Genomic DNA, 140599 nt, shown 5'->3' with positions numbered 1-140599 from the left:
CTCCTTTGATCTCCACGCTTATGTGCATCCGGATGGCTCCCGACACGGCAGACTTATCTGTTCTCTTGTCTGTCAAATAAAAGGAAGGTACACGTGCCTCTTTAGCGGGCTGAAGTCTGTTCTTTCTACAGCAGACAAGCACTTCAATGATCGGGTTCTTGTGCTGTTATCGCTGTTTGACTTGCTGCTCCTCTCATCCATCTCTTATTCTCAATGTCCTCTCCTCTTATCTCACAAAACTCACCCAAGTTGTACCAAACGTCCATCTCTCCGCTTAGAGTCCTGACTTCGATAATGGTTTGACCCAGAAAGTCGTCGCTCTCGCGTTTGAACCTCTGTTTCACACGAGACTTGATGTCGTCATCCTCATCCCACACGCGCACCTTGATGCGGTCGGACGAGTTGTGGCATTCACTGGATGAAGCAGAGACAGAAATTGTTGGACAACCTCAGAAGTCGGCAACTGGTGGACGGAACCAGGGAAAATACAGTCCAAGTACTGCATGGTTCTCTAGCGATCCAAAAACAGAAAATTACGGTGTCTTGTGTTTTTTAGTCTGAGATATAATCCTTAAATTAAACGGCATGTAAATACTTGAAACTGTTACAGCTTTCCAATGTACTCACAAGTGGAAGTTCTCTTCCCAGACAGGGTTGAGGTTGCCATAGATGGTCTTAGTCCTCTTCTTAGTCTTTCCAACTTGAACAGTTACATAAGGGTCACTGGAGCCTGTTTTGTCTTTAGCCTGAAGGCCCTGGGCACATACCACTGAAGAAGAGGCAAGACACAAAGACACGTTTAAACACAGAACATGATAGCTGTCTGGTTGAATGACATTTATTTTAGAGGTCTAATAAAGCAGATAGATAGATAGATATCTGTATTGATCCCTAAAGGGATATTACTCTATCCTCACAGGATAAAAAACCCTAAACTTAAATTCACCTGTGATGCTGATCTTTGCCGACCACTTCGAGGTCCCATCAAGCACGCTTTGCTTGATCTGCTTCATGTGTGTGCCATGTGTTGATTTGTCGAGGGCAAACACTTCCTGGATTTGCTCAAATATCTCCGGTTTATTCCTCTCTCTGATCTTCATGCGATCCTTCAGGACCATGATGATGTTCTGGGTCCGGTCCTCTGCCCCATGCTTGGAGCACTTTTCTGCAGCTCCTGATGAGAGAGAAAGATGAAGCGAGTGATGCAGGAAGAACATTTGATGGTGTAAACATATATGCAAGGCAATATGGCCTATAGACCCAGCAGCTTATCTTCCCTGCAATCCATCTCTTTAAAGCAAAGCACCAAGTTAAGATAGCAGCAGATCAATTATGAGAGTCTTTGACACTTCTTGGCCAGGAATCAAACCCCAAACCTCCCAATATTATGACGGAAATGTATTAACTTGATCTAGTCAGGAAAAAGTAGATAGTCGAGTATAATAGACCAGCAGATGTTTTTGGGCATCAAGATCTTACAGGACTCTTTGGACACAGGAGAGAGATGAATTATGCATTGCACCGACTGATTCTAAAATCAGTGTGGGAATTAAATAAGCCACCCCTTGTGGAGCTGTATTAGACAAAGCAGTATGGCTGCAAAGGCTATGGGTAGAAGAGAGAGAGAGAAAAAAGGCAGGGGTATGACAGCACATTACTCAGGAGATAAATTGGAAAGGAAGAGGGAGGAGAATGTGAGAGTGGATAGAGGACAAGAATAATGGGATGTCAATCGAGCAGAAGGATACAGAAGAGGAGCTAAAATAGTTTTCGGTTTGTGTGGAGAGCCAGGTGCGTGTGTACCCAAGTAAAGATTGAAGCAGATGCAAATTAACCTACGCCTGTGTGCATGTTTGCAAAAAAGTTGTGTCCTTACTCTGCAGACAGTCGGCATTCAGCAGATCCTGGCACTTATCGTGGCATTTGACGCCACACTCGGAGCAGCGCATGCCTTGGCGTGCGATACCCCACAGCAGCCCCTCACATTCGTAGCAGTAGGTTGGGGTGGTAGCTGTCCACACCTCAAAGTTGTGTGGAGTAGTGGAGGAGATGGGGTAGATCAGAGCCTGCAGGGTCTTTTTATAAACGTGGCTCTTCTGCAAGGAATAAAAGTTTAATTAGGCAGTGATTAAATGTTGGAAGATCCTGAAGAAAACTGTGAAAAAGAACGGTGAGGAGAAGAACCCACCAGCTCTTCATTGCCGAGAGTGGTGGAAGCCATCGCTGAGGTGATTCCAGCCTTACGCGAGCTCTGCACCAGAGACTGAGAACGAGAGGGCAAACAAAAAAGTGTTTATGTCTTAACTGGGACACCAGTGTGGTGTACTATTTTTTATTGTAGGGATAAACAAATACTCACCATCGCCTAATGGAGCCAGGCAATGGTGAGTGAAAGGAGACAAAAAACATGGAAACATATTTTAGAAATTTCAAACAATGAGCTGTACAAGTCTTTAAGATGTGTATGTATGTGTGTGCGTGTGCGTGTGCGTGTGTGCGTGTGCGTGTGTGTGTACATTCCTATAAATCTACAATAACCAGTTATGCAAGCATTTCATTTATCAACAAACCACAGCAGTGGAAGGTGCGACCGTCAGATTCAGCATAGGTAGCCTTTATAAGTATATTCACTTTGGATTATAAAAAAAAGGAATGCCAGGAAGTAAAAGTTGTGAAATCGTGTGTAGATATTACAGTAACAAAAACTAACTCCAAAGCAAAAGAGGCAGAAACAAATATGATACACTAGGTAAATGACGGATGGAGAGGATAGACGATAGTAGAGAACCAATAATGTCTACACAAAACTGATTCCACGGTATCCTACAACAGTGATGTAGATTATGTGAGTGCATTCATGTTGTTTCTCACCAGGTCTCTGACAAGAGGAATGGCTTTCCTCTTGCGAAGGTCAGGCATGCTGTCAATACTGTAGAGTGCACCTCCCATGCTGAATGAGAAAAGTATGAACCGTTATTTATCTGCTCATCCGTATTTATAGTTTTTCAAACAGCTCTGTCATGAAAATGTTTTGCTCCAGAGGAGCCGATGTTTTTATCTCAATCATTGTTTCGAATGCTAATCCAGTCAAAGACTTCACTCGAGAGTTTATTTACTCAGGCTGCCTCGTCGCAAATAGTGAGCGTGAGGCTCCACATACCTGCGTATAATTGCTGGGTTTCTATTTGGCTGACATTTCTTCAGTATGCAGCCTTAGTTGCATTCTGAGATCTGCCTCATCTACAAATGACCTGCCAGCTAAGTCAGGGCAGCCCATCGCTGTTCAATGCTCACTGGACAAATGCCCAAATCGGAATGAGCCTGTGGATCAGAATGAAATCGAACCGAGGATTCCCAGACCAAAGAAGGACATTTTCAATCTAAAGCAGCAGAGGCATATTCTCTCAGTGAGCTGAGGATAATTGTAATTGAATTGAATCTCCGGAGTTACTGCATTAACTTAACTAAAAGACCAAGTGATATGCAGTGTAGTGTGTTTCAAGGAAGAGGAAGAAATGTAAGCACACTCACCCTCCTTTACCAAACCACAGCGAGCTGGAGGTCTCTCCTCGAGCCTGAGAGAAAGAGCAGCAATGTTAAAAGAAAGAAAAGCCAACTTAAGTTTCTTCCCGCAGTCTTTTCTAGCCTTAATACACTGTATGAATGAAGCTGCATAACTAGAATGAAAGTTATCGGATTATGAGACGGCTTCATATCTGACATCCCATCCCATTTGTGTGTTATTGTATCAGAGGCTTAAAGTGGGATGAGTCAGTAAAAAGTCTTCTTGGCACAATTTGTGCAACTGAGAAATAAAGCGGATGAAATTTACAAATACTTATAATAAGCAAGCAGAATTCAGAACTAGAAAGAAACCAGTTAATTAATAAACGCTACCCATAATAATTTCATTGGATAATACATAAAAATTGGTTACGAAACTACTTAAGATTTTATTTGAAATATCTTCTACTGGAGAACCAGGAGAAATCTAGCCGATAATCAGACTGTCGGACAGCTCTTGGAAGATGCAACAGAAAAGATCAAATTGCTGTGAGAATGAATGAAGGAAGTGAAGGTGCCTGTTCATAGACAGTGCGAATTTCAACCCGACGTATTTCCCTCTTTCTCTCACGCAACCATTCAGGTTGTACCTACCTGTCAGCATGCTCCAATGATGGCCGAGCAAAGTGCATGCGAGTGTCACTATGGCAATGACATGAAACTGGAAAGAAAACAAAGTGGGTCGGCACAAACAAACAAAAAATAAAGACAAGGAAAAGGAAGCCAAATGTACAAAAACACAATGTGACATACATCAACATAAACATCGAAGCAAGTGATTAATTCTTTGCAAAACGGAATTCAAAGGTAATGAATAGCAACATAATATATAAATAAAATATGCAAGTGAAAACTGACCAAGCAAAACTAAATGTGTCCAACTGGATCAAGCAGTGATGTGGTGCCGCACCCAAACAAAAAAAACTAAAAGTTTGCCTTCTATTTATTTTAAGAAAACCAAGAGGCATCAATTATAGAATATGAAACACATTAAGTCTGCTTCCTGGTGTCTTGCAAAAAAAAAAAAAAAAAAAAAACGCTATCAAAATAGAAGTCACAAAGTTGCTGTACCCTGTCTCTGCACATAAATATTGCACAACACATATATATTTCAAAGACTTGGTAGACACTTTGAGAGTCTCTTGAACTCAGTTACATCTTTTAGATTACAGGGTGGAGCTGAATCAGGCCTGCAGCTCTGAGACCTGACTGGACTGTTGTGAAGGACTGGACTGGAATTTGGGGCTCAAACCCAAACTGGGACTGGGATTAATCAGTGCACTTACCTCCCTTAGCTGCTGTAACACCTTGTTGTAGATCCTTAGCCAGTTCTCTTTGGCTCTGACTGCTGGATCGACTGGCTCTTTGGGCTCCTCTATAACTGGAGGACTAAAATAAAAAGTATATTTGGATTTTTAGCAGGAATGAAGTCAGCTGACACACTTCTAGCAATTGTGACTTATTGATTCTTTTCCAGTCTATTTTTGTTGCTTCATTCAGTTCATTGATCTCATTCCCTTTCAACCTTCACTCCTACCTCTCAGGTGGCATCTCTTTTTCCTCTACTGGCGTCACCGGTCTGCTCTCTTCAAACTGTTCCTCTTTCTCCTCAGTGGGAAGCTTTTCTTCCTGCTGAGCAGGCGGTGTCCTGTCCTCGTTCTCCAGCATCATTTCATCTTCTAGCCACTGCTCTTCCTCCAGTTGGGGAGCCTGGTCCTCAAGAGCAGCTGACTGTGTGGTGACAGGATCACTGAGATGGGACTGAGGTGAAGCAGAAGATGCGGTCTGTTGGGACGAAGGGCCCACGGCAGTGGAGGGTGGCTGGGAGGCTGAGTTAGCCAAGGTGGCAGGGTGGGATGAAGGGCAAGAGTTGGCTGCAGCTGACTGTTGTGGCTGAGAGACAGCTGAGGCTGGAGGGTGAGACTGGGCAGGCTGGGCAGTGGGGACGGAGGACAGGAAAGTAGAAGCCAAGCCTGTGACTGCAGCTGTTAGAGGTTTGGCCATTGAGAAGAAGGATGTGGCAGATGGAGCTGGCTGCGGCTGAGGTTGTGTTTGGGGCTGGGGTTGTTTAGGTGGTTGGGCTGTTTGTTGAGCAGAAGGGGGCTGTGCTGTTGGTGCCATGCCAGGAGGATGAGCCTGGTTGGAGGTTTGGTTTGGTGGTTGAGTATGAGGCTGCTGCTGGTGCAGCGAGGGCTGTTTCTCCAGAGGAGGTCTGGAGCTCGATACATCGAGTGTTGGGGGGGCAGTTGAAGTTGGAGTAGGTGTGAATGGAGGTTCCATGTCCTCACTGAGGGTCCCATCCAAATTGTACAAATCCTCATCATCATACATCATCTCCTCATCCTCATAGAGACCTTCCTCTTCTCCCTCATACAATCCTCCATCATCCTCCTCGTACAGAGCGGCTTCTTCTCCTCCATCTTTGCTGTAGCCTCCCTCATCGCTGTACGCCCCCTGGGTCTCATCAGGGTCCCAGTCTGGAGAGCCTTTACTGTAGCTAACTGAGGAGTGGCAGGAGTGGTAGGAGTCATTCTCGTCATAAGGGTCCCTCTCTCCATACTCAACACCATAGTCTTCCTCACTCAGCTGACTGCTGCACCGACTGAGCTCTGCAGTCGACGCATAGCTCCCAGTGGGACTGCAGGAAGGAGAGGACGCCAAAGTTACAATACAACACAGCAACATGCCCAGGAGAGCACCACAGTACTCAGGAGGATTACAGTTTTATAATGAACAGAGACACTTTCATTCAGGTTATTATTGCATGTTTACTGTACTAATTAACAAAGGCACAATTATAAAATAAATAGTTTATCTTCCCTTTACAAACTATAATCTCAAAAATGCTTATGAAGCGCTGTATTACAGCACTTTATGGCCTGTACACTTCGCACTCTATTAGAGAGCCCTAATAAACACCCTTTCTACATGTCTTGGGCTGCTAGGACTACTGATGGCAAATCAATGAAAAGCACAAGCAACCAGACAAGCAACGAGAAATAGAGCAGAACAGAAAGGTGAGAGGCCTCCAGGAAGCTGACAAAAGAAAGAGCAAGCATCCAGAAAAGCAACAAACAGAGAAAAAGTATTTATACTGCTTGATGAATGGGGTTATTAACAGCAGAATAGAGGCTCGAAGAGGAAGGAGGATGGATGGGGGAGAGAGAGATAGTAAAGACAGGAAGGGAGCAGTGAGCACAGAGACAATAAGAAGGAGAGAGTGCAGACAGGGAGTGAGTGAGAGGAAGAGATGAAGAAGAATGGACTGTGGTGGGAGGAGGTCGCTCTGTCCAATACACTCATACAAGCAGCTAATCTTATGTGCAGTATTGACCATTAAATTGCCAGTTGAATAATTCATAGAGCAAGAGGTGGACGGATGCATGTTTTCATCTTTGAGAAATATGTCAATAAACACTGAGACATATTATAAAAGCACTTGATTCCGAATGACCCAATGAAGGGCCTCCAAATGCACAAATTCCATTGCAGAATTTCATTAACTTTCATTAACTCATTCCATTTAGCTGTTTTTGGTCCCAGTGTATTGTGCAAGCTGGTTTACTGTCATGGATTACTGGGCATGGGACACTTTGATAAAGCAACAACAACACTTGTGCTTTTCCTGCTATGGAAGGTCAAGATGTTGACTGTGGCCTAGACGTAACCCAAGGTAATCACCACTATTAGTGCTGCAGCAGTTAGTCGGCTAATTTCATTAGTCAGTCAACTTGAATAAATCATGTGTCATTAAGTTGACTAGGTAATGTCAGTTACACAGAAAAATCTATCTATAGTTCGCTAACATTAACCACCATAAACTTCTGCCCATTCCAGACTAGGAAAGGCTAAAGCTGCAAAATTCCTGAGTGTTTAGAATTTAATTTGATCATTTTATGGCTTAAATTCTCAAGTTTTCATTTGTACAAACAAGACTATTTCTTCAATGAGAGTCACATTTTAAGCTATTTATCAAGCAAAAATACCAAACACTTACAGGTTCCAGTTCAAATGTAAAAATATGCTGGAGGGGTTTTAAATCTTAGTAGAGTGAACATGAAGTGGACTACGTGTGTCAGCGGACAGTGTGATGTGCATTTTTCCCTACTAATAGATACTAATAGAACAAATGTTAAAAAAAATAATCATGAGACAGAATGATAACGAACATAATCATTTGTGTCTATCCTAATTACATTGAAACACACACCTGACAGTTCTCTGATGGTGGTAGTCGAGGTCTTGGCTGTTGCCAGAGTGTGGGTCGGAGAGGCTTCTGGAGCTGCGGTGCTGGTGGCTGATGGGATACTGGTGGACGGAGGCGTTGGGTTGTGATGTGCTGTAGAAGGGAGGTGGGATGCTGTTACTGGTTTCACTGCGATAGTCGCTGTCTCTGTCGTCCACGGCACTATCTGGGTCTTCATCTGCAAAGAAGCAAATGAAGACATGGCATGAGGATTAAAATGTTTTTTAAAAACAAAATCAAGAGAAAAAACCCCATGAAAGTGAGGATACCAATCGACAAATCGTCATGCGGAAAAGAGATAAGAGGTTTTAATCAGCATTGAACCAATCTTCAGTACTATGGTAATTACAGATAATATAGATGAGCTGGCAGAATTCCACTACTGAACCCCTATTAGACCAATATAGGTCATTCATACGTGAAACACATGATGAACGTCGTCAACGCCTTCCTTCTCAGTCTCATCATCACAACGGACATAAATCCGCTCTGCTCACTGCTGAGTCGCTTTACTTTTCTGTGGTGTCCATAGATCAAAGATTAACATGCCAGAGGGAAGCGACGACAGACTTCAACGGTGCTGAAGCAGTCAAAAGTGAAACCAGCTATCTATTAATCATTCATCATTATCCATCATCGGCTTTCGCACGCCGAAAGCCACTGACGAAAGGCGGCTGCTGCACCGCTTACATCTTCATCTGTCTGGGTGTGTAAACACTAATTAAAGGCATCAAACTTTGTTTCTCACTTCAGCCGTGTCCCTACATGTCTCACGCTCACCGTCTCCCTCACTCACTTCATCAGCTCACCATCTATCATTACCCCCCAGCTCTTCCCTCTTTCCTCTGACTGAACAGAGATGAGATGAATCGCTGCAGTTGTGTGGGTGATTCTGACAGATACTTATATAAGACCATCCACTAATCACAACAAGAGAGGAAGGTTTGTGGGCAGGGAGGTCAGGACAGGTAGGGGGACTTTTAGTGGAGATAAATATATCTAATATATGTATATATGCATCAACTGCAAGTTTCTGTGTGCAGTATGGACAATATAGTTCATGTGTGATATATTTTTCGTGACTCTGGGGCTGTACTGCAGAACATTAGCTATCAAATGAATCGGTGACTGATGTTAAAGGGTCAGTTCACACAAACTATTCAGGGTATTTTGCTGTTTTTCATTGGAAGTTATTTCTTATTATTTGTATTATAGATTTTGAAAAAAATTAAGAATTTGTATTAAATGATGGGTGGTGGCTGAAATCACAGAAAGTGATGGATATGGGGAAAAGAAAATGATCTGCATGACCAGATACAGCTGAAGGGAAAAGAGATGCACATTTTTTTGTAATTTGGGTTAACTGGCAGATGAGATTCCGCTTTAAGAGCGTTTAGAGGTGACGTATAGCTCCTTTTATACATGTTCCCTCCCTATTATGAACAGAGCAGCAGTACAATGAGAGAAGTAGCAGTCCTAAACTGTTCATCCAAATATACAGCACAAGTAAAAACACCCTCAAATTGAAGCTTAAAATTAGCACTTGCTCAAATGTAATGTTTCATTTTAACTGTAATGATAGATTGCAGAGCGAAATAATTAAGAAACAGCACAGTATACAATGTATGTACACTTACTTTGTTGGTCTCCCCATAGACTCCAGTTACCTGCAGTGAAACAGGAGGATGTCAGTACTGGTGTTCAAACATGTACATATGAACATGTATTCACGCCAATAGGTGCTTTGAAGTTCCCACACAGAGTTGGCGAATGGAAAGAGACCTCGGAGGGAGCACTGAGCCCACAAGTCTTTCCACCTGCCCCAGCCAGCTGGCTCAGCAAGCTCTGCAGACTGGGCCAATAGTCGAAACACAGAGGTCTCCTCGAGGAGTTCGCCTCCGGACATCTGATAACGCTATTGATTCTTTACAGTGCAGCGATCCAGGCCTTTTTCCCCTCTAACGCACCAGAGCCCACGTGTGCTTACACAAATAATGCAAATGTTGAGCTAAAGCAATCTAATTACATCTCAACAGCTAAACACGTTATTCTCTTGTTCAGCACAAACTGGTTTGTACAAATAGTGATTGGTTACTTACAGCACTGGGTTCCTGGTATGCGGAGAGGGCGCTCCTGTTCCTCCTGGTATGAGTACTGGAGCCAAGACGAGCAGGAGAAAGGAAAAATGTATATTGATGAAAGAGGTTAGCTGCTAATCAAGGGGTATATTTAAACATTTTATGTCTCCACAAGGTGCAGAAAGTGTTGTCAGATGTCATCTTGTAACGTGTAACATATTCCTCCCAATTAATCATGTTGACTTGTCCCTAAAATGTGAGGAAACTCTCGGGTATTAAATCAAACAGGGTGGCAGCTTACATCTTGGTCCCTCATGGCGTTGAGCTGCTCCAGTTTTTTGGCCCAGTACCGTGCCTCATCCTCAGGGATATCTGGAAACAACCAGCCAGACAAATTCAGGTGACAAGAGCCAAAATGGAGCTCCGCCTACCTCAAAACTTAAAATAGTTATTCACAAAACTGCCTGCCTAAAAGCAACTTTGTTCTATGTCACAAAGTCCACCCTAATGACGACAAAGCATGGTGCAACAACCCATCTGTAAATATTATTTGACCTAGATGGTTGTCCATTTCTAACTATAGAGACATATATTAGTACAAAGAACTGCAGATACTTTGGCCTGACCAGAATACAGTGTCTTTAAAAATTGGCCCTATTTACAGCCCTGAGGCCAAATCCCTATAAATAGGTCAGGTCCACAAATTGAGGAGTCAGGTGTACCATATAGACTGGAGGAAGAGGAAACAGTATGAAAATGACACTTAATCAATGCTAAGAGGAACACAGCTTGATCACTGGGAAGGAAAGGACACAAACACTCCTCTCACTGAGAGAGAGAGAGAGAGAGAGAGAGAGAGAGAGACACACACACACACACACACACACACACACACACAGCCTTGCAAACATATAATTGAAAAGTAGGCCAGGTTAATTAATCAGCCAGATATTATTGGTGTTCATATATCACTGTTTGCTATGAAAATATACCGGCAGACATAATTTATTTGCTCCATCTTCCCCTTGCCAACAGGGCTGATGATTTCCTATACTTTCATATTGTCATCTTCACCCACCTATTGACAGTTTCAGATTTTGATGGGAAAATGGATTTCTCACCTAGAGGCAGTTCAAAGCGTGTATCGAGCAGCACCAGGTGGAGAGTGGGTTCTTTGGTGCCACAGATCTCATTATCAGCCATGATGACCTGAGAGTCCAGCGTGAGCCACTCCCCTGGACCTTCCTGTGTGCAGAAACACATCTTGCAGCTGACACACAAACGATAGCGAGACAGCATGATGAAAACAAGTCCAACCAGCAGCACTGCCTGTCCTGCGAGCCCTTTGAAGTACAACTGAGTAAAGAGTGCCCAACTACCACTTGAGTGATAGTAGTTAGTGGCAAACCTCATTTGACTGTCTGATGCTACGGAGGGGAATCCACACGGTGCCGACCATGGTGTCCCAGATTAACCCTTTGGTCCACACCTCTACGGTCAGCCCGAGGTCCAGGCGGTTAATTTCACTACAAAGACAAAGAAAGGCAGAAAAGTTCAAAGTTAAGAGAAAGAAATTAACTTGGCGATAAAAATACATTTCAAGACAGCGGGGAAATGCAACTCATTTACTTGTATACTAGACTTTAGTCATTTTATGTAGCATTTGACAATATTCAAAATTTTGACTCTACTACATTCCAGAAGAAAGTGCTGTACTTTTAATTTCAGTAAATTTATTTTACAGCTATAATTAATAGTTATTTTTCAGGGCAAAAGAGAAACTATGATATGCTTATAAGAATCAAAACACAACTAAAGATAAATCCAATGGTTCCTAACCTTTTTGGGCCAGTGTGTCTAGCTGTGTCTAACTCTTTATACTTCAGGTGTCTATGAGTTATTAGCAGTTTAAATAATCACCCCCAGATTTAACAGTTAAAAGTATCCTATATTAAAAAGGCAAAACATGAAAGCAAATTTTCGCTTCTTCTTAGTACCTGCCCCACAACCTTCCACATAGATCTGGTGGCCCTTTGGAGGGGGCCAGACATCTAGGCTGGGAACCAGAGGACTAAACGTTGTAGCTACATACCATAAATTGGTTAAAACTAGCTCAACTACAACTACAACACTCAAATACAACAGTAAAGTGATATGTAGGCTACATTTTGCTGCAATAGCATGTTTTTTATGCATAATGAATATTTCTATTTTGGTACTTTATCACTATTTTTCTGTTAAGACGTTTGTGTTTTTACTTAAGAATGAGAACTCTGTCTTGTAATAGTACTTTTACATTTTTTTACCGGTATTTTCTAGTAAAGAAGTAATGAATCCGAGTATTTTCCCCACACTAAACACACACTAGTTCAATTACATACACAAAATGCACGGTAATTACTTGTAGGCTTTACTGTGACAAATATAAGACATGTCATATGAGGGCAGGCCTGAGAGAATCTAACATAAAGCTTTTACAAGACAGCCGGAAGAGGACGGAAAGAAAAAAGAGAAAGAAAAAGAGTGAGGGATGAATAAGGGGAGGGAAGAGAGGAGTGTGATGAAGGCAGTGGAGGAGGTGATTGTATCGCATGCCTGGAGGGAGAAAGTGGGAACTTTAATTAAGAGATAGAGGGAGTGGATTTCCCATCTCAGTGGTGACTCCTTTTAAGAAAAGTGCCTGTTTGATTCATGGCAGTGACTGAGGGGGCACAGCCATTTAAATGCAGTTTGAAGGGGGGCATGAGGCACTCTCTGCAGCCCAAACATTACATAACACAGCTTCACTGATGTAACCACAGTACAATGCTCAACGCCTCCGAACATCATACAGATGCACGGGACTCCGCAGTAATCCTGCCCGCTGCATCCCACATGCTGAATGATTCTCACCATTTATTGTCCATATGCTGCTACACTGTCAATAACACACTGGATCGCTGTGCATGCCAAATACAGAGTTGTGTAATATGTTAGTGATTGCAACAAGCTATCATTCAATATTTATTGTAACACAAGCTAAAACAAACTAATTTAAAAGACCACTAATGATGCCTGGAGAGCAAGAAACAGGAGGAGTGGGAGTGGGAGGAGTGAACGTGAGGGGTTGTGGGGTAAGGACGAAATGGAGAGAGGAGGAGGAGGAGAGGCTGGGTAGATGAAGATCAAGGTGTTGTGTTTAGAGGAAGAAACGCAGGAGAGGAGAGAGGGGCTGGGAGGGAGCCAAGGTTGAGGATGAGAATGAAGATGAGAATGAGCGGGGCAGAAGTATCGAGGGAGAGCAGATGAAAAAGAGCATGAGACAGTTGTTGGAGGCGGAGTAGGAAGAGCAGTGTGAAACAATACAGGGATAAAGGGCACTTTGGATGGAAGAGTGACAAAGAGGGGAGGGAGGATGATAGAAGGCAAGAGATGAAAAAAGAAACACAAGAGCACTCAAGCTGCTGAAGAGCAGAGTGTGACGGGAGGATGAAAAGGGAATGCAGAGGAAGAAGTGACGGAGAGGGAAGCGCAGAAGGAGAAGAGAGAGCTTTGTCAGAAGATGATAGAGGACTCACAACATGAAGTCTTGCTCCCAGCTGGGCAGGTTGCCCCTGACAGCGATGGTTGTGCTCTTCACATTTTGTACCTTTAGAGTCACATAAGTGTTGAACTTCTCTGTAAAGGAAAAAAAAAGGATGAAGAAAGAGATGTGTTACGATAAAAAAAACAAAAAACATTACAAAACAATAACAATAACCTAGTCCCTGTGAGACATAGAGTAGATGCCTTATTTCGACACAGTAACTGACTTCCTTTCGCTGTATTTCAATTCATGGCTGCAGTATGCAACACTTCCTCAGACTGCTTAAAGATTTATGCAACATAACAGCGAGTCTCTCCCCCTGTGGCTTCTTTTACTTCCAGGATCCCAGGTCTTACCTTGGGGTCCATCCAGCTTGGCTTTCTTCACTGTGAAAACACACAGAGGGACATAGTGACACACAGGAACGCCATCTGTTTTCACACTAATGCGTCCTCTCTTTTGGCTTTTACATAGAGAATGGACAACAAGAGGACGTTTGAGATTAGTTAGAACATAAACAACATGAAACAAGAGCATTTTATTGTAAATATAATATGTACTATGAGAATTTTAATATAGACATATTTTCCAATCACCACAAATTCACATACTACATGGGTGTTGACCCAGTTCTACAAATTTGGTCCTCTGTCTTATTTGCCATAAGGTCCAGACAAGTTGGCACTGTTGGTGGCGGCAAAACAAAGGAACACATACAGCACATGGATGGCCCACTGTGGTTAGGACACAGAAACAGCAATTACAGTATACCTACAGTCCATGCAAATATAGTGGCTGCACATAGCACAGATTAAACTGATAACCAAAATATATTTTCTTTAAAAACACTTTTTTATTAATAGGAAATCCACTTGAAGGGCTAGATGTAGTGGAAAATCAAGTAAAAACAGTTAATTAGTTAGTATTTATGATTAAACACATGTAAGAGTTATATAATGTAAGAGTTAAATTATGTGGGTTCAATTTTGGCATTGTCGTGTTCAGACATCCAAAGGGAAAATTCCCACCTTTATCAAACACAATCTGAGTGAGTTTTTTTATACAGTTAAACCTCAAGTTCCCTCCCTCTCTCTGCAGCACCTTTTTACCAGCTTTGACGTAACTCACGCATACATTTTTAATGCTCCACTACCCACTGCTCTCCTCCACACACACACACACACACACACACACACACACACACACACACACACACACACACACACACACACACACACACACACGTCCACCCGATGTCAGCACCTGTTCATAAATTACCTCACAATACTCCACAGACTGTCCACACCAAAACCAGTCACCATAGTAACCACCACAAAAATGAAAAGCTAATTTGCCCCGAGTCAGCAAAGGCACTTTTTTGTTTTTATTTCTCACTCCTTTAACTTAATGGCTTTTTTCCTGCAACACACTCAAACTAAATCTGCCACTTAAGTGCCATGTTGTTACATCAGCAGGCAGAGACAGAGGCACGCGCACACACACACACACACACACACACACACACACACACACACACACACACACCTGCAAGCAAAGAAAACATTCATCCTTGCTTCCATTCAGACCTTAACAAAGTGCAACACACATTAACACACATGCTGTATATTCTGCCCCGACACTTAACATCCTTTTAATATCCACTTCTGTTTACAGAAGAGAAAATGAAATTATTCAAAATCATGTCTGGAAGACAAAAAAAGAAGTCAGCTGTGCTTTCAGAAATCCCGTACATTGTTCAGGCAGACCACGTCAGAGCTGGCCTCATGCTGTGTTATAATGTCACTACTGAAACTGCCCTGGAAATATAACAGTACGTGAGGACGATCAATGAAAAAGGAATTGGATTTTCAGTGGCAGAAAGCTGAAGCTTAATGATAGCACACAATCATCAATCTCTCCGACAGGGTGAGTTATGATGAGAAATACCATGAGCCCCTACAAACAACATTTTATCCCAGTTGCACGCAGCAGACAAGACAACCCCAACACACAGTTACTGTATATGTACAGTATGTGCCAATAACTCATAAACAACAAGGATGTGGAGGGTTGTAACACTCAATCCATTGGCTGATATGTAGGTCATGGGTGAGAAGCCTGCATTTAGAAAACGAGGTCGAAGCAATATCTATCTATCACCACCTGATTAAACAACTCAGCAAGGACATAACAAATCAAAATGTGTTTGTTTGTCTTTAATCAGAGGATGCGGGGCACAGTCTGAAGGACCCAACGGTACATTTTGTGCAGCTCAGTTTTTGTTTTTTTGCAGCAACTTCATTCAGAAAGTACCTCTGACACAGCAGACTCTGACTTATGGGAACTAAGCTGATTGACAAAAAAAGAGAGACTCGACAGGGAACCAAGCAAACCCTTCAGCTTGAACTGTCAGGGAATATAAAATAGGGGTTGCGTGAGCCAAGTTCAGCCATCCAATGTCAAAATGAGGGATGACATGATTCACATAGACAGCCCCTTATTTTGTAGGATCAAATATACATGGAAATCTGCAGTAGCCCGCGCAATTGCTGACAGAGATATTACACCCTTTGATTTAATGTCCAAATCAAGACAGAGAGAAAAGTGGACTTCAAAGTATGTTGGAAATCTGCAGGAAAAGAAGCCAAGCTTTTCAGACTTCATCTGTATCTGCGTCTGAATTCTGCCTTGTCGGCAGATGCGCCAAAAGAAATGCTGCCTATTCAGGAGGCACAAAGTACTGTAGAGGCCAGAAATAGCTCCAGTCAGGTGAGCATGAATGATGTAACCGGAACAGAAAGAGGGCTCTCTGCCAAGTCTCGTAGTCTACAACAGTGACAGCCGCAGCCAGTGTTTATGAATGAATAACACTCGGGGTCTTAATGACGCCTGGGACTGACTCAGAGCAGGGACAGTCAGTGGGTGGACCTGGCAGGACAGGATGAGGTGGGGTTGCATCAGTAATAGGTTTGACGTAGGAAAGGTGACTTTAAAACATCCTCAATTTTCCTGTCGTCCACTCCTTCATCAATGACAAATATCTACAGCCAAGACATGTACACACCGAGTGTCACCGCTCAGATTAGTCAAAAGATTAAGTCGTTGATATAAAAGTGACTATTCAAGCAAAAATGTCAAATATTTTGTCGTGTCATACTTCATTGAGAGCAGTTTTCTGTCATATGAGACTGAACACTGAATATTGAGACATTATTAATTCCACCTGCGTTTACAAATCAAAAAAGCTACCATGAAAAAAAGGTCTATTTGTGTTTGAGAAAATAATATATGAAAATGATTAAAAAAAAAACTGTTCCCATCACAATTTTCTAAAGCTCAATATGATGGCTTCATATATCTTGTGTTGTCCTACCAACTTTCCAAATCCCATTTTCTATCAGAGAAAGGCAGCAGATCCTCCAAACTGAACAGCAGAATGCAGACATGAAAAACTGTTAAAATAAACAATCAGTTACTGAAGTGGCTGCCAATTGACTCTCTTTGGAATTACTTAGAAGTATAAATAGACTAACAAACTAATAGTTTCACCTCTAACCGGCATGTTTCACCATCTTCTGGCATCTCATAGGACAACAGTTAATGTGCAGATGAATATAAAATCACAACATTGCACTAGAATAAGATTTCTGACTGCCAATTTGTGGCTTAGTAAACACACACGTGTATATGTGTAACATGTATATATATACATACATGTGTATATACACACACACACACTCTGCTTAAAATCTGTCAAGTCAGCTTACATTGTCCTAGTCAGAGTTCACACAAAACTGTCTCATTTTCTTTTTTAAATGGGAGTATTTTGCTGATTCAGCTCCCCAATCTGTCCAACAAAAGCCTTGAGGAGCACAGGGGGCTTCTCTCCTAACGTGGGTCCCCCCCCCCCCCCCGCCCGCGTTTACTGCTCCTGCCTGGATGTGAAGCTGGAAGTGGTGTCACAGTTTATGAGAAACCACCGCAGATGCTTATTCATCGCACCGAGAGACAACGCCGTCAGCATCAGGTGCTTTCAGGATAGTCTGGTGGGAGGAGCAGGTGACGCATCGCTTCAGGGAAAACGCGGAGAAGTGACGCGCATCTCCAGCCGGCTGCCAGTATTCCCTCACGGTACAGCAGAGCGGCAGAGCGGTGCGGCAGCGGCAGGGGCGGCAGGGGCTTTTCCTCGTCCTCGTCCTCCTCCTTCCTCAGATTGCCCACGCATGAATGAACAGAGTGGATGACACACACACACACACACACACACGCACGCACACGCAACAACCGCAGCAGTACCAGCCAGGAGAGGAAACATTTATAGAAACTCAAAACAGCCTGTGAACGTTTGCCGGCACTAACAGTCACGACGACTTTAATTGTCTCTCTCTTTTTTTAACGTCATGTCATTTGTTTGACGTGAAGCAGTAAATTAAACACATGTCAGTCAGCAACAGCGCTGCTGAAAGTGTCCCAGTGTACTATTGTTTCCGTTCAGACGAGCGGAGCTGCTGTGATTTAATGACTATTCAGCACAAACCCTGCGCTGCTCGGGCTACACACACTTTTCCACGGAGCTGAGAGCCTGCAGGCGGTCAGACAACTGGTGCAGTTACACCAAGTCATACTCCAATAACACCAAACACCAAGGCTCTTTAATTGTCTCTCTTACCTCCCACGCACAGCAGGGACATCTCTGATAGCGGCGTGAGGGTCCCCGGCTGTCCTCTGCTGAGTGCTCCGTGATGTGTTTGGTCCGCCGGTTGGTCTCTCGGCTACAAAATGTTTTTTTTTTTTTAATTTTTTTTTTTTACTCAAACCGTCAAAAGCGTTACCCTGAATGGTGACAGGAAACAGATCAGCACCATGTCAGGAGCGCTCGTCTCTTCCTCTGCAGCGGGGCTGGTGCTCTTTTGGCCGGACAAGAAACACACGGGAGTGAATTCCGCGCCCCCCACCCCCCTCTGCTTCCTCCTCTGCATTGCCTCAGCTCTCCTCCGCTGATGCTGCTGCTGCTCCTCCTGCGCGCACAGCCATCTTGTTTCAGCAGCAGCAACCTCCGCGCGAGGACATCTCCCCCGCGCCGCGCCGTGCCGCGCCGTGCCCTGACGTCACGGTTGATGAGTAGCAGGCCGAGAGGATGGCGTGGGGGGGGGGGGGAGTGAATGGCTCGTGCTCCGTGAACGGGTGAACGGAGGAAACGGAGACTGAATGGGGCTTAATTAATATCGTCCTGACTGGTGGCATGGACTCAATGAACAATACATTCATTGTCGCAAAGCATTTGAGGAAAGTTTCCAACCTGAGCACAACCCGCGTGTTTTTAATCACGTCACCTGGCGTCTCCATTTAGCATGTTATCATCCGGAGTGTCCTACATATTGGCTGTTTCTCTCTCCTCCGTTAGTCGTATCATTGCCTCAGACGATGTCTTTATGCAGCTACATAGTGCTGCTTTTCATTACAGAGACTGAAACATGTCATTGGGATTAGATAAACCACACTTGGCTGACTTGGCTGTCGTATTTATCAGATCGATTCCAATTTGTCAAGGTCAATGATGACTATACACAAAGTTAGTCATGGAGCGCCACATGGTTTTGTGCTAGGGCCAATACTTTTCACATTATGCATGCTTCCCTCAGGCAACATTATTAGGCGACACTAAATCAATTTCCGTTTTTATGCAGATGACACCAGGCTTTGGGTTATTTAACAATGAAGCCAGATGAAACATCAATTAGTCAAACTTCTTAACGATATAAAGGCTTGAATGACCTGACATTTTCTGCATCTAAATTCAGTTCAAAGTCATTGTACTTGATCATAAACACCTCACTAACTACCCATCAGTTACTCTGGATGGCACTGCCTTGGCCTCCAATACAAATATGAGCAACCTTAGAGTTATTTTTGACCAAGATATGTCACGACGATCTTTATATGTCACACATAATAAAGCAATCAGACTAAACTCAGTAATATTCTGTCTGACTTGCCTGTTTTATTTTTAGTGGCATGCTGTGACCTCTCAAATCATCTAATACAATGCTAGGGAAAGCTCACTCTTTGGATGCAGCAAATCCTTTTGGTTGTGCGGCTCAGTTACAGCAGTTGCTTGTTATGCAGGATGATGTTCATTGATACAAATGAATCGGCAGTAGCCAGATTCAGGATAAACATGTCCCCCATGGGGTATACTGTGAGTCAGTATGTGGGCAATGCAGGAAAAATGAGCATGTCTTGTGGCTTACTTTGCCACATTGATAAAGAAAAGAGCTGATCTCTGAGGAATAGGAGCAATACAACATACACGCTGATTCTGTCAAAGGACGACAAGAAAGAGAGATGGTGTACGTGGAGATCTGGCAAAGATTCAGTTGAGTTACACTAGAATAAAACAAACGTGTGCAAGTAAAGAGCAGCTTGCAGTACTTATAACAAACGCCAGGGGGAAACAAAAGGCAGATGTGACTGTCAGGACTACTGGATATACTCAAAGCGAAGAAGCGTGTTGTTTACGCCTACGCCAGGTCCAAGATGGCTGCTGGAGACAACAGCGGCAGGCCTCCTTGCCTTAGTTTCTCCGGTCCGGGTCCTTTGGGAAACAGCCAGCCCAGCAACAGTGTTTTCTCTATGCCAGCCTCCAACGGCGGAGCGGTCGGTGCAGCTGGAGGGGCGCAGGGAGCAGCCAGGCGTCCCAACCCGCAGCTGGGGCCTGGCGGGGGAGACAGCAACGGTGTCTCGGCCGGAGCTCCGCCGACTGCGCAGAACTCCCTGCAGCAGTCCGCTGCGGCAAGTGCTGCGGCAGCCGGAGCCATGGCCACCCCGGCGTCCAACATGGCAACCACCGCAGCGTCTAATGCCTCCCATTCTGCAGCACCGACGGCCACCCCGGCGGCTGCGTCCGTGCTGGTGTACCGAGAGCCCGTGTACAACTGGCAGGCAACGAAGAGCACCGTGAAGGAGAGGTTTGCGTTCCTCTTCAACAACGAGGTGCTCAGTGACGTTCATTTTCTGGTGGGCAAAGGGATGGGGGTTCAGAGGATACCCGCGCACAGGTAAGAGGATCAGCTGCACCAGGTGCTCTTTAAACTCTGCGTAAAGATAAAAGGTGACCCGTCTCCTGCTCTTTGTTGACATTGTCAGGTTTGTTCTGGCTGTGGGGAGCGCAGTGTTCGATGCAATGTTCAACGGTGGGATGGCGACCACATCGACGGAAATCGAGCTTCCAGATGTGGAACCAGCTGCTTTTCTGGCCTTGTTAAAGTAAGCAGCCGAGCCTGTCATTTAGCAGGATTTGCATGTGGGTGTTGTATGTATACTCCACCTTTCATATTTAAGTATTGGGGGAACACACAGGAATCCAAGCATAATATCCTCTTTATTGTTCATAGAAATAAGTGCATTATCTTTCATTGTAATCTGCAGGTTTCTGTACTCTGATGAAGTCCAGATCGGGCCTGAGACCGTGATGACCACACTCTATACAGCTAAGAAGTATGCAGTTCCAGCCCTGGAGGCTCACTGTGTGGAGTTCCTCAAGAAGAACCTCAGAGCAGACAATGCCTTCATGCTGCTTACACAGGTCAGCCTCCCTGAACTTTGACAGCTCTTGTTTGTTTTGCTTCATTGGATTGACAGATGCTCTACATTGCAGTATGCTATATGTCCATTTAGTGAAAAACTACAGACTCTTATTGTAAAAAGTAACAATAAATCTTACTTTTGCTACTCTAGAAATTTGTTGCATGCCAAAACCAGTTTTCAACAATAACAATATAACTTTCAATTCTAATGTTCTTATGAACATCAAGTTAAAAGTTGTCTAAAGATAAGCAACAACACATAATCAAATGTATGATATGCTGTTCATACTGTACATACAACCTACATTTGCACTCTCCCACTACCCGCTTCTCCTCTGTATATACACGGTTAACAATCACCTGTATATGATATTTGTGTATATTTATTCTTCATTTTTCATCCCTGCAAATGTTAGAAGATATAGCATCACTTATGCTGTAGAACTTACTTTCTTGCACTTATCTGTAAATTTATTCTGGTTGGATGCTTACTGCATTATTGGATTTGTACCTGTACTCTGCACAATGACAACAAAGTTGAATCTAATCTAATTAAATTTTACTGAATTTTCTGTCTTTAAATGCACTTGTCACTTTTTAATTTTCACCTCAGATGCGTACAAGTATATGTTCTTTAAACTGTGGTGTCTTCTTGGTTTCAGGCGCGGTTGTTTGACGAGCCGCAGCTTGCCAGCCTCTGTTTAGAGAATATTGATAAGAACACTGGAGATGCTCTCGCCGCTGAAGGCTTTACGGACATAGATTTGGGTAATCTATCGCTGTGAATGCTGTCATTATTCTCATGTTGTATTTTAGAATAACAGTGTTACTTACCATTAATTTGTCCCCTCTCCCTGAATTAGATACATTGGTGGCCGTGTTGGAGAGGGATACTCTCGGAGTGAGGGAGGTGCGTTTGTTTGTAGCGGCGGTGCGTTGGGCTGAGGCCGAGACTCACAGGCAGCAGCTGCAGCCCACACCTGAGAACAAACGTAAAGTCCTGGGCAAAGCGCTCACTCTCATCCGATTCCCTCTCATGACCATTGAGGAGTTCGCTGCAGGTGAACAGAAACACAGTAAAGCTGTCACTGCTGCTGCACTTTTTTATCATTTTTTTCCTCTCATAAACACACACACTCACTGTGACGATCCTCTTTTAACTGTGTCTTCGGCTCATGTCCCTTTAGGTCCAGCCCAGTCCAATATTCTGACTGACAGAGAGGTGGTGAGTCTCTTCCTTCACTTCACAGTAAACCCAAAGCCTCGTGTAGATTTCATCGACCGGCCTCGTTGCTGCCTCCGCGGGAAGGAGTGTAGCATCACACGCTTTGGTCAGGTGGAGAGCCGCTGGGGTTACAGCGGGACAAGTGACCGCATAAGGTGAGTTTGGAGCAGAGCACTTCAGAACTGTCACAGTCTTTTTACAAAATTAAACTTTAATATGCCGTGACATCTTACTAAATTTAGATTAATTTGCTGAGCTATTATTTGAACTTAAATTAGGTGAATACTTTTAGTCAACCAAGATAATTACAGTGTATTAAGTTAATATTTTCCACTTTCAGTGTTTAATGTTAGAATGAGAAATGAATCTGTTGTTAAAATACATTTTTAATAGATAAAAATTTACACCTCAAGCAACCTTAAATTTGGCTGAACAGACAAAAAACAGACAATAAAAGAGCATGTATTTACTTTATTTGATTTGTTGATGTGCAGTAAATTGTTAGCCTATTTTGATGATCAATATATAATTTTGAGTCGTGTTCTATTAAAAAAAAAAGCTAAATTAGATGTAAATATTTCCTGGTTACTTTAATTCTCCATGTTAATAAACTGAACATCTTTTGGTTTTAGGCTGTTGGTCAGGATAAAACAAAGTAGTGTGCATATTGTTTCACTGGTATGGCAACACAGCCATTGTTAACATCACTAGTTACTCCTGTAAAAAAAATGCTCTGACATGAAAACAGTCTATTTTGTGACAAAAGAAAAATACGGAGAAACACTATTTAAATAACACCATACTGTACATACAGTTGTACCCTCCTGAAAACTATCTTTTCTTTTCCCTCTTTAATTTGTGTGTGTTCCTTTTTTTATTCACAGGTTCTCCGTAAATAGAAGGATATTTGTGGTTGGATTTGGACTCTATGGTTCTATACATGGACCCACAGACTACCAAGTCAACATACAGGTACGGTCGAACAGTGTGCAAAATGCCTGGCGGTGTCTGGATCCAAGTAGCTTCACGAGAACAAATGCTATTTTGTATTGGTTTTATATTATTTCTTTGTTCTAACACCACAAAATCCAACACACTGAACCTTAAACTTTTTAGCAGTAAATTATCGGTGTAGTTTGTTTCTTGTTTGACAGTGTAAGCTTACATTACATTTGGGTAGATAAAAGTTAGTACCCGTATTACCTTACAAATTTGACAACATTTATTGAGTTTGTAACGGGTGCTGAGTGACAACGTGCCACAGAAGGCGCCCTTTAAATTACACTCTATTGTTAAGTACAGTGCTTTGATTACAGTATATTTCTATTGTGTTATTTTATAAACGATTTGGAAAGCTACATAAAAATAAAAATTGTGTATCATGGGATTTGGCTGTTTGGGTGTGCTCCAGATAATTCACACAGACAGCAACACAGTGCTGGGGCAGAACGACACAGGCTTCAGCTGCGACGGGTCAGCAAACACCTTCAGAGTCATGTTCAAAGAACCAGTGGAGATTCTACCCAACGTCAACTACACTGCCTGTGCTACACTTAAGGTTTGTGACATGTTAAAAAAGATGAACACGTGAGACAAAACATCAGTACTCTGTTGCAGTATGTGTTGTGATGAATAATTTTAGATAATCTACTTTGCCACTGTGCAGTGTGTATTCACCGTCCTCTCCGTCTTACAGGGTCCAGACTCTCATTATGGGACTAAGGGAATGCGAAAGGTAACGCACGAGTCGTCATCCACTGGCACTAAGACCTGTTTCACCTTCTGCTACGCGGCAGGCAACAACAATGGCACCTCAGTAGAGGACGGACAGATTCCTGAGGTCATCTTCTACACATAGTCAGCTCAGACACCACAACGATCTTCCATCAAATGTGACAACCTGACACCAGCGCAGGGCCACACCTCAGCAGCCGTACTGGGGACTAATCTGTCAGACTTCATACTGTTCCCTCCATATAGTGCACTACTGATGGCCTCATCGGGAAGACAAATAGCCAGAAGGCAATATAGGTCACTAAATGGGCTGTAGCTTGTCATTTGAAATGCTGTCTCTCTCTTTCTCAGCGGCTTCCTTTTATCCCTTTGTGTTGTAGTAATGCCAGCCTCTGAAACAGACATGACTTTAAGCGACTCCACAAGGGAGAAAGAAAGGGAAGGAAGGATGAGCCTCTCAGATTGATCACAGTATCAATGTCACTGCTGTGGATTGATGGCAAAAGGCTTGACACTGAATTCTACTTAAACTGTATGATTCCCCTTCCTGTACTCCACAGCATTAGGGCAAAGGAGAGTCGCAACTGTATGAATGTACAGTTTATCAGATTTGCCAAGACAAGATCTTCATCACTGTTTAGTACCGACTAGAACTTCACTCAGTTCCACGTTAGTTGTAACTTCCATAGACTGACAGACCTCATAGACTTCATGAAATATTGGTGAATTTGAACCAAACTCCATATTAATCTTAAAATGATTATGGTAAGCAATTTTTTCGGTTTTCTACATACAATACAATCTGTGATTTCTTGTGTCCTTGCTCGGTAGTTGCCTATACTCAAGATACCTTGCACTCTTTGGCCTTGCATATGTTTATTTGGTTGTTCTATGGATGCACACTAACTCTTCAGATATGTTTCTTTTTAGCTTTGTTTTAAAAAGTGTGGGCGGAAGAGCTTCCCCTCTTGGTGCAGAAGATAAAGGGTTGTATAATAAAGTGGCATTTAATAACATATATGTAACTTGAAATAAGCATCGATTAAAGAGTGAAGAAAAGATTTCTGGTGTTTTTTTTCATTTTAGATATATTTTCTCTTGCAGAAAGTACCGCTCATACAACTGTCCCATAATGCATGGCCTTGGCTGAATCCAGCAGCTGGTTTGCTTAGTGGGACTGGAAGTGGGAAAACAGCCTAGTTCTGTCTAAAGGCAACAGAATCCACCTACCAGCATCTCCAAAGCTCACTAATGTAGTGTGTAGGTGTTATGTTCTGCAATATTTAGAGTACAATTCAAAGAATAAAATTCTGTAAACAAAAACAATTAGAATCTAATAAAACTTCAGACAATGTAAGGTAATACAATTTTATTTATTATATCGGTGGGAGATTTAATGGTTTCATAAAACTGCATATTCTTTCGAAGACTTTGTTTTGGGATAAGACTATATTATTATGTATGATTTTTATCTGTTATGTACTAAAGTAAATGTTTGGAATAGTTTTAGGGCTTCAAGTAACAATGTAATTATTGATTATTTTGATTATATAATCCATTTATCTCCATGATCTCCATTTAGTGATCAACTGTTTGGATTTAAAATTATACCAGTGTTTCCTAAAGCCCAAGGTGCAGCCTAAATCAGAAAATATTCACATTTAAGAACCTGGATCTAGAACATTTTAGCATTTTTTCATGAAAAAAAAGTGACTTAAAACAATAGATTATCAAGATGCTTGCTAGTAAATGCTTTCTCAATTAACTAATTGATTAATCAACTAATTGTTGCAGCTCTAGATATTTCTTTTTGTAGTAATGTCCTCTGATATCTTCAAGTAAATTAAACAAAATATACTCCGTGTCCTGTGAGCTTTAGCGGCGATGCTAGGTGGGTTTTGATCAAAGGTTTTGATACCTCTAGCTGCATGCCGTACAGCTGCAAGAGTGGTGTCCCTCCTTGAACTCGCAGCCAGCAAGCGGATAACGTGTTTCTAGAGACCTAGAAAAACCTTAAGAGAAATAACAGAATTCTATGAATCACTTTTTCATCATGTGTTGATTGTTTTTATTAATTACATCCACTGAACAAAGGTCCAATCCAGTGAGTTTGACTTTTCTAACACTTTATTGTGATTTCCATGGTTTTACCTGGCCATGAACCATTTACATACGCATTATTGCAGCAGCATCACAGTGCACTGTACAGGCCTGTCCTGTCACGAGAAGTGGGAGGACGAGGGGACGATGTGAAAGAATAGAAGAAACGGAATTGACAACACAACTGCCTTGATCCAATTGTTCCCCAAAGCCCTCGCCCTAGGCACTTGGTGTACTGTAGCTGTGAAATGAGAAAAGCATTGCTGCTTCCACTAGCCTACAACAAAAGCTTAAGCTTTGTTTCTGCTCCGGACTCAAAGTCAAAACAATTTGTGCGATGTTTCTTGAAGCCTGTGCCAAGACTTGAAAGTGCCCACAGGGTAGGGTTTAGAGATTGATTTGGTATTTTATAATCCAGGGACATTGTCTACAGTTTGTCCAAGTAGTTGTCAACGGCAGGTATGCCCTCTTTCAGACCTTTGCGTTTTCTAATTTCAGAGACAACTTGGGAGGATCTGTTGGCAAGGTCGCTGGGGTCTCCCTGGAGAATCTGCCAGTGATCAAATACACACTGAGGGAAGGCCTGGCCTCCAGTGTTACTGCGGAGGTCAGCGGTGAACCCTGTAGGACACAAATACAGATAAAAAGCTTTCTTTAAAATAACGTAATATTTTCATAGTTAGAAGCGCCTTTTAGTCATCATTTTCAAAGTGTATCGATTTTAAAATATGTATCTTCATTAAAACTTTAAAGACCCAATTCAAACTTTAGACCTTTGTCTTAGCCCCATATAATTTCTCCACTCACATTACTAATCTAGACCAAATAAATGAATAAATAAAAATATTCTAAATTGTATACACATTAAAAAGCCTTAGTCATGACTTACATCCCACCACAAAAGACATCATGTAGTGCAGACTTAACTCACCGAAGGATTCGTTGACAGGCAGGTAGGCTTTCACCACAAACATGGGAGTGCCCATCACTTGGGACTCCTCAAACACATGACCTCGTTTCCTGTTCAACACACCATAGATTCCTCCCACCACCTGCTCTGGGCACTGTAAGAACAAGAGGCACAGCGACAGATGCAATCAGGGGAGCTCCAATATATTCTAACCCCATCTTGAAACAATGTTCAGCAGCCTGTATCAACACTGAAGCCGGTTCCTCCATATAGAGCACTAACCTGTATCTCCACAAGATAGACCGGCTCCATGAGTCGAGGCTGAGCGGTGAGCTGGCAGGCGTACAGGACCCTACGAGCTGTGGGAATAATCTGCCCTCCTCCACGGTGAATGGCATCTGCGTGCAGTGTCACGTCATGAATGTCAAAGCGAATAGCGCGCATGTTCTCCTCACACAGTGCACCCTGCAGGATGAGGACAGAGACAGGAGTGTGTGACCACAAGATTTTAAATATACATTGTACAATATAACAAATACAGCTGATGATACAGAACGACTCATTTAAAATGTAACAAGGGTGTGAATGAATTAGCCCACCTCTTTAGTTGCCCACTGGAAACCAGCCACGACGCTGTCCTTGATCTCATTGAGGTACTGAACCCCCTTTGTCATGTCTATCAACAGGTTGGGTCCGTTTCCATCTGGACCGAAGCACCAGATCTTCCTGGCTTCTGTCACCTCCCACTCGTACTTGTCGGCGAGGTAACGTGCACGAGCTTTGAGCTCCTGCCGAGCGGTGACATCGCCCTTCTCGATATCCTCAGCAAGGCCGTCAGGGAACGGACGGGACTTCATGAAGAGACGATTGTGCTTGTTGGGGGACTTGGACAGACACATCTGGTCTGACTCTTCCGTCACTGTCTCTCTGTAAGACACCACTGGGTCTGATTTCTACAGAGAGAGGAAGGAAAGTGTCAAAACTGAGAGTGTGGCTTGTGATGCCACAATGTGAGGATCAAATGTGCATTTGATGTTTTATCTCTTACATTTATTCTTTTTTTTTATTCTAACTCTAGTCTAGTTTTATTCCAATTATATCCTTCTATTTTATCACCTCACTATAATTCTCCATAAACTATTGTTGTTCTTTAAAAAAAAAAATTACGTAACCTCTTTGTACTTTAATAAAGCCATGTATTTCAATTCGTGAGGGAGAGCGCATCCCCTTTCTTGTGTAGTCTTTATAGATATATATTTATTTTAACTACATAAAATAAGAGTTTTTGCAGAAAATGTCCAACAGACAAGTGAACCAGCAGAAGCTTGAAACCATGTATTTTTAAACTGCGGCGGCCGAGGAAGCTGCAACTGTTACAGAATGCAGCACAAAAGTGATTAATTTTCATTAAGTACCACCTTACTGCTGTTGGATAAAATCCATCAGTGTTTATTGTGTGTGTTAAATAGGTGGCGCAAAAACAGGTTCATTTCTGGGTTTAAAAATTAAAGCTGCAGACATGTGGACAGGTGATGCATCTAAATGCTACGGTTTGGTCTGGTAAGTGTGCGAGACAAGACTACCCTGTCCAATTTCAAATACTACACAATCAAGTGTACGACCATGTAAGTGTTCTATATGTGAGTGAACTAATGGAAGTATGTTATTTGGATCACAGACAGTATCTCATAGAACAATCTCTGTTCCTCTGTCCTCAGTGACTCACCTTCAGTGGAATGCAGGCGTGATCCTCCTCCAGGTCCTTCAGGCAGATCTCCAGGTGCAGCTCTCCCGCTCCAGCGATGATGTGCTCCCCGGACTCTTCGATGATGCACTGCACCATGGGGTCTGACTTGGCCAGACGCTTCAGGCCCTCAACCAGCTTAGGCAAGTCAGCCGGATTCTTGGCCTCCACAGCAACTCTGACCACAGGGCTCACACTGAACTTCATCACCCTCATGTTGTGGGCCTGCACGTAAGAGTCAGTGAGCTGTGAGACTTCATACTTTTTGTCTTGTACTTGATTTACTTTGTGGTGCACCGGTATTTAAACTAAAGCACACTCTACTGCAGGTGTCGCAACCATTTTTCTTCTGAGAGCTACCTTGACAAAATGAAAGTGTCCGAGAGCTACACATATTTAGTAACATTTATTCACATGGCTGAGCTTCACCCAAACCAGCTGAAGAAGCTTATTTCCTATATCTCGTAAGTATTTGTAAATTTCTTCATAATCTAATCTATGTGAACAACACACATTTTGTATCACAACAGTCTAAACTCAACAGCATGTGCATGTTTTATTTTTGGTATGCATGTTTGTAAATTTTCAATTGATGTCTACTGTATGTCAATACGGGAGAAAAAGGAAGCAATACACTACTTGTTCAAAGGTGGTAATGGTCCCTGTCTTAACCAGGAACTGGTCCACTCCGACGAGACCCACTATGTTGCCACATGGGACATCTTCAATAGGCTCCACGTACCGGCCCATCATCAGAATAGTCCTGGATGGACATGGTGATAAAACATTAGCAACAAATACATGAAAACAAAATGTGTAGAAGAGAAGCATGAATTTAGAACTCCTTTTGTTTGCTTTAGGACATGAATGTGCTCACCTCTGGATGGGTTTGATGTAGAGGTCTTCCTTCTTGCCGGGGGTGAAGTTTGGCCCCATGATGCGTACCTTCAGGCCCGTGGACACACAGCCAGAAAACACACGGCCAAAGGCGTAGAAACGACCCTTGTCGGTGGTGGGGACCATCTTGGAAATATACATAACCAAAGGAGCCTTGGAGTCGCAGTTCTTAATACCTGAGAAGAGAGTTTAGACCGTGAGCTCTGATTCTCATAAAGCCAAACTAAACCATGATTATTTTATGAAGCCACATAGTGAGTGAATGATGTCTGTTTCTGAGGGTGAAGGGTTTCTACTGACCCATGGCAGCCTCGTCGTCTCCTGGCCCTTCGTAGAGCAGCTCACAGCGGTATTTCTGCGAAGCGACGGGGGAAGGCAGGTGAATGGTGATCATCTGGAGCAGGGCCTCTCCGGCTGGCAGCCAGCGACGCATCACAGCCTTCAGCAGGGGCTTCCCCTCCTTCTCCTTGTCCTCTGAGTCCAGTTTAACATCCAGCTTTTCAATTAGCTTGGCCGTCTCTTCCTTTTTGAAATTCATGATGGCGTCAAACACCTAAGAGGAAAGCGAGAAGAGGGCAAAAGTAAAGCATCAAACCAAAGGCAGTAACTTTTTTATCCCTTACTTTTTTTAAATGCCCCGACAATACAGTTTTATTTAGGTGACTTACCAGCCTGTTATGATGACATAAGTTTTAGTTTGCAAAGAAATTAAACACTACTGATTAATATTAGTAGAGTCATTGTTTGTGTTGCTTTTAGTCTAATCACCTTAGTGTTAGTGTCCTTCACAGTTGTTTTTTTTCATGCTCTACTCAGAGGCACCATAGTCTGAAATCTCGTTTTAACATTATGGATAGATATGAAACGCTCCAATATTCATCAGATAACTTAAGCCCTCATTAAATTGTTGATTTACTGCACTGTATTTTAATTCACCTTAAAGATGGGATCCAAAACAAGCTGGGAAAAGGTTCGTGGAAATTTCTTGCCATCAGCACCGATGGCAGTCTTACTGAATTTGCCGGCACTTGGATCAAAATATCTGGAAGAAGCAAATAAATCATTGCACATCATTAGGATATTCAAATATCAGGGGGGTTAACATGTTGCTCTGTGTCTCGTTTGATTAATTTATTAATATCTGCCTGTTCAGAATTAATATCGCTTGTTAATATGTGCGAGAATGTTGTAAAGAGCAACATATCAGTGTAGGGTGTGGTTGCAGGTGTAACCCTGTTACCACACCCAGGAGCATGGATGCATGACACTTGAAACCTTAACCAGCAAGTCAGTGCTTTTCAATCTGCTGTTAACTTCCTCTTTTAGGTCAAGTGCATGGATGACTCTGCGTATATGCTCACCTGTCACCCCACAGTTTTTTCATCATGTCCTCCACTTTCTTACACCTTTCTGCTGGTCCCAGCTGGGAATCTCCTTTAGCAGTGAACTTAGCCACATACATCTCAGCAAACTGCTTCAAGGTGAAAGCCCAACCGTGGAGGCCGGAGCCGAACCCAACGGTTCCAATAACAGGATCAATCTGAGGAGAAACATCACAGTGCTCTTTGTAAGAACACAATAAACATGGTATAGGGAATGTATTGTTACATTTCCAAGCCATTTTAAGTGTGTGTTTGTTGTGGTTGTGCGTCACCATGATGTTCCCCATGGGTCCCCCTTCATCTTCTCCATAGGTGGAGATAATGACGTTGATGTTCTCCACAATACGTTGGAAGGTCTGGTAAAGCTCATCTGGCTCCAGCTGCAGCTCAAGCAGGGCCCGGTCCATTTTGTTCATCATCAGAACCGGCTTGATGCGCTCTGCGATGGCCTGCCGCAGCACGGTCTCAGTCTGCACACATACACCTGTCGGAGGAAACAAACAGGTGAGCCTCTGTGAAAAAGCACGAGTGTTGATCCTTTGTGTAATTACCTGAGACACAGTCCACCACCACCAGGGCTCCATCAGTTACTCTGAGGGCAGCGGTGACCTCGGAGGAGAAATCAACATGACCCGGAGAATCAATCAGGTTGATGAGGAAGCCGTTTCCGTCTACACTGTGCTTGATGAATGCCAAGTCGTTCTCTTCAAGCTCATAATATAAGGAGATGGCCCTGAGGAAGATACAAAAAAACCTGTAAAAACCTGGAGACATGTTCGCTCTACATCTACCACTTCATTTTTAAAACAACTCTAAAGTAAAGGACAGACTAAAAAACAACTAACTCATCCCCACACTGAGCCAAACCATCCTCTAATTCAAACGAGACATGCTGATTGGCGACTTTCCAGTTCAGTTGGTACAAACAGGCCTGAATAGATAACTTCAGTCAATATGTGCTGGTCTGCTGCTGTGTTTACTGCAATCAGACAGAAACATCCTGTGTGAACTTTTGAAAATGCAAACAGTATCTTCTTTAAACATTGTTAAGCTTGATATTTAGATTCAGGAATGATGCTGACACTAAAAGATTGGACTTTTAACATGGCTAGATTAAGGATTTTCTAAATGACAAGTAAAAGTATTTTAACAACCTGCAAACAAAACAAATGCTGTGACTGTGAATCAACCTAGTCTGTACACAGGCATGTTCCAAACTAGGAGACAGCAAAGCAGCACAGCCAGCAACCTTTAGACAGTAGAAATGATGGCTAGATTAAAGCTCAAATTAAATACTGCAGACTGTAAGTATTTCATATCAATAACAGACACCCATATGTGTCTGGACAAATGTAACTGCTGTAGCTGTTCCTCTCATGTAGCACAAAATTAGATAAGTAATGTTTTGTAATCAACTAAAACAACAGATTTTAAAAAAAGTTTTTCTTTTATTAGCATCTTATTGTGATCAATGACTTTTTACATGAACATGCTAGTTCCTGCCAAAGTTAGAGCAGTTTTGGTTTCTTCACATCAAAGATATATATGACCTTTATTTAACCAGGTAAAATCAATTGAGAACCAATTCTCATTTACAATGATGACCTGTCAGCACAGTCCACACAGTGACACAAACAGCACAGATACAAAACAAGATGTGCTCTCCTCGCTTGTTTGAAGTGGGCGGGGCTCATTTCTATTGATGATGGTCACACATTTTAAAAGCACCAATCAGGGTTCAGGATTATCTGAATTCAACTCTGATGACAGTTGCGGGATTGTTGCCTCATGTTGTCTATTAATCTGATCAAACCATACTCACAGTCTTGATGAAGTAGACAGATGCCTTTTGGAGGTAAACTCTCCATAAATATTACTCGAGAATGTTTTGTCCTCAAATGTAACTGTTTGTTGCTTATTGAGTCTTAAATATTCACTCTATTAGAGAAATACTAAAACTTTCAGGACCTTTAACAGGTTGAACTACAGGCACGGAGCTGTTTATACTCTGAACCACATACGTTGATTTGATGGTGATGCAGCGCTCCTGCTCATCTTTGCGTGTGTCTGTAAAGCGGGTCTCTCCAGCACGAGATGAAGCGATGATCCCCGCCTTGGACACCAGGGAGTCAGTCAGCGTGGACTTCCCATGATCCACGTGGGCAATCACAGACATGTTTCTGATGTTGGACTTTTTGTCCATGATGGCACGGATCTGATCCACAGTGAAGTTCACCTGTTGGGGAGGAGAGAGGGGTGAAGGAGGGTAAAGGTGGCAGGTAGGGGGTTACATCCCTCCATCTACATCCAGCAGAGGCTCATTTTATTCATCCAATGCGTCTATTTATGACGAGATCTCCGGAGCCCTTCCAAGCAGAGTTATAAAAAGAAAGACATGTTTGAAACTGAATCCAGGAGGAACGAGAGTGGACACCGCATAAAGACTTTACCTTCTGGTTTCCAACCAAGCAAACAGATCATGAATTACTGAGTCACCATTCACATGCTGCAGCTGAATGAGGCGAGGCTCACTACGACACAATCACAAGGAAGCAGAATCTGTTTATGTTGGATCCTGAAATACTTCTAAACATATATTATTCAGGGAAAATAAGTGAAAAAAGAGATTTACATTCCTTATTATCAGACTGAAAAAAGACATTTAAATACCTCATTATCAGACCAAAAAAAATGTCATTACATGTTCCACAATGTGCCCTTAAAATAATACATGGGGCTCAATCTCTTAGTTTACTGTTTCTTTCTCTCTATATGAGGAGGGGCATTTCTCTAAGATCACAAAAAAAGATGGGAGTGAGACCATTTTGAGAGATCTGGTGGGGAAATCATCCTCATAGGCCTCTATGGGCTTTACAGGCCTATCATAAAACTACTTATATATCATAAGAAAGAGTCCAAAATATGATCCAATATTAGTAATTTAACATGCCTAATTTCACAAATATTAAATATAGAAATTCCCTGACACTTGTATGGTGATAATTTGAAGTCATCCACCATTGTAAGCACTGAAATTAAATTATTTCCAGCTCTCTATCGGTGACGTATTGTTACAAGCCTATAGCTATGTAATTACATACTTTTTTTTTGTATCGACAATTAAATTAAATAGTGACGCAATCTCTTGCAATCAATCTAAATCTACAATTTAGTCAGAACAGGATTCACCACATTTGTATGAAACGTGTCAGCGACATGGACCTTCTCACCGTATGTATTATTAACATGATATTTCGGCAGTCGTACAGCCAGCGTAATATTCAACGCTTTGTAAGAACGTCACAGTGAGGCACAGCGGGCCGAGCAATAAAGGCCACAGCCCTGCTCTATCAGCTGGCTGCCGCTGCTGCGTATGTTATAGCAGATAACGGGCAGAGCACTTTTCTGATCACATAACAACGCCGCGCATAGACATCCATTTCACACACCTGACAGGCTCCAGTTCTCAGACCGTCGTAAACTGCAATACATGAAGGTTATTCGGTGGCGCGGCTGACGACCCGCTTTTCTACTTCTGCTCCCACAAACACATTAAATACGCAACAATCGGAACACCTATGCCGCGTGTCGACTCACCATGTTGTCTGCAGGTCGTCGGTCTTTGTGTGAGACGGATTATTGCTGTAGACACTGTCTCTGAGGACAGGCAGTCCCGGTGGTGACAGGAGAGACGCTTCTGCTGCTGCTGCGACTGTCGTATAACTGTGCAAGTCAGAGGTTGCAGCAGCAGGGGGCGCTGCAGCTTAGCTCCCATGTTGCCAATTTAACGATTTTGTTGCTATATAGACGGTGGTGAAGTTAGTTTTGGGCATTACTTTTTATTCGACCAAGTGACTCCGACCCAATGCCGAATTGTATTACTACAGTTGACAAATAAGAAATACATATTTTTGTTGTATTTTAGTGCCTCTTCAATTCTATATGAACATTTTTATGGAAAAATCTAGATTTTTCTTAAAAGCTTTCAGGTCATGTGACCGAGTGACTTCGAACCAATACCAAATTTGTATCAGGCTACTACACTGGGCAAATAAGACGCACTTCTTTTTATTGACATAGCTCTTCTCCTTTAAAGTTCTTGTTGGGACTGTGTCCCGTGACATTGAAACCATTAGAAAAAAGAATAATTTATTTTATCTAGATATTGACATAAAATATATATATAAAAAAAACTTATTAGGTATCAAAACAGATTTACATGAGACCAATTTAGCCTAATTTTAAAGCATAACCTTCATTAATAGGTCTATGGGCAAGTCAACAAGAAGGTATTCAAAATAATATCATTGTTATTTAAACAGTAATCTATTGATGTGAAACCTATGTGTGAAATCCACTCTGTTGGATCCAGAATGAGTGTCAAATAAGGAACCTAAAACTGACATCACTGCTATCACATGACTTTTCATTAGGCTATACATTTGGTGGGTTTTTCTAACATTAGTATTAGCCAACATTCAATTTCAACAACAAATGTTTGTTGATAAATGTTTGCCTGTTAAAATGCTTTCACTTTTAATGTTATTTGGTTGTATTCGTCCATGTTTTCGTGCTTCACGTTGCCATATGTCTTATTTAAAAGTTATCAGTTAAATGAGAACTACATTTGACAGATTTAGAGTAAAACCCACCCATCTTTGTGTTGGAGACTATGTGGACATAGTCAAGAAAGGACTATCACTTGGAGCACTTTCAATGGTGATTGGTTTGTCTTAAATGAGGAGGGTTAGCAGTTCTCTGTTCCCTCTGAAATATCCAAGGCAGAATTGCTGCTGCTTCTGGACGTTGTAGCAGTCCTCCATCAGCTGAGGGCAGAGCAGGACAAAACATCTCAGGCAGGTAGGGACACTCTGAAATGACATGCCTTGAAAATTGAATGAGGATTTCTAAATGTGTCAGTGCATGTTATGAATGAGCACATACAGACATACATGTCTGTATGTAAAGGACAATGGGATGTTTCCCCAGTGGACTCAGCTCTATACAAGCAGCGAAGAAACACAGCTCTGTACTGGGAGATACATTCTTCAGGGATATACCGTATGCACATGATGGGCCCTCCTGAGAGTGGATGATTTTTTTTGGAGAAGAACCCTTTTGTTTTTTCATTTGTTTTGATGAATAAAGACAAAAAAAAGACAAAGCAAAGATATTTGGAGGACAATATGGTTCATAAAGTTTGACTTATTGTAAGCATGCAATTAATAATCATTCATAAGCATTAGCGTACTTTTTAAATGTGAAAAAAAGAAACATCTGTTACAACTCTCTAAAGTATGCCTCACTAGTGCCGCTGTGTATTTGTCTTTAAAGAGCAGCTGTGCCAAGTAAAATAAATCAAAATTTAAAAAGGAAAAAAATAATAGACTCTGAAAAATTGGTTCATCTACTCAACCTTTTTTCCCCTCCCAACACAAGGGAGTCAAGATATTAAATTTTCTGGCAAGAACCAATAACCAATCTTTTCTGTGCTTATATTTTTCATTTCACGGCAATACCATTGTGCAGTGTGTCACATTTCCACTGGAGCTGACCTACTAAAACAGTGATGCTTGGAGCAGAAGCAGTCTGTTTTCAGGTGTCTGCAGTCACTCAAGGAGATAAACACAGATTACTTCATGTCAAAAATAGTACCTGTTTTACGGCATGACATTGCCCAAAAAAAAAATTCTTCCTATTTTTATACAGCTGGTGTCTTGTTGATGTTGACTGTCACACTGCTGCTTAAGGTGAAAATGCTTTTGTAAACTCCAAAAGGGGAGAAATATGGATTTAGGAAATATGCAGAACTGGCTCATAAATCTAATAGACGAAGAAGATTACCTCACATCTAATTTATAAAAATCAATCAAAACCACAGGATTTGATTTTTGAACTGATTAGAATTTGGTGGTCAAAGTTACCTTACAAAACACGTTTGTGGCCATAATTCAATTAAATTCATCACTGCACTAATTAGGACAACATTTCCAACAAATATTTGATAGGATAAAAAAAAAATTAACTGATGACATTTTATATCCAACAGATTGCCCTTCACTGTGACATCATAATGTTTGGAAAAAACCTTTTCTGGCCATTATTCAATGCTTTAACTCAGGAACAGAAGGGGAAACTGTGACCATATTTCACATTTATGCTATGCTGAATTAGTGACAGTAATCCTGGGTGTCAATCTGGAAACTGTGGGGATTGTATAGATATTCATGGCTTCTTTTCCATGAATATGCAGCAACATTCATATTTGAAGCATTGTCTACTGTCAATCAGCTTTATTGTGAACACATTACGGATTCCTACAAAGTCTTCACTGCATATTTGATATGAGTCTGGAGAGATATGGATGTAAACTGCAACTTAGTTGGTTGGCAGAGGCAGACAACCATAGCAATATCAGTAATATATTTTTTGTCCACCTGCATTTGTGTTTAATCTTTCTTTCCTAATTGCTAAATTTAGGATTTTACAGATCCATAAGTGCACCAAAAATAAGTAGTCAGCATCATTGCGAACAGCAGTGACTTGCTTTCATTTCTCTTATTGGTGTGAAATAGTGGGAATTATCCACAAGCTGCAGGTATAAAATCAGAGTTATCAGTGAGCTCCAGATAAGGGCCATTCAAGACAGATGGTGAAGTGCAAATGTTATATGCTTGGAGCATGCGCTGGGCTTCTCACTTTCTCACCTGTCCTATGGATCTGAAAAAAAAAAAGGTATCTGTGGGATCATTGCAGTAAATGTCACCTTTCTTTGCACACCTGATCTCTTTTCACTTTCCTGAGAACAGTGAAAAGCACTCAACAAAGAATTTTCAACCCGTGTCCTCTCAATTTCATTCCTCCTTGTCAAGAAATGAGATTGTATGAATTGTGTAATCGTTTTTGTGTACTTGAGGTGCACTCATATGTGCTTGTGCAGGTGTAAAACCAACTGAAAGAGAACTGATCAGATTTACTGTGATTTCATGCTATCACTTCTAGAAATATCAGATACAGTGGGTACGGAAAGTATTCAGACCCCTTTAAATTTTTCACTCTTTGTTTCATTGCAGCCATTTGCTAAAATCAAAAAAGTTTATTTTATTTCTCATTAATGTACACTCAGCACCCCATCTTGACAGAAAAAAAACAGAAATGTAGAAATTTTTGCAAATTTATTAAAAAAGAAAAACTGAAATATCACATGGTCATAAGTATTCAGACCCTTTGCTCAGTATTGAGTAGAAGCACCCTTCTGAGCTAGTACAGCCATGAGTCTTCTTGGGAATGATGCAACAAGCTTTTCACACCTGGATTTGGGGATCCTCTGCCATTCTTCCTTGCAGATCCTCTCCAGTTCCGTCAGGTTGGATGGTGAACGTTGGTGGACAGCCATTTTCAGGTCTCTCCAGAGATGCTCAATTGGGTTTAGGTAAGGGCTCTGGCTGGGCCAGTCAAGAATGGTCACAGAGTTGTTCCGAAGCCACTCCTTTGTTATTTTAGCTGTGTGCTTAGGGTCATTGTCTTGTTGGAAGGTGAACCTTCGGCTCAGTCTGAGGTCCAGAGCACTCTGGAAGAGGTTTTCTTCCAGGATATCTCTGTACTTGGTCGCATTCATCTTTCCTTCAATTGCAACCAGTCGTCCTGTCCCTGCAGCTGAAAAACACCCCCATAGCATGATGCTGCCACCACCATGTTTCACTGTTGGGATTGTATTGGGCAGGTGATGAGCAGTGCCTGGTTTTCTCCACACATACCGCTTAGAATTAACGCCAAAAAGTTCAATCTTGGTCTCATCAGACCAGAGAATCTTATTTCTCATAGTCTGGGAGTCCTTCATGTGTTTTTTGGCAAACTTTATGCGGGCTTTCATATGTCTTGCACTGAGGAGAGGCTTCCGTCGGGCCACTCTGCCATAAATCCCCGACTGGTGGAGGGCTGCAGTGATAGTTGACTTTGTGGAACTTTCTCCCATCTCCCTACTGCATCTCTGGAGCTCAGCCACAGTGATCTTTGGGTTCTTCTTTACCTCTCTCACCAAGGCTCTTCTCCCACGATTGCTCAGTTTGGCTGGACGGCCAGGTCTAGGAAGAGTTCTGGTCGTCCCAAACTTCTTCCATTTAAGGATTATGGAGGCCACTGTGCTCTTGGGAACCTTGAGTGCTGCAGAAATTATTTTGTAACCTTGGCCAGATCTGTGCCTTGCCACAATTCTGTCTCTGAGCTCCTTGGACAGTTCCTTCGACCTCATGATTCTCATTTGCTCTGACATGCACTGTGAGCTGTAAGGTCTTATATAGACAGGTGTGTGCCTTTCCTAATCAAGTCCAATTAGTTTAATTAAACACAGCTGGACTCCAATGAAGGAGTAGAACCATCTCAAGGAGGATCAGAAGAAATGGACAGCATGTGAGTTAAATATGAGTGTCACAGCAAAGGGTCTGAATACTTATGACCATGTGATATTTCAGTTTTTCTTTTTTAATAAATTTGCACAAATTTCTATATTTCTGTTTTTTTCTGTCAAGATGGGGTGCTGAGTGTACATTAATGAGAAATAAAATGAACTTTTTTGATTTTAGCAAATGGCTGCAATGAAACAAAGAGTGAAAAATTTAAAGGGGTCTGAATACTTTCCGTACCCACTGTATATGTCCTTGCCCTTATTTCTAAACACAACCATGATGTAACTCTTCATGACTGTCTCTAATACACATCCAAATGGACATGGCAAAAAGGATTTACGGTGTGATATCATATGCGGTGAACAGCAATTCAATTTACAGAGCTGCAACATATTCTTTGTATCCAGAGATGTGCTTCAAATATCCTGGTTGCATAACATCTGCATGTACTTTGAAACTGTCTTATCTCCAGTTAGAACAACAATAAAGATAGCAGAGCAATTAGGCGTATTACAGTACTGATAATACTGGATTCTCTGTCTTAGATAGGTAGCATTTAAGGCAACAAATACACTTAAGAGGCAAGTGCTAGTAAGACTGAAGCACAGTGAACCCATTAGGTTTAAACAGGGGCTAACTGTATGCTTTATTTGTTTTATAAAATAGCAATGAATCTAGCAGATTTGGTCAAGGATATATCAGCCAAACCGTAACTGTCACGGGCTCCTCAGAAATTTAAATTACTTGAAACTTTTTCTGACTTCATGTATGTAAGACTTTTTGAAGATTATACATTTTTGATTTGTATTTTAACTCTGAAAGGCTTAGACAATTTCATGTACTGTATGTTTCCACTAAATGCTGAAGTCGAAGCCTTCAGACTAGCTTCAGAGAATTTGATTTATTCACATTACATGACACCCCTGACACACAATCAGAAAAGATGAGAGAGAATTGGGGCCTTCCGATTTCTATATTTCATATAGAAAATGATCTCAGCCATGCACGATGTAAACCCCAAGATTGAATCTGACCATGTTATTTTTGTGGTATTAAAGGTTAATTTTCCTTTCTCCCCTAGATTCATGTCCCTCCCAAGTTTGAAACTTTTGAACAGTTTAGTAAGAACGACAATGTCCCAAAGAAACCAAACTTTAAAAAAGAAAATATATCACGTCTCTGTCTACTTTTCACTGTCTGATGCAGGTAAAAATGTCAAAAGTAGAGAAAAGAAAATGGCTTTCAATTATTTGAGCTATCAGGCTGAGTCTCTTTCCTCAGGGGTATAACAATGCTTTGAAGGTGAGGCAGTTGTGTTGATCATATTCATGAAAGAAACTAGAGAACAGACTGTTGATTCTACTTTTTCTGAACTGCAGAGGAGTGTAATAGCTCTGCTACTGAAAGAATCTCTTCCCCACTGTGATAATAGTGAGATACATCTCTGCAAGTGTGCATGTTCCTTGTGTTACTGTTCGGAGAACACATTACGTAATATCTTCCACTTTATGGTGTGTATATTTTGAAATAGCACGAAACAGATGCGCCTAATTATGGCAGTAAAGATAAGAAACAGGGAGGCGCAGTAAGATCGTTCTGCTATAAAGAAGTAAAAAAAACAATTTTGTTTTTCATTGTTCAGCTTTTTAACTAGAAAATAAGTGAAAATAAGAGATGTACTTCAGAGTGAGTTTAAAAGGTCTGACAGACTCACCATCAGGCTTGACTGACTGGATAGTTTTTTTGCTTGTGTCCCTTTACCTTGGCATAGTTATAAGTAAGTAAACATTTACAATGTAGGACAAAGAAGGACCAGGCACCCCTTCTGCTCTTCACATCATCACCAGCAATGCCAATAAGGAAAATAGTCTTCTTAGTGCCAAATCCCTCCACACCAATTAGACCTGAAACACTTATTCCCATAATTAGCATGCTGAACTTTTAATAAAATTCAAGGTATTAGATCAGTCATCAGAAGTTCAATGTCATGAAAAATACTAAACTCCCGTTTATGGTCACTTGGTAGAAATATGTTGGCAATGATTAACGCTTAACTGTAAAACATTGTCCAGCATCTTGATACTCTACCAAAGAACATTCCTAAAAATGTTTTAAGCTGTTTGTTGAAAAATCTTTTTCAGAGTCAATCGCTGTCCATCATCAACATTTTTTTGAAGCCTTGAAAACTGCAATTATTGATCCTCCTAAAAGTGTGATTACTAATTACCAAATCACCTTTCTAAGGAATAAATTGAGAAAATTGTCCATCAACAATACCTCAAATGTTTACTACTAAAACTTGTAAGTAATAATCTGTATTTCAGCTAAATACAGGCTGTGATAACTGTCTATGGCTCAAAAGAAGAAAGTTGACTCAAAGTGACCCAAAGTTAGACAACTTTCTATCTCTGATACAGTCTGAAATCTTGTGACTTTTCAGTAGAAAAGTCTACATTCTGTCTTAAAAACATGACAAGAATCAGAAGATGCATGTCCAGGGCAGGACTCAGAGCAACAAAGTATTTTTTGTCTCATTAAGAATATTGATTAATAAGAATATTGCAAGTCAGAGCAGGTCTCTGCACTGATTTCTGAGTCAAACAACTGAGTTTGAAGTACTGTGACAAGTTTATGAATCTATCAATAAATTAAAACAAAATCACATTTCCCACTGACTTTACTAAACCTCTCTGCCTTAAATAATCAGTAAATTTAGGTAAAACCCCCTTTTGTTCTGCACCTCCTTTGATTCTTAGTGATAAGTGCAAAGAGTAACACAGATTTTTTTTGTTGGGTTCAGCCAAAAATCATTTTAAATTAAATTAAAGTCCTATTAAAGTCTTAAAAATCTAGCTATAAATTAAGCCTGTCCAACAAAAAATGAATGTGAAAGCACATAACAAATAAATACTGTCTTATCATGATGGCATCAAAGGTCACTCTCTGGGCTACCTATGACTAACGTCAACTAATGAATAATGAATTTATTGGTGAGTCTGCCTTTTGTGCCAATTGGCTCTCTCAGCTGTCTTCTAAGCACTGATTGGACAATGATTAGCTGGGTTGGGGAAAAGCTGTTGTCTAATATGGTATTTCAACTTTGTCCCTTGAAACAGACTCAGGCACTTCTCCTAGACACTGAGGCCACAGAGGAAGATATTGATCCGGTTGTGTGCTGTTTTTTTGCTGGATAATTTAATTAAAATTTCATCAGCTGCTTGTCTGGCGGAATTATGACGCTGACTACAGACAAGGTAAGATCATCAAGTGCAAGTATTGCTTTTTGTGTAAGAATTATTCAAAATGAATGGGCTTAAAGAAAACTTTTTGTTAAAGTAGGCAAAAGTGGATGTGATTGATTTAATTTAATTGATTTGATTAATGATTTGAAGTATGACCTTGAGCAACTCAAGTTTTCAACTCTCCTACTGAAGATAATATAATATTTAAGACCAAGCAGAGAGTTGGAAAATTAGCTTCTCAATTTTTAAAACTATTACTCCTTGTTTCAGGTGCTAGGTGGGATGGATGTCGTTGACCTTCTGCTCAGAAACACAGATGAACCAAACAGCAACCAACAGTGGACTGTCACAATTAATGATGTACGTAAACTGGTTGTTGTGCACAGTTTGCTCTGAGACTGAGTTACTCAGGGGACAGAATAATCACAACCACAAATATATTGAATCTCATTACACTATGTGGGAACTGTATTCTGAGGTGGGTTTATGCATGACTGAGCTCAATCTAGTTTGTATAGGATCTAATTTGCAGTTTGATTCTATATTCTGCTATATGATTGCAAGTGTGGCAGACGGCAATGAGCTCAAGGAATTGAAAGCCTGCAGTGTGTTTATGTTCATTTCTGTGCTTGTGTGTGGGAATCCAATGATCTGATTAAGTCTGTGAATCTGGAAGTGATGGTGTCAAGCAATGATGTATACATAACCGTCCTTCTCTTTAGACCCTTAGCCCCGAGAGAAGTGGTGCTGATGACTTCTTGGAAGCCCTGCTGCATGGGAGCGACTCCTCCTCTGTGCCGGCGTCCCCCCTGTGGTCACACAGCACCACTGACACTAGCATCAACGAGGACCCCCTGACAGATCCCACAGACAGCCCTCATCCAATCTCTGGCACAGCTTTTCCAGCCTTTGACATGCAGGCTTTCCCTCAGCCTCCATCTCTGGAGAACCAGCTGCCAGCTAATGAAAAAATGTCTGATGTTTCCATTGATCTGGGTAAGACTAGATTTAAGTAGGAAAGTGGTAAAATATGTATTTTATGTTTGCAAGAAGCATCTGCAAAACTGAGTGAGCTGTAAAGTAGATTATTTCAATCATAAGAACAAATATCAAGATAATAAACGAGAGGAGTGAGGTGAACCAGAGCACTGGAGAGCCAGATAAAAAAGACACATGCTTTCTGTTGTGGGGTAATGAGGGCTATTGACTGAGCCTCAGATAGTATGTCCTTTCAAAGAACAAATTATTTGGTTGTCCCATTTCTAAACATTTGTAAGGAAAAAAGATTTTGATATTGTCATTCATTACGTGATGAAATTGTCTCTTTTGTATAACGGTCCTTTTCCCTGGTGCTGATACTTGACTCCCTCGAGCCAAAAATACTTCAAAATTGACAGAGTAAACACAACACAAAAGATTTTCCACAGAGAAATATGTTACATACTGGGCTGTACAATCGTGTTGGGCAAAGGCGGATAGGTTGTTCCAACTATCTTGGAGAACTTGCTGCAGTTCTTCCATGGATTTAGTCCGTCTCATTGTCTTATGTTTTTCTTGTAACCCCAGAGTGACTCTATGAGGTTGTGATCTGGGCTCTGTAGGAGCCACATCATCTCCTGCAGGACTCCTTGTTCTTGTTTTTCAGGGTAGTTATCTAAGACTATGCCTGTATTTTTGCAGTTGTTGTTGTCATGCTGCAGAATGAATCTGGGGCCAATCAGATACCTCTCTGATAGTACCGCATGATGGTTAAGAATCTAAACGTCTCAAATCTAAAAACCCTTTTGCACAGCACTGTTTGTTTATCAAGCATTCTGTAAAGCACAGAAGGATGCAGAATCATCCTGGCAGCTTTTGTTTAAATTGCAAATAGAGCCAATTTTGTGAATCATCACCTGCTGGTTTACTGCTTGTTCTGGTTCAATATGTAGGCTGGGAGTCAGGTGGTCTCCACGAGGAGTTTGGAATTGCGTACTACCTCAATACAAACCAAAAAACCCTGCTACCTTCCAGCCATACTCTCACAGTGAAGGACCTGCTGTTATCCAACCTGAGACAGAACGTAAGTAGAGTTTTGTCAAGCTTTCTGACCAATGGCAGGTTTGAATAAAAGAATTCACTCCCAGTGTAATAAATAAATATGATCTGAACTAACTGTTCGGTCCATTGATTTTCTGTAGAATTTGAAACCAAAGTCTGGTCACCTCTCCTGCTCTAAAAAAACAGACAGTCCTCTTTGCACCAAATAAACTGTCCTTGCTCGTCAGCATCGCTCCATAATCGGAACATTCTGTCCATCTGGCTCACAGGCCCAACGAATCCCCCAGCATTCCCTGCAGGAGCTTGTACTTAATGAGGATGAGAAGAAGCTTCTGGTGAAAGAAGGCGTAAACTTGCCCGGCAAACTGCCCCTGTCCAAGGTACATGAGCAAGACATGCACATATGTAGGGCAGATGTCTCCACACGCACATGCACCATACACATCCACTAACACACTCATGCACGCCTCTGAATCTAAATCTGTATCCCCAGTTACACGTCCCCTGCCAGTTTTGCCTCTCTTCTCAACCCTGTTTCATCTCACTTACCCTTTTCTTCTTCATTCTGTTTTGTCCCTATCCTCCCTTGTGTTTCATCTCCCTGACAAGATTGAAGAGAGGGTTTTGAAGAAGATCCGGCGGAAAATCCGCAACAAGCGCTCGGCTCAAGAAAGTCGGAAGAAGAAGAGGCAGTATGTTGATAGTCTGGAAGGAAGGTAGGAGCCAGCAGCACTCAACCATCCTCACTCACAACGACATTATCTCTACACACCTTGGCCTTAGTAAATTACATTTTTATCTGCAGTAATTTGTTTGTGCTCTGAAACACTGTTTGGCCATAGACTTAATTAAATGTACCAAACAGACGCAGGCTAGAAAGGGAACTTTTGGAAAAAGATTCTATTTTGCTATTTTAAATAATCATTGTTAAAGTTAATGAGTTTATGGAAGCACTTTAATGTGTTGAAACCTGGAATTTATACCAAATTCACTGAATACCATTGGTTTGTTTTGAATTGCAAGACAAAGAACTGAATGGCGGTGACTGTAATGGCTGACCAAACAAAGAAAGACCGGATACTCACAAAAAAAGTAGACAGATTTGCGAGAGCTGCACATAAAATATACTCATCTGGAATTCTGTGACAAAACACGACAGAAACAACAGACAGCTGTTCAATATCTGGACAATATCAACACACAGCTCTACAAAAGAACTGTCAAAAAGGGGGATCATAACTTATGACTAAAGCTGCTCTGCACACCACCAAAAACTCCAGAGAAACAAACTGAGGATGCTTAAATCACTGGGGTCAGTTGTATGAAAGCAAAAATGGCACAACAGAGCAGCTAAACTGCTCTGTGCTGCAGCTGGGAGAGAGATCAAGCAGAAGCTTAAGATGATGCAGCCTCTTACAATATGAGGCGCAGGAGAATGTGCCAAGACGGAGCTCATTGCCGTCTTCCTCCTTCTTCTCTACCTCCATGCTGTGCAGAATGAGCCCAGCCACCCTTTTGTTGCCAAATTTGTGGTTTCTGCCAGCCTCCCACACGTTGGCTGTTCCAACCCATCGAACCTCCACAAACAAGGCGGCGTGGTAAAGCATGAAGTTGGATTCATTAAAATCTTCTCAAAAAGGCCAGCGCAGCATTGTCGCAAAAGCTGTTTGTTTTGTCATACTCCTCCAGGCTTATTATTCATCAGCCTCCCCAGGGGATTTGTAGGGTTTTTAGATCTGATGCGGAGCTTCAGATTGTTTGGACTCTCATAAAACCACCCATTATTGAGCCATCTCAGATAGATGGGAATATATTGAGGTGCTGTGGAGCACAAGTGCAGCAAGCAGAATAAGGTGATTGGAGTTTGGTGTTTAAAGACGGACAAACATCAATGCAGTTTAATTTTTGATAATATTTCAAATCTGTTAACAATTTTGTTTGTCTTGACTTTTTGTCAAAAAGGAACACGAAATTGATTGAACTTACAGCAAGGCCTTAAAATCACAAAGCAATCGTTTTTGTGTCTGCTCATACTTCTCTAAAATCCCTAATAGGAGTTTTGTAGTGTGCTATCGACAGCTCATTAAAGCTTGAGCTCTGTTGGGTCTGGATAATAAATGTTTCACAATGCCGTGAGATTGTCACTTCCATTGAGCAGAGTCAGCCTTTGCTGGTAATTAAACCAGAAGCAAACGGAGCGTATCAACAGGGTGTCATTATCAGTGGAGGGTCATAATGGTGGGTGACTCACAATGACTAAAAGAAACGAGAGAGACAGCAGAAGAAGAAGGAGGGGGCTGGGATGGAGTCCCAGCATGACAGAATGGGGCGCGAGATAACATACAGCAGACGGATATTGGCAGAGAGGGAGAGAAAGAGAGGAGGCAATGAAACATCATAACACAATATTGTTTGATGCCCTTCCTTCCAAATTTTATCTGTACTTCCCCTCCAACGCTTGTTCTCTGTCTATTTCTGTAGGATGTCTGCATGCAGTGCCCACAACCTCGAGCTGCAGAGAAAGATCCAGCAGATGGAGGAGACCAACAAGTGAGTCCCCAAATGAGCCAACAAGGGCTGCAACTTGTGATCATTATCATCAGTTGATTGATCTGTTTTTTACTTGTGAAAAATGCCCATCACAAATTCCCAAAACCAAAGGCTACACTCCAGAAGTGACATGTATAAAACTGTTACTTATTGTACTTTCAAACTGGATGCTTTCATTTTTAATATTACAAGAGGGTTGTATTTTGCAAAAGTAATAGACAACATTGGCTAAATTTGTTGGAATGTAAATACCCACAAATGCAGCGATGCTGATGAGCAAGTTCAGGCAGTCAATTCGAGCTGCACCACTCTACACCATGTAACAGGTCTCATACTCCATAATCATCTAACATACACACCCTCCCAATTCTGTGGTCTTTTTAAACTCCAGAATTTACCCTGTCTCCACTCTCTCCTGCCTGTCAACGACACTGCTGCTTCGCGTCAATACTGCCGCCTGTACTTTCAGCCTCTCCACCACCCCAACATCCACCTGCGAAAAGAAAAACTAGATAACACATCTTTACATTGCGAGAATCCCTGTAACTACAGCCTCGTGCACACTGCTTTGAGATATTGCATGGATAATCTTGACAGAGTGCCTAGACGTGGTGGCTAAGGTATGATTGGATGGTTACTATTAGAGGGAGGGACTTTAGTAAATGGTCAGTTCAGCACTCAAACCAACTGTTTGACACCACAAATTCAGATCAGCTTCAGATTTCAGTTATGTTTGTTTACTGTGTTTGAGATGTGGGCATAATCTTAAATACAAACAATAAACCCAAACAAATCCCCCTCTAAAATCGTGCCATGACTATTTTGTCAAGGTTTTCTTTTTTATTTGCCCATTCGTCTCTGCCTTAAATCTGCTAGGCTTTGGCTAAATTGTTCGTGTGCATCATGTCTGCTTCTCTATTTTGTCCCTTTGTTATGAGTTAAATTGTCAGTCAGTTGTTTTGGGGATTTTGTGTACTGATATGGCCTCAGCCCCTCCCTCGCTGACAACCTGGCTTAGAAAACGTTCTACTTGTTGAAAATCCAGACAGACGAACGTCTTACCAGAATACAAACCACATCCAATTTTAAACTTTCACACAGCGTTTCCCGACTTTGCTTCACCTTCATTATGTCATCTCATTGTGTTGCTTTCTGCCTGACGCTGGCAGAGAGCTGCGGTGAATTGATGCAAAATGAGGGAAGAAGACAGATACTTTCACATTCATTATGATTATCACTTTTTTAAAAAATTTTTTAGTTGCCACTGATCACAGATGCTCAAAAATAAGAAGCCAGTATTTCATTTATGGCCCCATGTATGTGAAACTTTTACACAATCTCTCTCATCTTGTATTTGTATTGAAGTGCTCTGCTGGAGCAGCTAGGCCGGCTACAGGCGCTCCTTCCCAACAGCTCCCGCAAAAAAACACACAGAGGAACCTGCATCCTGGTGAGATATAGTATAACACAACATTACATTGAGAATTTGAAACACAGCACAATAATATATGCAGATGCAATAGATGTAGAATAGACACTACAGTTCTTAATTACATCATTAAAAACCCCAGCCTGTGTTCCTACTACTACGACTGCTGCTGTGTTCATCTTTCAGATTTGAATGGAGTAAAACATTTGTGTAGCACCTACACTCGTCTTTTGCGCAAAATGTTATGTAGGTTATGCATAATACCTGCCTTTCTTCTCGTTCTTGTTTTTCCTGTCATTATAATCCCTGTTTTTTGTACTTGGCCTCTTTTTTGGTCCTGTTGTCTGTATTTATGTCCAGGTTTTGCTGCTTTCATTCTCTCTGCTCATTTCCTCAAATCTTCAGCCAGACCCTTCCAGCCAACTCAGCCAGGCAGAGTACACAGAGACCAAAGGTCTGTAGAAATGCATGTTCAAACACACTTCCTTTTCCCCCTCACAAACACACACTCACTCCTCTCCGCTGCATCTCTGCTTCACAGTGTCTTCCCGCTCCCTGCAATCGGTAGATGAAGTACGAGATGTACCTCCTCCTCTTCCTCTCCTCTACATCTCTAGTGGCTTTGAAGCCCTGCGCAGCCTGACAGAGAAGCTCTGGCCCTGGACAGATTTCCCCATGGGAGCTGTCCCCTCCTCTCACCTCCAGGATCACAGGCACCAGGACAATCACTGATCTCCCCAGACAAGAAAGATGTAGCAAAGGAGTGCAGGCTTGCTTGCAAGTACAGCATCTGAATGAACAGTTTAATTGCTTTTCAGCATCTGTCTCTCTCTGCAGAGAGTGAAGTGTTGTGGGAGCCCTCCAACAACAAACATTCAGTTAAAAGATGTGAAATCTACACTCTCAAGCCGGGGATGTTGAGAATGTTATCCACACACATTTGGGGGAAAAAAAGCCTCTAGCGTCTGGTGGATCATATATTGCTTGTATTGCTGATGTATTATTTAGGCATGTATGATCTGTAAAACAATGTAAATATATATTTTCACTGCTGTATTTAATCATTTACTTTAAATGTATATTTTGAAAAACGAGGACAAGGATTTAAGGTGCATTTTGTAAGAGGTCAGTGAGATTCTGACAAAGCCCAAGAGATATAAAGTTTTCTCCAGTGAATTTTGGAAGCACCTGGAAGTTTTGTTTTTAATTTCAGTGAAGCCATATATTGTGTATGTCTTGCTAAATTACTTCTCACTTTAGAGGATTAATTTAACCAGTACCAATCTCTGTCCATATTAACCAGTACATGATCTAGAATGAGCCAAAGAATAAGGGCAGCATTGAGGTCACATGATTTATTTTTGTAGCCCTTGCTCACTGTTAAATGTCAGTTGAAGGCAGTCCCACAAGACTTTCTGCATACTATGTGTTAAAATTTTTACTGGCATATGGGTCAATTTTTGCAGTCAGAGCTGTGAGCCAATGAGGACAACACGGTCATTTCCTTGATCATATTTTGGGAAATTTGGGGGAGTCACAGCCTAATGGAAAAAAGAGTGGAGTTCACATTCTGTAGTCACACACACATTGCACATCTGTTGGGTTAGAAGAAGCTGATGATGAGATATTTCAGATTGAATTCAATCTAATCCTCACTCTGTGATCATACTTGCATAAAACATAATTTCAAATGAGGGGAAAATACGAAGGCAGTACATTAACAAATAGAATACACCTTTAGCAGTGGCAGTGGTCACCACTTTGGTCCATGAAATACCTCAATATTAACTGGAAATTATACAATCTTTTGTGGTGCCCAAAGGTTAAATCCTAATAACTTTGGTGATCTACTAACTTTTGCTGTGGTTTATATTTTTAGGTCAGAACATGACATAACATGAAATATTAGGACAGTAATTGGATGGATTGCCATTCATAGGAATTTTGCTACACACACTCTTCTGGTCCACTGAGGAATGAAGTGTAATACTTTGGTTCCTCTGAACTTTCATCCAGTGCCACCCCCAGTCAAATTATCCTGCTTTATAATCTGTAAACCTTATGCCATTCCCATTACCGTCAGCTGTAGTTTGTCAACATCATGCACTAACATTACATCAGCATGTTAGCACGACACCATTAGCATTTAGCTCAAAGCTGTGCCAATAAACCTCACAGACCTGGTAGCACTCTTTCAGTTTGGCTGGTGTTCGTGGCTTTGTTTTTTTCTGAGGTAGATAGTGTTGTGCTGGGTGATCTGGATATGCGACATCAGTGTTTCATAAGTCATGACTGTTTTTGATTTAACAATCCGCTGTGAAAGCTCTTCTTTAAGCTGATAACTGAGACGGTGGACACAACTTTTTTTTTTAAAAAAAGAATGATTTCAACAAACCTGAAATTTTTTTTAAGTCATGCTCCACACTGGCCAAGAGTTAGAAATGAATTATTGATCAGACAGCTTCAGGTGTGTTGTGGTGTAGTGATAAGGAGTATTACATGAAGGCAGAAATTCAATCAGAATAATAATCATTTCAGAGATGAGCAGAGGTGCTGCTACCTGAGGGTGGAGAGAGGTCAGAGGAGGGAAAGATAATTAAATTCTATCATTTTCCAGGGTTAATTTTGCTATTTGGGGTGTCATGAACATGTGAGGGGAGTGTTAGCAGAACATTCAATCCTGTAAGTACAAGTCAGGCACTTAGACATATTGGTGCCTTTGTGATGAAAAACATTAAAATGGATAATAGGGGGGTTTGCTTTAAAAAAAAAAAAAAGTCAAGAGGTTTATTTTAATTTATTTATAAGGACACAGTACTGCTGATGGGATCTCAACCTTTCACTGCTGTTATATTTTATGCATTGCAGCAATGAGGCTGCCTTTCAGAGTGTGAATCAAAACGATTCTCTCTGTATGCTTTATACATACAAATATTAACTTCAGCTTTATTTACACTCATTCAGACTAAAGATGAAACAAGGGAAAAATAAGCATTCAATGTCAGTATATGTCCCTGTATCTATGTTTTAAAGTCCTGCCTTTAAACATCAGGGGAGATTCAGGTCAGATTCAGGTCAGACTTCAACCGTATTTTTGTCCATTTCAATATTGAGTAAACATTAAAGGGAAAAAAAGGAACTGTCGGCAAATTTTTGCTACTTTTTGAATCTGTGCTTGACTGCAAAGAAATAATAGTAATAAAAAACATGTGTACGATTTTTTTTTTTTTTTCTCCACCTGTCTTGATAATAGATCAAGACAAGGATCACTTACTGGACATCACTTGGTGCAAAGTAGTTCTGGTGTGAAGATGTTGAAGACACTGCTGTTGGACAAATGCTGACCTGCGAAGCTGCTTGAGAAAATAACTTAAAATGATATTTTTCTAGCCTCCGTCTCTCTCTTCTTTTCTCTCTAATACTCACACAGTAGATCACGGTGACGCACGGTGAATATCCACAGTGATCTATAACAAATGTCAATCAAAAATGCAGACATACGTTGCTCTCTCTCTTCTGTGGCTCCTTCAAAGACTGAAAGCTGTCTCAAGTCTAATTTCTGATTCCTCTGATGTGCGTCATTTCAGACATACATGAAACAAACCCCAGTAGGCATGGGAACCTTTCTGAAAATACCATCCTCTATAATTTATCTTTACATCATATTGAAGGAGATATTTGGACATAACATTGAAGAGGCCGATTGGCTGGTTCCATCAAAGAGTGAAAAAAAAAGGACAAACAATAAAGTTATACCATGAAATTATCAATACAACACACGAGCTATCTAAACATCTATCCACCCGAGAGAGAAGTCAATTCAGCAAACTATAAATATTTTGCAGCGCCTCAGACTGCTCAATTATTTAACAAACCGTAAGGCCTTCTCTCTGTGTTTACCCATGGCTCACCAAGAAATAACCCATTAAAGTATTTCATTGTATCTTTTAAAGGACACAGACCAGGTGTCCAAGCTTCACCTGAGGTTAAAATCTAAGAACTTTGTCATCGAAGCTTCATACCTGCCGAGAAGCTGCTGTAATAACGGGAGTCATGTAGTGAGACGAGATGGACAGAAACGTCCCTGTGTGCGCCCACGGTGCGCCATCAAGCGGTGGGAAGAGAGCCGAGCGAGTATAAAAGCCTCCAGTCTCAGGATGCAGTCAGCTTCACCGAAAGAGGAGGCAGCTGATCGGGTCAGACCGCAGGCTGATCACGCAAAAGTAGGCTGATCAGCTCTTTTTATTTTATATATTTACAAAATCCGCTTGGAAAAACAATGACATTAGAGAATAGATGTGGTATGCAGCTCTGATCTCTGGCAGAGACTTCGAACAGTAAACCCAGGACTCAGATGATGGGGAGTTTTGAATCCACGCACCCGCAGTCTGGACGTTAACCTGGCAGAAGAAGGGGAACTCGAGAAGTTGATTTACAAAGTGACTCCTCGCCTTTTACCTCTGCGGGATCATGCAGAGCAACAGCAGCTCCTCCGGACCCCTGAGCGCTCTGAGCGTGTGCGGAGGAGAAGATGATGAGCACGAAATCTCTGAACTGGTCAGCCCCACAGGAGCGGCGTCCAACCTGCCAGCCTTTAACCTGTCACTGAACTGCTGGCTTCACATCCTCTCTAAAGAGTCCTCTCTGGACCCGCACGGAGACAGCGCTAACCTGGCTGTAGGTTTAACTACCTTCTTTTAAAAATCCAGCTGGATCCAATGACTAAATGATTCATGCAACAGTGTACTAAATGTGCATAAATCATGTCAACATTTGCTGGAAGGAAGTGATTGGAGGTGTTCTTACTCCTTCATTTTACTTAGTGTGCACTTTTGTGACCATTTAAACACCAGAAACTAGGCTACAAGATAAATAAGCTGTTGTTAGGCACTCGGAAATATATTGATACAGTATTGCTATTGTGAGACTAGATTTTGGATATGGTAATATCATGTTATGGCGTCGTTGTTGTCTCCTGATTTTGAAGGCAGCATTACAATAAAGTCATTTTCTGAACTTAGACTGTTTTAGCTGATCTATTATTTGCTTTTACTCCTTCAGACATTATATTGACATTACTGCTAATTATCTATCAAAAATCTTAATGTGTAAATATTTAGTTTCAGCCCCAACGGTCCTTACAGTATTGACGCAACATAAATATGGAGATATTTGGTCAAACACATCAGGATATTTGATTTTGTCCATGTCGCTCATCCCTTGCCACTGTGTGTTCGACAGGTGCGAGTTCTCATCGCCCTGGTCTACCTGGTGGTGTGTGTCCTGGGGCTTGTGGGAAACCTCCTGGCACTCTTCCTGCTTCACTCCCGCCGCCGCGGTAACCACCAATCTTCCATCGACTGTTTTGTGATGAGCCTGGCGCTGACAGACCTCCAGTTCGTCCTCACCTTGCCCTTCTGGGCCGTGGACACGGTGCTGGACTTCCGCTGGCCCTTCGGCCGAGTCATGTGTAAAATCGTGAGCTCGGTCACCATCATGAACATGTACGCCAGCGTCTTCTTTCTCACTGCCATGAGTGTGACCCGTTACCACTCCCTGATTACCGCGTTGAAGATGGACAGCCCAAGGATTGCCACCACCCAGGCCAAGTGGGCCAGTTTGGCCATATGGGTGGTGTCACTGGTGGCTACGCTGCCTCATGCTTTCTACTCCACCACAATCCAGGTTTGTTGAGAATCGAGCGAGCCCCAATCCTGATTTACTTTCCTTAAAGTACATGCCTTCTGTTTTGGGTGACCATCCTCTGATGTTGTGTTCACAGGTCTCTACAGACGACGAGCTGTGCTTGGTTCGGTTCTCTGACTCCGACTCGGGTCACTGGGATCCCCAAGTCCTGCTTGGACTCTATCAAACACAGAAGGTCCTTCTGGGATTTGTAGTTCCCTTGATTGTCATCTCTGTGTGCTACCTCCTCCTGCTGAGGTTCATCCTGAGCCGGCGCATTGTCGGCAGCGCGGTAAGTGGGAGCGTCTCAGAGAGGTCGGAGTGTGAGAGAGGACGCCACCGCCGCCGCTCCAAGGTCACCCGCTCGGTCACCATTGTAGTTCTGTCCTTTTTCCTCTGCTGGTTGCCCAACCAGGCGCTCACGCTGTGGGGGGTGCTGATCAAATTTGACTTGGTGCCCTTCAATAAAGCCTTCTACAACGCCCAGGCCTATGCCTTCCCCCTGACTGTGTGTCTAGCTCATGCTAACAGCTGTCTGAACCCAGTACTCTATTGCTTGATCCGAAAAGAGTACAGAGTTGGGCTGAAGGAGCTCCTGCTGAGAATTTCTCATGCCGTTCAAAACGTTCTCACTCTGGCTCTGAGAGGGAGGAGAGTGGAGGAGGCACCACCCAGCATGGTTATGATACACAAAGACATCACTGTGTGATTTATTCGATAAAAAAAGAAAAGTTGGACATTTTGGAAAATACAATTTCTTTCAAAAGCTTTACAGGTGCTCCACGTTTGATTTTTTTTTTTGTTACCTGTGGACCGAATCAGGCAAGCTGTTTCCCCGTTTCCAGTCTTTGTGCTAAACTAAGCTACCTGACTAATGGTTGTTCATATTTATCATAAAAACAGAGTGGTTTCAGTCTTCTCATGCAACTCAGCATAACTTTATGTGCCATATTTAATTTGTGGCCACTTTATAGCCCCCTCGCACTGTCTGAAATCTATGTCCCCCTTCGGTCACACTTCAGTAGACTCGCTTGCTGCAGACACACCTGAGCAGCTATGTTTCAGCTTAATTCTACACTTTTGCAGAAAACTCGTGATCTCCCGGCTGAATTTCAAGTACATTATTGAAAATGATCAAACCCTCCAATCAGTCGACTCGGACTTGATCGAGCTGATTTTTATTTCACATAATCGAGCAAATTACAATGTGATATTTGAACAGCTGACCTATGAAGGGATTTTTGGGCTTTGTCTCTCAAACACCCACACATGCAATCATGAGGACCTTAAGAGTTACATTTTCATTTGGATTAATGTGTTAAACATTTCTTTGTGTTATTAACTCAATCAGAAGGCTGAAATCTGCCGCGTTACCCCCTCACATGCAATGAAGCCTCACTGACGGACATTTGCCATTGAAACTGCTTGAAACTGTCAGCCATTTCCTCTGTCTGCTTTGCTGTACCGCTGTGAATCGTTTTGTGACTACACGTATGTTCTGTGACATTAAATAAAAGGAGAGGACAAAAGAGTTTTGTGACGTCTCGGGAAAATTAATCTCCCCTGCAGTCACAACATCAAGAAGACGAGAGAAGATGTGGCAGCTGCACAAAAGCTGTTCCACGTTTTTGCCCTTTTGCAACCTTTAAATTTTGAACATGGATAACCATCTTCAGCCCCCCACAAATAGTTCCTGACATACAAATACCACACGCACTCCACCACGGTTCCTCCATTGTGTGCCACTGTGGTCGTAATTACTTCTCCAATCAGAATGACAGATTTACTCAGCAGGTCTCTCTGTGGGCTCTGACGCTGCTGAGAAACCAGGGGGTCACAAAGGGAACCTGCATCTTTCAGCTGCGAAAGGAAAACACTCAAAAGTGTTGTTCAATTCCTTTGTTGAGATTACTGCCCAAGAATGCTCACTGTGTTATCTGAACAACGGATAACAGTTGGTAAACTTCTCATCAAGCGCAAAGCAATGGACGGAGCACCCACATCCACTCACACCCAGATGACCCTCTCCATTTCACAGCCGGTTCACAAAAAAACAAGGAACAACTGACAGGTACAAGTATTGCAACATTGTGTGTTCCCAGCCAGCATGGAGGACTGGTTTGAAACAATTGCATTGTCAAATGCGATGAGCTATGAATGATAAAGGAAAAGAAATGGGTCAAAGCCAGGCACACTTGGAGGTGACATGACAAACACATACAGCAAATATGATATCTTAACATGTCAGCAGAAAGGGCTGCTAGCAAAACAGCAGAAATCCTGAAGAGAAAATCCATTTCTAAATACAACAGAGAAAAATCTGCTGTTTGACTCAGGCCCCCAGCCTTTTGGAGCTCAAATGGGAGAAGCAATTTCTAAAAGGAAGACGCAAGCTAATTTGTACTGAGTTAACATTATCTGCAGAAGCTGAAGTTCAGCGTGAAACCAGCTTCTTTTGAGAAAGTGCTGCCAATTCAGTAAAGAAACGCTCCTGTGTGCACATTCAGAGCAAAGCCAGAGACCTGAAGGAGGGTGACAAAAACGTACTCCATGACCAGGGTTGGAAATGACTTTTTTTGTCCACCTGCCACCATGGCTTGAAATCTACCAATCAATCAATGCTTTTATGAGACACTTTGTTTTGTTTTTTTAACAGGATCCACAATGTTCAAGCAAGATAGACTATTTTACTATATAAAAAGGTAAATATTTAAATTCTAAAATCTGTCTCACACACACACACACTGTATCAGCAGGAGAGCTGCTAGTGGTCTAGCCTAGAAAGCAAGCGCGATGAGCAACAGAGCTTCTAATTCCTTTCTCGCCACTGTCGGGTTGTCAACGTTTATCAATATAACCCCAAAAAAATATTTTTAGGGTTTTGTTGCACCTTTACTTCACTTACAGCAACATTACATTCAGCTAAAAGCTCAACTACATCTCATGATGTCATGGTTAGTCTTGACTCAAACTCTGCTAACCATCTTTTTCTGAAGCTTGCGGCCCGATCTCATGTTGTCAGCAATGAAGGCCGTGGGCTCCGTTTCCCCGGCCCCACTGGTGCAGCGCAAAGGTTTTTTCCGCACTTGCACCAAATTTTCGTAGACCGAGGCGAAACCGTCCGCTCCGGGATGGACGGACGTCGTTGCCACTTTAGTATTCCCCTCTCTGGTGAAAAACCTCATACCGCAACCAGTCTATGAGTGGCAGTACTCTTGACAGCTGCCAGAGGAAAGCTTTGAGCCCGTTCAAAAAACAGCAGCAAATCTGTGAGATGACTAATTTCATTTCTCTCCATAAACCATCAGGTGCTGTACCTGCTCTGTCGTCTTAATTTCGCCACGTGTTTAATTTCGTCAAGATTGCTCCTTCATTTCCCACCAACCTGACCTTGCGTCGTCAGTGCTCAACCTTCTCGGCACAGTCTCAGTAGATGGGGGCCTCTTCATCCCATTATCGACTCAACTGTGTTTGTATTTGCCATTGCAAAGATGTAAAGAAATTTAAAGCCCCCACATTCCACCTGGTTGATGGCAGGTATTCAATTCAAGTGATCCAAGTGATTCGCGATCCAAGTGTTTTACCCACTATTTGAATCAATTCTTGTTTTAAAACTAAAGGAACGCTAGTCTCCTAATAAATACATAATAGCCAACAACCAATGACCCTTGAAATTATCCTCAGGATGTTATCCATTCTCCAAAAAGGCTTGTTCAACCCCTGTGTAGATGCTCCAATAGACTGTGTATTACTATTGACCCTTTTATGGGTTTCACTGAACACTGTTTTTCTTATTATCCCCAATTCTACATTAGATTCCTCCAACAATATAAATCAAAGAGGGCTCTTTTGGATTATTATTGCTGGCACGGATTCCCCACTTTGTCCTTTTAATGTTGAAATTTCTAAAGCTCAGAAAATCTCAGACACACGGTTTTCTCTCACTTCAACACCTGATTATTATCTTACGTCTACATCGTGGTTTATTCAGTAGTACTTAAGACGAGTGCATCTAAAATTCTGTCTAAGCCCTCAACAGTACGGTTCCTCCTTCATAATATGGGCTGCTGCTTCAGCAGCTAATCTGGGAATTTCATCTTCTTCCCTTCAACAACTGGGCTGTTGGCCATCTGCAGCTTGTTCTTTACACATCTTGCCTGAGGTAAGTTCAGCATGCTGCTGGCGGTGGTTACTGATTTTCAGTCTATTTTGTTATTATCTGTTTTTGGTCTTACTATAGTCCTCTTGCAACAGTTGTATCCCTGGCGGCCTCTGACCGTCCTGCAGCCTTCACCACAGGCTCTAATTATTCTCCCTCTGTCTCTGACCTTGCCTTTATTGCCTGCGTTCATATCAACTGCATCCCCTGGCCTCCGACAGCCCTCTAGCCTTAATAGCAGGTTTACACATCTCTTCACTCGCCCTCTGGCCTCCATCATAGGCTTACATGTTTTTCCACCGGCCATCAACTGCCTCCTTTCCTTCATCTGATACTAGATTCTATTTCTCCCACCCCTTTTCACATCGGAAATGCATTTATTTCAGATATGGGACTTTAATCTGTGCTGAGCTTGTTTTGTTGAGCTGCTTTCTTATCATAAAATGTTCTTTTATCTCCTCTCAGAGTCCAATCATCCTCACTATGATACGATTGCTTTTATCTAATTTTGGTGAGGGTCCTGTACTATCTCATACTTTCATTTAGGACAACGCTTTTTTTGATGTGGCTTCACATCGACTAATAGCCCAAACTTTTAATACTCAAAACTGTTGTTAATTCAATGAATTTTTTTTTTTTTTAAACTTCAAATGACCTCTCCTTGTTAAAATAACATTGTTCATGCTAATGGAGAGTTTTTGAGTCACGTCACTCAGTCATATTGCAATTAAAATGCAATTTCTTAAAAGAGCGTGGACAAAGTCATGCTCCTCTTTCAGTAAATTGCTGTAAAATAACTTTTGAAGCAGTTGTTATTGTCATTAAAATAATTACAGGACAAAAAGTTCAGCAATAATGGACCGCTGTCAATTGTAATTTCAATCGGGACACAAAGCAAACTCGTAAGAAAATCTCCATTTAGCAGTAACAGCTCAGTTTAGAGTGTTTTTGAACAATTTCCCTTCAATTTTAAATGAATTTAAAGCTAATGGTTTCCCCTCGTTTTTACAACCAACCCTTTTCTTAAATGGAATAAGGATGTCGAGCAAAATTGTGTCTCGTGGTTGTTATTATGGCCCAAGCTCTTCTCCATTCTCTTTCCAATTCCACAGCAGTTCATTTAGTTTGAGGCAAGAACAAAATATAATTCTGTGAATCTTCTGTTGCCTCCATCTGAGGGAGACTCGATTCATTCCTTTCAAGTTTGGACTTTGAATTGGTTTTTCTGGCATATTTGACTTATCAGGAAGAATAGTATAACGCTTCTTTAAATTCCAACTGAGTGAACTCAAATTGGAAAAAGAAAAAAAAGGAAGCTTTTTTTCTTAAAATTAGATGTTTCGAGTGTGGTGGACAACACCAGGCATTTGAAGATTAAATGATGTAGTAAATAAATAATGTGAGACATTAATTTCAAGTATAGCTTGTTAAAAAATAATAGCATTTTAGGTTTAAGGTATTTTTAGGCTAAAGTAGCATTTCTAATCATGTTCGGTTCATTTGGTCTTTCTCTTTTCTCTACATCTTCATCTCATCTTTGACAGCACTTACGACTTCAGCATTCTGCCTCGGTCACATCTCAAACTCACTAATGCTGAAAAAGACAGTACATGTAAACGGACGGCATGCAGACTCTGGTTCTATGATTTGCTTGTACCTTATACTTTTCTGTGACAGCCACAAGGGAGCATTAACTCAGTCTCTAGGGTGTTATGACAATCTGCAGCAGGACGTTCTGACCTCACTGGATCTATTCACACAACATGAAGCTAAACCCTTGATGCTTAACCGCAGGGCTTGTGTTAAATGGTTAATGAGCTGCGCCCGCTTTCCTCTAGACGTAGCCCTTTGAATTACAAGAGTTTGATTCTGGCTTCATCAGACCACAAAATCTTTGATGCACTCTTCTACACTCTCTTTGCGCCAGCTCCAGGCATGCTGTCACTGACTGGCTCCTTACGGCCATTCTGCCATATGTAGCACCCACTTGAAGTGATGCACTGACTGTTGTCCTTCCAAACAGACCTCCGCCAACAGGGCTCCGATGCAAAATCTCTGACCAGCGTCCTTGTTGCTGAGCTTGATGAGCAGTTGCAGAAAGAAGTCTGTCCGATGCTATAATTAGTTTCCACTTACTACTTACTGGTAGACCCTGTAAACACTAATGCTTTGGTTTTCATGTTGTTCTTCAGCTATGTGCCTCCTCGCTGTCCTGTCTCTGAATCTTACACAGCTCCTTGTTATACACTCAGCAGCTACCTTATTAGGTGCACTGTGCTCTGCCAGGCCAGACCCCCCTTTGGCCTTTAGGACTGCCCGAATTTAAAACTGCCTTGTCATCTGCTGGACATTTAAAGGGATTCAGTATACTTTTTCATCTTCTTCCTATCGTTTGAACAGGTCAGGAGGACACAATTTAAGCTTTAGAGACTTATAAAATAACTTTGAAAGTCACGGCAAAGAGGGGCCAATCCACATGAAGTACAGTCTACTTGTCTGAAGGAGTCAAGCTTGACCTTTGAAAACATTTGTATAAAGCGTTCTGTGGTTCAGAAAGAGTTTTTTAAAGCCTGATAAAATAACCATGATTATAGGGAAGATTGGGATCTCAGGTTTGACAGAATAATTATGTCACAAAGTCAGTGCTGAAAGGCATGACTTCTTTCATAATGGAGGATCTAATGAATTTCTTTTGCATTATGGGAGATGTAGAATGCATTACGTTGAGAGCGAAACAGATCATTAAGACTAAAAGTCTGATTATTTCAGCCTTTGTCCAGCGGCACCATTATTTCAGAACTGACATACACCAATGAATACCTGGTACAAAACATATATTGTCCACAATGGCTATGAACAACAATTTTCAGGGTTCTGCTCACAAATGGTCATCTCAGCTTGTGAGGAGGGGGTGCATGCATTCTTTGAAGCTTTTTAATGTGGTCATGAGCCAAAATGTTGAAAACCACTGGCCTGAGAAATATTAGAGATAATGTTGATAAAAATAAGATACAAATTTGACAGTCAATAAATCAATGTGCAAAATATAAAATGTTATATTACCCAACCTGATGTTACAACATTACTGAGTGCATGTTAGGGGTAGAGTGCAAACATTACCGCTACAGAGCAGACGCAGTCAAAGCAGGTTAATACGTACACGGAGAGGGTAAGAGCGGTAATGTACTGTATGGTGTAGTGTAATGACACATTCACACTCAGGCTGGATGACTATTTGCAGCTGTTGCGTTTTCCTGGATGTAACATCTGTTGATCATAATCTGGAAAGACAATAAAGGACCTGAACTAAATTGCGTGTATATTCCAAAAGTTTGCACATTTATTTTGCACCCGTTTTGCGGGTGATTTACTCAGAGTAATTGCGTCACTGATATCAGGTACAAATCGCCGTATTTAAATGAAGGGTTTGCGTGTGTTAAAGTGATTCCAGCAATGGAAAACAGAGCGACCGCAAAAGGAAATCTGATCCAATTGAAATTTAATAAATATAAAAATAACAAGAACAAAACGTTATATGTTTTATTAGCGAGGAAGTCAATACTGTGGGAAAAAAATTATGAGATGATGGCAAGATATTAGGCGGGAAAAAAAAGGCTTAATAATAAAACGCCGGCAAATAAAACAGGAAGGACGGTGGATGAGATCCTCCAACAAACACTGAGCAGCAGGTCCAGATCTTTCTGTGATGAGCAGGTGAATTAGTTTCATTCAGAGCCTCGCGACTGTTCCGGACCCTTATGTACCTGTGAATTCTGCGGGGACACGTTCAGCACCTGTGACGTCACACCTGACTAACGGGACTGGGCGTGATGTTCCCGCAGAGATACGCTGGAACGACCCAGAGGCAGGAAAATGCTGAGTTGCTTAAAAAACAAAAACAAAAAAAACAACGTTTTTTAATTGCTGGTACTTCGTGGCTCCTCTTTGTTGTTGGCTGTAAATCGTCATTCAGTTCATTCAATAACTCAGAAATGGAAAAACGATATGCGCACCTGATTAATAGGTTCCTTTCAGTCGTACTAAAATACACATCAATCACTTCTCCTGTTTCTACTTTCAGATTTAGTAAATATCATTGCGGGTGCTAAATGTATATATTTGCATTTCCCCTCCCAGTATTTTGCACCTTCGAGTAGAAACTCCAAATATTACATATGCATTCAGGAAAACACGCAAAAATGGACGACGTGAGTTAAATTGCACATTTGAAAGATGTAATCCTCACTGCACGTCGTTAGCAGATCAGCTTGGACATTTTTTTGCAGTGGGAGGGAAGTTTGCACGTGATTTTACACACGCAAACCTTTAGTAAATCAGGCCTAAAGTGCCTTGATGGACTGAAGCATATTGAAGATCAGGCACAAATGTTTGTTGTACTGTTATCATGTATTTATAGACACCCTTGAAAACTAAAGTGCAGGATTGAGTTTTTTTATTGAATTTGGTTTGCATGAAAAAAAGAAGCAGGTGGATGTTGGTCTCTCCTTCTCCCGCCGATGCACGGTTCTTCAAAAGGCTTGATTGTGATGTTAATTCACAGCGACACATAACGGAATTTAAAACTACTAAAGTGTATAGATGTTAACCACGAGATGTTGATGAGATTTTGTGGCTGGTTTACATTTGAAACGAGGCCACGGCTGGCAGACATGCAGCACAAACAGATTATAGCACAAAACTAGTAGGTTTATTGACAAAACAGAAATATATACACTGTATATAATGTAAAAAAAAATAAAAAAAACAACAACTAACAAGTGATTTTTTTTCTGCAAGAGTACAATTCCTTTTTCCTGAGATAAAAACGTTCTCCTACAAACATACAGTGTGACCATGGTTTATTTATGATCCAAAGTCAGGTTTAACCTAAATAGTTCCCCCAACTCTATGTAACTAGTAGTCAATCAGACTTGGGAGATTCTCACTTGATATTCACGAACCAAGGAGACTTTGAAGAAAAGATCTGCCGGGACGAGATCTGGAGCACGTGGCTATAAATAAAACTTTTAATAAGGTGCAGCAGCCTTCCACATCTTATTAAAAACTTTATTTGTAACAATGTGCTCCAGATCTCATCTCATTGTCCCAACTGGTTCTCCGAGTAAAGTTAAGCTCCAAGACCTCCCGCACCTCCCTCACAATTACATCACAGTCTGCGTATTCACAAATTTTCTTCTCAGGCAAAAGAACACTTCTAACCAAACATCCGCCGGATGCGAGGAGGTCAATCTGCTGCGTCAGTTTCACTGTGAGGGGAGTATCATAAATCTGGGATGACCAAGGCCATTACAGTACTTGGAAAAAGTCTTCCAGAGGGTCCAAGCTGACATATCCTCCATGAAACGGACCAAACTAAATCACCCTCAGATGTAAAGGCTGCTTCTGGACGGGATTACGTTGCGAACTTGTGAGAAAAAGTACCTGTGGCTATTTCTCCTCATCTGTCCCCACTGGGAAGTCTGCCCTTTCCCTCTTTACAGGAAGCGTCTCCTCCTTAACGCTCCCGTCTTCTGTTAGCTGCGTTGCTTCTCTCTTCCTCTCCGCCTTAACGCGTATCTTTTTTACCTTTTCCTTTGCAGCCCCACCACGCGGGGGTTTGGTATCGGCGGTGGACTCGAAGGCGGCCGTGGAGCTCTCGCAGATAGTCGGCCTCTCCCATTTTGGGATGTCCAACCCCAGCAGCTCCATCAGCTTTTTCATGACCTCGTCCACGTAACTGTTGATCCGCAGGTGTGCGTGCTTGTCCTGCAAAAGAGGAAATTGCGCCCGTGAAACACAGAACATGGAGAGTCTAGGTAGCGGTGCGGATGTTTGTAAGTAACTAATTTTGTATTTTCATTTTAAGGGGTGACAGCCAGGACATATCCTGAAAATAGTCCTTTTTATTCACAGAAATAATCAGAACGGCTGTATACCAATTTTTTTTTTTAATTTTTTTTAATTTTTTTTAAAGAAATGGCTCGTACAACCTTAATTCAAATAGGAATTGGGAATAAATGTAAATATAAAGAAAACATCATCAACACAATTTCGTTTTTCAATTATAAAACAATATATTAACACAAGAACAGATGTACTTTTCTAAATAAACAAACAATGTAGTTAAGTGTTTCTATTTAATTCGTTGTTTTTCCTGTATGATTAAGACTTCATTTTTCAGCCCATTAAAAAAAAAACATAAAATACAAAATACAATTCATAAAATGAAAATATATACCTTTCACCTCCAAAACCAGAACAGTGTCTCAGACGGAAAAAAAATATTGTTTCTCAAGTAAAAGTGCGTTAACAGGAAACACTTACAGCTGTCAGTCGGACCAGCAGGAACAGCCAGCTCTCTTAAAATCGATTGCTTCCGTGACTTTGCCTGTAGCGTCCTTGGCTCGTGTTGAATTTAGCTGAATGAGGGACGAAACCGCCTGGACGTTTTTGCACTATAACGCAGTTTTCAAAACTATTTCACACTATTCCACAGGAGTGGGAGGACACCAAACGTGCCATCTGGTGTCCTCCTGTTTACCGGGGAGGCATGAGCGCCTTCGCGACAGAGATTATATTTAAAAACCTGGTGGCCGGTAAGCGGAGGCTGAGCTGGAGGCCATTTGCCCCAACTTGTACTTCTCCTTTGGCACAAACCATTTAAGGTTTCCGAGATGTTTTGTGGTGTTTTATGAAGGAGACTCACATGTTTGGTCGGCTGCAGGTTGACAATAACCATTTTCCCTCCTTTGCGCTTGGTGAGGAGTGGGAGGTCTCCGCTGGGTTTAATCTGCAAGGACGTGCCCAGAGTGAGAGCCAGGTCCGCTCGTCTGTGTGCCGACAGAGAAGTTTGAAATCACTCGCAAAATAAGGGATCCGACTTCTTTGACATTCTTCTGATTTGCCTGCTATTCCCTGAGGGTAATCTATATACGTAGCTGTGTATTAAAGTTACAGTGAGAAGAACGTGAGAGCACCTTTATCATGAGTGAGACAGAATATTTAGACAAGGTTTGGCTGCGAGAGGGATTTCCATCATTTTGATTGGACCACCACGGGGCGTGTAAGAATACTCTCAAAATAAATTTCGGACATGTTTAACAGACAAAGGGATAATTAAAAATGTATCACAGGGACGTAGGTTTCCAATTTGCTAATATATTATTTATTTCACTTTCTCTTTAAGGGTTGCAGCATAGCCTTGAAATGAATAGATAAACACAGCTTTCATTAACACAGTTATTTTTCCCGTCGGCTACAAACAAATAATTCAGATCCGCTGGTCAGAGCTCCAAATCTCCTCTTTGTAATTTAAATGGTGATTATGCTTATCCTTTATGGGTCACTCAAGGCGACACACAGACATCCACTTCACCTTGCTGTTTTGTAAACACACATAAAGAGCTCTTGTGGCTGAAGGAATAAACGGAGACCCTGACACTCAAGAGGAAAATGGAATCATTACAGCAGACTGTGACACGAACAGCAATTTGATCCAAGTACTTCGTTGCAAGCCGGGACACTGACATGCAAAGAGGAAAAGTGCATCAATCCGAGATATAATTTCACATCCTTCAGTTCACAAGACGTACTCGAATGACGCCTTGTGGATTTTACCCCGAGATGAAACAAAGGACGCCCAAAGTATAAAGTAAAAAGGGAGAAAACGGAGTCCAAACTACTTCATGCTGCTCCGGCTCACCTGCTTGCATCCTCTGCTTTGGTCAGGTCTCTGTCAGGAAGAGCATCCTCCCAGTCCAGTATGGTGCTGATCAGCTTCCCTCTTTTGTAGTGAGGAACACGCAGTTACACTGATATATCAATGATGAAGTGACGTTTGTAATGTGGAAACGCACGAGGCCGCGCGCGCGCGTTACCTGCAGGCTCTGAGTCCTCTGGATCGCACCACGTCGCAGTAACGTCCCGTCGGTTTCAGCCCCATCACACCGATCACCTTTTCTCTGACGTACTGCCTGGAAAACAAATCCCACAGTTGACATCCTCAAATATATCCACAGCAGCTCTGCTATAGTTACAGTAAAGAAGAGAACGCTGCTCAAAAGCACCAAAGCAAATTTACACACAAAACATGACAATATATACTTTAATAGATAAACCAGACAACTTTTAGCCTCCAGACAGACTTCAAAAAGAAACTCAAGAAAATGTATAAATGTTCTTTAAGGATGGCAGAGACTTTACAACATCCTGCAGCTGCTGCAGAACCGTTCAAGCATGCATTTGTTCTTAAATCCTCCTGTTTTACTTTCTCTCGAAGGTAATGGTACTGAGACTGTGCAGGTCAGTAGAGTAAAGTGAAGTCACTGACATGTACTGCTTTGTGTTTTCCTTTGCACGAGGGCAAATTGGCAACAAAGAGAAGCCTCGTGAGAAAACACTCCTCGTACAATTACACCTCAAGTGGAAGCCGGTATGTTTTTCCTGCCGCTGAACGGCATCTGCCTCAGGGTTCAACAACTGTGTTCAGCCCTTGTGAGCCACCACCCGTATACTTATGGCTTTCCTGTGAATATTAATCAGTCTTTTCTCCCCTGATGTTGCTTCTTGATGAGACATTTTAATACCCAGAACAGCCAGCGTAATGCACAATGTATTTTTTGCTGACCACGTTGTCCTCGGTGACCTGTAGTACCTGTGCAAATCCCAGGAGGGAGATGTTCGAAAGACCGCGCTGACACGAGCCAACGTGAGAGGCACGGAAGCTTATATACTGTGCATCATAATAAGTGAACAGTAATTGACCATTTGCATGCTTTATGCATTATGATTTGCTGCTAGTATTACCAATCGAAAAGTGAACTTCAGTAGAAGACAGCAGCTTTTTAAGATGATAATCATGTTTCAGTCATTCAGTTTCAAGATTGAAATGGGAGTTTTGGGTCTGTGTGTTCTTGCACATACCTGCCACACTTCTCGCAATCCTCCACGAACATGTTCCCATGAAGCTCTGATAACAAGTCCCTGATAGAGGAAGAAGGAGAAGAGTCCACAAAAGGCAGAAAGATCACAAAGACGACAATCACTTTAATCATTACCTACAATGTCAGGACTGTTCAGCACAATCTTTTCTGATATTATGAGCACTTGTATCCACGTTTGAGTTTCACTTGGCACCTGTGCATATTAATGAGAACCAGTTTGCTTTACCGGTCCATCTGCTGTCTCAGAAATTTCCTCCGAGAACTTCCAATCTGTTCTGGGGCCTCATTTAAAAAAAAAAAAAAAAAAAAAAAAAAAAAAAACCCTGACTGTGGATGGAGGAAAAGCTGAAAAATGTCTTCCAGGGAGAGCGAGTCTTCCAATATGCGCAGAAGCCATATCAGTATGTACTGAATAAAAAAATTGGACTCTTGATTTTGGGCTACTGCAATATGGCTGAATAGTCAAAGCAAACATTTTCCATTACACTGACAATTATTTCAGCTTTTTTTTAGCAGTGGCTCTGTTACAGCTTCAAATTGAAAACAGTGAGTCACAGTCCAACATGTCCAAAGTAAGCATGAAACAACATGGTTATCTCAGACAACTTACAATGCTGCATATAACTTTCTAAATATTAGAAATGAATACGAATAAATCAAACTATAATGGGTTTTTTCCCCCAATAATATATTCAGTGCCTTTTCTGAACCAGTTAAGCTGAGAACTTCTGAATAAGTGCACCACGTCCACTTACTCATTCACCCTCCACTTCACTCACTCTCCTTCAACTCCAAACGAAATAACATAGTGATGTTCCTAACCTGCAATATACAGTGTATTATTTACATATGGAGACTTTGTCTATATGAGGACCATTTTATGAAAATAATGAAGTATATCAGCCACACTAATCAAGGCCTTTATATAAAATACAACGATTAATAGAGCTGTAAAGGAGCAGTGTGTAGGATTTACTGGCATCTAGTGATGAGAAATGCTAAAGTTCCCAGCCAGCGTTTGGTTTGTTCCTTCTGGGCTACAGTACAAACATGGCAGCCTCTGTGAAAGAGGACCTGCTCCCTATCCAGATATAAAGGGCTCGTTCCAACAAACACAATGATTTTCTTAATTTCAGGTGATTATAAGAAAAATTAAACCACGATTATGAAGATCATATTGCATTGCTAATAGATCCCCCTTGATGACGAAGACTATTTCCGTTTTGAACAAAGCAAAGTTTGGGTTGGATTACAAGGAAATGAGAATTCTGCATAGTTTAACTATCTTGCAATACTTCAGCTGACTGTGTGGAAGTGTGGGTCTCCTTGCCTCTTTTCGATCATGGAATGTATAAATAGAGCAATGTCTTGATTGTGAATTGCTTTTTAGTCTGTATTTCGGGAGAATTTTATGCATTAGCATTGGCGGAATAAATAAAAAATGAAATCCCGCACACTGGTCCTTTAAAGAGCTTCATTAATGATTTGAGTCAGGCCCTGGCAGAAGCAGGCTGGAGTTACCTGGGGAAGCCTGATCGAACATGCAGGCCGTCCACATTCTGGCTGATGAGATATTTCAGGTACCCGGCCCTCTGCAGTCCCAGGAGGGCCATGTGAGTTAAACTGGGGCGGGCATCTTCAAATGTGGTGTCAAAGTGAGGTGACTCACCCTTTTCCTCCATCGTCCACACACCTTTTGGACCCCTGAAGGAGAAAATGGTGATATGTAGACGGTGTCGGAATTAGCAGGATTGGGCAGGTTGCAATATAGTGGGTGGACTTCAGGCATTGCACGTCTACATCTGGTGCTTGGGTTTGTATTCATGGCTGAGCACTAACAAGCCAATGGCTTCTGCAGAGGAGCTCTGCATGGTTTGTGTACCAAACTGTCAACATGCTGTCAAATCCCGCTCGTCCAAACCCCCTGAAAATATGCAAGACCAGTCAAAAGATCCTGGCACTGGTAAAATCCTCAAAGAAAACAGAATAAATTATACTAAACAAAAACATTCTCACCAACAGTTCACAAGCCTACCAAGAGTCTAGATTGACTGAATATTAACTGCATACAATTACAAGTTTGCAGACAAGCATCAAATCTCTTTGATCAATCTGAAAAGATTCTCCTGGGGTCCTTTAATTAAGCAGTCAGTTTTGGGTGTCTGAAGGGACGGATTAACGCAGCGGCGCTGTCGGTACTGACAGTTGCCAAGTTCCTGCGAAGACACACAACTTATCATTATGCATCAGACGAGGGAACGCATCCTGTGAATCCTCAAATGCAGCCACAAAAGTCTCATCTCTCGCTCTCAGTGTGAACACCATCTTTTCATCGGCAGCAGGATTTATTGCCTGTTCAGCAAAGAGCAGTTCAAAGATTTACCTGCAGTTAAAGAATTAGGGTGTAAGTCCCGCTTATCACCAGGAGAAAGGTGCTGCAGGACATGAAAGAAAGAATCTATGATGCTGCTATATTGGTACATTTTGGTGACGTCAATAGTATTAACCCGAGGGACTGAACTTCTTCTCATATGGAGCGTGCGCGCGCGCGTGTGTGTGTGTGTGTGTGTGTGTGTGTGTGTGTGTGTGTGTGTGTGTGTGTGTGGATCAAATTTGCATGAGTGGCCCTGATGTGTATACGAGAATCTGGGCTTTAATGATGTACCCTCCAAGGTCAACTCTACCTCATTCACATCAGAGTAAACACAATTAAAGAGATTGTTTGGATTCAGTGCATCACCTACACTAGTGGTTTGGTTGAAGCAGACAGCTGTACCAGAACGGAAGCAAAGCAATGTACTGCTGTGGACGAGGTCAGCAACAAACCTATCTCAGCCACCTAAAAAAAAATCCACATCATTACGAATATACTCTGTGTTGAGAATATTTTACTGCTTTACCTTACCATCAGAAAGCCCTTTACAACAAAGAGCTAAAACTGTTATATTGCTTTTCAAGGCCCCCGGACTCCTTTGACGAAAATATAAATTTTACCTTAAAAGAACACGCAAGTTGCTGGTCTACCGCCGCCTCGATCAATTAGTTTGTTTGTGTTATTGTGGTGTCTGAAGGGCTCTCATAGCAAGGTAAAGCAGAGAAAATATTCTAAAAATAGCACAGGGTTAAACTGATATTGATTTTTTTTCGGGGATGGCTATAAACATGTTTAATTGTCAACCTCGTCAGCAGCAGCATATCGCTTCGCTTTTATCCCTGTAACAATATCTGCTTCACCAAATCTACTGCAGTAATACACTGACTGTGGATTTCAAATGACCCAACTTCAAATAATAAGAACTCATCATCAAAATCACTTTGATGTCTTCTTAATAAAAATAAAGAAAAAGAAGACCTTTATTGTTTGCACAGCTCAGTTTTTAGGTATAAGAGTTGTTTGAATGGTAATAAAATGACTCTTTCCACAATAATGTAAAAATGGAAAGAGCTGTGCTTTGTTTCAGTGTGTTCATGTTTTACAGAGCTGGATCGGACATGTGAGCAAACACTACCCCCCTCTGCTCAAACAGTGGTACTACAAAAAAAAGAAATCATTAAATTAGGTTAGGGTTAGGTTAGGTAAGTTACTTTATTAATCCCGAGGGGAAATTTTTTAGCTACAGCAGCATACAGGAAACAATAGATAAAATGAATGTATTATTAGATGTATTCTCATGACGTGTATGAACGTTTTAGTCTCATCATTTCACCTGCAACCCCGGAGGAGTCAAACAGACCGAGGAGCAAATTAGAAATAATATAAAATCATAATTCAAAGCGGTTGGTAGCTTTACTGTCAGATCTTGTAATACAAGTGCAGTGGTTTTGAGCATCAATCAGTCCCTGTTGTAGGATGATATCAGTAAAAAAAACTAATGAACTTAATCTATACCTCATACCATATAAAAATCACCAGGGAAAGACACAGTGGTTTGTCGGTCTCTGAACCCCCGCAGAGGACCATCTCACTCCTCAGAGGGCTGTCTGACTGTCTCACTCCTCAGAGGGCTGTCTGACCGTCTCACTCCTCAGAGGGCTGTCTGACTGTCTCATTCCTCAGAGGGCAGTCTGACTGTCTCACTCCTCAGAGGGCTGTCTGACTGTCTCACTCCTCAGAGGGCTGTCTGACCGTCTCACTCCTCAGAGGGCTGTCTGACCGTCTCACTCCTTAGAGGGCTGTCTGACCGTCTCACTCCTCAGAGGGCAGTCTGATTGTCTCACTCCTCAGAGGGCAGTCTGATTGTCTCACTCCTCAGAGGGCAGTCTGATTGTCTCACTCCTCAGAGGGCTGTCTGACTGTCTCACTCCTCAGAGGGCAGTCTGACTGTCTCACTCCTCAGAGGGCTGTCTGACTGTCTCACTCCTCAGAGGGCTGTCTGACCGTCTCACTCCTCAGAGGGCTGTCTGACCGTCTCACTCCTTAGAGGGCTGTCTGACCGTCTCACTCCTCAGAGGGCAGTCTGATTGTCTCACTCCTCAGAGGGCTGTCTGACTGTCTCACTCCTCAGAGGGCTGTCTGACCGTCTCACTCCTCAGAGGGCTGTCTGACTGTCTCACTCCTCAGAGGGCTGTCTGACCGTCTCACTCCTCAGAGGGCTGTCTGACTGTCTCACTCCGCATACCGAGCTCCACTGGATCTTCTCCAATTGGTGATGACAATTTTCAGAGAGAACTGATCGGTCAGTAGGCGGTACTTTCTTAGGTTTTGGTCCAGTATCTGCTCCAGACCAGGTTAAGTTTGCAGCATCAGTTACCATGGTGATCTAGCCAGCTTAAAAGAGAGCCACATTCGTGACACTGACAACCCTGGCTTTAGTCTCAACATACCTCGCTAACCCACTAATCTCGCTTCGTAGGTCACCCCTCAGGCGAAGAGGTCTTTTGTATTGTATATAATATATATATATATACTGTACTGTATATACTGTGCATTTTATATTTATTTTTTTACTGCTATTTTACTGCTATTTTATTGCTTTTCTATTGTTCTATTATTATCTTATTGCTTCTGTATGCTGCTGTAGCGAAAAAATTTCCCCTCGCAGATTAATAAAGTAACTGCCTAACCTAACCTAACCTAACCTTTGTGGTCTACGTCTCCCTCATATGAAAGACAACAACAATCATCACGTCTGGCTCAATGGCTGCTCAGCCTATCTGAGTATCTCCAAGATCGTCAATGTCACAAGTTCAGTTCAGAAATGGGCAAAATATTGGTATTATATCAATATCTTCTACGATTTTGAACATTCTATTGTGATGTGACTTAAGTGTTGTTTTTTCTGGTTCTAAAGGCGTAACTGAAGTTTTCTGAAATTACCGACTGTTCCAGCTGTTTTATAATTTGCCTTTATCCACTTAGTCAATACATCCACACTACTTAGGATCATTTATCAAAAAGCGTATTATGTAAATATGGTAGGTAGGTAGGTATTTACTTTATTAATCCCCGAGGGGAAATTTTTTGTGAAAATATGTGAAAATACGTGAAATCACCAATAGTCACAATCACAAATTCGTTATTAAGGTATTTGGTTAAAAAATATCATGATATTTTGTTCGCATTACCCATCTCTAAACAGGAACATTTTAAAAGGAATATCTTAAACATTTAATACTTAATGAATGTTAATTCTGTTCAGCTCTCCTTTAGAGAGCGCCTCATTTCAAAACATCAGTCACTGCAAGAACATTAGATGCCTTGTCAGCTTCCTGTGCTGCATTGAATGTGGGTGGCAGTCAAATCAGGAGATGATTGTCAGACAGCCAGGAAAGAGATATGATATCATCCAGATAACTAATAACTACATGCAGTTTTTGTTTTGTTATACTTGGTTCCTTTATTGCAATGACAGCTGAAGTTTCAGTCCATCAGTAAGAAGTGTTGTTAATCTACCGGTATACATTGTCTTGATATACTGGGTATCATTTTCTTCCTGCTTGTATGGGACATACAGCAATATGCAAAAGTATGGACACCCGGGACAACTGACATATTTGATATGACGCTGACTTATGAAGTGGAAAAGTTAACACAAGCTCTGCAGCAAGTAGACAAAAGCAGCAAACATAACAATCATGAACCTTTCTTCTAAAGTTTACTTTTTAGTTTATAAACTCAAAATCATGTGCAAAGATTTGGGCACGCTACTAAATCAGGAGTTAGTAAACCTCCTTTCGCCAAAATTACAGCTTGCAAACACTTTTCATCTCCAGATTTAAAAATTCTCACTCGATATTGTAGTTTACTTCAAGCAGGGAGATATTGTTCATCTGCCTTGCGCACACAGCATGTTTGCGACCTCCCAACAATTTTCCAATGACGTTGAACAGATGCAGATTCAAGTGTTTGGAGAGGCCGACTCAGTCCTCTGGTCTGAAGTGGTTTGTGGTAGATTTTGAGGTCTGCTTTGGATTATTGTCCTGTTATAGAAACCAGCCTCTTTTCAGTTTGACTTTCTTTCCTGACATTTGCATCCTGAATTTGATGGTATGTGGACTCCATCTTCTCCCTATCTATGCAATGTTTGCTGCACCGCTGCTGCCACACAAGACGACATATTTCTACTCTCATGCTTAACAGCTGGCAAGTTGTGCTTTTGATCAAATGCTCTGAACCTAAAATCCTTTTTTTCTGAACTTGACAAACAGCTCAATTTGAACTTCACGTGTCCACAACACTTGTTTCCAAAACAACTCTGTCTTACCCAGATGTTGCTTTACAGATTTCAGATGTGGACTTGGTGGTGGCAGGTGAGGTTTCCTTCTGATGACTCTTACATGTGGACTCTGTTTGTGCATCAACGCTGCACCACAGCCACTGTGACACCGAAATGTTCCTGCAGCTCTTTGTAGTCTAATGGGGCTTCTGACATTTCGGAAAGAAAAAAAATTGGAAGCTGAAGCACGTTGATCTTGAAATGATCATCATTTGAAGAAATGATTATTTTTAAAGTCTGCTGCAACAGTTGTATTTACTGGTTTTCACCTGAAAAATCAACCTCAATATCTAATTTGCCCGAAGGTCCACAAACTTACAGAAACTATATTTTGTGATGAAATGTGAGAAAAGAAATAAGCGGTAGTGCTTTTGTTTGTGCCTCACCTGAAGTCGGGGATGCCTGCCGAGGTGCTGATTCCAGCTCCAGAGTGAACAACCAAGTACTGAGAGTCTTTAATCAACTGTGCGAGGCTCTCCACCTTCACCTTCACCTCCTCGGGACTATCAAAGCTCTACCACAGAAAGGAAACACTGGCTTCAGTAACTGGCAGAACCTGACACAATCATATCATCAGCAATAACAGCAGTTGTTGTTTTTTTAAATTCAGTAGTACTATACAGGATTTTTTTTGAGAATGGCTTAGAGCGGAGTTGCATGATTTCATACAATATTTAGTCCACGTGTGTTCATTTCACACACAGCTTGAACTATGACCCAAGTTGAAAAAGATTGTATTGTACGACAGCATGAAGCTTATATTGAGAAAGAAGGCGACGTTATTAAAATTGACCATGATCAATCATGTGGTTACACTGATTTTCATGTATTATTAGTGTAAATACAAACAGCTTTTGGACCAGAATTGAAAACGCCACCGAGTACAGAGCAATAACAGAGTTGTGTCACATCCCAACAGAGGTGTAAAGTAACTGTGACCTCACTTCACTGCTGGTGCTTTTCTACATTGTGGAGCTTTATTATTATTATTATTATTATTATTACTTCCGATAATTAGGCTCCGGTTAAATACTGCGTTGGAAAACCCTCAAGTTTTAGTCCCAGTTTATGCACGTGTGACAGTATTAAAATACCTGCACACAAAAGGAATGAATTGTTAAGAGCTTTCCTTCTTACAGTGTTTTATTATTACATTACTCTCTGGAAAGAAGTACAAACTGTAAAAAAAAAAAAAAAAAAAAAAAAAAAAAAATATGAAACAGATATCCATAGCTAACCTGCTAGTAGCTAGCTATTTAAAAACAAAAAAAAAACAACAACAAAAAAACTCAGTCGCGAGCGCATGACAGTTATTATTTACCTCCGGAAGTCCGCAAACACCTTTGTCTGCGTACGGCGAGAGCCCGGCGGCGTAATTCACAGACATGGCTGTTCTTAGACTCGTATCTTTATTTCTTCGCCTAATGTTCGTGTTTTATCCGGCGGCGAAATTTTCCCAGGCGAGTTTTTTAACTGTATTGTTTGGATGACGTCATCACCGAGCGACTACGTATGCTGCGTTCACAAACTCTGGGAAATTAAAAGCTTTTCACCTCTGCGTTCAGCTGTACAGTGTAAACCATAGATAGACATATATGTCTATGGTGTAAACGCCTAGTTGTTGTTGTTTTTTTTTTTTTACTTTTAATAAAATACAAATTAGCGTTATTTTGCTTGATTTGATGGATCCTATCTGTGGTAGAAATATTTAGGTCCTTTACATAAAGAAATGTAATAATACTGCAGTACAAGTAATAGTAGCCTACTTTATCAAGTGAAAGTACAGACGTATTACCAGCTAAATGGAGTAAAAGTGTTAAAAATATTGGTTTGATCTCTCTGACTGATATATTATTATATATGACAATTTAATTATTTATGTTGAAGGATCCGTGTGTGAGCACCATGTTACTGTTGTAGCTGCTGCAGGTGGAGCTAGTTTGAACTACTTTAAATAGTTTTATATCCAGGGACAGCAAATAAATGTAAGGGAGCCTTCAGATGGATCTAGGAAATCTAGGAGGGGAAAGAATAAAAACTACACACTGCTTTTTGTAAGATGTCAGAATCAAAAAAATTGGAAAACCACTAATTAATCTTTGGTAATTTGTTTTGTTTTAAAAGCTCACCCTCTTTTCCATTATGTGAAAGTTTTATGGGAAAAGTAACTAAAGCTGTCAAATAAATGTAGTGGAATAGAAACTACAAGTTATTTTTGAACTATAGTGGAGTGGAAGTATAAAATACAATAAAGTGTAAACTGTACGAGAGGTAATATTATAATACTGTAAAAGATGGAGTTTCTAAACTTGATTTAACAAATAATTGGTTCTTCAATTGACTGACATGTATCTTCTACCACTAAAGTAAAAAGTGTAACAATTCTTGCAAGCACTTGAAGACCAAAATTCTTTTTCAAATAAATCTTCATTTTTTTTATTTTAAATAGCCGAAAATAAAAAATAAACACAGGTGAATAAAACAACATTGTGATCATCCATACAGCTACATGTGCATATTGGTTATAGTTCCTGTTGAAGCTATAAACCAACACTGAAGACCACCTAAAGAGGAAAATAATTGCTTGTCGTAATTGTTGTCACATGTAATTCGTTATCCTGAGAAATTCAGTGTGACGTCCCGATTTAAGGAAATAAAACAATCAATATTGCTGATGGAGAAAATACACGCAGAGGACACTCATACACTCCAGAAATAATATCAAAACCTGTCCCCTCTCAACTAACACAAAAAAAAATAGTCATGACAAGTAAAACATATTTTTCACTTCCAGGGATTTGCAGGGCGGAAGGACAATTCATGATCCTGATACTACACCTTTTTGAAAGACACTACTGACAGGAGTTGTTTTGTTTTTTTGCCAATCAAACCTAATAATCTCATTAAATTCTCAAGCAAACAGTGCAGGAAAAATGTCTAACCAAAACAAAATAAAGAGAGTAAAATAATGAAGCTTGCAAGAGAGTAAATAGCAAATAAAGACAAGAGTACAACAAACAGTCAATAAATGTTTTGGGTCTTTCTTTTACACACCGTTTCAGCTCTTTGGGTCCATCAGGCCTCTCAGGGAGTGACCCTGAGGAATAATACAAATCTGATAATTAATTAGTTCTGCCCACTTGCCCCCTGAAAAAAACACAACCCCTAAATCTGAACTACTTCAACGGACAAAAGCCCACATTGAAAATGACAGAGAAACACATCCAACAGTAACCAGAAGAAGCACAGCAAAGATCATGTTAGCAAAAATGTTCACATAAGGATGTGACCCGCCGACTTCGGCTAGCCGGTCCGCCGGACAGCGAGAGTCCTCCATCGTAATGAGTCTTTGTTATCACAGAGCTGAAAACACATCATGATGTAGGTCAACGGTCCACCAGTAAAAAGAGACAAAAAGCTTCCAAAGACGCTCGGGGCATGCACAAGAACTCAGAAAACACTGTTCACGTGACAATTCATGTCTGGTCCTACCGAAGAGAGACCGACTGTGAAACTGTGAAATATTTGCAGTACAAAACAGGCTGCTTGAAGTCCTCAATCTTCTGTCCGCCACTGAGACCGAGTACAGGTGAGTAACGCCCAGTTATGATGAGGGGAAAAAAAGATATGCAAGACGGAGGCTGAGAAATGATTGGAAGTGTTTGCACCAGTGCAAATGTCTCTATTGTTTGACAGTGTGAATTACCCCAAAACACCTTATTCTACACACTGACATATTGACAACTCAGCAGGATTATGTGAAGTTATTCTCTGAAAGTAAGGTTTTAAGTGATGATGACAACTGGTTGCAAAAACTGAAGACTGGCTTTTGTGCTGGTGCAAATCTTACCAGGTATGACCCTTTCGCAACGAGGCATCGATTTCAACCTCTGGAACAAACTCAGAGGCCTGAAGAAAAAAAGCTCTTGTATTGGTTTTAAAGGAGGGAAGCTTCAAATCTTTCTCGGTTGCAAACCTCGAATATCTGGCAACCCGGGCAGAAAAAAAGGGGTAGCGTACGTCAGCTCGACCTGTCAAAAAGCTTGTCACGACTCCTCGTTGCCTGAGTCGTCTTCGTCATAGCAGCAGTCGCCGTCCCCGCCCTCCACGTCGTCATCGTCATAGTAATAGTCGTAGAAGAGGTCGGAGCCTTCGTCGGGGGCCGGGGCACGCGTGCGGACGCAGTACTCGGCCAGCGTGGTGGGCACCTTCACACCGTCGCGCTCAGCTTCTGCCTTGGTGGCCAACACCTGCTTCCTGAGGGGGATTTAAAAAAACAAAAAAAACACGTACAGTGACTCTTCAAAAACAGCTTCAGAGCAATAAACTGCGATTTTTATCCTCAGTCTAAGTCAACTCTTGTAGGGCAAAAATACTCGATACTGTGTGAGTGTTTACCTGATGATCTCTACATATTCGCGGTCCTTGCCTTTGCTGTCCCTCCATTTGCGGTACATGACAGAGGCGTCCACATTGGCGGGAGAAAAGGTGTTGGGTTCATTCAGCAGTGAGATCACACTCAGCAGAATAGTCCTGGAAGCAAACACAAAAGGTGAGTGACAGAGTGACACCACTGCAGTGTCACCATTTCAAAACGGGAAGAAAACACACTCGTTATTTATGTGAATAACAAATGTGGAATATTTGATCTCCCTTCATCTTCATGTCCATTTTCCGGATGTAATGTATTTTATTCTATATACTCAGTGGAACTGTGTGAATCCGGGGTCAAGCTAAAGATTATTTTCATTCATCAGTCAATTATTTATTAATTGATAGATTATTTGTGTGGTGTATAAAATCGTGAAGAACACTCATATTTTCCGTGACCCCAAACTGACAAATGAAATACAGGAAGGGATCGGCTTAAATCAGCATTGCGTGAACTAGTTTGGCAAGTGCAAGTCCTGTCCGTAATTCTCCCATTAATTTAAACCTTGATACAATTCAAACAGGTGAGTTAAATAAAAATTCATCCCACGTACAGTTGTCATGAACTAGGAAATCAGCTATAGAGACTAAAGCCGTTTGCGTGTCTGTTTGATTGACAGGCCTGTGGTGCAGTCAGGTTACGGCTATCGGTGGGCGAGACGTAGTTTCCAATTAGATCGAGTCAAATCCCCCGCTTGCTCCTCCCCAGCACGCCTAAATATGTTCACTACCGTCTCCAAACCACGTGGGATTAGCAAAATGGTGTCCAGGCAAATTCCAAACTTGAGACTTTATAACGGCCTTTCACAAACCAATGGGTGACGTCACTGCTGGTTGCCGCTTGATTTTAACACAGGAGTCTGTGGGGATTGATTCACTTTTGGAGCTAATCTAATGTGGGCATTCAAGGAACTGCACTTTTTAGCACTTGCTCATCAGCTTCATTTTTCATCCTCAGAGGTTGCTGCTTCTCTGCTTCTTCCGTTTTTAACATTGCAAAATCAAACCCTCGCATTGGCAGGCCACAGTCTCAATCACCAGTGTGTTACACTATTTGGCGAAATTATTATTACTTCATTAAGTTATTTTCTGTAGATATTGTGTTATGACAAATATCCACATTAAAGTTAAAACAAAATGTGTGTTTTGTACCGAGTACAGGTGCCTACGTGTTGCAATTTTACAAATAGATCAAATAAAGATTGACTTCGCTAAAAACTGATCATAACACATGTGGTGCTGAATGCCCAGATATGGATTCAACGATAGTGTTTAGGAACTTGTGGAAAGACGCCACTGAAGACGAATGTCATGCGATAAGAGTCTAAACCAGATCAATTATTGATGTGGTAGGGAGAGGACAAAGACGGGAGGTAACAAGTAAAGAGAGACATATGAGGCGAGACATATGAGGCGGCACTAACCGGACGTTCTGGGTGGGATTCCATCTCTCGGAGGGCAGCTCTCCACTCTGCGGGTCGTCCACCGGAGGGTGCAATATAGAAATGCACACATCTCCATTCTAAAAACACAGGAAGCCAACTGCTTTTACTCCCAGGTGCGTCATGTGACTATATACAGGAATAAGAGCATAGACAAGCATGTGTTCGTCACTCTGTGATACTTCACCTCATAGATGTTGGGGTGCCACATCTTGGTGAGGAAGCGGAAAGCAGGAGGGGAGTACGGGTAGTCTATAGGAAACTTGATCCGAGCCTGGGACACAAAACAGACCTTTACATGTGGCTCTACATGTGCTCTGTCATACAATAATATCACTGCATGGTATGGCAACCTGTCAATCTGCGTGTTGTATTTTATTATTTGAAGAAGTCAAACTGTCAGTGCTAGTAATGTGTGTCAAAGGAAGTCAACTTTATATATATATATATATATAATCTGTGTGAATGGCCACTTCCCAGTGACTTCTTTGACACACATTACTAGCACTGACAGTATATATATATATAGCACGTTTTATGCACTGCAATCACTCAAAGTGTTTTACGAATGAGAAAATACAAGAATAATTCAAGGTTCAATTCAGGATTTAAAAAAATTCAATGGATGTAAAAGAGAAGAAATTTAACAATAAATTCGAATCAATTTGTGCAGTAATAGCCTGCTCAAATAGAAATACTTTCATCCTTGATTTTGAAATGTCTACTGTCAAGGCTTTTCTAATGCTCTCTGTCGGATGTATCCATTTAAGAGCAGGATAGTCGCTAAATGCTGCTTCTCAAGTCTTAGTCTTTATTTTAGGACTAACTGATTACTTCCCGCTGATGTGTGCTCAGTTCATATCACTCCTGCCCATCACATAAATACACTGGGCCCACACTATTAACAGATTTACAGACTAGTAATAGTAGTGTATTCTATCGATTCTGTGACATACTGGTAGCCAGTGTCAAGATTTAAGAATGGGAGTGATGTGTCCTTTAGTTTTACTCCTGCTGAAACTCTAGCAGCTGCAAATCAGCTGAAGTTGTTTGATTGTCTTTTTAGGAGTCCAGTCAGAATACCATTACAGTAATCAAGCCCTGCTAGAAAAAAAAAAAAGAAACAGACATGGATGAGTTTCTCCAGATTTGGTTTAGTCAGAAATGGTCTAATCTGGTTCATGTTCTTAAATTGATAAAATGCTGATTTAATAACCGCTTTGACATGACTGCTAAACCTGACATCAGAGTCCATTACTACACCAAGATTATGTGCTAGTTATTTATATGTTATGGCTATTTCCAAATAAAAAGAATCTGTTTTATGTTTATTTAAGTGCAGAAAGTTGTGTTGCATTGTTAGTGACGTGTCCAAGGTAGTTGCAAAGTGAACACAAAGACAATTTTGTTTTCTACTTACCTTAAAATACCCCCCTTCATAATGAGTGTTTGGGGGTCCGAAAATGGCCACTTCCCAGTTGTACAGATCAGCTTCGTCCACCAGTGTTATCTTGAATCCCTCGACAGGCTCCTCCTGAAGGCTCTTCATTTCCAACATTAGTGCTTTCTGTGAACTGGCTACATGAGAGTGGTCGTGTTGCGCCATACTGGTCGAGGTGGCTTTCAAAACAATCTGGACTCGACAACTGACGTGTTTTTTTTTTTTTTTATTAATTATTATTATTATTATTATTATTTGACACAAACACGACTAAATTAACCTCACGAAGCTAAACAACCTACAGCGAAAACAACTTGTACGTTTTTTTTCGATATTCGGAGACAATGAAAAGAGGCCAAACCTGTCGGGATGCGCACAAGCACAAACAAAAGGTCGCGTTGATTTGTTCCCAAATCAGATGAATTATTTACCAAATGTCAGCCCTCAGAAATGGTTGAACCGACCGCAGCATTGCGGCTGACCGGTGCCTCCAGCTTTAGTTGATCTACCTGGCAGGACAGCCGCGGATATAAGCCGTAAATCTACCGGAGCTGCTGGCTAACGTAGGCGAGCTAACGAGCTCTACCTTCCCGACCAGCTGAAGCCGAGCTTACCGGGGGGCGCGAAGACTTTTCTAACCGGACACGAGAGCCAGAAAACACGACAGATCCTCTGGAATTTAGAGAAAACAAAAACTGCAAGGATACTAGTCGGACATGTAGTTTACACCCTGCAAGAAGGAGATCTGAGTAAAGAAGAATGTTGCTGAAAGGAGTCCCCCTCTTTTCCTCTAAACACAGGCAATGGCGCCTCGTGGTTTATGGGACTTGTAGTCCAATGTTCATCTGTAAACATGACTTTTTCCTTTGAAAGCGACCGTGAACCCACGCGGCGACGCATGCGATTATTTGGTTATTTAAAAATGTGTATGAATCCAATGTGACCGACGGGAATTGGTTGAGTTGTTACCGCTATTTCTTCAACAATATGTTGGAGGGAGAAAACACCGAACTACATTTGACGGCGCCTGACGTCATGAAAACGTGAATGTTGTTTGTGTTTCTAACAGCTGCTCTGACCTATTTTCACTCTTACATTTGTTTCAACACAGTGACACATCTTTTTTTTTTTGTATTTTTTTGTATTTGATTTAGGATGTTTGGTACCCTACAAAAAGTGCAGTTAAACAAAGAGTATTTATTTTGCAGTTTATTTTCTCGATCCACTTCAGTGACGTCTGCAATATGCGCCATTTTACAGGAAGCGGCTCTATACTTGCCTGAAATAAAATAATTTTGAAACTAAAGAAATTAACGCGTTGTTTTTTGGTAGGGTTGTGTTTTAGAGTCCAACGTGAACATAAACTTAATTGAATGAAGTATTTTACAAATACATGGATAAACTTTATAATGTGCGGGACCGAGGGACTCCAGACGGTCCGTCTTTGTTACCTCTTATTTACGCGACACCCTGCCATTCGGACCCTGCACTGGCAGAAAGCTCGTGATGAGTTCGAAATCTCGACGGCGGTCACGCTCCAGGTCTAAAAGTCCGGGCCGAGACCGGCGGAACAAACCCAGAGCGAACAGGTCTCGATCCCCAGATGAAAAGAGAGGCCGTAGTCGGTCTGCGGACACGAAGAGAACCGCGCGTGATCGGGGAAGATCCGGAAGCGGGGACTCCAGCGATGGCTCCCCGGGTCGACGTCGGCCTCAGCCGAGGCCTCGTTCAGGCTCCAGCAGCGACTCGGAGGGCGACAGGAGGCGAGGACCGCAGCGGCAGAGGAGCAAGTCCAGGGGTCGCTCATCCAGGTAACGGCTTTGCTGTGTGGTGTTAGCTGGTTACTAAGACTGTGTTAAGTGTATTAATGTTAAGGCGTTATGGACAGCTTTTTAACTATATAGCTATAATACACAAAACATCTCATTATGTTCTTCATTGCAGCGTTCTGGCAGTCTTCTGTCATTCTCACTGAACACTAAAGAACAAATACATTCCTCTTGTCTCCGTACTAAACCACCTTTTCTGTCTCAGTCCTGATTCAGATATTCTCAAAATGAGACGGAGAAGAAAGGAAATGGAAAATCGTCGCGGCGCATCCCGGGAGAGAAGGGGAAGGTCCCAGTCCGGCTCCGACTCCCTTGATGGAAGCAGCGACAGGGAAAGGAGAAGAAGCCCTGACAGAGGTAGTAGCCCAGTCAGAGACAGACAGAAGAGGGAGCGGGACAGAGAGAGGTGGAAGAGCAACAGCAGAGACCCTGAAAGAAGAGGAGATGCAGACAAAAGCCGTGAGCGAAGGAAGAGGAGCGAAGAGAGGGAGCGAGGGAGGAGTGAGGGGGACAGAGAAAGGCCTGACCGGGACAGAGGGAGGCAGCGCTCCAGCTCACCTGAATCGTCTGACAGCTCGGGGTCTGATCGCGGGGGTCGCGCCGTCAAAGAAAAGGAGGACAAGAAGAATCAGAAGGAGATGATGAAAGCTCTGGAGACGCCAGAGGAGAAGAGGGCCAGAAGATTAGCAAAGAAGGAGACAAAAGAGAAGAAAAGGAGGGAAAAGATGGGCTGGAGTGAGGAATACATGGGATACACCAATGCAGACAATCCCTTCGGCGACAACAACTTATTGGGCTCCTTCAAGTGGCAGAAGGTGAGTTCCTGGGCGAGAAGTTTGGCTATTTGTCCGTCGTAACCTGGCTTTGAAATGATGTTTCCCATCCACGATTCTTTGTTTTGTGCATGTGCTCAGGCCTTGGATATGAAAGGGATCGGTCATCTTGGAGAAAAAGAGCTTAAAGAAAGGAACAAACGTATTCAGGAGGAAAACCGCAGAGAGCTGCAGAAGGTAGGAGCCGTGGGAATTCAACATTAGAGCTATTACAGTACCTGAGCTTCGTACCCAGCCAAAGAAAAAAAGCAAAAATGTTTGAGGAATACACTTTGGAGACGGTGGAAGTGACATTTTTCCTGATGTGCTCATAAAGGTGAAACAGCTGCGTCTGGAGCGGGAGCGAGAGAAGGCCATGAGAGAGACGGAGCTGGAAATGCTGCAGAGAGAAAAGGAGGCTGAGCATTTCAAGACCTGGGCTGAACAGGAAGACAACTTCCATCTGCACCAGGCCAAACTCAGGTTAGTGTGCATCAACAATCATTTTAATCTCTTATCAACCTTCCCTTCTCATGCCACAGTGTTTCTCATTTTTAATTGAGTTATAGTTTAATCAGTTTGTTTGCACAGTTCCACTAAGAGGCTCCTGCAGCAAGTCCTTAATACAAAATGCGCATGTACGTCGTCTGTTTAGGTCTAAGATTAGAATTCGGGACGGCCGTGCCAAACCCATTGACCTGTTGGCGAAGTACATCAGTGCGGAAGATGACGATCTTGCTGTGGAGATGCATGAACCCTATACATTCCTCAACGGGCTAACAGTCACCGACATGGATGACCTGCTGGAGGACATCAAGGTTTGTGGCTCTGCTACATTGAAGTCTAAAAGTCAAGACAGGGTTGCTTTCAAAGTGACTTTTGGTATGTAATAAGTAACGAGAACAAGTGCAGCCTTTTTTAAAAAATGAATTATCGTACGGTATCTGGCAATTATATCGTGCTTAATTCAACGTGATTGTAAATACGATGCGGCGATGTGCATGTTCAACCAGTGATGGTAAATGTAGTCAAATGAAGCAATGAATTCTCTAGCCTTTGTAAAACGGCAAAATCGGTTGTTTTTCTGGCTTCAGCTCCGTCACGCGACGTAGCGGCGGTTGGAAGAACTACAAGCTAATTGAGCCAAAACAAAACCGTATTCTCTTTGCATGCATTAACACATAGCTACGTTTCCAATGGAAAAAATGATGTCCAAATATAAGTGATGACAGTAATGGACATACATGTAATACATTTTACAGTGTTTTTGGCTGACTCAGATATTCAGCCGTAGAAATCCAGCCGGTGAGAATCATCCGGGAACTGAGCAGCAGTGACTGCTGGTGCCTTTACTCCGACGCCAACAGAAACTGAATTGTTCTGCCGGGGCAGTGTTTGTTGGGAGGCTGTTGCCAACGTGGACAAAGAGCCGTGGGTTCCTGTGCACGAAAGTTTTCTACTCGCACGACAGAGGTGGGCTGAAGACCTTCTTTAGGATATCCGACAGTAAAGACAACTAAACGACTATAACCAGCAGAGCCGAGAGGGCAACTCTGTTTATTGTCAGAAACTCAGGCACAGTGCATCCTGGTACATGTAGGCGCTGCAAGCACAACTCCATGCAATGTCGTGCACACTGAGGAACTCATTGCTTCAGAGGACGACATTTATCAACACTGAGTGGACATCCACATAAAAAGTGGAGAACGTACCCTTTACATATTGCCACTATTCCTGAGAGGAAGTCTGTCTGCACACGGTTCACGGTCTTGAGTGTTGTTGTGGTAGGTGTACATGGAGTTAGAGCAAGGCAAGAACGTGGACTTCTGGAGGGACATGACGACCATCACTGAAGACGAGATCGGCAAACTAAGAAAACTTGAGGCCTCTGGGAAAGGACCAGGTACATTCACAGCTCCACGATATCGTACATACCGAGGTTTTCTGACATCTGCGGGTGCTGCGAAATGCCCACAGTATGTTTTTCTGCGGTCTTTTTGATCCTCAGGTGATCGTCGCGAGGGCATCAACACAGCTGTGAGCACCGACGTTCAGATTGTGTTCAAAGGGAAGACGTACAGCCAGCTGCAGGCGCTGCACCTCAACATCGAGTCAAAGATTCGAGCCGGGGGATCCAACCTTGATATCGGTTACTGGGAGAGTCTGTTGCAGCAAGTGAGAGTCTACATGGCCCGAGCCAGGTATGTATGTGGCTACGCCCACTGTTTTCTGCTGTTCTAATCGTTTCAAGCTCATCCCCAGCACACTGCAGTGACACAGTTACTTAATTCAAGCGGGCAGACAGTAAAGAGTGATTTCATTAACTCTAGGATTTTGTTTTCCCAGGTTGAGAGAGCGACACCAGGATGTGCTGCGTCAGAAGCTTTTCAAGCTGAAACAAGAACAGGGAGTAGAAAGCGAGCCTTTGTTCCCCATCATCAAAGAAGAGTCAAGGAGTGATGAAGAGGCGTAAGTTACCCGAACTGCTTACTGTGTAAAATGAACACAGATCTGTGTTTCAAATTCCTCTTCACGCTTTTTTTTTTTTTTTTTCCTCTCAGTTCTCTGCTTCTTTTTTTTTTTGAGGATGTATATTCCAGCCTTAAATGTTGAATTCGTGGGATGCACAGCCTCTTCAAGAAAATTGACACCCACATGTTCTTTTGCAACAGGGAGAGGACAGAAGGGCAAACAAGGGAGCCCACGACAGAAGAACCCGGCGTATCTTCATCCAGAGAAGCAGAGGACGATGAGGGAGCAGGTCCATCCACATCTGCGGCAGGAAGCCAAGAACAGACGGGTGACAAGAAGGATGACGAGGAGAAGGGTGAGGTGGTGGAGGCCGTGCTGACGGAGGAGGACCTCATCCAGCAGAGCCAGGCGGAGTATGACTCTGGTCGCTACAGTCCCACGCTGCTCACGACCTCCGAGCTGCCGCTGGACACGCACACCATCAGCCCAGAAGAAGATATACACCGGCTGCAGTTAGCACGCAGGCAGCTCCAAGTTACTGGTACGAGACTGCACGCGCACGGTCCAAAAATGTCTGTAGGATGAGGCACCCCAGCAGGACAAACGTTGTTAAAATATATCCTGACAGTGCAGATTACTGAATACGTGTCCTCTAACATTTTGTGTCCATCAGGTGACGCCAACGAAAGCGCTGAGGACGCCTTCATACGCCGTGCCAGAGAAGGCATGGGCAACGACGAGGCTCAGTTCAGCGTGGAGTTCCCGGTCACGGGGAAAATGTACCTGTGGGCAGACAAATACCGTCCCAGGAAACCCCGCTTCTTCAACCGGGTCCACACGGGCTTCGAGTGGAACAAGTACAACCAGACGCATTACGACTTCGACAACCCCCCGCCCAAGATCGTCCAGGGTTACAAGTTCAACATCTTCTACCCGGACCTGATCGACAAGCGTTCCACCCCGCAGTACTTCCTCGAGCCCAGTCCAGACAACAAGGACTTTGGGATCTTAAGGTTCCACGCGGGGCCGCCGTACGAGGACATTGCATTTAAGATAGTAAACAGGGAGTGGGAGTACTCGCACCGACATGGCTTCCGCTGTCAGTTCGCCAACGGGATCTTCCAGCTGTGGTTCCACTTCAAGAGGTACCGCTACAGGAGATAAAGGCCACATACCAGCAAGGACTGAGACTCCAGTGACTGGCTTTTACACCTCAGTATATTAACGAGGCTGTGCCGTCAGTGTGCTTTGTTGTATTGTTTTAGCTGCTCACAAGAAAAGCAGTGCAAGAGCTACACATCTGGACTGTTGTCTGAAAAAGTAAATTGTTATGTAGTTCATAATTCCATATTAAAGATTTTTCCCTCTGTGATGGCCTGCTTACCTTTCTGTCCTGGAGCTGGACAATCAGAATAATCGGAAGTACCTCGGATTTATGTTTCTGCACCAAAACCCTGCTTTTCCTCTCTGAATGGAGCTCTTCTCTCTGGCGTATCATTGTGCCATTCAACATATCCAACACCTCACTGCTCACTCATCAGCATCTGCACTGCTGATTACACCGACTACCACATCTCACGGTAGTTTTTTCATCTGCTTTGTATTAATTGTGTGGTTTTTTTCCTGTTATTTATTGGCCTTCACCATGCGTCTTACTCTTGTCATGGCTTCAGAGCCCGTGGCCCCTCCCCCTATTTACTCTTTGCATGCTGCTACTGGATAATGGTTTTCTGCTGCGAATGCCAACCTAAAATGTAATTTAAATAGGTACAGCGTTAAAACATTGGCCGTCTGAAACTTGGTTAGTCTTCGTAAGGACACTTGTATCTTCACAAACTGGACTGTCAGTTCAAGTAAAAAGAGGATTCATAACTGCATGAAAAGTCAACATCTGTTCTTCACATTCTTGGCAACTCCAGACTTGCTGAGTATGAAAAGAAAAAGCTGTTGTCTATATTCGGACACATTGAAACAACACTAGGGCTTCATTTTAAAAAAAGAAAATGTTTTAATTCAATAAAACAAATTATTTACAGCGAGTGGTTAGCAATGAAGTGGCTCAATTTCAGTTATATTACATTCCCTGTGATAATCACACCAATCCTGACAAGATATTTCAATCTATATTGGGACTTGGAACAATTAGTAGGACATTAAAAACACACTTGCATATAAAACAAAAATTAAGGCAGGAATTCAAGTATCTTGTACTTGGACTGACGACTTATCAAATCTTTTGGTGCGTTCAGACTCAACAGTTGTGTCTCTCAAACCAAAGTGTCAACCACTAGGACTGTTTTTGTGCTCCAACTTGCTGTAAATGCCTCGTAAGTTGGTTTTAAAGTCTTGGGTGAGAGCTGGACTGGTGTCTGGCAGTTGTGCCTAGAAAGGGCACGGTCCTGTACGTTCTAATTCATTTGTGGTGCTCAGTGGAAACTAAAATAGTAACGTGCTTGACATTTTCAAATATTCGACTCTTCACCAATGTACTGAAGAAATGGTCGGGCAACTCTTGGGCCAACGTTCTCCTCCTCTGCAGCACTGATGGCACCGTCCCCACCTCTGTGGTTACTGTTGCTGCCGTCGTTCTCTGCTCTTTGGCCGTCGTCCTCCTCCTCTGCAGCACTGATGGCACCGTCCCCACCTCTGCGGTTACTGTTGCTGCCGTCGTTCTCTGCTCTTTGGCCGTCGTCCTCCTCCTCTGCAGCACTGATGGCACCGTCCCCACCGGTGTGGTTACTGTTGCCGTCGTTCTCTGCTCTTTGGCCGTCGTCCTCCTCCTCTGCAGCACTGATGGCACCGTCCCCACCGGTGTGGTTACTGTTGCTGCCGTCGTTCTCTGCTCCAGACATCGGGGCCTTGTCCTCTGCCGGCGCTGGCATCGCTGCATCTGGGTAACTCGCACGGGAGTTTACGGCCTCCTCGTCATGAGTCCCCTGAGGTTGTGCTTTAATCTTCCATGCATACTTCCAGGGCAGAGTTAGATGGCCTTTGTAAAAGTTCCAGGCCAAAAGGGGAACAAGAGAAAATACAAGGAGCACAACGGTAGCCTGCAGCCCAGCGACAGAAGGGGCACTCTGAGCTTGCAGCAGTAACCGACCGCCCTTTCCTAGGCCTACTCTGACCCGGTACTCGGCCACAGTGGTTGTGTACTCATCAGCTTTGGAGCGCTCCACAGACAAGCAGCGGTACTGACCGGCATCGCCAACTGAAGCGTCGGGGATAAGCAGTCCGTCTCGTAGGACCTGAAATCGAACCGAGGGCGTCAAGAGGCGGTTATCCCGCTCCCAGCTGATTGCTGCCAGGTTTGAAGACGGGTGACACGTGAGCTTCAGGTTCCCGCCGGGCCAGAAGAACTGATTCACAGGCTGGATAGGGTCTGAAATCAAAACAGAGGTCCACATGAGCATTTACATGTTCAAAAACCCACAATGAACCACATCCAAACCCTGGTTAGGTTTTTCAGGACAAAAATACTCATGTACTGATCATGCTTCACAGGTGCAGAAACTCACCAGCATCTGGGCAAAGAGAGGCATCTCCTACTTTCACACTTTGGATTAGCTTTCTAAGGAAGAGGAAACATTGAAATGTAGTTTGAATAAAACAGATATCAACACCACTTGCTCTACTACACGTTTGGACAGCTGCCTACCTTTGTGAATTAGAAAGAGAAATACATTTCCCAGCCGTTTTGTCCCAGCCACAGTACGGGTCTCTGGCTAGAACACAGTCCTTACAGGACAAGGACCTCTCACAGGTGGCCAGCCGTATCTGTGCAGCTCCATAGTCTGAGCCTGCATACAGCTGACCCTGTGCATGTTGGATCCATCACACACAAACACACTGATGCACATGCTTTACTGTAATATACAACGAAGATGCACCTGAATAGTGATTTAAAAGGAATACATTTAATTTTTTAAGTTACCGTCACATTAGAAAACATCAGGATCTTGATTGGCTGCGGAGTCTGGAAGAGTTGTACTTCCTCTATGATGAACATCTGTCCATCGTAGTTCACAGCTTTCAGCATGGTGCCTTTCTCTTTTCAAAAGAAAAAAAATAGGAAAAATGACATATTTACCACTGATGTGGTTCAGTTATCAAAAACAGTTGAATGAAACATATACAGGAAGTGGCAGTGTGTTGTATTAACGCAACCCTGAACACACACACACACACACACACACACACACACACACACACACACACACACACACACACACACACACACACACCTGTGCCTATAAACATCACATGGTAATTCTCGCCATCTGCAGCTTGCACTTGGTTGACTATGATGCATGTGAACGTAGGTCCCCTTCGCACCAGTAGAGGTTTGTCTCCTATTGGCTGGATGGCCGGGTCCATGAGGGGCCTATCTTTGATGAATTGAAGGGTCCGGTCTGGGAGGTCCGTAGTCTGAGTTATGCCTGCATGACGAGCGTCATTGTTTATACACTGGCAAGGGAAGAAGGGAAGGAAAGAGAAAAGGGAACAACAGTCAGGAGTACAAAAGGGATCAGCTTCCTGCTGAGCCACTCGTAAAAAAAAAAAAAAAAATTGCCGTTTGGGGAGACTCACAGCTCCGGGCCGAGGGACGGGGACATCTCCGCTATACATCACCCACTTAACAAAAGAGGTTTCTACGGGGACTGAGGTCTTGTACTTCCCCTCCGCAAACACTCTGCTGATGTCAGACACGCTGTACGCACACACTGCAGACAAGTCTGATGTGGCCCTGAAACACGCAAAGGAAATCTTAGCCGAGTGGTGTGCCAAAGACATGAAAGAGCAAGAACCTCTCCTCCCTCTAACACCAACATGTTTGTTAGTTCAAACGTACGACTGGGGTGTGAAGACGGCGTAGAAAACACAGCCCTCCCAGCTCTTGTTGGGGTCACACCAGCGGTATGCATCCTGGATAATGTACGGCAACTGCGACGCCAACACTGGACAGTCCAGTCTAGCTTTCAGGAAGGATGTCCACTTCTTCTGCAGAGTCCTCATGCCGCCCATGTCGCCCTGGGAACACAGAGATGACATAATGCCACGAAGGCAAGTGGAAAAACATTACGACAAACGGGATGCACAATCAAGTAGCGGAAAGGGCAGACTGAGGGCAACTGAGGAAGTGCCGTTTATGTGCTATTGTCATAGCAAGTGCGTGCGCAGTAAAACTCGTCATCACCTTGCAGACGCGGGCCACACGGGAGACCACCAGTTTGTTGCAGCAGTCGCACTCCACGGCCGTCTCACTGAAGAACAAGTACACCTTGTCGTCATCTCCCGTCACACTGTTGTGGCTCTCTGGCATCCGAGCCATGGAAACGAAGGTGGGCTCTGACATATAAGGAATAAAAAAAAACCCATTTAATTCGACTCCTCTACTAAGCACATCATTAAGGTGAAAAAGTCCACCTGAACTGAGAGACTGAAGTCCTTGAATAAAACACTGCGCGTGCCATCACATCGTACCGTGAAGCCAAGAGCTTTTGAACTCCGTGCGTATGGAGGCAGGAGCGCTGCGCATCAGGACGGGTTCAGAGCCAAGGAAGTTCATTGAGGTGGCCGAGTACAGCTTGTCATCTGGCAGGACAAAAGAGTCACATGAAATGTCTTCTTTTTTTGTTGCCATTTCACACTTATTCACTATTTTTTCTAAACTGGTGTATAATTGCTACCCACCAACCATGATGGAGGCATATCTCTGGAAAGGATCGAATGGACACTTCCCCTTGCCATCCTCTCCCTTCTTCTCAAGAGTCAGCTTTTCAGCTGCATAGGACTGCACCAACAAACACATCATTTAATTCTGGAATTATTCTGCATTTATTGTGATAATGATAAAAGAGAAATTACACCAATTCAACCATTTTCTACAGTATGAGAAATGACCCTGAAATTATCTCACCATGTAGTCACACCGTGGATCATAAGCATTGGTTCCACACACATACATCCTGTTATCCTCCATCTTATGCAGGATCCTGATAAAGTTCTGGCAGTCTCTCTACAAATGCATTTAAAAAGCAATGACTGCATCTGCTCGACATGCAAACACTGTAAATGGCAAAAAGTGCAATTCAAAACAAAACTGACCAACCTCTGGATTTTTTCCTTTGTTTTGACACGCGTCTTTTTTCCGTTGCGTAACTTTCCATTTTACCTAAAAGACCAAAACAGGAACTTAGTGTCACCATTTTGAAATGTTTCTGTTTATCCTAATGTAGAAATGAAGGTAGAGAGACAGTTACGGTGTAGAGAGAGACAGGAAACATGGTGACAGAAGGAGACGGTAAAAAAATGCAACATTTCTAACCACTTCACCTCAAAGAAGGTATTAGGAAAGTAGAAATATAGAGAAGCAGGTAAAATGGCCTGTTAAATGTACCTGAAGTTGAGGTTGGTTTTAGTATTTGTTGAGTGAATCAGTAGTTACTATCTGTACGTAAGCAGCTTTCTTGCAAAACAAAAATCTCCATCCATACTAACTGCCAGAAAATGCATATCACATGACCGTTCATGAACACTGAGCATGCCGCCCCAAACCAGCGGTAGTTCATATTTGGTGACCATCAGTTTCTGTGACTTGCAATGTTGATCAGGTTTATATTATATCAACTTGCCTGCTCAGCATGAAGGATAGCAGCAGCATAACATGCCGAATTCAACTGCTGCCAGCATTGACACCAAGGTCAGCAACGCCTGTGATTTTTTTTTAATGCCACAAAAGGGTCACATGAAAGGATGCTTGATGAATCAGAAAAGGACATGTTGTGACTGAAAAGACCCAATCACCAAAGTGTCTGCCTCGTCACTTTTGGAAGTCATCGTTTCTGCACGTCCAGATTAATTCACAATCCTGAAGTTTTGTAAATAAAACGAGCAGTTCAGTGTTTTGAAAAGTCTCTGTTTTGTGGTTCAAAAACACCGGAGTAGTGTGGGTTGCCAGCCGTAAATGTAGCATTTTAATGTTATGCATTTTAAAACGCTAACGTGTCGGTGTGGATCCAGCCTGTGCGCAAGTGCTGCCTGAGAGGCTAAACTCAGGGCAGAGAGCCTGACATAACACGCAAGTTTGTTCTGAGAAACTTTGTAGCACCGGGCCAAGGGGAGCTTTGAAAAGAAATTTAACTTTGCCAAGATAAAACTAGACTTGGTGCTCTTACTGAAGCAAGTTTCTTGGAGATGTCGTTGAGGTTTAGAGCATACAGTGCCTCCCTGGCACCCAGCACTAGCAAGTCCAGGTCTTCTCTCAACAGCATGGTGGAGTAGTTGAACACACCTTCCTCACGAAACAGACGAGCGTTGTCCCCTAGAGACAGTCAATGAGTGATTACCTCAACAACAAGCGGTGATGAATCTCCGTTTCTCAGTGAGCCGGGCCAAACAAAACCATATCAGCCAACATTAGATGTAAGCCAAAGTTACACGAGACAAAGAGCAACACTCACTATGGTAGGGCACAGATCTGCGGGGAACACAGTCCAGTGGCGAGTCTTTTTTCATCATCAAGGACAGAGGCAGCAGCAGCCAAAAGACACTGAAGGGCAGCAGCTGATGCATGGCTCCTTTGTTCAAGCCGAGAGGTATTTAGGCTTTATTGTTTCCTCAACAGTCAGTCATACAGGGGTTAAGACAGCGAGTGGCATCTATGACGCGATGAGGCCTGCGCTGTCTGAAGGGCACTGGCCCCTTTACTGGCCCCGCTCAGCAGGCTGTCCATGGCGAGATGGATGGCACAGACCGGAGAAACAAAGCCGGAGTGGACTGAAAGAGACGAGGTTGTATGGGTATCACGATCAATTCACCGGGCGCGAGGCCCGAGAGAAACAATGCAATATAATATGTACAGCAAAACATCAAACAGACGAGGACAAGGAGACACTTAAAATGTGTTGAAACAACGTGAAAGAAAGAAAACAAAACAAAAAAAACAAAAAAAAAAAAGTAAAAGAAATTGCCAGGAAGGGCAGAGTGAGCTAAAGTCAGCGCGGCAGTAATTCTGTCAGTGCCATAGTGATGTTAATGCAGGGCCATGAAAGGCATTCGGCAGGGTGCAGGGATGTCAACTTCAGCTCTCCTGCAGCACCGAAACACCAACACAATGAGAGATTCACACCGAGTGCCAAAGTCTGAGTGCCAAAGTCTGGCGTAGATGAGAGAAGAGCTCTTGCAGAGAGTCTGTTGCATGAGAGGTTTCACACACACACACACACACACACACACACACACACACACACACACACACACACACACACACACACACACACACACACACACACACACAGGGGCAGGACACATGTTGACTTGCCTCATCACTACCACAACCTACGGGCTGACAAATAGGCGGGGACTGCCTCCTCTTTAATTAACTTTCAATACAAATAGCAGCTGTTGTTTTCAGTGATTTCTCCTGTAGTTGAACTACAAGCTGCTGAGTGTGTGTGTGTGCGTGCGTGTGTGTGTGTGTGTGCGTGTGTGTGTGTGTGTGCGTGTGTGTGTGTGTGTGTGTTGTAGGGGCCTCCTTCCCATGAGAGGTGTGCTGAGATTTACAGATGAGCCAAGGCATGTTAGAGAATGCAAGCACGATAAGATGTTTCACATAGTTGGCCCTGGGGCCAAAGCTGGCTTCAATACACAACACACACACACGCACGCACACACACACACACGCACACACACACGCACACCTTCGTTTTCATATGTATACACAAACCGTCCCCTAGCAGGAACAAGCCCGTCGACAAGTCTCGCAATTCGTCTGAACAATTTTGAGAGTAGTAGTAGTCGTAGTTTCTTGTTTTAGTTTATTTGGAGCGCAGTTTGTTATTTACAGTTACTTTATCACACGGTAATTAACCTTTAAACCTAAAACGTACACAAAAAGCGGTTAGCGGAGTGCAGGAGCTCCAGCAGGTTCGCGAACCGTTGACAAACAGTTACACCGACAGTTCATCACTTACCTGGGCCACGACACGCCCGGAGACGGCCGAGGTTTTCTGTTCAAAACAAACTTGTTGAAACGCTATTTCTAAACCGCTGCCTCTTTATTGTCGGTTAAACTAACTCGCTGATCTAGAAACGGCGAATACTTTGAAATAAACCTCTCTCGAAAGGTTGGCTCCCGTACCCCCGAGATGCGAGACTGTTGAACCTGCGACCTCCTCTGCGGTTGTTCGTGGAGACGTTTCTTCACCGGACTTCTCCGAGCGGAGGAAGAAAGCGCGTCTCGAACCGGCTCAGCGGCCCGTTTGTCTCCGGCGGGTCCAACCTGAAGACACGGCGGTCATCCGGGAAGCGCGCACAGCCTCTCTGCACTCGCGTCCCGCGGCGAAAGAGATCCGAGTGGCTGCTGGCTGGCAGCTGCTCCGGTTGGCCGAGCAGTGTTGTTTTTTTTTAATAGTGTTTTTTTTTGTTCCCCTCTTCAGACTGGAGTTGAGGCGGCGCAAGTTCTCCCGCACTCGTATCTGTCGGTAGAGTGCGTGGCACGTTCAAGATGGGAGCGGAAGAAGACAAAAAGCACCTAAACGTTTGGCAAGCACGCAAAACAGGGGTGATGGACTGATGTTACCTTGTGGTGTCGTGGAGTTTTCTGCCTTCCTTGGGGAGTTTTGAATGCACACTGTTTGAAAGGCCTTTATATTGTCATCATCTCTCTTAGAATAACACCTGCACCTGCACAGAAATAACAATAATAATAATAATAATAATGTTATTCCAAAACAGCATAATCATTTCGGCATGTACGTGTTCAGTAAAAATGAAAATGAGAAAATCAAATTCGCATTTTATTTCCACATACTTGTGAAAAAAAAATGGGGGTGCTATGAAATGAAAACTTAAAAATGAAAAAAAAAAGCTGTTTGTCAATTATTTGGGGGGGTTAAATTTGAAGTAAAAAGACAACAACACTTTACAGTGGACAATATTTAAATGTTGATTCTATAAATTACAATGCAATATAAACAATGTAACCTAATTTTCCATCTACACATTTAGTGGTATTCATCCTCATTTACACCCCCAAAAAGAGCATGGTGACATTTAAATGTAAATATGGTAGACTGGAGGCCTGTTTATCTTATTTTGTTTGAGTATTGTCCACTACAGCTGTTTACATTCCCCCCCCTCCAAAAAAAAAAAAAAAAAAAAAAAAAAAAAAAAAAAAGCATTTTAATTGTAATGATTACTTGAATAATGCTGGCACATTTGGATGAAGTTTTCATTGCATTTTAACTTTTAAACTTATATACCTAATTACCAGACATTCTAATATTGTCCAAAAATGTAATTACTCAAATAACACAATACACATGTGGTAAATTATTATGCTATGGTGGAATCCATTTTCATTTTCAAGTTTACATAATCACTTAAATATGGTCTCCAATAGGCTTCCATAAAAAAGATATAGTGAAGGCACAGTAGGCTATTTAGAGTTATACACAAAACCATCTGTAAAAATATTTGATGTTTTCAAGTTCTACAAATCAAGACAAAAGTAATTACTTTGCAGCAAGGGAAAAAAAGGGTTAGCTCCCCCAATTTGAAAAAAATAAAGCCTGAAATTTTGCAGATTAAAGAGAGTAGAGAAATAAAAGGATATTTCAAAAATTGGTTCAGATTTCCATAAGTACCGAAAAAAAGACCACCAAACTTACAAAATACACTTTCCTTGTTTCAGAATCAAATTAGTGCCACTGAAATTATTAAATTAATCTTTTTTGAAACATGAAGAAAGTTGATTTCCAACATAAACATACAATGAGTGTGTATGAGATCATGAATGATTATCTAAACTCAAAGAATATCAAAAATGAAAAATACATTTATCTTTGTGTGTAATGTTAAAAAATATTTTTTTGTAAAAGTTTTGCTGGCATGTTTTCCCTTTTCTTCTATCTGCTGTAAATATTATCATGTCTTGATCATGGATCCCCTTAAAAATAAAACACGGCTGGTTGTTCAGTCTCCTCTCTAATCATCCACTGCTGCAATTGATTTATTCCAACATTATCTAATTTCCTCAGTTTCAAAGGAAACAGGCTATTGATTCAAAACAAGGAAAAATGGATCCATGCAAAACAATTTAATGCCCTCAATATCTAACAAACACTGTTCTTTGATAGAAGTCAAGTAGACACAACACATAATGTACAAACATACAAGAAACTGTTCATTGGAAGAAGACACTTATAAATCAGCAGATCACAGTTTGATACTAATCTGGAAGGACTGGCCACTTAACAGAAATGAGTTTCACATGTTGAAATACTTGTTATTTTTTAAGCACCCTTCAAATCGGTTCTCAGTTGATTAAGGTAGATATGTGTGTGGCATAATACGGAGATGAAGCAAAAAGTCATGTTGGCTCTGCAACATCAGAGGGTTGATCTTTATGCCAATTGTTTGGTACTTGTGCTCACACCCAAAGACAGTGTGCTTCAAGGGTTGACAGCCCTTCCACTAGTGGGCGCCCTCACATACAGTATACAGTAGAGTGACTTTCTTGAGGAGGAACAGAAATCACCTGGGGTTTCCAGGCAGATCTCAGCACGGGTGAGTCATAGCACCATACAATAGCACGTACACAGTAGCAGAGAATAAGAAAACACTTCAAAATATGCACCAACAGTACAATTAAAGTTGAGCGAGTCACATCATTGTCATTGAGTCACAAATTGCACTCGGAGCAGCAGGCAGACAGAGATTGTGCCGTTTTCAGTTTCTGGACAGCTCGATTGTATTTGGATATTTGTTTTCAGTCATGCTGCATGTAATGAGGTGAGGACAGAGAATTTCTGAGCTGAAACCCGAGCATGCCTGGATTATTTTACTTTGAGAGCAGTTAAAGCGTCCGAGTTCGTCGTGCTGCTGCTGATCTTGGCAATCTGCGGTTTGTTTGTTCTTATAGTCTCCAGTGTTGTAGCAGAAACATCAGCAGCTCAGCACCCAGACGTGGGCTCAGACAAGAAAACATCCGGCTCAGCTGGTGGTCCGGTATGAGTCAGCGCCTCTCCAATAGATTCCGAGATGTCAGTCGTAATGATTTATAGTTCTTGTAGACTTAATGTTGTTGTGGCACTGTGCTATTTGGTTTGTAAACAGCTTTATGGAAGTGGACAAAGCACAAGTGGGTCAATTCCCAACCAAGGCAGGCAGAATTTGGATGAGTCCAATCCAGTGTTAACCAGCCAGTCTTGTTCTTAAGGCGCTAATCAGAGTCAGTTTACTCACGTCAAGTCCAACAACGACATACTGAGACAAAAAGAATGAGCCCAGAACACTGGTGGTGGTTTTCTCGTCCCTTTTTTCCCACCTTGAAGGCACAGGATGAGTACATAGCTGCAGTGAGAAGAGGTTTGGCACCGAAGTTTGAGCATGCTGTGACAGGAAGTAGTTCCTCATGAGGACCTCAGTCCTGACTGGCTCGCCTCTTCTCCAGCTTTATTTTGAGTTCCTCATTGAGCGCTGTGAAGACACAGTAGAAACCCTTTGAGCTGAAACAACTGCACATCGACTGCTTCAGACACACTGGGCACATTGTCTACTCACTCTGCGCCAGAGGTGAAGGAGAGAGAATGAGGCGTCTCATCGGGTTGGTGGGCGAGGCCGGCACTGATGAGGTCAGGATACGACGGTCCGGAGCCGGGGACCTGGACAGGGGGCTAGTGGACCAACGATCTGCACCGGAATGAAAGCAGGGATCATCATCGGTGTCGGTCTCTGCCTGCGTGTGGTTTGTGTGACTGGGAGACAAACCTTGTTTCGGAGGCAGGGCCGGGGCCTTAGGCAGGGGGCTGGAGGGGGCAGTGTGGAGGATCCGCTCTCCATTTTCATCATTGGCGGAAACATATGCTGATGACACAAACAAATGTGACCGATTATGAAGTAACACTTAGAATAAAAGGCATAGGCAGACAAAAGCAGTTCAGTATTCATGTATGTCGCCTCACTGATATTCTCCTCATACGGCTCCTCCAGTAGAAAAGGCTGTAGAGTGCCTGCTGTCTTCTCCACCAGGGCATCGATGACCTCATGAAGTGTACCACAGGGAATCTGAAAGAGGAAATGTCTGTATTAAATGCCTAATTTATCTGATTTATTGCATCTCGTCACCCAGATTTTCCATTTTCATGTTTTACGTTTCTTTTTCAAATAATGTTGAAAAGATTTCCTATGTGCCGAGCTGTTGCTTTATTCCCCGAGATCCCGAAAATTTAAAAACTCAGCAAACTTTGGAAGATGCACACCCATGAAGAAAGAACTATTTTTGGTTTTGACAAGTCAGAAATGGTGATTTTATCAGCAAAGGGACAGCTTCTCAGGTTTGCAGCAGCAAATAGGTGACTTTGGATATTGCAAATCTGTTATGCATTTTCTGTCTCAATCAAATATACAGGATTGGTGTGGGCCCAGTGGACCAATTATTATTAATTAACAATGTGACTGATCAACATTAAAAGAGTTTCTTTAATAGTGTTCTAGTAAATTGTGTTTTTTGAATCAGGTTCAGGCCGTGGACTCACCGTTTTATTGCCACATCTTTATCTTGGTCTCTTATCTACATTAAATTGATTTTGATCAGTCAGATATAGATATTATATTTATAAAAAGAGATGGTTATCAAAGCAGTATTGATTAAGAGTGTTGGTATTAGGACTGCAAAAGTTGTATTGATGGATCTATAAAAAGAGGTTCATGATCTTATGTTAAATCTGTCATAACATACATAAGTCAATAATAATAACAAATGAATCTTATGAAATGTTTAAACTATAAAATTATATCTGCAAATATTACACACTTACAGGATTTTCCACATCAATGATGTAACCACCCTGGTCCCTCTGAGTGACTCTGTAATGTCTGAACACTGACCTGCAGCCAAAAGGAGAAACAGACAACACATGACAGTTGGATTGAATGTGGTGTTCGTGATTTTAGTAACTTCGGCGTCCAGATGTTCAGCAGGTGTTTACCCATTGAGGTCCTGTCGAGTAGTGACAGCCAGGGAGCATCCGTCTCTGCCTGGACGGAGCAACATGTTGCCGCAGTCTGGGTGTCTCTCTAAAAGGACTTCCGCCTCCGTTCGGGACACCGGACGAAAACACCTGCAGGACAGACACATGATATTAATACGGTCATGTACACACAGCGGGTACTAATGCTGCAGTGCTCGTTTTGATGCAGCACAGAGGAGAACTCACGCTGGGATCTCTCCTACTAAAGGAACAGAGAGAGGTGAGGGAGGGGCTCGGGCAGGATTGCGATTTCTCCGTCTGGACCTTTCTTTGTCCACCACCTCCTTTAACATTTGTAGCTGCCCTGGCAGCAACGTGAGGCAGGATGGTACATTCAGCTGGACAGAAGAGAGAATAATTATCAGACAGCACAAGAAAGAAACAGACAGGTGTACAAAAGATTGAAACTTACATCAGTAACAGAGTAGAGGAAACCTTTCCACAGCTCCCGCGATTCTAAGTTGGGTGCCTGGAAAAAGACAACGTCCCTTTTACTCCTCGAACAGATGTGTTCATTTTAATGTATTGGCGTTTGACTGTGTAAGTTGAGAGGCATACTGTGAGTTTGATCTCCCCGTCCTTCATGCGGAGGATGAGCCTGGCTGCCTCCAGGTTCCTGTCCCGGCTGCAGTCATCCTTCAGGGACACAAACCCGCTGAGGTCCAGCTTCTCCACATACTGTTACGAGCACACAAATATGTTTCGATGTCAGCAGTCGACAAAAGGATGCAAATAATAATTATTTTCATCATTGATAAATCTTTGAGTATTTTCTCAACAAATCGATTAGCTGTTTGGGCCAAAGGTGCCGCCTAAAATGTCTTTCTTTTTTTTGTCCCGAACAGCAGGCCATAACAAAAAGATATTCAGTTTATTATAATGGAGGATTAAAAGGAAGCAGGAAATATTCACATTTAAGAATAATTTGGGCAGTTTTTCCATTTAAAAATGGCCCAAAAGATGACTTGATTATCAAACTGACCAACTAACCAAATGATCTGCTAATTGTAGCAGCTCTATGCACAGAGGACATAATCAGCAAGGCACACAGTTTGCAACTTACATGAGTGTCCTTGGCATTATTAAAGAAATACAGAGAATTCCCGCACAGACAAGTCCACAGCCGCCTGGATGCCTGTCACATACAAATGGACGCAGAAAAAAGCAAACGTGGAAAAAGAGATAAGATGGTGAGGCAACAACACTACTGTTTTTTCATGTGTGCGCGTAATGGATATTTCCCTTTTTATCACCCCATTTCCTGTCCCCAGAGATGGATGGATTGTGGGCCTCAGCTGCTGTCAATCTGTGACCACGATTCACTGCAAAGCCCCGCACCTGAGCCATGCTCACATTACATGTCTGTATTGCATTGACATGAGCCTAATGACAGACGGGTGGGCCTGCGGGAGATGGTGGCCCATTCTTTATTTATCACCTCGCATAGAAATAAAACAAGAAAAATAATCCTTAGGCAACATTGCAGCATATTGTCAATTTCACTGAGTGTAACTTTTGTGTTTGACATATCTGAGATGCACCTCAGAGATCAGGCTGTCAGAATGTCAAAAGAAGGGTATAAAGGAGTCAGCTCTGGACCCTGAGGGATGGAAAATGCTTGACAGGAATGCTGTTTACTGTTTTAAAAGATAAGAGACATAATCAAGTATCGTTCACGTAACGTAATTATAATGACATGCAACGTTTGAACAGCAATCGGGAATCCTCGATTCAAACATTGTGACTAGTTCACTAATTGTTGCGCGCTTTGCCTGCCATATTCTTACAGAACCAGAGTGAACCTCTGTGTAAGAATAATGATTAAAAAAAAAAGACAGCAGCATCGGAGTAGTTTGGCCTCGCCCATTCAAGCACAATAAGGAAGTTGACAGCTCTCTGGGAATGGTGGACTAGCCGGTGTGCGCTGCAAACACACGCACTCCCACTCCCACTCCCACTGTCCACCACCATCTCTACAGCATGCACTCAGACAACATGGCACTTGATCTGCACCGGCCGAACCCACCTTTTCTTTCGGTCCTCGTTTCTCCAGGTATCCCTCGTAGTAGCAGGGCGGGAGCTGCGCCCGGAGTCCCCCCGGTCCGGACCGCTGCCTGACGGGTGCAGCCGCCATGAGTGTCGCTGGCTGGGCACCGATCGAGGACAAAGGGGCGCTGAGTATTTCGGGGACTGACACGCCTTCCCCGATGAGATAGTGCTGTGGCAGTAATCCAACAGCTGGCTGATGTTGCCTGCCGGGTCTGTGGGTCATGCAGATTAAAATTTGAAGGTTGGGGGATGATGCCCCAAATATAGATATGTATAGTGAGCAATTTATGAGATTTCAGTGAATACATTTAAATAAAAGAAACAGTAAGTAAAAGAAAAAAAAAAAAATACAATCCTCCACTTCTATGTAATTTTCTGAATCTCTATACATGCCATATCATTTAAATTGTTTCAACTAAAAAATACAGGGTTGTAATTATATGTACAGACACACTAGGGGACAAATTACTTAACATTTATTTGAAGAAGCAAACGAAGAGCATCCATACACATACAATATACAAGATTACATTTAGTATAGAGGTAATCCATACATCCTAAAGTTAATCCAGAATAATCCCATTTTTAGCCTATTCTTAGTGTCACAGTTACAAAAACAAGAAATTGCATAAGACACAAAGGCGTTAATGAAGACACATGCAAAGAAGGTACATTTCTTTTACACAGAAAATTCCATTAAGATTGTGCATAAGGAAATAAAGCTTTGAGGCTGTTAATACTTCATTCATCGATATTGCAAAAGTAAGACAGGATTTAGTGTTTGGTAATGTCAGATGCACCGTTCAGACAACTATTTCAGCTGTGACAGCAGCAGCCCACAAACATTGATCTTGGCCCTTTGTTAAGCATTATTAATCATCAATATTATACAAGCTGCATAATAGCTCAACCTGAGCCCGTGACCCCTCTTCTCTCTCAAACGGAGGACTTTTGATTTAGTGTAATGAGGCATGTAAACACACACCTGAATCCCAGCTATTACTCAGCACAGCCAAACCCAAACATACCACAAATAACAGGAGACATGCATATAACATTAAGAGGCACATACTATGAATGCAACGAGGATATTATTCCAAGTATGGCTCAGGAGCCTGGCCTCCAGAGGCACCATGGGATTGGGATGGGGCAGATAATGAGAAAGGGGGTAGGGGTAGAGGGGCAGGTGGTGAATAAAGACTAGTGGGGGAGGGCATAAATCCACTGCTGTGTGCCCTTCCCTGCTGAAAAGACCTGTCTGTTCCGCTCCCAGTTTAAATAGAGATGGGAGAGATGAGTGGAGTGGGGGGCGGTCAAACAAGGGGATCATGACAAGAGGAGAAAGTTGGCATTTTAGTGAACAGCACAAACCCTGACAGCTCATAGTTTGCTTGTAATGGGCTTAATTGGAACTGAAACCAGCCATTGTGTACAGACTTTCCTTATTATTTGTAAATTCAGTACACAATCACTAGGAGCGAGCATTTTCTATCAGGACTGGTGCAGTTTCAGCCTGAAAACTGAGGCAGGTACAAAAAACACCAAACACACATCAGATTAATTTCCATGCTCTGAATTAAAGGTTAGAGTTCTAAAGCCAAGCCTGCCCCAGCACTAAGTGGGCAAAATCAATCACAGACAGATATTCATGGACAAACAGTCCAACAAAACATTGTGAGCGACACTGCCAGCAGTATCAATAGAGCCTGAGAAAATAGAGGAACTAAAGAACATATGGTTTTGGCTTTGGTATGATGCTACACAATATTTGGGGAAGGAGGTCAGCATTGCATATAATCACGTCAATATTTAATTTTGTGCGTCGGGCTGTATGAAAAACACTTTCAATTACAAACAGCAGCCTCCTGCAATTTGAGCAACCTTTCTTTGACATTTGCCAAGAAACATGAGGGTGGAGTGCTTAAAAAAAACAATTGTATTCATGGACCCCTCCAGCCCTTAAGAATTTAAAACTTATTGCGAATGCAAAACCATCGAATGTCTGCAAACGTGCACTTACAGAACAGTCGTCAGTCATCATTATCAGATTGGTTCTGGCTATTTAGTCGTTTTATGTAAATATGTTTGACAATATTTTGACACCTATGACATCCCACCCAACAAGGATTAATAGTGATGAGTGACAGAAATCCTGACTGTGCCACTCATATTAACAGCCAAAAATGATTCGTAGTACCAGCAGATGGCAGTGGAGGATAGTCCCAAACATTGACTAAAGTCAGCCAATCCTCCATGTTAACTCTCTCAAGTCCATAACAACAGTACTGAAGGCTGAAGAGTACAAGGGAAAAAATGAGTGTAGAAAACAAAACGCATGCATATATATGCATGTGTGTAGTACCAATATGAATTATACATAGAACAAGATAGGCCATAATGTGAATATAAAATAGGATAAGAAAAATAAAGTAGGCGCACTTCTTAGTGTTTGTGGATACTGCTGGACATGTCTTTACAGATGCCATTCTCATCTGTCCTGTGATAAGAGGTCTAATGTGCAAAGTGCATAGGTGCATAGAGAATGATTATAAAGACTCAGGATATGATAAATGCACCCAAACATTATGCCAACATTTTTCTAACTGAACAACCAACAATCCTTAATATTTTAACAAATCCATTAAATCTTAACAGAAGTGTTCTCTTTACTCAAATAACCCTTTGATATAAAAAAAACATTGGTTGCCGTCTTGAGATCTTCACCCTTTAATTACAATAAAGAAAATATCTTTTGGTTATTGAGAGATGATAATTGTCTATCATCTCCTTTTCATCCCCTCCATGCTGCTTTTCAGTGTGGCAGAGACACCACCACTTCGACATAGTTGTTGGGGAAGTATCCTGATTTTCCGCGAAGGCTGCCTTCAAACCAATTCTCATCAATTCGATTGACCAAGGTGATGATGTCGCCCTCGTGGAAGCCCAGCTCTCCTTCGTTCTCTGGCTCAAAGTCATACAGGGCTTTACAGCACGGCTCAGCTGCAGAGAGACGCACAGAGGTAGAGACATGCAAGGAGGGAGAGAGGAAAAACAGTCACTCCATGAAAACAATTTGTGACAATTTCCCTTCAACCAGTTTAGTATATTCTCCTGTGGAAGCTTTTTGTTAGAGGCAGGGTGTCATCAGTATGGTTTCAGTAGAACTCTGGAATAGACCATAAAATGTAAGTCATGAAACAGGAAGTGTTAAATGTTTTGACTCATAAATTAGTCATCAGCGTGCTAATCAAGAACCCTTCTGAAGCTCAAGATCAAATCAATGTACTGATGTTACACAGCAGAATCATTTCATTTCATGTCCATGTTATAGGTTTAAGACTTTTAAAATGGACTTCCTCTAGAATAGATACACCACCTAAATACATCTGTAAAATAAACCTTGTGGCATGTCATGATTTCTCTTGAGGCTCAGAAGTTTCAGGCGTCAGATGCATACAAGTCAGCCAAACTACAACACTGCAAAATACAAACCAATTTTAGATTAGACAACTTTGATTAAAATACCACAATCAACTGATCAGTTAAACTATATGCTGTGGTTTGCTGATGATGCTATATATCTGCAGCCTAGGAAGTAAGAGTCATATTTACACACTGACAACTGACAGCGGACCCAACAAACCCCATTCAACAATGTTAATAAAACCCTTTACAACCACAGAGACATGCATACACCGCTCTGCCACACAGATGTGCAACAGACTGAATAAAAGTAGAGAAATTTCAAGTTCTCCGTGAGTGATACACTATCTTCATCTGTCCACTCACACGATCGTCTCTTGACGGAGGTTCTTTGGAAGGATGGACTTGGAAATTGTGCTGCTGCTAGTTAATGTTGCAGAAGGAAAGACACATCAGTCATAAGAAGAACACGGACTCACATAGCTTCTGCAAAATATAGAGAAGATGGTTTACCAGGAGAGTAAGCCGGAGGGCTTGATGAAGCTGGTGGGTATCCTCCGTTGGCTTGTTCCACCTCTCCAAAATCAAAGACTGGTCTGGGTTTGGGAGTATATTCACGCCTTGGTCGAGATTGAGCGTCATTTACCCTGCACATAATCAGAATCAACAACATTACTTCTCCGAGCCCACAAGTAAAGGAAGCACGACTATAAATACATGACTTCATTTGTTCATCCAGTGACTAAAACTAAAAGTAGATTGTCAGAAGCAAAACAAGTCTACTTCAATTTGTTTATTCCAAAATAAAATTGATATTTCATTTCTGTAATGAAGTATAAAACTAAATAAGTCAAAATTATTTAAACCTACAGAACCAGAAATGTAGTGTTTAAAAAAAACGTGATTTGTGCTCAGCATCAGCTGCTGCTTGACGTTCATTACTTGAAATCAGATGGAGAAAAGAAAAGAGCGATCGGCTGACTCATCACTCGTCATGAAACAGAGGACCCAGCCTCAACATGCAAAAGGAAAGTCATCTTCCCAAAATAGTCATGGCGCTGACCTTTCTCGCAGTTTGTCAGACAGCTCCTCCAGGATCTGTGAGGCCTGTTTGTGGTACTGCAGCAGAGACTCCACAAAAGAAGACATCTGACTCACTTGCTCCACCTACATGTGCACGAACACAACAACTATTTTAGAACGAGACCAAACACACACAGCTCTGGACCTTCAGTGAATTCTTTACTTGTTAGCTGTTTGCGTTCGCCTTTCTTATCAGTCTTATTTGTTTATCACTGAGTCAGAAAACAGGACGGCTTCAATTGAAAAGCTTTAAAAGAAGCACAGTATGACATGAAAGCAGAACATATCAATCCAAACAGGTTTGACGAGTTCTGTATACTGCAAGTCACTGTGGAACAAAACAAGGCATGTCAGCTGACACATTCTGTCCTTAAACACGGGTTGTCTTGCTGACTGGGAGGCTGTGAGCAGCAGCAGCATGCATTTCTAAAGCATGTAGTCAGAGACACTAACTAGGACACACATGGTCAAATAATCTAATTATATAATTCACGTATTTTTGACTGAGTTTAGCAACCACGTTTCAGTCCTCGTTTTGTTTACCTCGTGTTTCTTAATTTGCCCCTCTATTCTGAGTTCATACAATACATTAACTGCATTAATGTGCCATTATGGAGTATGGCAGTTTGTCCATCTGTTGCAGCCATAAATGGTTTAATTACATCACAACAATAGCACAGATTGCATTGAATGCATTTCTTCTGTTACCATACTGAAAACTAATGTTACAGGACTTGTATGTATTTGCACACAGATGCCTTGCCAACCATAACTTTTTCAAAGCATCCCCAAAATCTTAAATCCTATTAAAAGTGAAGTAGTATTTTCATTGGCACTGATTGAATCAGATGACACACGTATTTTTAAACCTATTATAAATGGCAATATTGTTGACACGGAACCTGCTGACATCACTGAGCTGCTATATTATCCAGTGGGTAAAATGTCAAGTTATTTATGCACTAAAAACTCAGAACATATCTCGGGTAACAATATATTTGGTCTCTTTTAAATATTGCTCATTATGTATACTGCTGATTGTATATTTTCACCTGGTGGAATAATACGTATTGTCTCACACTAGCACTAAAGCAGATGAACAGTTTACGCATATCATTTTTAAATTAGCTACTCAATCAAACTATGGAAAAATGCCCCTCCTCCTGGTCCTACACAGGGCCACAAAGGTTACATTACTCCGCTGAATACTTCACTTACATCAGTCTCATTAACAACAGTCACAGGTTTACCAACAGTTGTTAATCTGAGGAAGGTTAATTTATTTTATTAATTTATCAAATTACAAAAAAAAAAACACCCAGCAGGTTTATATGTGGTATCTGCTATTCAAAGTCAATCAAGTTGAGACTGGTGGCAACTCACATCTGTTTCCAGCAGGTTGTGCATGGAGCTCTCAGCCAGCTCTTTGGACTCATGGAACTTCTCCAGGGACTGCCTGATCTCTTCATCTTGGATTTTACCCTGACGTTTCTTTTTGTAATCGTAGTCCAGACGACGGCCCTCCATCTTCTTCAGATGATGCTGCGGGGGTAAAGGAGTTATGATTTGTAGTACGAGGTTTCACAGAATATACATTTTTACATTAATATCAAAGTATTTTCACTTGTTCATGACAGTTTTCAGAAATGTTCTTTGCCATTACTGTGACTCAAACATGTGCATGTAATTCCACTGTAAGGTATCGGGACTGTTTTTCCTTCTAGTAATATGTAACACAGGCACTGCAGAGCTCATGAGTCGATGCCTAGCCTGCATATGCAGAGCTATTCTACCTGAATGTCTTTGATATCCTTCTCAGCGACTGCCTGCAGTGGGTCGATAAAGTTCTGCTTCACATCAATATCCAGGGAGTCCTTGACCTCGGCCATCCTCTTCATTGTCTCTCCTATGTCTATTAGAGCCCCACCTGCAGAACACACAAAACCAGCATGAGGGCGTGTGTGTCATTGTAAGTTATGGCTATAACAATCAGCTGGTCTTTATTGAGGAAAGTTAAAACACAAATAAATATGTGTAGATTCATGGCCACCCTCTGAACAAAGACACACATTCCCCCTACCCTACTCCAAATGGTCTCTTTTCATAGTTTTAAATCTCTTACACCCTGTATCTCATCCTCCAGCTGACTCTGCTGTTCTTACCAAAGTTGGTGTCCTCGCCCATGTCCCGTCCATATTTAGTCATACACTCCCCCAGCAGGCCCTCCGGCTGGGGGTAGCCTGGACTCTTCACCTGCCCACGGATTTTGGACACAGTGTTGAGCATGGAAAGCTTGGCTCTTGTTGCTGGGTTGGGCTGCAGGTACTCTGATGTTTTATTGATGACTTCCACAACTGCTTTGCTGTTAATATCGGCTCTCTGGTGGGACACGTCAGAGATGAGAATGAATAAACTGTGTGCATGAGCAGTGATGTCCGTCTTTAAGACTGTTTGTGAATCAAAGAAACTTGAGGAACATAATTTCACTGCACACTAAGAAAATATCTTGCACTCAAAACATGAACCGCAAGTATTACGTTAAAATACATTAAGTACCCTTTCGAGCTCCTTGAAGTCTTCATCCAGCTTTGTTCCTTCTGCACCTCCAACCTTCTCACTCACCAGCTGCAAATATGAAGCAAACAGAGCAATGAAGCGGTCTGAATTCAGCATGTTTACTGGTCCTCATGGGGGATTACTTATACAATATTTCATGTATATAAAAAAAAAAGGATTAAAAAAGCGTTGGATTCTTTTGATTTTCTAATATTATTCTGATTTATTCTACAAACTGCCTCCTCTTTTCCACTTACAGCTGCATACAAACCACTGGATAAATACATTCTCAGACTCTGCACAACTTTGTGGTAACAGTAAACAAACATTGAGTCCTCTGAGAAACTGACTGCACATCTGAAAATGAATCATTTGTGCTAAGGGAAGATATCAAAGAACTTCTCACCGTCTGAAATGTAATTTAGAAATGACAATGGAAACTGTGACAACACCAAAATGAAGAACAGCCCTATCTTCGGGGTTCTTTGAATTACACTATTTCCACAATGATATAAGTAATAACATGTGTTGGCTACAAAAAACATTTGTAAGCTGCGATATCTGTCAAAGTTGAGTTACTAAGCATTGAAATAGTGATCCAACTTCTGCACATGCCACAATTACTGTTCAAGTTTCCCCTATTTTTTAAGTTCATGAAATAAAAAGGAAACAGTGTGTGAATATTTAAAGAAAGGCTTGTTGATGTCTGCTCTCTGCAGGGGTTGTGTGAACTTCTTCTCATTTAAAAAAAAAAAAAAAATCAGCCTGGGGAGCCCAAACTTTTGAGCAAAACAGAATTCTTGGAGCTGACGGGAGAATCCGTTTGCTGAAGAGGACTTCTGAAGGGCAGAAACCTGTTGTCAAAGAGAACTGAACCAGACCTTTAAAAGTCTTCCACCATTTTGTTTTTGCGAACACAATTCTCACAAATTCCAAGTCATGTCCATGTTTTCCGTCAGGGGAGCAACCTCCTCTACTTTGCGAGAGGGAATGAGTTCTGCAAACTAGATTTTCCTCTGTACCGAGGACCGTCATTCCATAAGAATCGTGAAAAAAAGATTTTCCTTTTTCCACCATGTCAGCACACACACTGCAGTTTTTCTACACTACAGCCACATCCATGGATAATTTTACTAAACAGATGCTAGCTTCATCTTTCTCTCACTCATTTGACTGGAAGGCCAAACAGAGACTCATTGTGTGTGCACGCTCTCATTTGGTTCAACTCAGTCCAGCTGTCAGCACCACGCTGCACATAAAACTGTATGACTAGATGGATCAATGCATCGCTCTTGTTTATGTAATGCTTCTGTATGGAGCACTGAGTCGCTCTGAAACAGCCCGAAGCATCCACTGCTAACTGGTCCATGGGGCATAATTCAGCTCTGCATGTTCCCCGATTAAGAAGTTGCAATCTTTAGGTACGAGATGTGAATGTGTGGCTTGTAAAGTGGCAAGAAAAAGCACATGAACTGTTGGGGATTACCTGGGGTTTTCCATTCATTTGTAATAAAATGTGATCTGATCCTCGAGGTCACAAAGTATGGGCAAACGCAGCGTGATCAAAGTGGAAAATACATAATTACCGACTGTGTCTTCATTGAACACACACAATCATTTACTTCAAGTGCTGGTGGAAAAAGTAGATGAACCCTTTGATTAAATAACTAGTCAACCCTTCTTTGGAAGCAATAAACAAAAAAAGTGTTTCAGTAAAGTGTGGATTAGACCTTCCTTACCTAGTCAGGTCTGCCATATCTAAGAACATCTGGCAGGAACAGCCTTGCAGTGTCTCTATCATCTGAAGGTCCAGGCCCTGACTAAGCCACTCAAAAAGACAAATTTACTGTTTGAATCCATCGTGATGCCTCACCCAACATCTACTGAGCAGAAAGCCACTCTGACATTATCCTGTAACGTACCTTGATCAACTTGGGAAATCAATTTCCCCCCAGATGATGGCAAACAAAGGCAGCAAAACAATCCAAACCATGATGCTCCCCCCACAAGTCTCCCACTACTGGACAATGTTTTCATGTTTGTAAGCAGTGCTCTTTATACACTATACGTAGCTCAGCACGTTCTTCCCAAACGATTCAACCTCAGTTACATTAGCCCCTAAAGCATTTTCCCAGGAGCACTGCGGAGTGTCAAGGCGCTCTGTGACACATCAGGCATAAAGTGATCTCTCTTTTGGAGAACCCTGCCTTGGAGAACCATTTACTACGGTTTGTGTGTACGGTAGATTCATGAACACTGATGTTTAGCAGCGGTACTCAATGATGTCCATTCATGGAGAATTTGACTAACTGTGAAGTATCTGAACTCTTTGTTATTACCATGTGACCTTTTCCAGCTTCATCAAAACCTACAATTGTGATCGTAAAGCTTCTGAAATTTTCTCCGATCCACACTGGGATTCATATTGACAGGAACAATACAATGATCTGTGTGTTATTAGTCATAATAGATCGTGTTTGTTCATGACTGTAAAATAGATGAAGGTTTGAACACATTTTGAGACTAATATAAATATAAATGCAGTTAAGTCCAAAGTGTTTGGGTCACTTACGTCTTGTCATTGTAGGTGTGAAATCTAACCATGCTCTCAGTACTTCATCTGGCTTTGTAATTACCAAACACGTTTTTTGTCCACCATGACTAATAAACCTGCCATTGTAGCCAAGGAATGTAATCTATGTGGAAGAGCTTGAATTTTAGTTTCAGACCTTTTAGAGACAAGTTTTTTTTTTTTATTTGTTTTTTTTTATTAAATGCTGAAAGCCAAATTGAAATAAGTAAAATAACTGGCTCAAAGAGTTTACAGCTTCACAATATTAAACACAACATGCAAACTTGCTATGCAAACTTCGTATGTATAATGAGCAAATTACTGACTACAGTTATTCCATTTAAACATTATTTCTATCGCGTATATTTTTATGGCATTCTGACATGGATCCTGTTTGGCAACTAGTTTACACAACTAATAATCCTCCTCCCCCTGAGTTTCTTTCTTTTCGACACCTGAATGACAAGATGCCACAATTGTTGGCCAGACATGTGCTAATAGAGAGCAAGATGTTCAGTATAGGTCCCATATGTTTACAGCTATACTGTATGTCCCAATAGTTTAGAGTTGGTTATTGGTAATCTACCTGCACTGCTCAGGTTTTACAAGAGCTTATATGGAATATATGATTTCTGTGCACTCATTACTAATAATTAATAGGTGGAGGCTGGTTTCAGTAGAATATCCACTTAACTAGGATTCCATAACTCAAAATGAGACACACACACACCCACTGAGCAAGAAGCCATCACTTGCGCATAACACAAAATGCAAAGCCAAAGCAAAGACTGGATGCAGGGATGGTGGCGTCAAAACAAAGGCCACCAGTTTTCAGGCCTTGACTTGTTGAGTTTCATGTTTGTGGTGGTGGGTTCAACTTTTGACTGCCTCAAGAATCCAATGTTTCCTTTCTGTCCTATTCGAGATGGATACTCCTTGAGATTGAGAACCTGGCTCAATAAAATAATGCAGCGTTGTGACACCGAGGCGTAGACTACTGTGAAAGTCTGCACACAATCTGGTAATCAGACATTTGACACAGAATTTGCAAAGCGTCCCTTCTATTTGTATAAATACTTCTCTTCTAACTTCCAGAGCCGCCTGGTGTCTGTGTCAATTTGTGCTTCAGGTTTCACATGCACGCTATGCCAGCCACTCTGTAAAAAGGAAAGCTGTTTATACTACAAAATAAAGGCTTCAGCAATGTTAGCAGTATCGCCAAATAAAAACAAGACAGTGAAATTTATATTGTATGGAATAATAAATCATCCAAGTGCCCGTTTGTTATCGTAGGTAGTTATCATATTATAGATTCCTGTTAGAAAGTAAATAGTTAACATTAGATCATGACTTTTCTTTTATAAATTAGAATACAGGGGTGTGGAAATAGGCTGAGTGATTTACAAAAATAACTTGTATACATATATATGTCATGATATTATCCAGCAAGATGTTCACAGTTGAACTAAACTATAACGTTTAGTCTGTAAATCAATTAGTTGATTGAGAGAAAAAGAAACACCAACTATTTAGACAACTGATTCATAATTTTGAGTCACATTGTCGTGGAATTTTTTTTTTTTAAATTCTCTGATTTTCAGCTTCATAGATATGAATGTGTTTTGGTTCCTTTAATCCTTTTTTAAAAAATATATATATTTCCTGACATAAAAAAATAAAAATAAAAAAAAGGATCAATAATCGAGAAAATAATCAACATATTAATCAGGTCAGTTCATTTCTATAATTGGAAACAAAGAAAAGACACCTCACAGCAGATTGTACTGTGGTGTCACCAAAACATATTAGTCAATGAGTTCAAGTGTAGTGTTGTTTTCAAAACGTTGTGTAATCCGACAAGCTGCAGATGACAAACAAGAACATCACATTGAACGAGGTCAACAAACGAGACACGAAGATAACTCACATCTGGCAAAATCCATCACACAACAACAACACCGTTGTCTGTGTTTCTTGGTTGTTTGTATATAATATATATAGATATATATACTGTACTGTATATACTGTGCATTTTATATTTTTTTTACTGCTATTTTATTGCTTTTTATTATTCTATTATTAACTTATTGCTTCCTGAAAAAAACTGTCCCCTCGGGGGTTAATGAAGTAACTACCTAAACTAACCATACAATATTTCCAAATCAGAAACCCAGCAGACTCCTGAGACGGCGTGAAGCTGAAGAAACCTCAGGAGGGTCTCGTTGTTTGATCTTTTATTTTCACGACAACTTTGTAAAAAGATCCAAGAAGACAATTTAGGTGTTTGGGACGAAACTTGACAGCAAATTTAGGGACAATTAACCAAAGCGACGACCGACTTAATTAACCGATCAGGAAAAAGTAACGTCGAGTTTGAATAAAATATTGTTATTTCAACGATAAAATAATAAATAAAAAAATAAATAATAAAGTTACGTTTCACGTTGATTCGGGTGAAGTTAACTAACGTTGTAATGTTGTAACACCAGATTAGCTTCGGCTAATTTAACGCTGACGTGACCCGTGAGCGACGACAACGTTTGACAGTCGTCGGGTGTTTCGGTACCAAAAACACCCGGTCGGACACGGCGAGTTAAAGCGTTTCAACGCAGCTCGTGTTGAATTGAGATGTTTGGGGGTTTTTTTTTGTCGGTGAACCTGCGACGCTTTCCACTTTGGTTAATCAGCTAGCGTTGAAGCTAGCGTAAGGAAAGTGAACGAACGACGATGCTAGCTGGCTAGCTAGGCTAACGGCTAATGTTCGGAAGAAAGAAAGTGTCGTTGTTGTTGTTGTTGTTTACCTGACTGGCTTTATAAAACTGTTTCTTAAATCCAGCGACGGACATTTTTGCACCGTCAGTGTCGCCACCCGGACCTCGATAAGGGGAGAAAAAAAAAAAATGTATACGAAATAATTGCTGTGAGTTCACAGCACGAGCAGCTGCCGAGACACACGTCTCCAAACTTTGCACCGTGGATGTGAAGCTTGCTAGGCAACCACAGTTTCCTGGACTCAGCTTCATGTGGGAGGAGAAGAGGAGAGGAGACGAGGAGAGGAGAGAGGAGAGGAGAGGAGACGAGGAGAGGAGAGAGGAGAGGAGAGGAGAGGAGAGGAGAGGAGGAGAGGAGAGGAGAGGAGGAGAGGAGACGAGGAGGAGAGGAGAGGAGAGGAAAGGAGAGGAGAGGAGGAGAGGAGCTCCATCCTGGTGGAGGAAGTGGGGCAGACACACACACACACACACACACACACACACACACACATATACACAAACACACACACACACACAAACACACAAACACGCACACACGTACACGCACACACGCGCACACACACGCACACACACATACACACACACAAACACACACACACACACGCACAAACATACACATACACACACGCGCACACACACACACACAAACACGCACACACACACACACACACAAACACGCACACACACACAAACACAAACACGCACACACACGCACACACACAAACACGCACACACACACAAACACACAAAAACACACACATGCATGCACACACACACAAACACACGCACACAAAAACACGCACACACACACACGCACACAAAAACACGCACACACACACACAGTGCATCTAAACATTCGTCTTTCTCTGCAAAATTGACTCTCCTCTCACCTCCATGAATCATTACTTGCTGCTTCCCACTTTCTGATATTGGAAAAAAATATTTCACTCTTTATACTCCGTGACTAGATATTTAAGTTGAACTGAAACTAATAAATATTTTCATTTTTGATCAATTTATTATTTTCTCAGTTTATCTTTGATAAACGTAGAAAAAAAAGTCTTAAACCTTCTTTTGCCAGTAAAATAAAAATGAACTTTAAATCGAGGTCTTCCACCCTTGCTGAGGAAACTTAAATTTTGGCCTCAGAAAAAAGCTTTTAAGAAGTAAGAACTTTCATGTTCAATATTAAAGGTTAAAAGATTTAAATTGGTTATACAGAGAAAGCAGCAAATCCCTTTATTGGAGATGCTGCAACCAAAGAATGGTTGGAGTTTTGATTCATAAATTATTTAAATGACTAATTGTTTGTTTAAATCATTGCAGGTTTGCTTTTGTCATTCGATTAATGGACTTATTGTTGTAGTGTCATAGAAGAAATATTGACAGTGCTTAACACGAATGGCACTCAGTGATTTGAGGCAAAACCTCTGGCCATTTAGATTTACAGGATTACAATATCAGATCAATAATTTTTGAGACAGTCTGATTAGTCATCTGTATACACAGACCCCTGCAGTGCAGTTAGTTTTTATGTCACAGTTAACATCATATAAAATGCAGTAAACCTACAAAAAACTGAATCCCATTACTATTATATCCACTTTAACAAGTGCACCATTTCTCCGAGGTACAAAGTGTAGTTTTAAAAGGTACTTGGCAGTTAGGTTGTTGAATCTTGGAAAACTTGCCACTGGTCCTCTGTGGATTCAGGCTGCCTCGGTCGCTTCTTTCCCTTCATGTACTTCCAGACTGACTCCATGATCTTGGAATCAGGCTACTTTGGGGCCCAGACCATCTGCTCTGCTGCAGGACTACTCATTCTTTCTGTGGCTGAAGATAGATCTTTGTGAGTCTGGCAGTATGTTTGACGTTACTGTCCTTCTGCAGAATGAATTTGGAACCAGACGGCTGCCTCACAGATAACATTGCATTATAGATGGACGCCTAAAACATCTAAAGTGTCTAAAAACTTTGCTCAGTACTGAGCAAAGTACTCAGTGCTGAGTACAATTTGGTTTTTAAACACAAAAAAACAAATTTAAAATAAGACACAATTAAAACTTCCAAAAGAAAAGAAACCATTTATTACATTCTTAAAACCACATATAATGTATCCCATTGGACAACAATATATATCGAGCTGTGTGACTCAGTTACTCTTGGACTAGTAATATACCTCTTGTACATTTTGTCATACAGGGAAAGAGAAGGGAGACAAATTATGTTTTGTTTGTACTTTTCCTAATCTTTCTTCAATTAAAAAAAATAGATCACTGACTTTACAAGACAAAAGTGGAGACACATAAAGCAAAAATGTGGATAAAAGACTGACAAATAAATGAAAATCACAGCAAAAGAAACATGAAACCCCAATTATGAAATTCATCTTTAACTCTTAACTGATTTATTTTTCAAAATTCCTATGCATCTTAAATTTAATGTTACAATATCAGGACAAGCATGAAGGGCTTTGACACTTTGTGAGTAACATTCACAAAAATAGAACTTGACGTCCACAGTGATTATGGTTATGGGTCTCATCTTGGGTGCAAAGGTGTGAGGAGCACAAGGCTAAAAGACGACACTGGTAATAAAGGGACGAGAGATCGCAGCTAGCTCCCTGAGCAGCAGGCAGCAGGTCCTCAGACTCTGCTCAAGAACTTCACAGCACCCCGAGTAAGACATTATCTTCATCTCAATGCCATAACAGCCTTCAGAAATTGTATCATTTATGTACATGAAAGACATAAATGGCTGTGGGTGACTTTGTGGGACAGATATGGAAGAAGAAATAAAAAAAGAGCAAAACGGATCGACTGAAGTCTTACTGGCACTGAAGCCCAACTCAGGGGGGCAGCTGGTAGCTCTGTCTGGCCTTTAGACTAGTGTCCAGTGACAAAGAGGAAAGTATAAGTGCCTGGTATTCAGAAAGGTGTTGGGTTTGGGAATAAAGGAGGGAGAAAAACAGCAAATGTACAAAATAATACAGTTGCACCAACCAGCAAGGAAGGTTTATGATACATATTACGGACCATCGTCATCCCAGCGTTTAACCGACTGAAACAATTAAGAGTGAAAGACATTTATACTACACCTATTGTACTGGCTGCTGGTTAGAAACAGGTGGGGGGGGGACCTTGTGTGTCCCCTTTTATCATATAGTTCTTGAAGTCATCTTTTGCCTTGATTTCTCTTTTCCTTAGTGTCCAGTTTGTCCTCTTGTCTCTTTAGGCAGGGGAGGAGGGTGAGGAGGTTGGGCAGCAACAGTGCAGACTGAAAGCTGACGGTTTAAGTGGAAGGCAATGTTTTGTTTTTGTTTTTTTTGCCTTTTTTGTTTGAGCATACTGCCTCCCCTGCTGTCGCATCTGCAACAAGTGTCCACCCCGTCGCTTGCGTGACGGCCGTGCCTTAGCCGGTCGGGGGCAAGAGGGGGTTGTTGCCATGGAAACCTGAGAGTACTTGTCAAGAGAGGAAAAAAAATCGTCCAGAAAAAAAATAGAAATAAAAAATGGAGTCCTAATATCAGCTTTCCTCGCATATCCTATCATCTTTTATCCTTCCTTTTGCATCTTACTATCCACTCTTCTCTCCCTTTCGCTCTGAACAGAACTCACACATGCCAACTCTCTCCATATACTTATATAGTCATCTATTTACATTCTTATTTAAAATATTTGTTTATAAATGTGTATATAAATTAAACATAATTTCATCTTGTCCTGTCTTTAAGTGGCATTTACAAGGAAAGGGGTGTGTGGGACTGAGGTTTCTCATTGCATTACAAGAGCCTACAAAAAAGGCAGCACCGATCACTGTCTAAATGTGTGTGAAACTGGTGCTTAGCTGATTAATGAGCTCAGCCTAAGCCGTGAGTCATGTCATATGTGTGTTGCTTCTTATATCAGAGAAAACTCTGACTCATGATCTTGGTCCCTAAGTGACGGTCAGTACGAGGATATTGTCGGTATGTGTACGCATGCGTACCATACTGAGATGCATGAATATATGGAGGAATATCGGCTGAGAGCTGAATTAATAGTGAGACCTGTCAATTAACACAACTTATTCTAATATGCGTCTGTCTCAAGAGTGGTGGGGTTGTACATTCACTGTTGTTAGGTTCTCGCATGTGCACTGGTGCTTATTGATGAGGTACATTCATAACTGGTTGGGTGATCCACAGTGGATCAGATGTTAAACAAGTGTTGGAGCATGGCGCTTATACATGCTAAGTGGGCTGCTGTGATATTACTACGATGCCCACACACTTTGTCGTTAATGCTACAATATGCAAAGGACCATGAGCATGTGTGGTCTGTAGTGTAAGGTGCTTTTGCCTGCTGGGAAAATGGAGGACTACTTTGGGATCATGGGAGATGGAATATTTAAAGTCCTGGATTGTCTCTTTACTGCTGGTTGTTGAGCTTCAACATCTCTATCCTTCTCTGTCTCTCCTTTTGCTTCCCTACCGCTTAATACACTCTCTCCATCCCTCTGGTTTGTCTATCTGTCTGTCTAGCTGTTAGTGGAGTCCGGCAGAGACATCTCGCTACCAAACACTTCCCGGTACAGTGGTGGGAAACTGTAAGCGGTCTCTGGGTGGACCAGACGGAAAAACTCCAGTTTGTCAATGTGTAGGTTGCAGATAGACTTCATGATGGGCAGCTTGGACAACATCTGTGAGGAGAGAAGATACACAAAGGTAAACAACCTGGTTGTTTTCCTGGTTGCCGATGAGGAATATCGGCTGAGAGCATGTGTAACTACGTGTTGAAAAAGAGTCGTGACTGTTTGTGTTTACCTTGTCCAGTTTCTCGTCAGAAGCACCGCTCTTATGTAGACTGTGCTGCAGAGCCAGGTAGACCTTCTCCTGGAGTTTCTGAACCTTCTGGCCTTCTGTCAGCCAGGGTCGAGCTGCAGAAAGACATTAAACCCTTAATGTAAAGTATTCCCAGTTTATTTCTCTTAAATGGCCTCATGCTGTTTTACAAAATATATTCTGTGTAAGCTCCTGACTGAAACAATAAAACAACATTTTGAATAGTCTGTTGCTTTTACAGCTATATTATTCAAATAAATGGAAATATTAGATGTCAACACATACTCCACAAATGTTTTTTTTACCAAGGCTAAAACAGTGTTGACTGTGCTGACTGTTTTGCAGCATAATGTGCACTTCTTCTTAAACATATCATGTTTTTGACTGTGTGTGCGTAAGCGGGAAACAGAAGCAGAAGAAAGACAGTCACCAGGGGATAGAAGGACGGCGGCGCTGAACAGGGCCATCTCCTCGTCCGACAGCTGCAGACGGCAGAGTCCTTTTCCCAGGTCAAACACGGCACTGACCAGGTCGTCACAACCTGCACAAGCACACACAAAAATAATAACTTAATAACTTTAACAGTGCCACTAAATGAAATAACAAAACCAAGAGAAAACCAGGAGGACTCGTGATGTAAAAGGACTGACAAGGACCTCTGTCTCTGCCTACTCTAAAAATGCCATTACAGGTCAGATTAAATTACCAGATTTTCTTTTGGCCATTACTGTCCGTCTGACCGTTCAGAAGTCACAGGATCCAAATGTTTAAATTAATTCATTTAAAAAATGTCACTGTATTGGCTGAAATAAATGTTCTTTCATGACACAATTTGGGAAATATTTCTAAAAATGTGTTTACTGTGCTGCCTACTGCTGTGTTTGATTGATGCTGTTTGTTTTCAGTTCTCTCATTAGAGTGCACTGTTGCAGAGCTTTAGTGATACTGAAGAGGCAAAAAGCCTCTTCAAGGCCTGTTGTTTCTTTATGAAACAGCTGTTGACTTGATAGAAAGTGAGACGTCTGTCTTGTAGTGTAGGGACAATTATTACAGTCATGTCATTAAAAATAATGAATTGTGTTGGTCAATGCAGAGGGGTATTTGTAAGCTGTCAGTAGAGGAGCCCTGCCATTTTTGAATGCAGTAATAGTGATTATTGCGCAATGCATGTACAATGCACAACATTTTCCTGCTTACATAAGAAACTTAAGATGCTTGAGAGTGTGTGTGAATTATCTGAATGTTTAAAACCTTACACAACTACATTCCCATCTGATCCTCACCGAGTGCTTTGAAGAACTGAGCCGAGGCAAACTTCCCATTGAAGAAAATGGTGCTGTTGTTGCTGTTGAAGGCTCGGCACATACGTATGAGCAGCACCTCCAGGCAGCCTAGAAGGGTAATATGAATGATTTAAAAAATAGGGCAAAGGTAGAAGGTAGGAGACAAAAAAAAAAAGGAACTACAGTTAGCAAGTTTCAGACTTTGTTTACTTTCAAATAATTAACTGTAAATTGAGTATTCAAGCATTTTAGAGTGTGAACTGACCTGCTTTCAGCAATATAATCTGGTCATTCTGGCACAGGTCCATGAAGCCCGCAATGCGTTTGGCAAACTCCACTACATACTGGATGGCGTTGGTGATGTGATGTGCACACTGCTGCCACATCCACTCAGCTGACTGAAAAAGAGTCACAAAAGGAGATGTGAGTATTACAAGTCTGTCACTTTCACTATGTCCCGCATCAAAGATGTTGATCAATTTCCTGCATTTCTGCATTTTATTACTGTATTTTATTTCTTAAACTGCACTGCAACTTTTTTTCTATTTTTAGCTTGTTTAATGTTTTAATGACTGTTTTTAATGTTTCGATCAATGTTCTTAATTGTTTTTAAATTTGCTTTTCCTTTGCCTGATGTTTTGATGCTTTTAATGGTTTTATATGAAGCACTTTGAATTGCCTTGTTGTTGAAATGTGCTATACAAATAAACTTGCCTTAATACCTTTCTCAAAATCTCACCATTTGTATTACAATTAAATGATAAAGGGTGCTATTTCTTTGGAAAATTACAGAATTCTGACTTCTATTCTGTCACTGAAAAGAAATATAAACAGTACTAGCTAATAATACATTCATTAGCCTCAGCTTTTATTGTGTTATAGTAATAATACAGGTCCAATGGAAATACTATGAATGCATGTGATTCACTATATTTTTCTTCTTATCTGCAAATCCAATGAAAAGACAGAAAACAGAAGTCTGTCGTGTTTGCGGGATCGACATAAATCAAACCTCCGTGTCCATGTTCAATGTTCAATGGTAAAGAAGGAACATGAGGAAATCACTGAGGGATATTGTGCTTTGACTGCACTAACAATACTTATTTATAGGATCGATTCATTGTTCGTTTTGGTCTTTTCATGTGGATTTGTTGACGAGAAGAAAAATATGTATTATCACCAGTTCACACCTTTGAGGACTGCATTACATACCTTGTTCTGAAAAGCTCGTGTTTCCTCAGACGTGTACTGTACCCAGGTGAATCTCTTCATGTCCTCAGCGCTGTACTGACATGTTTCCAAGTGAGACTTGACAATACTCTGAGTGATGCGCTCTGTTAAAAAAAAGATGTACACACAAACTTCAGCATCGTCTCACTGGTTATTTGTGGCTGGCTTGTGTTTGGACAGACAGAGAGGGTGTAGCAGAGGCTCAGTGTACAACAGCGGTATTGTTTATGTATCCACACATCATGGCAGTGTGACCATGAATGACTCCATGCTTTGCACGGCTCCGCTGCAGGTTTACCACTGACAAGAGGGACTGCTTATGGCTCATTTTCTCATCCTATTGCCACAGCTGTTAGAATTTTGTTTCCCACCTCCTGCACTTATTATCCACCAGTCACAATATTTACTCAATGCTTCTTTTGAAAAGTCTCCAGAGGCCCATTCAAGGCCTGCAGTTAGTTGTTTCCATGAACCATAAAATAAAATAGAAATTTAGTCTTCCCCAAGGTCTCCAGTGACACCTCTGTAAAATCCATTTGCCACATAACCATATAAATACCACTACACCACCATCCATTTCTGTGTCCCTGTTTCTTTTGAGAGATGATCTCATACTTTACATCTTCCAACCATTTAATAATGTTTATTTCCTGCTTGTTTGCTCATTTAATCTACACTATTCCTTGTCCTGTTTTGCTGTTCTATCTGCCATATATTCTGTTTGAGTTAACTTGTTCATAAGAAATACTTTCATCTTTATCATTTATTGAATCAGTTGCTCTCATTAGATTATTTTTTTCATTGTTCAAACTTTTTGCCTTTTTCCATGGAAGCATTGCTAAAAACTTACTATAAAATGTTCAAATAAGAGCCTACACTACATTTTGACATCATTACATCTAACTGTAAAACATAGTCATGAAATAGTCCCCACTTCACTGCTCTGATTTTATCTTTTGATCAGAAACATTTGTATTTCTCAATTACTCAAAAATGATAATTGATTCTGCTTTTATTTACTTTCTTGACTAAACTATTGTTATTAAAAACTGAAAACTTAGAGCAAATGTTCCACAATAAAAGAGCTCCTAAGAGTTATTTAATGTGACACAGTTGGAAGAGGTATTAACTTTGCATGAAGACCATGTCGCAGGAAATTAACATGAAAGACCGGAGTAACTGGCTTTCTCTTTATTCGAGTACATCAAGGCACCAACCGATATTTCGTCTTGTACACTATGTGACAATCTCTTTGTTTGAGTAATAGGAGAATAGCTACAATTTATTTGCTGTTTATTATTTTCAGTACTCACCCAGGTCTGTTATTGAGCAGTCATCAGGCAGGTGATCCAGCAGTGCATATGTGTGTCCCAGCAGTGGATGCGTGTGAGAGTGTGTATGCAGGAGCTGGATCCCTTTGGTGTCTGCTGTGTCCAGTATAGTCTGCTGTGGGGAATTCTGATTGGACAAGGATGAGGAGGTGGAGGAAGAGGACGATGAGTTGGAGGTGTTCCCGGTGCTGGCTCCTCCGCCTCCGAGCAGCTCCAGGCTACAGTACTCGCTGGCCTCCTCGGGGGTCAACGGCAGGTCAAACAGGTCCGGCAACGCTGCGATGTCGTCCAGATCGCTGAGGGTGGAGCTGGAGCCGCCGCTGCTGTAGGACCGGCTCAGACCCTCCTCACCGTCTTCGGCACCGCCGCCACAGACTCCATCCTCCCTGGGTAAAGACAGAGTGGTAGAGCCTCCGCCTCCGGAGCCCGCGCACTCCTGGGACTTCTGATGCTTTTGAACCTCAGCATAGAGGCTGTCACGCTGCTTCTTTGACATGCGGCCAAATTTCACAGCTGCAGAGAAAATACATTTTAGTCAGAAAACAAACTCATCTTACAGGTAACTGCTTGCCTCATAGCTGGGTTAAATTACCCTAAATATATGTTGTGGTATGTTGTCACATTAATCTTGATTACAAAAACAAAATTTTTACTTTACTGCAGAGCCCTTACATATTGCAATTTCTCTGTGGCCAAACAAAAGTTTTACATCTGTTTTGCTGAAGCTGTTCCCTTCAATCAAATTGTAAGATATAATATATATATATATATTGTAAGTACTGTATATTCAGTTTGAATAATGACAGTTCATCACCTCTTCAGTCTACATATTTATTTTCTCTCTGCAGCCTACAGAAGATAGCAACAAGTGGAACGCTCTCCTACAAAAGCTGATGTGGAACATTGCTGCAGAGAGCACATGCATCAGTAAAAAATAAAAAACATACTTCCCTTATGTAAGTGGAAGTCTCAGTTTAACAAAATCAGTTGTTGTGCAAGTCATGGTTACAGGAAGTGTGTCGGGAGGCATGTTTTGTGTGTGTGTGTGTTTACCATCTCGGCTCATTCCTAAAGCTAGACACTTCTGCAGGCGGCAGTGCTGGCAGCGGTTGCGGTTAGTTCGGTCAATCAGGCAGTTCCTCTGGCGGGAACACGAGTACATGGCGTTGTTCTGCTGACTGCGGCGGAAGAAACCCTAAACATACGCACACAAACACATACAAACACAGTAAATCATAGGCAAACTTCAGATTGTTTCAACTTAACTTTGGTATTTTACTGCGTTTCCTCCTCACCTTGCAGCCTTCACATGTGATGACTCCATAGTGGATTCCTGAGGACTTGTCCCCACAGATCTTACAAGGGATGACCTCGATCTGAGCTGCAGGACAAAAACCCACACAGACAATAGAGGTCAGAAGACTGCTGACACAACACTGAGTAACACAATACATTTATTCAAACAAAACACAGTTACACAGAAGCCGGTAGTTGGCATACATCATAGATTCAGCGATAATCAGTATAAAATGCTGTTTTACACTGACTATTGTTTTTGTAAATGATTTTCCCCAAGAATAATATTTATGAGAAGCTTCAAACAGACACCTGCAGTTCATACAGCACTACAACTGTTAATGATTCACTTATCACTGCTGATTCTGGTGATTGCTTGATTTTTATCTTTCTCAATTTGAATGCTGGCGTATTCGTCTTTGGTATCTCTGATTAATACCATGAACATTAATACCCTCCATTTATCTGACGAATGATACAGAAAACTATATATTTAAATATGACAAGATCACTGATTTTCCCTTTTGTTATATATCAGTTTTAAGAGCGAGATGTAACAGATCGTCTTCCTGCTTTTTCTTTTACCCCAAAATTCTATCAGCTTATTACAATTGAATCTGCAGCTTCTCCATCACATTAATAGAATCCAGCCATATTTCAGGCACAATTTTTGTCTCTCTCTTTTGCCCATTTATGTCACATATCGTGCTTTCTCCATCTGTTAGCCTTAGCCAAAATTAGGTCCTTTGTATCTTTGTAGACCTTGAGAAGGTCACCAATGCTTTTATTTTGTCAAAGTAAGAAGGCAGTGACTCTGTATACTTTGAGCTCTAGTAGAAGGCCATCTCCTGCCTCCAGCTAGAACCATTTTCTATTTCACTGAGTTGTTACATTACTAATAGCCTTGCCTGTCTTCTCCAGGGAGCCCTTGAGTTTCAGATTTGAATTTAAGATTTTACTCACGATGTCATAAGGTACTTTAGTTGTACTTTATGTCAGTCAGTTGAGTGTGAGTAAACTTTGTAAGCCTGAGGTCAGTCCTGCTGGTGGAAACATGTTTCATTACCAGGGGTGTGTGTGTATTTAAAACTTCTTTGTAAAAGTAATGACTTTATTGTTAAGGCTTTTAACATAATCCTTTTCTATAATTTTATATAGTTTGTTTGTTTGAAAAAAAAAATGGCTAGAGTGACATATAAGATGTAACAATGTTGCATAAGTGATATGTTATTTTACTTTTGTTGTTGATTGGAACAACCCTGAGAGAAACTAGCACACAACAATACAGGAGAAGAGAACTTGCCCTGAAGTGTGTTTGTCTGGACCCTGCATGTGGCCCCCATGAGGGAACAGAGTACAAGAGCAGATAGAGAATCACATGACACAAACACAAAGACTCCTTCTCTCTTGGTCTCTCTCTTTTGTAAAGAAAAAACACAACAACAACAACAACAACTATACCATGAGATCGTTGGTGGCTAAACTTGCTGTCTGTACAATCCCAGATGGATTCACAAATGTTGTACCAGGAGGAAGGGCGACCTGTGGAAAACCACTTAGGGATTGAGGAGGAATTGTTCCTCTCTTAGGTACTGGAAAGCACAACTTTCCACTTCTTTTTCTGTTTAATGCCACAGTCGGCTGTCTTTCCTCTAAAACTGTTGACTAAAATACTCCAACTGATCAGGGCAGCTGCAGGCATGCAATGGAAAAAACATCTCTCCCCTCCTTCTCCCTCCCTCCCTCCCTCCCTGCCTTCCTCTCTTTCTCTCAGGTTCCCCTCCGCCCCTCCCTCATCTCTCTCGATTATATAACTTGTCTGTGAGCATTCCTCACAACACTCATTCAGCAGGCTCACTCTAGCAACACTGACACTCCGCCCACCTCACGCACTCTCTTTCCCACTGGCAAAACGGTGTTCACAGCCTCCTTGGTATTGGCCGAGTCATTAGTCACTCAGGTGCTGTAGCCTGTCAGCCCATGTGGACATTCTGTCCTACTGACACACTTTCCCACTGCAGGGGGAGAGGGAGGAGGGAGGCAAGCCAGTCCCAGCTCTCTCCAGACCAGTTTTAAGGTGGAGCTGAACAACACTCAGACTTCCTCATAAAACATTTCCCTGAAGGCTTGTAGCTTGCTTTAGAAAATTAGCTGTTATATAACAGCAAAATTAGACAAGAGGCAACTAGAAAAACTGCACTCAGCAGTTCAGCTAATACACAACACAGATATTAAACTGATTTCCTATCAGTCTATTTCTATACGGACTAATTGAAGCTTCACTGTGCCAATTTATGAACAAGAAACCACATTTAATATAACTGTAACTGCCCTTACTATACCCGGATGCAGTCCACTTAAAACCACATACCCTGAACTTGAATGTTAGCAATTCATCCCCCACCCCTTTCTACGGTCTTTGACATTGAGCTTCTGCTTCAACCCGTTCTATTCTCGTCCTGTGCTGGGAGCCAGAATTACACAGATGCCCGGCCAGCCACCCCTGTTGCTACAACCACACATACATACTTTCTCACTCCTCTTCTCTGACTCTCTGCGGATGTCCAAGCACAACCAGAGGCGGGAACAGATGTAATGATACCTTATATGACTGTCTCCTCTGTATAAATGAAAAACAACAATGCAATTAAACTAATTACCCACATACAAATAATTAATAAGTGCAGAAAATTACCACGGGTGCTTTGAAGATGATGCAGTGGAGAAAAAAAATTTGTTTGCATCGAGCAGGTATTTTAACCGCTGATTACTTTTATCCAATTATTTTCTGTTTAATTGTTTGCTCTAAAAATACTAGAGAATTGTGAAAATGCCCACCTCACATTTAAACCTTTTGCCAATAGTCCCATTGTATTTACTATCATAAAAGACTAAGAAAACCCCCATCAATGCATATTTGAGAAGCTGGGACCAGTCTATTACCTGCATACTTGCTCAAAAAGTGACTTAAAATAGTTTTATGATTTAACTGATTTATCTGTACAGAAATACCACTGTTGTTAGCTAAACACACAATGAAAATTCAATGCTGATAGAGATACAACAGCAGTAGATAAACTAACATTTAAACAACATTGACCTTTGACCCTGAATATCATTATTGACCTGTGCTAAAACACCCGTCTGACACCTCTGACCTTTTGTTCCCCTGAGAGAACCTGCATTCCAAAAAGATCAGTGCTTTTCACCCACATAATGCATGAGGACTTCCTGTAGCTCTTCACATTTATCACCCAATGACACATTAACTAAAGCACTAAAAGCTTGAAATGCAGTAAATGAAGAGAAATGATGCAAACGGCAAACAAAGAGTGATGTTTGAGTACAGCAGGTGTTTTAATTCGAGGCAGAGCACACCTAAACCTTTTTTTTTTTTTTTTTTTTTTCTAAAAGGAAATAGGGAACAGCAGCTTTAACGGTTCAGACAGACACGTTGGCCTCTGATTGTTTATCAGCCAGCTAAATGTGTAACCTTGTTATCTTTACAAAGGCTAATTCCGTAGGGGTGGGGTAAGGAGAGGCACAAAAAAAAAAATAAAAAAAAAAATCGCTGACTTTGTGCTTCCCACAGTTCACTTCTCTGTATCTAATCAGGAATAAACAGCCAATAGTTCTCCTGCAGGATTCTCTGTCTAGTGTGTCAAGCAGCCAGTATGTCAGTGTGTCAATAGCATAACAGAAGAATTTTGACCATCCACATATTCACCTGTGTACTTTTAAGTGCAAACACGCAAACATACACAGGGGCCACCTCCCCATTATATAACCTTAAAACCTGCCATAGTACAAGTACAGGTGGTTTTTGTTTGCTTATTAATAAAGGATACAATAACATGAAGAATGCTGGCTACACTCCAGCAACAGAGTGGCACAGGGCTTTAATTTTTTTTCACCTACTCATTAGAATGACTGACAGGATGGAAAAACACAATCAACAGTAGGTGGGGACCTTGTGCTGCAGCTCTCTATATATTAGAAACACTAAAGCCCTTGTTGTGTCATGCCTCATAGCAGGAAGTCAGCTTAGTGTTGCACAGATCTGTATCACAACAAACCACTCTGGTTTTCCTTTTTGCTTTGTGCTTTTGAAATCATGTTAAATATGGGAATGTTTACCAGATTGTTTTGTTTCCATAAAAATTATACTTTACTCTCCAAGAATGATATCGAACAGAACAAAAGTGTGGAGACACAATGTATGCAAATTGCAGGCTGTCTGTCTGGCTAGTGGTGAATTTAATGGACTCTATTTTAAAAGATGCAAATACCAGTGGAGGCCAAACTGAGGCCCACAGACAGGAGATTAGAACAGAGCTAAGAAATTCATAGGCTTTTTTTTTACTGAGTGTCAGCGTGTCTACATGTAGAAACTAAATGCTATACATTTTGTAGAAATGCACTCAAACCAGAGGAAGTGTAAGAGGTCCAGGCGTAACACCAGGCCTCTAAAAGTCTGTCGGCATGCCAGAACTGCTGGAATGACTTTACAGTTTGGACTAAATGTGTAAACATACTCAAGCTGGGATAAAAAAAAAACTGCTGATGTGCTTTTCCAGTGAGAAAACGACAGGTTGTGTGACTAACATACATTTTCAGTGCAGCTGGCTAAGAAAGGGCTGTAGTTTGTTTACATTTAGATTTCCTGCCAGAAAGGGAACATCCCTCCACCAGAGGCCCCCATGCCTTTTTTCTCCCCCTTTCTCTCCCCCCCCCCCCCTTTAAAGTGAAAAAAACCCCTCAATTTTCTTCCTCCCCTGTCAAAATAACAAAACTACTGGAAGGTAATCTCCTGTCCTGCACAACTAAAGTTTATAATGTTGGTCTATGTCAGGGCAACCCCCGCCCCCTAAATGCAACACAAGAGCACAACCAAGCATTAGTAAATGGTAAATTTAAAATGAAATCTGTAAATGTAGAGCCAAATTGGTGCATGTAGATCATTTTCAATTAATATTTTGAAACTTGACAATAACTATGTTGTGGATGTCATAAATGCACAAAAATGAATGTATTTTTCACAGTATTAAAATATATCTCAAATTAATGTGTTTGTACTATTGGACATTTGAGGCTTTTCAAATGTACGTGTAATTATATCTAACCATCTAGTACAAGCAGCATCCCTTGATCATAATAATTGTCTCCACCACTGGCCACGTTCAAATTCAGCCCCTATCAGGGAGCGAAACATTGAAGGCCACTGTCACGTTGAAGGCCACCGTCTCTGTAATGGCACATGGTGCTGCACGTCCGGCGGCACGACTCTTCCCTCAGCCACACCACCTCCCTCCGCTCTGAACGCTGTATAATGTTCGGTGACATAACTAGGTCAGTGGAACAGCCGGGTCCCTCTCCCTCTGTACACTCACACAGTCGGCCATGCTGGCACAGCCATCACATCACAACAACATCACAACTCCACCAGCGCTGCTCACACTCATCTTGTAAAGTCAACTGTGAAAATAAACACTTTGCAAACATCTCAAAGACTGTTTTGATTTCCCCAAAATATAAAATATTGCCAAATCAGATGATCATGTATAAATAAATACCAAAATAAATTATTTATTTAGTATAATTATTATGAACGAATGGGTATAAATTGTAAAATATTCACTGTGCACGTTTTTAGTTTAACTGGTCAGACACCTCAGAAACTCAAGTAACATCTAGATTACATAATTCTAGTTCTGGTTAACAACAACCTCCTCTCACGCCCCTCCTTCTCGTCGTTGCATAACTATTAACATGGATGCCCTGGCAAAATTTACAGGACTCAGGTGAGACGTGACTCACATTTCTTCAAAAACGGGCACATTTGGCACCGCTATGAATTCTAATGCGTAATTACGCATGTGTGCAGTTGAAGCCTTGGTCTGATGTTATCATGAGCAGATATTAAAGTTGAAGAAAAACTGAATTTATCCAGTTAATACTAAAGATTGGAAACCATGCTTCCAGTTCTCTACCCTTTGCATGTTGATCTTCAGCGTTCAGCATGCAGCCTCGGGCTCAGTGGAGCTATAATCCAGTCATGAGGGATTATTACGGACTGGGAGGAAAACAGGCGCACTCAAATCCTTGTGCGCACACATGTGGCTGTACCAGCACGTACAGAACCACATTTTGGTCTTTACCAAATTCCGCTAAACACAGAGATTCATCGTGACATTAAAATCAACCTACCTCTCATTTTGTTGTATTCTTTTTCTCCGCAGGACGATGAAGACTCGGCTACATGGGATTATTGTAGGTGACAGAATAGAGGCGAATAAAGCGCTGGAGCCGGAGTGAACTGGCTCTGTAAATATTAACTCCGTCCCAGCTGCAGTCAGCTTTCGTCACGCACTGCCAAAAAAAAGAAAACCGAAAACTACCCCGAAACTCTTCTTGTTTATCGCTCGATGAAGTCCGAAAAAAATAAAAGAGTGCAGGAAGTCGCTTTAGTTCGCATCGTAACCGTTTCGGCGCTCTACTGGAAAGGTTTGGTCCAACTTTTTTTGACAGAATAGTCCCACGATGGAAGAGAGGTGTTCGGACCCCCCCCTCTGCTCTGTGACTCTCCGCCTGCTTTCCTCTCAGTCTACCCTGCTAACCTACTTTCTCCAAGCGTGGACTCTCACATGATCTCACTGCCGACAGCTCCTCTCGCAGCGCTCGCGGGGGCGCGCAGACGGGAGCGAGTTTAAGGTGGCATGGCAAGTATCTGACGAGTGCTCAGTTTTTCCTCACAGCAGTGATATTGCGAGAAATAAAATTAAAAAAAAAAAAAAAAAACACCATTCAGAGGGCAATAAGGATTAAATTAAACCCACAATCATTAGTGATTTAAAGTGCTGTTTTCTCACCTGACCTCATAAAACACCAGGGAGCCCACTGTAACAGCACAGATTGTGGCCTGTAAATTTATGTCATTAAATTGCCTACATGTCTAATCTAGTGTTGCTAAAGTTATCAACAAGCAGCAAGAAGCTAACGTACAGGTTCTCTGTTTACCCGAGAGCTGAAACCTTATTCACTGAATATTGACCAAATTTGCATTAATGGTATTGACCTGGATGACATTATAATATTTGGTTTAAGTGAGCATGCAAAAACCTCAAAGTGTCCCCGTCAGAACTCTCACAGAAGTGTTAGCAGAAAAGCTTGTTTTTTAAGCAATATTGCCAATAATGAACTGTTTCCAGCTCCTCAAATTCTGGTTAATTATATTATTATACTAAACTTTTCCAAGGTTTTAAACTGCAAATTGGTCAACTTCAGGTCTCACAAACTGTTATAAGTATTTTTGACTATTATATAAACTAATCTTTAATTAATAAAGTAATCTGTAGATTAATCAATAAAGGGAAGTAATCATTAACTTTAGCCTTAGCAGAATCCCCTGCTACGGATAAACACATTTTACCACTGACATTGTTTCCTAATAATGCAATCCTTCTCAATTCAAAGTGTGTGTTTATGCTAATATTAATAGTCCTTGTGCTGTTTATGAACATGAGAAAGATTTTAGATTTTAAACTATGAGGACAAAGATCAATATATTTTATGCATTTGAACTAGTGCACTCCAATGAGCGTTGTTCTTCAGTTGTGTTGGTCTGGTTTAGGGAATAATAGGGAAAATATTCCTGGCTGTTTTCCCAGTGATTGCTCACCATCTTTCAATTTATTCTCTGTAGAGCTCTGCAGCGTTTACACCCAGTGATCTCGTAAAGTTTGATTCACAGAGGTCTGGTTAGTGTTTCATGTAAATATTTTTGTACTGGCCATTCGGGGACATATCACAGAAATTCTGCTGTAAACATTGCATGTCATTTAATTATCCCATTTATATTCCAGTACCAGAAAGTCACCCACTCTGTTCTTTTGTTTTGTGCCCTCGTGAGTCGTCTCTTTTGTGCATTTCATACTTGTACAAGGCACATTTACAGCTCATCTTCCCTGCTTTAATCGATTAAAAATGAATAGAAGATTTTCAGATTCTGATGTAAGTGTGTGCTTGTCTGGGACAGTATGTGACTGTTAGTTCTGCTGAGGAGCTGGGTGGGTTCTGGGGATGAGGTGGAGGGGGGTAGTGTTGCCGTAGCGGGTGGCCTTGTGATGCAATGTTCTGGCAGGGGTGTTATGAAACAGCATGAAGGCAGAGATTACTCAAACTAGGTTAGTGGAGCAGCTGAGCACAGAACACCTACAGTCACAGATTCTTTTTTTTGTTTCTCTCTCTCTCTCTCTCTCTCTCTCTCTCTCTCTCTTTCTCTCTCACACACACACACACACACACACACACACACACACACACACACACACACACACACACATCCACACACACACACACACACACACACACACACACATCCACACACATGCACACTCTCTCACACACACACAAAGTACATTCTTTTGTTTTTTCCTCTGCAAACCCTTTTCCTCTGCCGCTTCCTTGTTTTTCTTACATAATCGCTAAATCTTTTTTATTTATACACTTCCTTGTCTCCTTTGTGTCAGCCAAAACTAAACGTATTCAAACAGTGATTTTTTTTAAAATTCATACATGTTAAGATTTTTATGTTTCTTTAGCCTTTTTCTTGCACAGCTTTTCCTCTCGGCAGTTTGTGCCTGATGGTTTTCCCTCTCTTTCGCCCTTTGCACATCTCCTCCAAAGCCCCGCTGTTCTATGTCTCCCTTGACAACGGCAGTGACACTTTGACCTTACCTCTTACGTAACTGCTGTGCAGCTCAGTTAGAAGGCAGAGGAAGTGGAGAGGGAGAGAGAAGGGAAAGAAAGGGAGTGGGAGGAGGGCTTCTGCATGGCTTGTATGTGGCAGACATTTTGTTGTCCAATGATAAAGTAGGAGGTGAGAGAAGAGGCAAGGAAGAAGAAGAGCTTAAACTAGAAAAGCTGGAACAATTTGGAAGGTTGCCAGCAGCTGCATAATGGGATGAGGTAGCAGATGAGGGTGGAGGCTTGCAGAAATGGTACAAAAAAGGATGGATATTTACATTACAGACAGTGTGACAAAAAGCAGATCCACCCAGGGAGGAGAAATAGTCCATCTTTACTTTGAGTCTTCTTTAGCTACAGGTTAAGAGCTTGAATTGCATTTTGCTTCATCAGTAACACTGTGCAGACACATGGATATCATGTATGTAGACAAGCAGTCACATATAGCGTATGTGTTTGGTACGGTGCACATCAGATTTTCAGATTTTCTACCTACTCTGCGCTAGTTGCCGACTCTTTGAATGTCAGGCGAGCAGGCATTTTGCTGTTCCGCAGAAGGTCTTGTTGTTAGGCATGGCATAAGGTTTCTCCTGACTCAGATCAAAGGCAGTGTAGCCTTGTGACTCCCGAGGGTTGAATTTAAAGGCCTCGCTCACATCAAAGAGTCTTTGTAGGGATGAGGGACCGACTGTAACTGATTTGCTGCATATGGTTTCAGTGGGGCCCCATGGCCGATCTCTCTGCCTTTGCAGCATCAATTCCTCACATGCCAGTCTAGTTTCTCTAACGCCATATTGTAAATTATCCGCATGCCATTTTATGTAAAAAGGGGTAATTTAACCTTCATGTTTTATGGGCCGTGTTCACCACTTCTTGTACTTTCATTTCCTAATTTGTACTAATTTGTACATAAGTGCTCAGAGCCACAAAAAGGCTGAAACACCAACATATACATATTTACTGGACTATGGCAGTCAGATTATTTCAGGCTCCTGTCATCCACAGATCTGTAATCCATCACTCCTTTTCCCTCATTCAGTTAATCTCCCTGTTTTTTTCTCTTTGGAGGCCCCACTAATCCCTTTCTCCTCCCTCTCTAAAGCCATGGCTCTGTAATCTGGAGCTGTGAGCTTTGCTGCATCACTAGGTCAGTGTGTCTGATGGAGTACAAGCACTACTCTCTCCTGTCACAATCTGCTCATCTTTCTCCTCTCAACTCCACTTTGCATCCTTGTCCTATTGCCATCTTTTCTATATTTCATTCCCTGTTCTTTTTTTTTTTTTTTTTTTATCTTTCCTGCTCCTGTTACCACTCTACTCTCTCACATATCTGCTCCTATTTCACTCTCACTCTCTCCTTATCAGTTTCATTTTTCATGCACTGTACAACTATAGTTTGATAAATCCTGCAGAATGAATAGTGCAAGTTCAAACACAGGTCATAAAGTGCAGATTATCTCACTGAGCACCCAACACTCTCTCAGCTGCCATGCATCACAGGAAGAGACCAATATGTTTTTGCAGTGTCCCCGGCCTGCATCACTCTCAGTTAAACTGCGGAAATTAACTATTGTTAGAAATTGTTCTAGTGCCATTAAAAAACAAAAAATTATCAGCATCTGTTGAACACAACCTGCACAGGACTGAAGCCTGAATATAGTTTATAGTTAAAGAGGTATTTAAGAACCGAAACCTGACCAATGTGTTTTTAAATATCAAGATATGTTAATACGGGTGGCACAGTGGTGCAGTGGTTAGCACTGTTGCCCCACAGTGAAAAGGTTCCGGATTCAGAGTTTGTATGTTCTCCTTGTTCCTGCATGGGTTCTCTCTGGGTACTCCGGGTACTCCGGGTTCCTCCCACCGTCCAAACACCTGCATGTCATTGGTGATTCTACAAATTGCCCTTAGGTGTGAATGTTTCTGTCTGCCTCTGTGTTGGCCCTGTGATAGACTGGCGACCTGTCCAGGGTGGACCCTGCCTTTGCCCAAATTGAGCTGGGATAGGCTCCAGCCCCCCGTGACCCTGTTCAGGATAAAGCGGGTATAGATAATGGATGGATGGACACTATGTTAATAAAAATGATAAACTTACTCAGGTGCTACAGATACTAACCACCCCGAAAAATTTACATAGGATGCTGTTATATATCAAATGTAACGATTTTTGTTTTTTACGAGAGATTCCTGCATTTCTGTTTTCTCTGTGCTCTTTCCATTGTTTTGAAGTAGGTGGGTCTCATTTAAAAAAAAAAGAAGCTGATATCACATGCTTACACACACCAGCCATAGTATATTAAAATTTGAATCACACTCTGGAGGATTGTTTTGTCATTGTCGGTTAATATGGTCAAACCACACAGGCACAGGCAACACAGACCTTATACAGGAGTTTAGATGAGTTTCTAAGGGTTCAAGTTTTCATAAAATAATATTTACAAAAACTTGTATCTGATTTAGTCATAAATGTTTAATATTAAATAGAAATCATGGCGTTAAAGTTCAGGTTCGACTCGAGATTAACAAATTAAAAAAGTAATGGCACCCACTCAAAGTAAAAAGTGTTTACATAGTCTGCCAGATAAATCACAATATGTTCTAATCGTTGTGTCAGCAAATTACTTAATTCTGCAAATGCATTCACTGACACTGATGCTTCAGATTTGCACATTTGAACAGAATTTTACTATGCACCTGAACATTCAGTGCCTGTTCAAGGCTCAGCACTGAACATGAGTCAAACGAGCATTCCACTTCTGAAACCTCCACAACACACTATCAGCTAAACAAGACATGTCTTTCTTACATGTGGCTAAATTCAGGCAAGTCTGCATGGAAAAGTCTTTCATGGCTTCATATGAGTGACTGAATGATGCTGATATACACACACACACACACACACACACACACACACACACACACACACACACACACACACACACACACACACACACACACGACCACGCCCACGCCTGCTTACACCTATGTTTACGTTTCTACAGTCTGTCTGGATTTGTCTTGACAAAGAAAATCAGCAGCAAATGTCTTGCTCTGTCACTCACTGTTTCCCTTTCCCTGTTCGTCACCCTTCCACATTTCTCTTCTTTGTTCCTTACAAAGCAGATTCAGCATCCACACCCATAAATGCTGGAATAGAACTCTGTGGTGATGACATATTCACAGTACCAAACCTCTAATTTAAGTAATACATGATCATAGTAATAGAAACTTGTGATTGGTTCATATGTGAACCTGTTCATAATCATAGCCGAGAGCACTGGCTTTAGAAAACACGAGTGGCAGTCAACTTGTGTCTGTGTCAACATCAAAATCTGATGCAAATGCACATGCAAAGATGTGGTAAACGGAGGTTTCCATGGCAACTGGCTTGTGTTTATCTCTAGTGTGAACCAACGTGCTTTGCCATGTGAACCTGACCCAGTTACACCCAAACAAGCGTGACTGTACACACATAGGCGATGGGAGACACGCGCCTCATGCACATGCAATCACACATGCAATAACACATGGACGCCGATCACATTGTGTTATTTCTATCCACAGTAAACAAGGCCAGCGAGCACGGAGAAGTGATTGCAGCAATCCGGCACATTTTCCTCAACTGTGACTATTCTCACATCTGACTTGCATTGTCTTTGATTTCCTCCATCTTTGGCCTAATGACCTATATCTGTTGTGTGCCATCCACAGGGCACTGCTGGATGTTAATACTCTCCTTGTCTCACTGTTCTTTCATCCTCCCATTTTCTTTTATCCTCCCATATTCCCTCAGATCCTCAGTTCCCCGTTCATTTTCGTCAAGCACCTCTAACTGCCTCAAATTATCCCATCAGGAAAGCATGATGCAAAGATCACTTCGTAAACGTACATGATCAACTAAAAATCACTGAAAAAAAAGTCGTTTTACTGTGCAGCACACATATTTTTGGCATCTTGCTTTTAGACCAGTTCCACACATACAATAAACAGTATCTCACCCCAGATTGTTGTTAACTAAGAAAAAACACTGTATTTGAGAATCTGGCATGGATGAGATCTGGCAGTTCGGTTAATGTAAAACCGCCCAGATGACTCATCACAGCACAGCCATCAGAAACAGAGACATCTAGTGTTGGGATTGTGGAATAACATGTTGGGCTTATGTAATAACTGGAGTTTGCACTTTGGCATGCTTATTTCTTGATTATCAGTCCATATTGTAAGAAAACTGCTCGGACACATAAATCAGCCAGTTAAAAGTACGTTGCAGGGTTCACAAACTCTAGATGAATGCAGTGATTGTTTTCCGTGGTATTAGACACACATTTACACATGTGAACACCAGAGGAGTGTCCATAAGAGTATGCTCCTTATGCTAACACAGTACGACACTTTCTTGTGGCTGCACTAGACTGCCCCTCCAAATGTGCATGATCACAGATTGACAACCCCCACAAATATTATGCAATGCTGGAGCATTATGTAATCTGTAATCACAACAAAAAGCTGGGCCAAATCATGGAGACTCGGGGTGATTTACAGGTCCACATGGTGCAGCACTGGCAGGTTGGAAAGTGCAAGCCGTACTCAGAAATGTGGATTTGGAGGATTACTCAATCAAGCGAGATAAAAGATTGTGCTGGGTTTTTCAGATTCAGGAGGTGTGCATAAGGTCTGCATTGCGTCACAGCAGGGAGAGGAGGAAAAAAAGAGAGACAGGAGACGGGGTGTGGGGGTGGGGGGGAGCGCAGGGGCACAGCCAGGGGAGAGAGGGGTGTGTCCGCACTGACCTAGTTAGAGCTATGGAAACCCCCGCCTCCCTCTTCCACCCACCTCCCTGCCTTACTACTGACGTGTAAAGGGCACTTTCAAACAGTACCAGACAAGACAGAATTGAATGCACGGAGGCAGATTGAGCAGTTTGAGAGACAGACGAGGGCAGGCCGAGAGACGGGCTGACGTGAGTCAAGAGAAATGAGATTGACTGAGACTTGCAGACAAATATATCCTCAATGTTACTGTATATCAGATCCGGGTACATCTGGGAAATATCTCTGTGAAAACAGGAGAGGCCAAAAGGGATTCAAAACAAATTAATGATAACAACAGACTGCATTGGAAATATTGAACCCCTTCATATCCTGTGCAATATTAGATATCCGGCTTTATTTTCAGAGCATTATATAATATCTTTGAGGCATGAAGTAGCTTTTAATAAAATCATGCAATTGCTAAGAAATGCAATAACTGCAAAATACAAACTGTAATTACAAATAAACAAGCTCTAATCTAACATTTCCTAAGGTTTTCAAGGTTCCTTATCTGAATTCTCAAAGGCGTTGTCATGTAAGACACACTGCCAGGACAAACAACTGAAGATAGATAGATAGATAGATAGATAGATAGATAGATAGATAGATAGATAGATAGATAGATAGATAGATAGATAGATAGATAGATAGATAGATAGATAGATAGATAGATAGATAGATAGATAGACAGATAGTTACTTTATTAATCCCCAAGGGGAAATTTTTTCAACACACTGTATTGATCAGGTATTTCACCTAATTGAGCCACTGCAACTGCAGAACCAGTCACCTTTCACACCAATGGTGCAAACCTAACCTTCTGTCTTTTGTCTATGGTTTTGCCCATCTGGCTTCAAATTGTCCACATTGCAGTCCAGAGGCACCGGACTAACAGAGCACATTACTCCTTTCTTGAAAGCACACAGTAAAACTTTCCTGAAACCAGACTATATCGCCTAAAATAGATATAACTAGTAAAAGGGCAACTTCATACCCCAAACCTTTCTGCTCTGTCATCTGTTTTTTTTGGTCATGTATTCTCATTGGCTCTGTTTAGCCTATCCAAAAAACCTTTCCAGATTACATTTTCAGACACCACCTACTTTTTTTTTTATTTTTTTATTTTTTTTAAAGCCCTGTTCACTCTTGGTTTCTTTCGTCAATTGTTCCCCTCTTTTGCTGAGTGAACTTTGAGTGCTACTTTTGCTGTTGAAGTCTTATGGTCTTTGATGACAAACTGAAAACTGAGGCTGATACTCTGTGATTGATCTAAATCCTCATTATATATCATAAACATTTAAACATTTAAGACCATGACACATAGACAACCATTGTGTAATGTGTTCAGTAACTCTTTTTCATTCTGTCAATAACTCCATGAGCTCATCTATCCAAGCCAAAGGCCTGTGTCCTACAAACTAGCACTTCTGTGCCCTTCATTGTATTGTGACAAGTCAGGGATTATGCAGCCAAGAGATAAGGCCTAGAGATGAACTCTTTCTATACACTGCGCAACTCCAAGACTGTCTCTTTAATTGGCTCAAGAACATGCTGTTAACTTTCACAGGCATACAAATCACAGGTAATTACATTAATGCCAAACTCATGTCACTTATGGTACCTACTATGAACATTCAAACAACCTCTAGGCATTCTGGGAAGAACCGTTACGATCCCGATGCTACATTACCCCCACCTAGGTGGTTAGCTGTCCCCAGCAACCTATATGTCCATAACAAAGTCTCTCAGGTGTTGGGGGAGCCGTCGCTGCCGCTTAGCTGGTTTTGGAGTATCCTCGGTGGGTCTGGGAGGTGGAATGGGGACCTGAGGCAGATCCTCTGTCTCTGATCCCCCCCCCCAGATGGGGCCATTGGTCGGTAGGGGGCAAGCCGGTCACGGTGGAGCACCACCACCCGATTTCTTTACACCAGCTGCACCCTGTACACAACGTCCGACAGTTTCTCCAGC

The 140599-nt window shown here is 41.8% G+C and overlaps 12 protein-coding genes across 15 annotated transcripts in view; 4 read left to right on the top strand and 8 right to left on the bottom strand.

The window, feature by feature from the left end:
- The window catches only part of LOC138202832 (protein unc-13 homolog A-like), a 33225-nt gene extending 14669 nt beyond the window's left edge, over window positions 1–18556 (bottom strand). Inside the window, exons 1-20 of the mRNA XM_069157121.1 lie at window positions 18123–18556; window positions 13810–13839; window positions 13446–13545; window positions 11297–11414; window positions 11010–11133; window positions 10190–10260; window positions 9910–9964; window positions 9448–9477; window positions 7775–7988; window positions 5102–6202; window positions 4851–4953; window positions 3532–3575; window positions 2872–2950; window positions 2360–2365; window positions 2189–2263; window positions 1877–2096; window positions 947–1174; window positions 628–769; window positions 245–414; window positions 1–69 (exon numbers count right to left, since the gene is read on the bottom strand). The exon at window positions 1–69 is cut by the window's left edge and continues 47 nt beyond it. Of these exons, the coding sequence (XP_069013222.1) occupies window positions 1–69; window positions 245–414; window positions 628–769; window positions 947–1174; window positions 1877–2096; window positions 2189–2263; window positions 2360–2365; window positions 2872–2950; window positions 3532–3575; window positions 4851–4953; window positions 5102–6202; window positions 7775–7988; window positions 9448–9477; window positions 9910–9964; window positions 10190–10260; window positions 11010–11133; window positions 11297–11414; window positions 13446–13545; window positions 13810–13839; window positions 18123–18144 (3001 nt within the window). The 5' untranslated portion in view covers window positions 18145–18556. The remainder of the gene's footprint in view (window positions 70–244; window positions 415–627; window positions 770–946; window positions 1175–1876; window positions 2097–2188; window positions 2264–2359; window positions 2366–2871; window positions 2951–3531; window positions 3576–4850; window positions 4954–5101; window positions 6203–7774; window positions 7989–9447; window positions 9478–9909; window positions 9965–10189; window positions 10261–11009; window positions 11134–11296; window positions 11415–13445; window positions 13546–13809; window positions 13840–18122) is intronic.
- A 1405-nt stretch (window positions 18557–19961) lies between these two features.
- LOC138202828 (BTB/POZ domain-containing protein 2) lies at window positions 19962–25059 on the top strand. Its single transcript, XM_069157115.1, has 9 exons — window positions 19962–20511; window positions 20600–20719; window positions 20882–21038; window positions 21702–21807; window positions 21903–22100; window positions 22227–22419; window positions 23149–23236; window positions 23676–23822; window positions 23961–25059. The coding sequence occupies exons 1-9, from the start codon at window positions 19991–19993 to the stop codon at window positions 24120–24122; spliced, it is 1692 nt and encodes a 563-aa protein (XP_069013216.1). The 5' UTR covers window positions 19962–19990; the 3' UTR covers window positions 24123–25059.
- Window positions 25060–26042: 983 nt separating this feature from the next.
- On the bottom strand, window positions 26043–34757 carry LOC138202827 (elongation factor 2b). Its single transcript, XM_069157114.1, has 14 exons — window positions 34629–34757; window positions 33053–33267; window positions 31583–31764; window positions 31304–31515; window positions 31011–31189; window positions 30586–30691; window positions 29950–30202; window positions 29630–29825; window positions 29392–29515; window positions 28735–28977; window positions 27608–27961; window positions 27291–27473; window positions 27030–27162; window positions 26043–26719 (listed from the first exon to the last, which is right to left on the bottom strand). Exons 1-14 carry the CDS (start codon window positions 34629–34631, stop codon window positions 26526–26528), a joined length of 2577 nt encoding a protein of 858 aa, XP_069013215.1. The 5' UTR covers window positions 34632–34757; the 3' UTR covers window positions 26043–26525.
- A 7912-nt stretch (window positions 34758–42669) lies between these two features.
- Window positions 42670–49429, top strand: LOC138203232 (cyclic AMP-responsive element-binding protein 3-like protein 3-A). Its single transcript, XM_069157983.1, has 10 exons — window positions 42670–42690; window positions 42949–43038; window positions 43401–43674; window positions 44610–44740; window positions 44988–45098; window positions 45328–45434; window positions 47200–47268; window positions 48634–48718; window positions 49058–49151; window positions 49239–49429. Exons 1-10 carry the CDS (start codon window positions 42670–42672, stop codon window positions 49427–49429), a joined length of 1173 nt encoding a protein of 390 aa, XP_069014084.1.
- A 3452-nt stretch (window positions 49430–52881) lies between these two features.
- Window positions 52882–55901, top strand: LOC138202826 (relaxin-3 receptor 1-like). Its single transcript, XM_069157113.1, has 3 exons — window positions 52882–53374; window positions 53939–54382; window positions 54480–55901. Exons 1-3 carry the CDS (start codon window positions 53168–53170, stop codon window positions 55089–55091), a joined length of 1263 nt encoding a protein of 420 aa, XP_069013214.1. The 5' UTR covers window positions 52882–53167; the 3' UTR covers window positions 55092–55901.
- A 7078-nt stretch (window positions 55902–62979) lies between these two features.
- Window positions 62980–75650, bottom strand: sirt6 (sirtuin 6). The gene is made up of 8 exons (XM_069157112.1): window positions 75521–75650; window positions 74586–74713; window positions 69005–69187; window positions 67464–67523; window positions 66419–66514; window positions 66244–66324; window positions 65248–65371; window positions 62980–64307 (listed from the first exon to the last, which is right to left on the bottom strand). Exons 1-8 carry the CDS (start codon window positions 75584–75586, stop codon window positions 63990–63992), a joined length of 1056 nt encoding a protein of 351 aa, XP_069013213.1. The 5' UTR covers window positions 75587–75650; the 3' UTR covers window positions 62980–63989.
- Window positions 75651–76607: 957 nt separating this feature from the next.
- On the bottom strand, window positions 76608–82786 carry cdc34b (cell division cycle 34 homolog (S. cerevisiae) b). The gene is made up of 5 exons (XM_069157111.1): window positions 81493–82786; window positions 80260–80346; window positions 80055–80152; window positions 78598–78732; window positions 76608–78456 (listed from the first exon to the last, which is right to left on the bottom strand). Exons 1-5 carry the CDS (start codon window positions 81676–81678, stop codon window positions 78246–78248), a joined length of 717 nt encoding a protein of 238 aa, XP_069013212.1. The 5' UTR covers window positions 81679–82786; the 3' UTR covers window positions 76608–78245.
- Window positions 82787–82995: 209 nt separating this feature from the next.
- cactin lies at window positions 82996–87998 on the top strand. Its single transcript, XM_069157110.1, has 10 exons — window positions 82996–83324; window positions 83548–84157; window positions 84257–84352; window positions 84492–84637; window positions 84810–84972; window positions 85943–86057; window positions 86163–86355; window positions 86501–86623; window positions 86827–87167; window positions 87300–87998. The coding sequence occupies exons 1-10, from the start codon at window positions 83020–83022 to the stop codon at window positions 87788–87790; spliced, it is 2583 nt and encodes an 860-aa protein (XP_069013211.1). The 5' UTR covers window positions 82996–83019; the 3' UTR covers window positions 87791–87998.
- Window positions 87999–88663: 665 nt separating this feature from the next.
- LOC138202821 (semaphorin-4E-like) lies at window positions 88664–96070 on the bottom strand. The gene is made up of 15 exons (XM_069157109.1): window positions 95599–96070; window positions 94087–94402; window positions 93802–93947; window positions 92736–92798; window positions 92544–92642; window positions 92318–92417; window positions 92108–92218; window positions 91821–91972; window positions 91476–91654; window positions 91214–91370; window positions 90868–91090; window positions 90558–90673; window positions 90282–90439; window positions 90142–90194; window positions 88664–90005 (listed from the first exon to the last, which is right to left on the bottom strand). The coding sequence occupies exons 2-15, from the start codon at window positions 94196–94198 to the stop codon at window positions 89089–89091; spliced, it is 2586 nt and encodes an 861-aa protein (XP_069013210.1). The 5' UTR covers window positions 94199–94402; window positions 95599–96070; the 3' UTR covers window positions 88664–89088.
- Window positions 96071–97708: 1638 nt separating this feature from the next.
- stap2a (signal transducing adaptor family member 2a) lies at window positions 97709–103023 on the bottom strand. Of its 2 annotated transcripts, XM_069157108.1 has the most exons (11): window positions 102686–103022; window positions 101723–101794; window positions 101218–101337; window positions 101072–101128; window positions 100846–100997; window positions 100618–100749; window positions 100447–100516; window positions 99592–99694; window positions 99398–99493; window positions 99191–99319; window positions 97709–99106 (listed from the first exon to the last, which is right to left on the bottom strand). In XM_069157108.1, exons 1-11 carry the CDS (start codon window positions 102929–102931, stop codon window positions 99051–99053), a joined length of 1233 nt encoding a protein of 410 aa, XP_069013209.1. In that variant the 5' UTR covers window positions 102932–103022; the 3' UTR covers window positions 97709–99050. The 2 variants fall into 2 exon arrangements, with proteins under 2 accessions (XP_069013209.1, XP_069013208.1); XM_069157107.1 differs by having other exon boundaries at window positions 99191–99493; window positions 102686–103023.
- Window positions 103024–103167: 144 nt separating this feature from the next.
- On the bottom strand, window positions 103168–115360 carry LOC138202818 (endophilin-A2-like). 3 transcript variants are annotated; one of them, XM_069157103.1, is made up of 9 exons: window positions 115144–115360; window positions 109771–109839; window positions 109377–109593; window positions 109008–109141; window positions 108598–108756; window positions 107195–107298; window positions 106645–106778; window positions 106498–106554; window positions 103168–105708 (listed from the first exon to the last, which is right to left on the bottom strand). In XM_069157103.1, exons 1-9 carry the CDS (start codon window positions 115186–115188, stop codon window positions 105521–105523), a joined length of 1107 nt encoding a protein of 368 aa, XP_069013204.1. In that variant the 5' UTR covers window positions 115189–115360; the 3' UTR covers window positions 103168–105520. The 3 variants fall into 3 exon arrangements, with proteins under 3 accessions (XP_069013204.1, XP_069013206.1, XP_069013207.1); XM_069157105.1 differs by having other exon boundaries at window positions 106498–106551; XM_069157106.1 differs by lacking the exon at window positions 106498–106554 and having other exon boundaries at window positions 115144–115346.
- Window positions 115361–117185: 1825 nt separating this feature from the next.
- Window positions 117186–131738, bottom strand: LOC138202817 (nuclear receptor ROR-beta-like). The gene is made up of 10 exons (XM_069157102.1): window positions 131283–131738; window positions 125075–125160; window positions 124833–124974; window positions 123762–124292; window positions 122431–122552; window positions 121484–121616; window positions 121219–121326; window positions 120366–120476; window positions 119918–120030; window positions 117186–119793 (listed from the first exon to the last, which is right to left on the bottom strand). The coding sequence occupies exons 1-10, from the start codon at window positions 131287–131289 to the stop codon at window positions 119632–119634; spliced, it is 1515 nt and encodes a 504-aa protein (XP_069013203.1). The 5' UTR covers window positions 131290–131738; the 3' UTR covers window positions 117186–119631.
- Window positions 131739–140599: the final 8861 nt, after the last annotated feature.

This window comes from Embiotoca jacksoni, unplaced genomic scaffold (assembly GCF_022577435.1).
Source record: "Embiotoca jacksoni isolate LCO1_2020_lvr unplaced genomic scaffold, fEmbJac1.0.p SCAF_22, whole genome shotgun sequence".
NCBI classification, from domain to species: domain Eukaryota; kingdom Metazoa; phylum Chordata; class Actinopteri; family Embiotocidae; genus Embiotoca; species Embiotoca jacksoni.
Note: the sequence above shows the minus strand (reverse complement) of the source record. Positions and strands in the feature narration are given on the sequence as shown.

Excerpts from the sequence above, each read along its gene's own strand:
- LOC138202818 (XM_069157103.1), bottom strand. The coding sequence starts at position 115,188 with ATGTCCGTCGCTGGATTTAAGAAACAGTTTTATAAAGCCAGTCAG. Across the intron at positions 108,757-109,007 it reads AGGATATCAAAGACATTCAG|CATCATCTGAAGAAGATGGA; the intron begins GTAGAATAGCTC and ends TTACCCCCGCAG. Across the intron at positions 106,555-106,644 it reads CCCTCCGGCTTACTCTCCTG|CAGCAGCACAATTTCCAAGT; the intron begins GTAAACCATCTT and ends AACATTAACTAG.
- LOC138202817 (XM_069157102.1), bottom strand. Across the intron at positions 121,327-121,483 it reads GATTATATTGCTGAAAGCAG|GCTGCCTGGAGGTGCTGCTC; the intron begins GTCAGTTCACAC and ends TTACCCTTCTAG. Across the intron at positions 119,794-119,917 it reads CTGACGAGAAACTGGACAAG|ATGTTGTCCAAGCTGCCCAT; the intron begins GTAAACACAAAC and ends CTCTCCTCACAG.
- LOC138202827 (XM_069157114.1), bottom strand. Across the intron at positions 31,765-33,052 it reads TGCATCACCATCAAATCAAC|GGCCATCTCCTTATATTATG; the intron begins GTATGTGGTTCA and ends TATCTTCCTCAG. Across the intron at positions 30,692-31,010 it reads AAAAAACTGTGGGGTGACAG|ATATTTTGATCCAAGTGCCG; the intron begins GTGAGCATATAC and ends TGCTTCTTCCAG.
- LOC138202826 (XM_069157113.1), top strand. The coding sequence starts at position 53,168 with ATGCAGAGCAACAGCAGCTCCTCCGGACCCCTGAGCGCTCTGAGCGTG. Across the intron at positions 53,375-53,938 it reads GAGACAGCGCTAACCTGGCT|GTGCGAGTTCTCATCGCCCT; the intron begins GTAGGTTTAACT and ends TGTGTTCGACAG. Across the intron at positions 54,383-54,479 it reads TCTACTCCACCACAATCCAG|GTCTCTACAGACGACGAGCT; the intron begins GTTTGTTGAGAA and ends TTGTGTTCACAG.
- LOC138202821 (XM_069157109.1), bottom strand. The coding sequence starts at position 94,198 with ATGCATCAGCTGCTGCCCTTCAGTGTCTTTTGGCTGCTGCTGCCTCTG. Across the intron at positions 92,799-93,801 it reads TCTCCAAGAAACTTGCTTCA|GTAAAATGGAAAGTTACGCA; the intron begins GTAAGAGCACCA and ends TTGGTCTTTTAG. Across the intron at positions 91,973-92,107 it reads CAAAAGCTCTTGGCTTCACG|AGCCCACCTTCGTTTCCATG; the intron begins GTACGATGTGAT and ends CTTATATGTCAG.
- LOC138202828 (XM_069157115.1), top strand. The coding sequence starts at position 19,991 with ATGGCTGCTGGAGACAACAGCGGCAGGCCTCCTTGCCTTAGTTTCTCC. Across the intron at positions 23,237-23,675 it reads ACTACCAAGTCAACATACAG|ATAATTCACACAGACAGCAA; the intron begins GTACGGTCGAAC and ends GGTGTGCTCCAG. Across the intron at positions 23,823-23,960 it reads CTGCCTGTGCTACACTTAAG|GGTCCAGACTCTCATTATGG; the intron begins GTTTGTGACATG and ends TCCGTCTTACAG.
- cactin (XM_069157110.1), top strand. The coding sequence starts at position 83,020 with ATGAGTTCGAAATCTCGACGGCGGTCACGCTCCAGGTCTAAAAGTCCG. Across the intron at positions 84,158-84,256 it reads GCTCCTTCAAGTGGCAGAAG|GCCTTGGATATGAAAGGGAT; the intron begins GTGAGTTCCTGG and ends GCATGTGCTCAG. Across the intron at positions 87,168-87,299 it reads CAGGCAGCTCCAAGTTACTG|GTGACGCCAACGAAAGCGCT; the intron begins GTACGAGACTGC and ends TGTGTCCATCAG.
- sirt6 (XM_069157112.1), bottom strand. The coding sequence starts at position 75,586 with ATGTCTGTGAATTACGCCGCCGGGCTCTCGCCGTACGCAGACAAAGGT. Across the intron at positions 74,714-75,520 it reads GTGTTTGCGGACTTCCGGAG|AGCTTTGATAGTCCCGAGGA; the intron begins GTAAATAATAAC and ends TTTCTGTGGTAG. Across the intron at positions 69,188-74,585 it reads GCAGGCATCCCCGACTTCAG|GGGTCCAAAAGGTGTGTGGA; the intron begins GTGAGGCACAAA and ends TTTCTCCTTCAG.
- stap2a (XM_069157107.1), bottom strand. The coding sequence starts at position 102,931 with ATGACCCACAGACCCGGCAGGCAACATCAGCCAGCTGTTGGATTACTG. Across the intron at positions 100,998-101,071 it reads TCCTCTACTCTGTTACTGAT|CTGAATGTACCATCCTGCCT; the intron begins GTAAGTTTCAAT and ends TCTTCTGTCCAG. Across the intron at positions 99,107-99,190 it reads TCCTTCACCTCTGGCGCAGA|CGCTCAATGAGGAACTCAAA; the intron begins GTGAGTAGACAA and ends GTGTCTTCACAG.
- LOC138203232 (XM_069157983.1), top strand. The coding sequence starts at position 42,670 with ATGACGCTGACTACAGACAAG. Across the intron at positions 43,675-44,609 it reads TGATGTTTCCATTGATCTGG|GCTGGGAGTCAGGTGGTCTC; the intron begins GTAAGACTAGAT and ends TTCAATATGTAG. Across the intron at positions 49,152-49,238 it reads AGAGTACACAGAGACCAAAG|TGTCTTCCCGCTCCCTGCAA; the intron begins GTCTGTAGAAAT and ends TCTGCTTCACAG.
- cdc34b (XM_069157111.1), bottom strand. The coding sequence starts at position 81,678 with ATGGCGCAACACGACCACTCTCATGTAGCCAGTTCACAGAAAGCACTA. Across the intron at positions 80,153-80,259 it reads GGCACCCCAACATCTATGAG|AATGGAGATGTGTGCATTTC; the intron begins GTGAAGTATCAC and ends CTGTGTTTTTAG. Across the intron at positions 78,457-78,597 it reads GAATATGTAGAGATCATCAG|GAAGCAGGTGTTGGCCACCA; the intron begins GTAAACACTCAC and ends AATCCCCCTCAG.